Genomic DNA, 143,169 nt, shown 5'->3' on the forward strand with positions numbered 1-143,169 from the left:
CGCACCCAGCATCTCCTCCTGCTCTTCTTGTCCTCCCCGAGGCTTGGAGATCTGCTGTACGGGTTCGTCCATTACCGAAGAACATGCACCCTGATCTCCACCCGGGCAGAAGACAAGCACGGAGTCAAGCCCACGAGAACATCTATGGGAACCGCCTGGACGTCGCGTATACAGACGCTAGCTCGTATCCAGGCGGGCAGCACAAGGTTGCAACCGTCACCACCAAATCGGCCCTTATAACCTGTGCTTCAGTTACCACGTCATCCACGCATATTGCTGAGGAACTGGCCATCGCACTCGCACTTGTTCACACCAAGAGCGCGGTCATCCTATCCGACTCCCAAGCTGCCTGTCGGAGCTTCTTGGCGGGGAGGGTGGCCCCACCAACTTTCCGCCTCCTCTCACAACATCAGCCACAAAGAAACGTAGCCCTCGTCTGGACACCCGCCCACTGTACATTGACAGGCAATAATTTTGCCCATCATCAAGCCTGCGCACTCTCCTCCCAGGCCCCAGAAGAACAAGCGGAGTCCACACCACTGGTTACGTTTCAGGACATCACACAGTACTATCGACTCGACAGGCAACAATTCCCTCAACCTCACTCCAAGCTGTCCAAATCAGAAGAAACGACTCTTCGTCGCATCCAAACAAATACCTTCGTTCATCCAATTCGCTTACACCACATGGTTCCTAATCAAATTCCCGCCCAATGCACTTTTTGCTCTAAGCCTGGCACACTCGTCCACATTTTATTAGAGTGTACGCATAACCCTGACCTCCCACCCTTTCCTTCCCCCCTCCCCCTCCATGAGCTGTGGGAGAACCTGATCACCAGCGACCACCTGGACGTCCAGCAACTACTGGCATCTAGGGCGTCGGTCGCCCGGTCGTCACTTGGATTCCCGGACTAGGGAACCACTCCTACTTTATAAGGCTCATTAAAGTTTCATACTACTACTACTACTCTCGAATCTGAGGGCATACCCACTGAAGGGGTTTTGCCAATGACAGTGACAGTGCCACTGACAGTTCAGAGCCGGTTTACGTATTGTCAATGAGCAGGGACGTCACCATATCCACTCATGGGGCCTGGCCAGTGAAGATGACAGCTGCCGGCAGAACTATTTACATAATTCCCTTTGTAGTAATGCTTCCGAATTCAAAGCTCGTCAGGAAATTCCATTTCCTTCTGTTATTTTTGCTTATCAGTAATAGACGTGACAGATGATTCGTTGCCAAAACTAAATTTGAACACTGCCTGTCCTTCCAGCATTGCAATCTCCAGTTCCAAATGTAAATGTAAGGCACCAGATCTGGCTTGTAGCATAGTCAAGAATGAAGTCTCCCACCATACCAACCGGTGAGTTTTATTCTTGTATCGGCCATGGAAAGTATCCTTGGATGAGCTTTCTGTGTTTTTTAATCTGTGAGCGTTACCATTTCGTAGCTGTTCACACTACAGACACAGTCTTTGGCAATGCTCCCTGGCTCTACCATCAGCGAGTATATTGATAAGGGGTGAGGATGCCGTAGAGAAAAATTTATTCACAGTATTTGCACCATTTACAGGACTAAAAACTGGGCTTCCACTAACATCCAGAATGGATAGCCAAAAACGTCGTCTTCCCTTTCCACCAACACCCTTCGCTGAACGTCCTTTTTGCATCCTGCGGCAATCCCACATGAGCACATCGTCAGTCATCTTGTTTGCCATGTGGCATTACCTTCTGGCGGAACGAGCGCCATCGCAGCAGTGTGGCGAATTGGGGTGAGGCGATTGGTACGGCTTGAGTTTTACAATATGTGGATGATGTCCGCAGAAAAAAAATGACTCCATGAGGTTGGAGAAGCGGATGAGATCTCGTACGTCCCCGCTGCGGTGGCTTAGTGGCTAAGGCGTCGTGCTGCTGTGCATGAGAACACGGGTTCCATTCCCGGCCGCAGCTGGCCTGTTTCTGATGGAGGCTAAAAGAAACAACGCCTGTGCGCACGAGATTTCGCGCACGTTAAAGATTCCCAGGTGGTCAAAATTAATCCGGAGCCCTCCACTACGGTGCACATCGCCTGCGTTGCATTGGTGCGGTAAACTCTACAATCAGTCAGTCAAGATCTCATACTTGACATCGGTCACTTGATGTAGTACACGATACGGGAAAAAATAGCGGGGCAGCAGTTTTTTTTGAAAAGCCCGAGTCGACGGTTACGCATCCAGAGAAGAGAAGGTCATCCAAGAGAAAATGGCGCCACGTGGTGTTTGTGGTCATAAATCACCTTCTGGCTAGCTTGTGATGAAGAAAGTCGGTAGCGGGCTACCTGCCGAGCATGATCAGGGTGAGCATTGGCATCCCTGGCGTACTCCGACTGCAGTGGGGGTGATGGGTCTACCGATGTGGGTAGGAGTACGCGCAATGGTGGAGTGGGATCACGACCATATGGAAGATAGAATGGTGAATACCCGGCTGTTTATGCAGTCATGAATCAATAATGAAAGTCACATAAGGCAGCATGACGTCCCAGTCTCGATGATCTGGAGCAATGTAGCAAGATAACACATCGGCCAGGGCACAATTGAGGCGTTCGGTAAGGCCATTTGTCAGGAGCCCGGGAAGGGGTACACTGTAGATAGCTTGTGTTTAGCAGAACATGAGCAAATGGTTCTTCAATGACTTGGGAGAGGAAGTAACATCCGCGGTCAGTAAACTGCTGATCGAGGCGCCCCATGTTTGAGAATTAGCTCTCGAAGCAGAAAATATGGCACATCCGTAGCACAGCTGGTCGGCAAAGCATGTGTAGGCGTGAGGTGTAATCGGTCGCGAAAGCAATCCAGCTGTTTTCCCGATATGGATGGGCCAACCAGGTCGAAAGCTACGCAGAAAAATGGTTCTGGCAGGATCACGAGAGCCTGCAGGCTTTTGTCTTGAGGGGGGCAAACCCATTGTATTGAGGGGGGAAGATGGAGAGTGCGAGGGGGCAGGGCAGTTGTTCTTGGCTCGCTTGGGGTGGGGCAGGAGAAAGGGCAAATGCCCTTTTTGTACCCTCCTGCTGACGCTCATGGCCAGGATGTAAAGAGGCTGGAGCTGGCCCACTGGAAGCGAGATTGGTGTCTTTCTGCGCTGGCATCGGTCGCACCCTTTAAAGCTATTGCCGCATGCGGCATCCCTCAAGTTATCTAGCAATAACTTGCAGCCAAGACTTGGTCTTCGTGCATAGCATTGCCCTCGGCAGAAAGAAGACGACATTAAAGCACGAATTGGGATCGCTGCTTCAGGTATTTTACGTGCTAACAGCATCGCCCTGCTGCAAAATCATAGACATGGTAATAGTTTTATACGTTAGACGTGGTCCCTTTACGGATGTAAACTTTTCCAGCTGAACATGGTTCCCATAAACACTACAAACTTAGTGGAGGGCCACAATTATTTGGTGTCGACCAGCTGGCATGGGTTGTGATAGGAGGAGACATCAACATCATTGAAAATGTTTGGCACACATGAAGGTGGCCATAACCCAGGGACACGTAACCAGCCACCAATGACAAGTGTGGGCCGTACCACTCGCAGAGTGGGAGCGTCAGGCAAGCGACAGATTGCTCGACACTCAGCTGTATAAATCACTGCAATCAGGGATGTCTGCACCAATAGCATTGGACAGTGACACCATCCGCTGTGAAGGGCTCTACCTCTGACACGATGTTGTTGCTGTGATTTTGTTTGAACGGTAGAGACAGTGTCTAAATCATAAGAACCTCTCAATAAAGTGTCTTGTTTCACCTCCAATTCGATGTGGCACATCTGAACTTCCATGCTAAATCACGTTGCACTTGAGGTAGTGATGAGTGAAAATGCTTCTTTGCTCTAAAATGGACGGCCAACAAACTGCACCGTAGTAGGCGGATGAAATATGCTACACCACGCTGGTTGCAGTTATAGCCAAGAGGAACTGCAACTTGTCTTGCAGATAAAGGTGACGGCTCATGTTTGCAAACTGCGCAGCTGCAGAACGATGATTCGCGTCATAAAAAAAGATGGCAAGTCGTTCTTGTTTTACTGCATAAACCAGTGCGTCTATGCAGCAAAAAAGGCTACAAATTTCTTCAGCAGTAGGGGACTGCTTGTTTAGAGCAGGCAACATGCAGAGTCGAGCCGACGCTCTGCTGCCTGATGATGCATTGCGGGCAATGGACTCCCTAAACCAACGGCATGCAGGGTGTTTCTGCGACGTGCCGTTAGGATGCTGTCGCAGTATACGTCTGCGAGAAAGTGCGAAATGGCAAACAGAATGAGAGGCAGCGCTACCCAACACAAAGGTTGGCAAAATCTATTAGGGTTCATCCACGGCTTTGATTGTTTACATCACTGAAACCGTGCTAGTGTTCCCGTGCGTACCTCGCAATGAAAATTTTGTTGATGGCAAGCAAAATAGCATTTTGTGTCATGCCTCAAATTATGTTAGTCAGTAGTATTAGCTCTATGATGTTAGTCCTCGCTGTAATTTTGCACGGTCTTGCACAAATATGCTGTGCAAACTCGCCCAACAAAGCTCGTGCCATGTGCTTATGTTCTCTCCACACTGTGCTGTGTTACTTCAATCATGTCTGGGCACGTTTACCAATATCTCCTTGCATTATACGTATAACTATTCAGAGAGCTATAAACAAGTCCACTTCCATTTCTCTGTCGGTGCTGTATTACCCAGCAAATGCTCAAGGACCTCAGTAAGGGTAAGTGTGCATGCGTCAAGAACAAAACGACCCCTTGGTGGTCAAGTCACCGAACAAGCAAATGTGATGCAAGTCCGTAAGAAAGGAATTCTTTCAGTTTCAAGCAGCCTCGAGTAACTTTCGTATCGAAAGCATATATCCGGTTTTACTTCACGCATACTTTTGGTCGGTTTCGGGCAAATTAGATGGGAATAGTTCAAGCAAGCGTTTCGAAGGAGGCAGCCAGCACTCTGGTGTATGAGCTCCTGCCTTTTGGCTGCCTCTGGCTCTCAGCTGTATGGAAGTTATATGCCAATAAACTCCTATTGAAATCTCCCCCTGCCCCGGCAACCTACATGTAGTACGTCTGCTTCACAAGTCGCGGTGGAAGCGCGCTGTCTGGATTTTTCAACCAGCCAGACCGCCACCGCGCACACGGACTATCTGGTAATTACTAAAACTATTTATGTTTATAGCCAATTGGACGTAACATTAGTGATGACAACGTGTGGGGAAAAACCCCGCCTGAAGCAAGGAATTCGTTTCGACGAAACTGTACGCAAGGCAACAAAGAGCAATAATAACGACAATGAGCGGCATTAGCTTCGATTGTTCTTCGGTGAGAAGATTTACAGGACAGGGGATGAGATATCACGCGAAAAACAAAAGAACGTAGATTTCTTTTAACTTCTGTAGTTTACCAAGAGATGAGGCGTTCAGGAGAGTACCGTAAACTGAGCGCTGCTTAGTAATTCTGTGGTTCTATCCATACACGCATTTTGCTTATCCCTGCCTAACGAAACCTAAAGTCCCTTGATAAGTAGATGAAGGGACTTTAACGAAACCCAAAGTCGTCCATGCGAGTTTTTGTTAGCAGACAACTCCGAGAGCCATTGCAAACACCCCTGGCTAGAAGCCAGAAGCATCAACATCGCCATCAAACACCTCGGAATGGGGCGCCCTCAATGCAAATAACGTTCTCACGAGGTTTGGTGAGATTGGCTGGCATACGTTGCATTATGGTGGGGTATTTTTTAGATAAGTGCATGCATGGGGGAGGTGCTGTGGCATGTGCTGTGGTGATCGCTGTTACAATACTGGTCATCAAGCATGCGTGAAGCAACAAGAACAACGTCTGTGCGCTAAGGTGTATTTCAGGTAATCAGCCCATAGTACAGGGTTTAACCGCGACCCGACTTAGGACCTCTGTGCCTGTGAAGAAGCCTTATCAGTTGCTGACAAACAACTGTGTGAGCTGGACGGGTCTGTCTGCCTGCGTTCGTCGTGGTTGTCGTGTCTCCTTCCCGGCGACGGTCTGTGTTTTTTTACTGACGGTACCGTTCGGCCGCAGTTGCGTTTAGTGGGACTGAAGTAGCGTGTGTACATCAGCGGCATCCCCCAGCCGCACGTATCGGCCGTGGCGGAGGAGCGATTGAAGACGCCTCGAACTGCCTGCCGCGGAATGCCGATTTCAGGTAACCTTCTCGACGCACGGCCGTAAAGCCGGCTATTTCAAGTCAACCTTGTGACATACGACAGCATTCGGCGCTCAATTAGGTGTCAGCAAACGCTCATTTAAGTGTCAGCAAATGTCGCCGTGAAAGTTTCGCTAAAATAAAACCACAACCGTGACTGCGTGCTAACTGATACGGGGCATTATACGCGAGGTATGTGGCAGACAGATAAGCGTGCTGGCTGATACGGGGCAATATACGCGAGGTACGTGGCAGTTAGATAAGGCAGCGTTCCGTCCAAATGAAACGATAGGAAATGCTGAAGTGCCGTACAGACATAACCCGAAGGGAGTAGTGTCTACGAGTTCTGTCCAGACGGAACGGCAGCTGTCAGGAAAGTTCCGTCAAGAGGAAACGCTACCATCACGCTCGCTTCGCAACTCGCGGTGAGAACAGTCTCTCCTAAAATTGACTTTTACCAAGCCGCTTCCCCCGACTAGCCAGTCACTGTGAAGTATTCGTTACTATTAATTACTGTCGATCGGACTAAGTCCAAATGAAACTCTCACCCGCTACATCACGCTCGCTTCACAATGCGCGGCAACAGCAGTCTGGCTTGATATTTACCCAACCGGCGAAGCCACTTCCACTCACCCAGTGGCCAGATTCGCTGTTAATTATCTAGTACTATTAAAGGGACAGTGAAGTGATATGTAAACATTGCGGGATTACTAGCGCAAATTGTAGTCCGGAGTCCCCAGGCCATGTTTCGACCACTCTGGGCGCTTTTACGCGATTTTATTTAGTAGAAAAATTAATTCGAAAATGCTGTTCTCCTCTCTTTACGCTCGCCCATTTTCTGTGGCGTTTTCGTGTGACGTCGGGAGGAGCCGATCTCGCAATTGGCTGCGCTACTGCACGGCTCCCCGGCCTTCAGACAGTCAGTCGGCCCAGCGTTTCGTCCGCCGGACGCCGACGGGTCGTCGCAATTCGTTCGCTCAGTTGAAACGAAGCCAGGACACGCTTGCGAATGGAAGAATGTGCCTTTCTTTACTTGGTTAGTTTGTACACTGTATCTAGCTCCAAGTCAAGGTCGCTTCACACAAGCGCTGCACATGCGACGCTTCGCTGACTGGTACGCCAGTAGGAAAATATAAGGCCTCTTGAAGGCGGGAGAAGAGTCAGCGAAGTCAATATAGGTACTAAGGAAATAAAATCAACTGGTATTTTTACCGTACAGCCTAAAACTAGGGTGCCGGAAGCACTTATTTGCGCTGGGCGAACAAGCACAGCAGGCAGCAGCACGGCTACGTATCTGCGAACGCTTTTCCGTCTAAGAAATGCAATTGCTAGACGTGAGATATTGTGGAAACTTGGGGGATGCTTACTGCACGAGCGCAAAACAACAAATAGTCACCTAGGCTGCTTGGAATGCTAAAACTATATAAAAGTGTAAACTGGTTATACATTATATACCTTATATTTCCAAGGTCGGCAGCGCTCGCCCGTGGCCGAGTGGTTTGGAGCACTAGGTATGCCTGGGCAAGTGTTTTGCAAGTCACAAGTTCCAATCCCCGCGGGTACGTGTTTTTTTTTATAAGTTAACTTTTTCGTTTTCCGCCGATGTTTTCTATACTGAGTTCACCGTTTTTTGGGCCGCAACGTTCATTGCTCCACAAACTAGTTCACAGAACGCGCGCAGGCTGGTACTGGCGCGCTAGCGAGTTCTCGTTGGCGTGCTGTTGCCATAAGCACCGACTGCTTGCGGACAGTGGGTACAGGCCAAAATCAACACACCCTTGGGCTGGTGCGAACACGCTTTTTACGATACAGGCATGAGTGAGGCAAGCTCCAAATATAGGGGAAGAGCGCATGGCATTTGAGCATCTGCGGGGACGCGGAGGGCGCTCATGCACTGCGTAGGCCTCGGCTAGTGAATGCTACGATTCCAAGCCGTCCTGGGAGGCTTATCTTATGCATTTTACAGCCGACAACATGGCAGAAGCGCAGTACGATGATTACTGAGATATTGAGAATGCCCATCCAACAACGCCATTGGTTGTGTTTTACAGAACCGAAACCGAAACTTGTTTGATTGCTAACCTTAGGCATCGTCCAATCACGGTGCCCCCTACTCCCAACGTCACAGCCTTAGTTGGTGCGGCCGCCTCAAACCGCACATGGTAGTTTTCTTCTTTCGCGCTTTGTAAAATAATTACCGATTTGTCAACCGGATAAACGATGAAAAGTTTGCTAATTTGAGCCAGTCTACGCAGTGCAAGCAAAAACGGGAGCTTGACAAATTCACTTCAGTGTCCCTTTAATAAGTACACATGATAGGCCGTACCTCAAGTCATACGTACGGCTAAAGATGCAGTGTCTGAGCTCTTTTCTTGTCCTAGAAAAACATGGTTTGGTGGGAGTCGTGGAAAAACTCAGCGGAAATTGTCCTGTGGAAAGTGCAATATTGTGTACCAAAATTAAGCTTCGTAGTTGTACATCTGATTTTAAATCAGGTAATACAAGGGATTTAAAAATTAATTTTAAAGTTGCAAAAACAAAATTTTAGCCAAACTCAAAAAGAAATGTAACAAGGATAGCCTCGTATCTAAACGGCGAAAATTGGGAACCATTCTGAAGTATAAAAAAAATGTTTGCACAACTTGAAAAGAAATGTCACAAAGATAGCCTTGTGTCTAAGCAGCGAAAATTCGGAGTCATCCAACATTATAAAAAAAAAATGTTTACACATCCATTAGGAAAGTGTTTAGCTAATATTTAGGTAGTAGCTCGTACGGTTTTGTAAAATCAGAATATTCTTTCTAGCCAACGGCCACTAGGCAGTGTAGTTGTTTCCAAAGGGAGGTCGTCAGCAGATGACGCAGGCGTCTGCGAAACTGGATCCCTTCTTGGACTAGGTGCAACTGTCGACATTTTCAATCGCATGTGATGTTGGAGGCAAGAGAGGCAGGCCTTTGGAGTCGCCAAAACATGGTTTCGCTGAAAAAGGTTGCGTACGTATTTTGAAAAATGGAGCAGCTGAAAAACTACATGTTTTTACGGGCACAGCAAGTTGTTCGTCAGGCAGTGGCAAATCTTGCAGTTTATTTTAACAGTGAAGCTAATGGTACTGCGTAAAAATTAGTAAAGCTACCTTAACGACCAACTGCACTAAATTTTTAGTCCCCAAATTGGATCCAAATAAGTAGTTTATGCTCACGAGATCATCATGGCGAAAAAGCTGCGCACGCACAGTTATAGTAACTACGGTGAAACCTCGTTAAGCCGTTTTTGACGGGGACGCAAAGAAAGTACGTACTAACCGGCACTACGGTTTATCCGAATGCATTAGGTTGAACGGAAACCGAGTTGGTAATTCGGCTTAACTGCATATAAAAGGAAACTACAGCTTCTGCAGGTAGGTTTAACGAGATTCCACTATACTGTTGTTCAAATAGCTTTCTAGCGCCCTACATTTGCTCGTGGCAGAGAGTCACCACAAGTTCCAGGCGGCCTATGACCGAGAAGAGGAACCGCTCCCTGTAGAGGTCGTGTTTCTCTGCCAACTGGCACAGTGCTCTGCCAGGTGCAGGGTTGTCCTCGCCAGGGCTTTCTCTGCTACACCATCAAACTGTACTGCTGTTGGCATCACATATTAAAAAAACAAGCTGCATAGGGAGGCATATCTGCAATTTTTCAATGGAACGAAAAAAATTAGAAGCCTGCAAACTATACACATGCTCGCAATGCTTTTGGAGTTAGCAAATATTTTTACTTGAAAATAAAAGGGATCTCTTATAAATACATGACCACTTGCTTTTCCAATTGCAGTATTTGCTGTATTTAGCCTAGCCCAATGCCACCTTCACCCCGTAGGCCTCTCCAAAAGTTTGACGACCTAACTAGTGTTGCAAGTGTAGGTGTAAACATCTGTGCGTATTTTTCTTCTGTCGCTAAGCGAACCAAAATGAGCCTTGCTCCTGCTAACATATTATGTACACACAAGGGTCGGCCGTCCTCACCGCTAAGGACGAAAACTAACGAAACTGCTCCTTTCTTAAATGATAAGCTACATTATTACTCGCCGCGATGGCTCAGTGGCTAAGGCTTTGTGCTGCTGAGCACGAGGTTGCGGGTTCGATTTCCGGCCGCGGCAGCCGCTTTTCTAATGGAGGCGAAAAGCAAAAATGTCCGTGTGTACGAGATTTCGGTGCACGTTAATGATCCCCAGGAGGTCAAAAATAATCCGTAGCCCTCCACTACAGCACCCCTCATCGCCTGCATTGCATCAGCGCGTTAAACCCTTCAATCAATCAATGATAAGCTACATTATCGTTTCAACTGCGAAATGAAGTATTTACTTTGGTTGAGTGTTAGATTGAGTTTACCTTAAAGTCATTGACTGCACAATTCCTTGGTGGAAGTAGCAAACAGCAGTAGCGGATAGCTTTTGGCGTTTTAGTGCATCACCTAGCTTCGGAAACCGATGTACAGTTTCAGGCCAATTTTACAATTTGATGCTCGATGTGCAGCGAGTCGAAAGTAACTTGGTGGATATTCTCAAAGCTGTTTGTGCCTGAAGAGAGTAAAAACAGTTAGTGATTGATCGCCACCCGTGCAGAGCTTATTTCCCCAAAAAAGCCAGATGACAGCCAAGACACCGGCTAACCAAAGTAGCTTTGCTATCTCACACGAGCAAATGGCTCTATCAATTTGGACTTGCTATTTGGCTCGCAATGCCATGGATAACTACCCCAGCAAGTGTTCTGATTGAAAAATTACCGCCGGACAGCCCCTTTCATCCCTTTGGTAACAGTGCAATGTTAGAATGGCATTTAACCCTATTAGCTTTGGAAAATGTAAACAGAAGTTCTTTTGTGGAGATAACAATGCAAAATATGATGTTCTGAGTGAATTTGGAGGCTACCCTATCGAAAAAAACCTTATGATTTTTATATGGGTCCCATAAAATTCATACGGGCCCGTAAGAATTCATATAGGGCTCTATATGAATTCTTACGGGCCCATATGATACAGACCCATAAGGAGTCTAACCACATATGAATTCTTATGGGCCCATATTAGATCCCCATATGGCATCTTACGGGCACATATGATAGGGACCCATAAGAAGTCTAACCCTATATGGATTCTCACGGGCCCATATGAAATCTCCATATGGATTCTTAAGGGGCATACATGATACGGTCCCATAAGGGATCTATCCCTATACGAATTATACGGGCTTGTTTCAACCACCATAGAAGGCTATATGTGGTTCATGAAGTCATGCGGGGCACCACGCTGCTTTCTGTGAGTGATATAAAGCTATGCCCAGCCACGTTGTTACCACACTGTTGCAGATGGGGCCCGTAAGGTTGTAAATGTTTTAACAAAAATTAAATTTCATGTACTGCATGAGCATTAATTGTGAACTAAATTACATTTATTTTTATTCACTCTCATGATATCTCAAACGGTGCATTAAATATGTGCACCGTACCCAACCGATTCCCCTGACCCACTTTTCTGAATTTCTAAGCTTATGCATGAACCATATGCATTGTGTATATTAACAAATTCTCAATTGATGGTCCAGTGGGCATTTCATGGACCCGCGAAGCTGCTCCTGGTACTCTTAATTCACCCAATTTTCTTTGTCAAAGCTTGTTTGGTATGCACAAGGGTAAATTAATTTCTCCACCTACCTCGAGGTGTGCTTTTTGCACAACACGCCAGCTATGCAGTAAAGCCAGACACACAAGACTGTTTATATGTTTGCAGGCGTTTATTTTCAAGAACAAATCACTTCACAATAAGAAATGCAACAGCGTAAGAGTCATATAAGAAATGCAGGTAACAGTAAACAATGTTCTCAAATCTACAGGAAGAAGTTAACACAAAGAATATCAGCCTCTACAGCGAATGATGCACAGTACACTGCTGTCCACATACCGGAGTGCTACTACGTCACGATTTAGGAAGTGGATCACACACATCTGCTTTTATTACCCAGCGTGTACATTTTGCACCCACCTAACAACACACATAGAAAAGAAAAGTAACTCTAGCTAGTAAAACAATTCGTATATCATATCCGACCTAGCACAGCCTAAGCTTATACATGTACCTTAGAAGAACTGCCAGTTGGACTTGGTATATGTTCATGGTTGAAACAGCATTACTTAAAAAGTGAAGGAGGAGGAAGACACACAAGCGCTACTAGAAACTTTATTTTATGTTGAGAAAACGAGGATATATGTAAAAGGAAAAAATCAAGAATCAGCATCATCACCAAAACAATGATGCATGCGTAGGACTTACAGGTAAACACCGCAGTGTTTTTCCCCATCAGCAGCCCAAAGAAATGCGCAGCTCATGCATAGGGTTGTTCGTTTTCGGGATTTATGTATTTTAAAAATTGGGGGTAAAAATTGGGTTCTATATTTCAAACTGACGATCGGGAGAAATGGGGTCTTTTTGTAAAGCCATCCCTAAACACGTTAAATACTCAGATCCACTTTTTGGTGCCTTAAGCATTTCAAGTACTAAACTTGTGCTGAAAGGGCGCATTAACTTGATGCTTTTTTCTGCACACAAAATTGGTCAGACGGTTCTAGCTGGCATACTGTACCGGGCGGCTACGTTCTTTCTCACCGGCGGAGACGATATTTCAAATTGCGAGTTGTTTTGGAAAGACAAACTTTTCATTTTGTAGCAGCAGAACTCAACATCGACAAACTAACACCACAGATAGCAGTTAAGACGCGTGACTACACGCCAAAAGGCATACCTCGAACCTAACCAACACCATACTGACACGCGCAAACCCATGGTAGTTTCCGGTGTGGACGAACCTCACTGAACTAGTGCATTTATCCACACGATTTTCTAGAAAAAGCCCAAAAAACAATGGCTCATCAGTGTAAAGAATTTGTTACATCAAGGTTAACAGTCTCAACGCCTCCATTACATAAAGATAGGTCATGAACACATGGGTTTCAGTGGGCTGGCAATGGGGAATTGAAAAACTTAAATCCAGGAATTTGTTACTTTGATGTTCATTACATCCAGGTTTAACTGTAGAAGGAATACTGAACGATCTAGTCTCGCTCGATGAAGTTTGGTACAGTGCATATGAAATCCTCTCTGTCACCAAATGAAACAAAAACACACGGCTTGGCTATTGCACTCAATTTTAGTGCAATGACAGGTTGTGACCGTGACAAAAAGCAATCACTAATGTGATCTGGAAGATCTGCATGGGTGTACTCACGCACAACTTTGCCACAAAGCAAAATCGCTTCCCCGTTCGCTGTGGAGCGAGCATCTGTCACTTCCAAAACTCTTTTTATCACAAAGCAACCACCATCATGGGCCTCAAACACTGCGCTGTCTCGTTTCCCACTACGCTTATACTCCTTACTGTGAAAAACAGTGCCCGCATAAGCGAACCTAAAGTGCTCCTGCACATCATGTACATCCCCGACCAATGAATTGACTGAGGCCGCTTCCATGGATGACAGGGACAGTACTCTCTTTGGCCGGCCAAACATGCATGCACCCCCAACATGGTAGGCCTTCTCTAGTCTCGGGTAACCAAGGAAGTCTTGGCACAGCTGCTTTACGGAGGGTGGAAATGAGGCCAAAGATAACAGCAGCTGCAGCTCCTGGTGCATGACAACACGCTCAACGATCTGCTCTTTCACACCATTTGCAGCGGTCACAAGCTTCACAATACGACCATTTCCACTTTCGAATGTGAAAGCGGAATGTGCCCACAGAGGGCCATACTTGCGTGCAGCTTGTGCTAGGTGTGTCAATTGGTGAACGTTGAAGGTCATGCAATGATCTCCATACAGTCGTGCAGCACGGCCCACAAACTCTTGGAGAAGACGATCTGAAAGGAAGTAATTAGTGGTTGGTTAATATTACATCTAGTTGTTTTTTTGTGTTTCGTAAAAAAAATGCAGCATACCATTTCTACTGGGTTCTGCATATAAGGGATCAAAATTCAAAAGATGAAACACAAGCTACCGACCCACCGTAAAGTTACGAGAGAACGCCCTCCCCCAAAGCATCGCCCGCCTCCCTTTAGGTGTGAAATATTACAGCGAAGCTGTCAGCCTCTAGTTGCTAGGAAGATTTCATGTCGTAAACAAAAAAACCCAGGCAGGATCCAGCAGTTCCCGCCTAAGACACTGAGCGCATGAGTCAGGCTAGTCAGGCGTGCAGCATAGAGCTCAGTACAGTCAAACCTCGTTATATCGAACAGTGCGCGAACCGTGAAATAGTTCGATATAACCGAAATTCGATATATAAAATTTGATCAAAAACGCGTCAAAATGCAGCGCAATTCAATCACTAAAAAGGCAACGACTAGAATGACTACTCACATGAAGTGTTAAAGTGAACTATTTATTCCCAGGGGAAAAAAACTGCAGCAGCGTTCTACGCCGCACGCGGCTGACACAGCGCCTTGCAAACACAGTCACGAAACTGCGCGAACAGTGTCCGCTAGTTTAAACCACGCACAACGCTGAAGAGTTCGTTAAGGCGTTGAGGCTTGAGCTTATCGACTGAAACAAGGCAAGACGATGACTGAAGCTGATGAACAACGACTGATCCAAATGGTGAACCGGCTGAGCCTGAGTCAGCCAACTGCGTATGCCACCTAGTCTGAATGGCGCTACCAGCGCCTCAGGCATGCGTTTGAGTCGCAAACGCCTGCTGCGCCAAAGCTATTCTCCCCTGCATTGCCGGAAAGCCTGCCGCCTGTCTCCGGAGCGCGCGCTTCCGGCCGGCGCTGAGTTCGATATATCCATTTCTTAACCGACCGAGTTCGATACAGAAAATTAAAAATGCATGTAATTCTTTTAAAAAACTGACAATGGTTCGATATAAGCAATAATTCGATATACCCGTGTTCGATATAACGAGGTTCGACTGTATTCGTGTCAAAATCCTCAACAGAAGTATCTAAGTCACATTATGGATGATAAGGCAGCTGTGAACAATGGAAACCACCTCCCCCCCCCTGTGTTCCTGGTAGAGATTATGTTTGCAGATTACGTTTGAAGACTAGGCAGGGGCTAGTTTCACTAAACAGAGCAGGTCTTGCCCAAGGCACTGAGCACATGCATCAGGCATGGTAGGACCCTATATTTGGTGCCAGAAAAGCCGAGCACAAGCGACAAGCCCTGCCAAGACGACGAGGAACATTTCACACTCTCCCCCATCAGCATTTGCAGGGGTTTACAACAGCTTCGTTGGACATCCACTTTCACAGGGCAGGATGGCGACTTTTTTCCAATTTGCTAAAACGCACCACAGATTCCCCCCCCCCTCTACCCCTTCTAAAATCGCACTAGCTTCAGCACTTTTGAAATCTCGGAAAAGTTCCTCCGTGAAAACGTCCCGCAGCCGGGAACACCGCCGATGTCTCGATTTTCAACAAAAGAGACACAACCTGTCCTAGCTTTTTTTACTTGATATCTCCACAGTTTTGGCTGGCAATGTGGCTGCTTTTTTGTAGTTTTTCGTCCCTGGCCCGAAAGTTCGTCGATCCCGTATTTTAGGGCACAGCATTTTTGCGCCTGCCACAGTGGCTTGGCGGTGGCGACGGCGTTGCAACTGAGTGACCGAAGGCAGAAAGATTACAAAAGTGGCTACAGTTGGAGTGATAATATGCTTTACCTGCATGAGTGATGGCAGCATCAGATAGCTCGTCTTGGAGCAGAATGAAGATCGCTTCAGAGAGGAAGGCAAAGTGCTTCAGGTAAACCGGCGGCAGAATGCCCCAGCAGCAAGGAAGGCAGTAAAAGAGTAACCAATTCCGCCATTCGTGCGCCTTCCAAAAGCACCGCACACGAAGCGTGCGGGGTAGGCGGGTGATGTGGTGAGGTGGCCGGATCCTCAGGAGGCGCTTGCTTACGGCTTGCAGAGTGGATGGTTGCCCTGCACAACATTATGACACACCTTTTAAAAAGTCGTTTGCTTCACATAAACCACACATATTCATAGATTCATTTAGCATACAGCTTAAAATTCATTTCAGTACAACTAATTCTTACCTATGTAGTAATCTTCATCGGAATTCACCGAGTCCACCCAATACTCGGTGAACTGCCTCACCACACCCAGTAGCACACAATGCATGTACTCGACAGTGTAGCACCACACCAAGTCCAAGTACGGCAAATTCGTCAGTGGCGAGGGTCCTTTCACACCATTCACTGGTGTGTCCAGCTGCATGGCCAGCTTTGCATCCCGTTGAACTCCCTCTGTTGTCCTTTGTACAGAGGGCTCAGTCTCCAGGTAAAGACGCCGTTCTGGAAAAAAGTGTTTACAAGCGTTTAAAAATACACATAGTAACACAAGTTTGTAGGCATAAAGTGAGCATATATTTCCAAAATGCCAAAGCAAGAAGGTGAGCAGGAGTAACAAATAAAAAGACGTTGCACGAACATTCTTTTTAAAGAAAAAAAGGTCATTTACTACTGATGAACAAAAAGGCAACACAAGGATGGTGCTTTGCTAACATGCAACATTGATGCATTTGGGACTGACTTCCTTCCAAACATATACTCTTCTGCCCAACTTGGTGATGGATGGCACTCGATTCCTGGGTTGGCGATGAAAACTAGATGTTCCATAACACAGTAAAAAAACCAAAAGGCATAGCCTTGCTCATAAAGTAGGTGGCCCCTCATTCCTGATTTCTTGTAAGAAATTGTTACACGTGGAGAGAAAATTTTGTCGTTTACTTATTGTGAAACCGATTCGAGCCATTTGGGCATTTCACTATTTCACAGCTGTCAAAAAGGGGCAAAGCCCGACATCCAAGTTAATTCTTGGACCACTACTACCTGTACTGTACTTCTAAGCTAACTAGCGGTGTATTACCCCCCCCCCCCTCCCTTTTGCCCCTTGTGGTGGCTGAGTGGCTAGGGCATTGTGCTACTGAGCCCAATGACGCAGTTTGATTCCTGGCCCTGGCGGCTAGCTGCTTTTCTGGTGAGGCTAAAAGCGAAAAAAACGCCCGTGTGTTCAAGATTTTGACACTTGCTAAAAATCCCCAGGGGGTCAAAATTAATCTGGAGCCCTCACTACAGTGCGCCTGATTATCCTGAACAGCATCAGCGTGTAAAAAAAGCGGTGTGTGGTTGTTTTAGGAAAGTGGCGAAACAATTTTTTCACCAAAATGGTTCGAAATAAAAAACCAGCAAAAAATGTAAACAAATGTTTTCATTTTCATTAAATATCCGTTATTTCCCTAAAAGTGTCACATTGCAGTGACAGAGCAATTTCTTTTAACGTATAACTTTTTGTGCAAAGGTAATACAGAAATAATTTACAATATTTTTAGAATTACGATGGATAAACACAAACAGTGCGTAAATTATTCGCATGATGAGGCTAAAGATGAAAGCATTTTTTTTTTACAAGGCATTTACCAAATGCTCTGTACGGAAACGTTGACTTTGTTTTTGCAATTTCGGAGGTTTAGCATGCCGAAGCTACGCCTGGGCTTTGTGGCATGCCACTGTGGAGGGCTCTAGATTAATTTTGACCACCTGGAGAACTTTAATCCATCCCAAAATCTCAACCATAGGTCTTTCCTTCCTTCACCTCTACTTGAAAAGTGGCTACCATGGCTTGGATCGAATCCACGTTCTTTGGCTCAGGAGTATATTTTAGCCACTGAGTCACTGCAACGGGCTTTAATAATTGTTGCTTATGGACACTAGAAAATGATGTGCAACTGAGCTAGAAAGTGTAATTACACAAGCGCAGATTCAAATGTGTATGCACTCTGAAAAAATGCTTACTGTTGTCAAGTTTTCCACACGCCAGGCACCAAGGACATCCAAACTGGCCATTGAATTGGGTGTGGTTCCCAACCGCAGCTCTAGCAGGGGCATCAACACAGACACAAACAGGATACACCTTGGAGCGTAGCTCAGCAGAACCACATTTCCACATCAATTCACCCACAGCCTTCACTTCTTCCACAAACTTGGACATGAAGAGCAACATGTCTGGATGCTTGTGTCCAAACCACAATCCAGCAAGCACGGTGTGTTCTGTTTGGCTTGAAAACGGCAGCTCGTTTACGAAGAACTGAATAGGCCATATTGACGCATTTGTCGACTTAAACAACGGGCTCCCATCTGTGTTTATAGTAAGCGTCAGGTCACTCCACCGGACTTTGCCATCTTCCCGAAGCGCTTTGCATGCAGCACCACCTGCGATGCCACTAAGGGCAGTGGTTCCTGCGTCCATGCGTTCCTTCAGTTTGCACAGGTTGCTGTACAGGGCATCTTTCGTCTGCGCCACGATGTGCCGCAACTGTTCTTTCAGATCCATAATCACAAAAAGGCAGCCCTTCTTCTTCACCTCGGCGATCGTGGAAGTTGTCTTGCACAGCTCACATCGTAAGCTTCCCCCACCTGCTCTCGGCTCGAGCAGCGAGGTGCACGCATCACAGTAGTAATAGCTCTTCGTCATTCCTTTACACTTTGGCGCCCACAGCTTTCGGAGCAAGTACTTTGTGCCTGGTAAGCCGGTTTTCTTGGCACCAAATAGTGCATCTATCAGCTTCAGGAGGTCGTCGACTGCATTCCATGAGAGTCCGTGCGCCACCACGAATGCCATGATCAAAACGATTGCCGCAGCAACAGTCGTTCCGGATCCAGGTAATGTTTGGTTGCCGAAATTGCTGAAACACTCCGAGAGAGTTTCGATCTCATCAAAGAACGGTGCAGCATCATCTTGACTGGAAGCGTCGTCGTCACTTTCACTGTCTTCATCTGCGGTGGCAGCGCCGTTCGAGGCGTCGCTGGCGTTGTCAACATATTCGGCTTCATGGGCACAGCACGCGGGATCACTGCAATCAGCTGAGTTGAGCAGTTCGTCCGCCGTTGAAAATGAATTTCCTGGCTGCTCCTGTTCTACACCAAGGTGAAGATCTGGCACCGAGTTGGGCGTAGCCGAGGTAGCTCCAGTTGACAGTCGCTTGTCGTTATACCACCGCGTTGACCGAGGAACTACAAAAGGTTCGTCGGTGCTTAAGTAGACTTTCCGGCGCTTTTTCTCCGTCTCCTGACTCATAATGACGTTTACACTGAGCTGTAAGCAATGTATAATTACATTATACTGCCCAGCTGATGAGTGATTAGAGAAACAAGCGCGTTTTCGACAGTGGATTGATGTGGATTTACCCTCTGTACTTTGGCCTGATTTGGGTGAAATCAGAAAGAAGCGGAAAGCTTTTACGTATTTTTGGACAAAAACTGCCAAATTATACTTCATAAAATAAATTAAGAGACATTATAAAGAAACAATAGTTTCGTAAAACATTGTAAATATTCTCAGGATTATTTACGAGCAAGACGACGAGGGATAAATCAAACCAAGCCAATCCGCAGCAGTAGTCGTTTCTCGTGTGGGCCTTTGTTGTGTGTATGCCTGCGGGATTTTGCGGCGGTGTGCGGTGCAGCACGTTTCTATGGCTCCAACAGTACCAACTTTTGCTTATGTCGCGTATAAGGACGGCCACAAAGCTATTGTGGCCGTTTCTCTGATAAGAAATTACGCGCCGTCGTCCTTAACGGACGTTCAAAAGGACAAAGACGCGTATTGGCGCTCCAGGGAGTCCGAGGACGAGGGTTTTTACCCTGCCGACATTCTGGAACTCGGAGGTAAGTTTTTATTTCACCACATAGTTCATAGTAATGTTGTCCGTATGGGATGTTATGACAAGTGGTAAATGTGGCGGCACACTTCGTTTGGCGTGTAGCCAAACGTAAAAGTTTGGAAACAGAGCATGTTTTGTAAAATTGAGAACGTTTGCGCGGAAGGCGTGCCATTCTGTAGTGTTTTCTTGTCCTGCAATTCAACGAAGCATTGTTGCATTGTATACCTGTCGCGTTTGCAATAACGCTGTGTATGAAGGTACAGTCGCCCAAATGTTATAACTAGCGTGCGAGAGCCACGACTGTTTGCGGGCGAGCGACATATGACGGGCCAAGTTGCAAAGTGGTTGAGGCTAAGCGGATGCTCAGAATGCGGGTTCGGCTGGGCTCGTCGTCTGCACGCTGTTCCTTCTTAGATTGTCACCCCATACAACCGCGCTGCAAGCGATCAGGCAGCGTGACTCAGCGAATTATTTGCTCGTATTTTATGTTCTGAAGATTAACGGTGCCTGCCAGTACAAATCGCTCAAATGAAATCTTACGATACAAAGAACACGCCCAATCGTGAAGTAAGCCGACGAACATATAATACTCATTTGCTAGTTCCTCATGCAAACGCTTTTTTTTATGTGAACAAAGGTCAGTTATCAACCGTGTGTGCTGAAATGTTGAAATGTTGCTGCACACTTCAAAGGGTAATTTTTAAAACTCATTGATGGCCAACTTCTCTCACTTTTATTGCATAATACCAGTGTCAGCAATTGTGCACCTCACTTGCAGTCACCCAGACCGACCTAGTGAAGCGGCTAGCTAAGCGCCGCATTCCAGTGCCGGACAACATTTTTGAAGACGTGCATGCAACGGAGGTGATGAAGAAGGTAAGAACTTGATTTTCGCTGCCAGTAAGTAGTCAAAGGTTTTGGGAATGGTTGCTTCTGCTTTTTGGATGTTTTATGTTGTCTTCCCACAAGTCTTGAGGAAAGCAGTAGTGACATATCTGTCGGTTTGAATAAGCACTCCCGCTCATGCAACTTTTCTCATAACAGAAGCACAGGTGACTTCTACTAACTGCATCTGCCAAGTAGCAGCCCTTCTAGATGCATTACTCAACAGGGCTGTGGTGGCTTACTGCTGTTCCAAAACAAACCAAGTTAAGTGAGTTAAAAGTTGTAGCTGCAGTCACTTTTTTAAGCAAATAAAAGCTAATAACACTGCGGAAGGTGGGATCTCAGCCGAAATTAGAAGTTCTTTCAGCTGCTAGTGTGCTTTTTGAATAAGTCTATGCATAAAAGAAGTAGTGTTATAATGAACATCAGCAAAATAAAATCACAGGGTGGAAAAAGCGGTTAAGAAAACAGTGCTGCTGTAAAAATTTAAACAAAAATTCAGGGAAGCTTGCACTGCCACACAATTGAATGGCAAAGCTGCTGTAGGTGAGCATTGCCAGACACATGTATGCTAATTTCTAGTATCATTGTTTATTTGTGTAGTTGTGGTGCTAGTAATTGTCATATGCGTCGAAGAGGTCGTCGGCTTCTTCGCGGCGAGTGGTGGATGCAAAGTCATCCTCAGCATTGTAAACTTCCACCAGCTCTTTGTCATTGAATCGCGGGGGTGGTGGCGGGATCTGTAAGTCGTCTCGGGTGGGATTGGGCCCGTCTTAGCCATGTCTTCCGTTATCCATGATGGCTGCTAGAGATTGCGGCCGCAGTGGCCTCTCCCAATCTGGCTATCTTTTCACATTTAGCATCAGCGCTGGAGTTTTGTTTTTTGACATGCGCGACAGCACTTGACGACAGTGCTGCTGTTTTCTGTTTGTTTGTTTTGTAAGCTACTCGGTGGTGGCCGTGATGCTCTCGCTTGGTATTTTCCTGGCGTTTTTTTCCCCTACAACACCAAACTTACAGCTTGTACAACAGCTCCACTGTTAAAATTCACACAATATCAATCGCTAATATAGATGGAACATCTGTAGTGGCACTATGAAGTTAGGTGTGTTGTGTTGTTTCAGGCTATTTCTGCAAAAGATGCGGCTGCAAAGGTGCGAGCTGCAAACAAAAAAAAAATGCAGCGGCTGAGGCAGAACAGCACCTCCTCCTCCGACGACGACAGCGTGGTGCCCAGGGCGCTTTTGCTGGACGAGCAGCAAAAAAGTGCTGCTCTTCGACGCAAGCTCGCCACAGTACGGCAAGAATACCATGAGCTGCAGGTGCGCCACAACAGCCTGCAGGACCGACATTCTAAATTAGAATATGTGCTTCTGCACAAACTCGGTAAGTGGCAGCCATACTTCTAATGGAGGCTTGCAGGGGCCGTTTTGTCAGATGAGTGCAAAAAAAAAAAAAAAAAAGCAGTGGCTTTTTACTCATAAAGACGACCAGTGAAGCTGCAGTGCGTAATGTCTGAGCGAATAATTGTCATACACTTTGTTTCCGAATAGTTCCGGTAGGATAATGTCCATGCTTAACTGCGCAACAGGCAATGTGGGAAAGCCAGCTAATACAGATGAAGCTTACACCGGTCTCATTAATGTCGGCTTCACCTCTATACACAAATGCATTGCTAGGCAGACATTTTTACAGAGGGTTTATAAGCACTTGTCAAAATATAAAAGGCATAGGACCATCTTTTTTGTATTTATGCTGTACTGTGAGCTTCTTTTTATGGCACAGAAACCTCCTCCAGAGGGAGTGTGACATGATACCAGTAGATACTGTCGCCAGGGCGACCCCCATAACACCTCTTCTGTGAAAAACTTCTGTATGCCGAGATTTTAGCCCAAGTGCTTTCTCAGGTGGGCTAAATGGACCTTTTCCACAACTTTTATCTGCCCAAGCACTTGGTATGTTTACTGTCCAGGTTCTTCTGCAGTTTTTCCATGCAGCACTTTCTTAGATATTGTAGGTACTGGGCAGCTGGACAGGTGGCACCACCACTTGGCGCTCCCCTCGTTAGTGGAATGAACTGGTCCATTCGACTGCGCAGCCTTCCGTTGTTTTTGCCGTGTTTGCTTCGTTTCATGGAATGTTTGGGGGTGTTGTGAGCAGATATGTATGGTGAAACGAAGTCTAGACAGATGTGTTGGGTTTTTAGATGCACTAATGACTGCGTAAACTTGTCGGACGCTTCTAAGGTTGGATATGGGCTACGTTAACATGAGTGCTTCTTGCAGTGGTCTGTGCTTGGCTCCGCCCGATTTGAGTGCGAATATAACTATTAGTATTAATATTCATTTTTTCTTACATTCACTAAAGGCTACGTAAACTTGTTGGGCGCTTCAAGGGTTGGGTATACGTGCTGCATTGACATGCGTGCTTTTTGCAGCGCTCTCTGCCCGATCTGAGTAGAAATATAGCTAATAGTATTGGTATTCATTTCTGCCACTTTAAAGTTTCCACATGAGCCTTATAATGGTGGGGTACCTCGATACGTATGGTTTGAAGAGAAAGGAACTTGCATATGAGTTCGATTACCGTGTTGCCGTGGGAACGTCGCGGCAGTTTACACTTTCTGTAACCGTGAGCTTTGATCCTTGTGAGTGACCACACGGGAGCCTAATAGCCGAAGAGGGACTCCCATGTTTGTAGTGGTCATATTACCAAGAGCCAAAGTAATTCAAACACCGAACAGCCCAAAGCCAAAAATCTTCCCTCCTCCGCTGCCCATTTTTCCCCCTGCATGGAATAAAGGCTGGCACTGATAGTATTTTTTGCCCCTGTATATGTGCAGTTAGAATTTGTGCAGTGAGAGACAACTGCCTGATTTTGGTGTTTGGAGCTAGAATGGTATATACTGAACTACCTTAACTGTAAATATATTAGTGGGCAGCACGATGGTGTTAAAGTGTTGCAATGAATTTCAGTGCCAGTAGTAACGAATTTTTTTTTTGTGAATTTGTGCAGGGGTATCGGCCGACTTCCGGGAAGCCCAAGCTGTTGTACCTGGTGTAAGCATATTTCTGTTTCTAAGCAGATTTCGCTGTGACATTTTCAATGCACGCCAGGCCTTCACCTTTAATATTTTGGGTGTTCTTTGTCTTGCTTTTTTTAGCCCTATTGCACTGAAGCAGTAACCACACACATACCTTTATGGGCCTGTGTGTTTGTGTTGTGACGTGACTGATGAGGATAGGGACAACCACCGACATCGAGGTGTGCGAAAATGCATGCACTGCTTCGCACTTGACGGGACCGCCTTGATTGAAATGGCCCCATTATACTACTCAAATGGCGTGTTAAGTTTTCAACACTATTGTTGTAATGCGAATAGGCGTCCACTTTTAATTTAGCACAGAGCAACATTACCTGCAATAACTCAGCTTTTTACTGAAACACAGCAGCATTGGTGCATTCTCAGTGCATGTTGGCAGCCAATCCAGAGAGAAAAGTCTGCCTCCAGCTGGTAGAGTTCCATCATGTGCACGTTTCTGTTGGATGCTTTGAAATGAGAGAAGGGTATGCACTCAATAAACCTTGTCTAACACTGCAATTATGCTTGCTTATCACAGGAATCTGAGAGAGGGGACAACGGCAGCTGCACTGCTGGATGCTCCAGCGGCTGTCACGGGTCCCTGGGCCTTGTGAGCAACAGCACTGATTTACCGCAGCTGGTAAGCAGCTTGGAGTGCACATCCAAGTATCTGGCATTGCTAGGTCTTGCAGAACCTGCTGCGTTTCACCTTGCGCATCACATCTGGCCAGTGCGAGGTGTCGAATAAGCTTGAAATTTGGCATACAAGTGTGTGCATGTACCTACTGCTAATCATCAATCTGTGTTTTCCCCATTAGATCTTATATGTTACTTCTTTATATTGCTGTTCTCTTGTCCAGCAATTACCTAGTCCTCTTTACTTTTTGATATTGCCATTCTTGACTTATACTCTAGTTACACGGGTGCAGTTAACCACGGTTAGACAAAACCACAGTTTGCTGCGTTACATGACAGACGAGACTTCGGTTACCCCGCTAACCATGGTTAACGCAAACTGAGCTTGGCCACCTCAGTTCGGTCATGCTAACCGCAGTTACCGCAGCCGCAGTGCTCAAAATCGCACAAGTCAGTCCGGACGCAAGTGGCGGCACATCAGCGGAGGCGGAAAAAAAAATCATCTGGCGTTCGGAGGAGACGAAGGTTCTCAAATAGCGGGAGCCCCAAAGCTGCCCCCAAGAGGTGCTTGCATTCTTTGCATCGCTCTTGCAATCAGCACGACTGCCCGTCAGCAGCGGCTCGTTTCCCAATCCACCCGATCAACTACGACAAAAGCCGTGCTAAATTTGTAAATTTCGCGCGTCTTCTGCTAAAAAAATAGATAAAGCAGGCAATCATGAAGCGTTTTCCCCACTCGGAGACAATCGGCGCGCACGTTGGCCGTGCCTGCAAACACCGGCGCGCCTGCCTGCACGGCACTGCAAGTGGCTCGAACCGGCCCAGACCACGGCAGTAACAGCTTATCGCCGCTCTTCGAAATCAACCTGATCACGGAAAAGAACTTCCACATGCGAGAAAGTGGATGTTAGTGCGGTGAAAAATTGTGCTATGGATTGTAATTCGCAGTTGTAGAGGTAGCGGCGGTCAAATATCTACCGCAATGCTAAGCCTAAAGTTCCCAACACCCGAGCAGACCTGAGCAAACCCAGCTGGTTGCGAGCTGTTGGGGAAGCTCCTCGCCGCGCGCGAGTGCGTTGCGTTTGGGTCTGAAGCGGCTGCTTTAGCGATATTTCCTTTTGTCTACATTGCTTCTCTTTTGTTTTTTAATCATGCAGTTAAAAGTGTCGTAATTTATTTTTGTTACGCTCACAACCAAGTGACCGTGGTCACCACGCGTGTAACAGCCAAAACCACAGTTTGTGATAACCGCGGTTAAAGTTTAATAACCACAGTTAAACTTAACTGCAGTTACTTCCGCCGGGTAACTAGGGTATTATCTGACTTCCTCCAACAGCCAGAAAACAGAGGTGATGGCGCCCATCTGCCACCAGACCCACCATGCTCTGCCACCCCCCCCGCACCAACCACAGAGACGACCCTTCAAGGCCTTGCATCTTTGAGTGCTCTGCACGATGGAGAGGTATGCAAATGCAATATCAATTACCAAAGTGTTTTGCTACCCAGCCCACTATTACATTCTGTGCTTTGGTGTACTCAAAGAAGTGTGCATTTAAATAGTGCACTGCCTTAAATGTTAATTGTTGTCCCGACGGTTCATAAATATTTTTCAGGTGTGGGTTATTAGGTGGACCTTTTTTGTGTGTGCTGCTAGGTTTGCATGGCTGATGCTTTGCAGGCAAGTTCCAGCGACATCACAACTCCAGGAAAACCAATAAAAAAGGAAGCAAAGCTTTTGCAGCCATGTTGCTCGAAATTCAACCGTAAGAGCTGTATGGGCTTGTTTTTGGCATTATGAGCCAAATACTGTCCAAGAAAAAAATTCAGTTTGGTTCACTGACATATCTGTTTACCTCTTTCAAACTGGCTCGAGTACAGAGGCGGAATGTGCACCAGATGTGCAATTTCAGATAGTAAGATATTAATTTTATAGCTTTAGTAATATAAGGCAAAAGTTGGCAAAACTATGTGAATCTTTAAAATAAGCGCGGAAGGACGGTTGCTAGTAGCAACCGTCCTTCCGCACTAGTAGAGCGTTGTCCTGTGTATATCTTTTCTTAGTCAACATCCTTTGCACCCGTTTTCAAGATGAATGAACACCAACTTGCCAACTTTCCATCCTGTTAAACTATGTGAATGTAATGCAATAATTTATTTTAGCAGAAGCTATACCCAGCCTGTGTGCAGCAATAGAGTTCTAGTGTACTGACCCTGTCATTACCATTCTTCCATGGCATGTCGCTCATGGCTGCACATAGAACTCTTTCAGTCAAGTGAAACAAAAAGTTGTTTTATAGCACTCCCGAGTGCCATTCCATGCGTATGATGTGACAGCTGGTGGATGTCTGCAAGGGCAAGGCTTGCATCGGCATCAGCAGCCCACGGTTGTGGCTTAGTTGTAATGTCATCAGTGATCACACTTCCTGCCTTTTCACTTTAAAAATTGAACTTCCTCAACGGTCCAATCGTCTCGAGGCCTTAGATTAAAATAACTTATGATTTACTGATATTTTATACTTTTAACTTCCGGTTACTGAACGTTATTTCTCCATAGGATTGCATGCAGAGCTGACGGGATCCTCACTTCAGTTCTAATTAAGAATTCCAATTAAGGGACTACATATTATTACAAGGCGCGGCACGCAGCATTTTTTATGCCGTGCTGTGTGAGATGAATAGTTGTGCACTTCAGATTTGAGTGGGGGTTTCGGTGCCCACATTGACATTTTGTGCGGTGAAAAGTTGTTTCCATTTCTGGTTTTACTAAGAATGCACTTGCGTGTTCATGTAACTCACAAGTGTCATTCATTTAGAACGTCAGTAACAAACAAGCACTTAGCTTGTCTTAACACTTTGAGTGTTGCTTTGCTTTCCATTCATCCATGAAATAAATTATGAAAGAGCTGCTGTTTCTTTTTTTTTTTTCTTCCAATTTGTACTTGTCGTGCCACGTGTCCCCTCGAAATTCCAGCCTGGTGTGCTTTTCATAGTAGTTGTTTCTCACCGTATAATCAATTGTTTGCTCTGATGTTGCCAAACGCAGGATGACATGGACCCAGCCAGCACATGCGCAGCCAGCACATCCCAAACCCCTGGCATTCTGGCGACAGTTGGCGACCAGGTATGATTATCTTTTGCGTGTTTCAACTAGTCTACCATTATATAAAAGAGTGTTTGTGTCACGATGCCAGTGAACTCCAGAAAGTGGTGGTGTGATTGCAGTGCAATCTAATGCTCTTTTTTTACAAGAAAGACCTAGATTTTTGTTGCCTGCATAGTGCAATACCTTAAAGTATGTTGTGTTCATGGTTGTTATGTGACCATGTGCACCTTTCTTAATTCTTCTGACTTCAGGGCATACCAAATTACCATATTAATGCGATTCTAAGCACCCCTTTTTTCCACAATCACGATGCCCAAAGTGTGGGGTGTTTAGGTTCGAAAAACCTTAATTTGTTTGTAGCCTGTTGAGTTATCTCGGAAGTGGCAGAGAAAGAGTTAAACTAGTCTAAACCTGCCAAAGCTTAGTGCAAGTGGTATCAGTCCCTCTGCTCTTCTTTTTAATATCAGAATAGTTTTAATGCTATTTTCAGTAATGTCCGTGTGCTGGACATTGGAAAGAGAAACAAAAAAAAAACCGATAGTACACACAACATACAGATTTAGGTTGTGTACACTTGCAATCATTTTTGGAAAAAACTGTGGTTGATTCCTCTGTCATAGGAATCTGTAAAACACGAAAGTGAAATGTGGAGTGAAATCTGCATGCAGCAAAAGGAGCATGATTATCGGCTCTCTTGTTGGTGTGCTTGGTGAGTTATGTCCTGCTAGCGGGTCGCTTCAGGAAAAGTGTGAACACTTTGGTCCTGCTCTGTGGCGTGTATGGCAGATGGTTGCGTTGCGACAAGCTTAGCTTGTGTAATTGTTTCTTTTCGAAATTGTTAGGTGGCACTGCAATGTAGTAGGCTCGTAGTGCTAAACTCACTTCATAGCATGACGGCGACTTGGTGAAAGCTTGCTGGGCACAATCCTAGCGCATCGTACCTTATTCCTGCAAGCAGAGCTACCATAGCGAGTTAGAACAGAACATGATAATAAACTGCAAATGAAAGTTCTGACTGATAAGTGAGGATCAAAACGTCAACATGCATCCACCACAGAGTTTGGTTTATAACACCAAGTGGATTTTTTCACATTGCTTGCCTTCAATAGTGTTCTCGTCATAGTCATTGACATGGTATTTTACATCACATGGAGGCTAATTGGGGCCTTTATTGATGTCAAACCACCAGAGTTCTTCCAGAGAACCATCCAAAATAGCAAAATTTGAAATAGAGATTGGGCTTCACCGCAAGGCATGGGCACCACGTGTGCTAACATTTTCTTTGACATCTGACAGATTGTACCGCGCAACGCAATTGTTTTTCTAGGGCGTGTTTTTGAAATGGCTAACTATAAAATGTGTATTTTTTCCACTACTGGTGGTTTAATATATACAACTTCCTATTTTTTATTTTCTTCGACGCCTCGACAAAAATTTCAAATCTGATCTTTTTTTCGCCATCATTATTTATGGAAACATTAAAACTGGTGTGGAATCATCTGTGAAAGCGCGTGGAATCATCTGCATTTTATGTCACTGCAATATGTGCCTTAGCAATATATATAGCACAGAAAGAATGTTTTGTTAGACCCCTCAAAATTGGTCAATTTCCCACACTAATGAAATAGTTGACCCGACTGACTGTCGCTACGGCATTCCTGGAACGCATGAAAAGGGAATGAAGAGGAGTGAGAAAGCAGACAGATCTCATTGAAGTGTTGTTTCCTTCGCGTTTGGGGCGTTCCAATTTCCAGAGACTATGTGGGCATTGGAACTCTACTTGGTCAACATTTCTTGGTAAACTTTTTTTGCCGTAACAGAAGCGGACAGGCTATATCCTAGTCCAAAGGAATTTGGCAAGTAATAAGTAATTTCCATGAAATTACTGGCCTGAAGTAATTTATTACATTAATAAATTACCAACACTCATAAGTAATTCATTACAGCAAAAAGTAATTTAATTAGTGTAATTTCATTACTGCCGATCAAATTGCTTGTAAAGATAACTGCATCAATTACTTTAATTGGGCTGGCCACTGTTACTTTTATTCCTTTCCTTTCATTATCTGTGTATCTTTGCAAACCAAAATATTTTGTCCTGCAGGTTCACCTTGGCAACGATGTCTTTGTGTCCGCCCAGCGGTGGGAATGGCTGCTATCGAGGAAGAAGGACTCGTTGTTCGTCAAGGAGCTGACGAAGGCGGTTTGGGGGGTGGCGAACCTTCGTGGCCGCAGCGTGACGGGTGCACCGTGCCGCCGGTTCCTCAACAGCAAGGAGCCGGGGACGGTGCCCAAGAAGCGTGCCCTCACACCGAGGAAGCTGCACGCTGTTGCTAGTGAGTGTCTTTGCTGGGATATCTGTTTTTGCTCAGTGCATATTAGCAGTTTTGTCCTCATTGCATTTAAGCTTACCAAATTAATGTGAACATGGTACACTTTCAGGTGCATTCGACCACTTCATAGGTCGAGCGGACATCGACGTGCCTGCAAAAACCCGACGCTTGAAGATGAACAGGTTTATTGCAGAGATGCTTAAAGACTTGAAGTGAAAGTGCATCTCTGCAATAAACTTGTTCATCTTTCAGCTCTGCATGTGTGGCTTTGTACTCAAGTATGTACACAAATATGTGGCAATAAATGCCTTAAAAAGCTGAAACACCACTGTCTCCTTGCAAAGAGAAGCCGGTATACGCGGCAAGGACCTTCACCACAGCAGATATTTGTGTTCACACGTGTAAACAAGCGAAACAAAAGTTATCTGAGCTTTTTATATGGGCATGTAAATATATGGGTCTCTGACACCATATGAAATCCCTATATGAAAGAAGCCCTATATGTTTCCCCCATATCCCCGTATCCCCATATACCCATATCCAATAATGCCATATGTATGGGCCCCATAAGATCCCATATATGGGGTTTTTTGGTAGGGTACTGTGAGCATTCGCTGTTACTGGTGCGCCCACTTTTACTCTATCACTTATGTTACGTCTGGCCGCCTATAATCAGTTTCGGCTCCGAAAATGCCAATCACAAGCATTTTCATCTTGCGCACTCCTGTTTGAGGTGCAGTGTTTTGCAGTTATCACTCTTTTTATGGATACTATTTGATCATCTTATTTTTACGTTGTCAAAAACGAGTGCATTTGGCTAATAAGGAACTTAAAAAAAACGAAGCTTGGAATGGCAAGACGTTTCCGAGACCCACAGAGAAAGCACTTTTCCAATCTGGTCAGGTGCAGAAGGGAATAAAGAATACATGTATTTACCATGAGTTGTTTTGTGTCGTAAGGAGGCTTATCTGTTTACCCGTTTAATGGATTGTTAAGGCAACTCTGATCGGTAAAACGGTGTGCTTGTTTTCTTCAGTGAAGTAAAACTAGTAACCAGCCTATTACTGGTCGTCTTGGCATTCAGGGTTATTGTGTGAGTTTTCACTCGTGGTTGCATTTTTCTCTTTCAGCGAACCCAATACCAGCAGCAGCCATTCCTCGTTGAACTTCATTGATGCTTAAGAGCTGTGTTATGGCAGCATCTGCAGGCAGAGCGCACAGTCAACGTGCACGCCGCAGCCGAAGAACACAAACAGGCATTACCACCAGGTCCATAGGTACCATCCCAATTTTGTTTCACTGTTACCTTGTTTGCATTGCTGACCGTAAATTTTCTTGTCAGGTACCCAGTTCGCTTGCACAGGGCTCATCAGCCAAGGCTCCCAAACAGCAGAGGAATTTTCAGGTTTGAATCCTTCATTTTTTTTCACTCGTATGACTAAGCTGTTCACTGTAAAACAGTCAACAAAATGAAATTATTTTTATTGTAATGTGCAGTTGGGATAGATGGATCTGTACTTTTTCTAGTCTTTGTGCATGGCAATGATATGAAGCCATAAATTCTTTTCATGTGGGAACATTTCAAGTACACTGGAAACATTTAACACCAACCAATACTTAAAGTACACTCAGCTACCCGAGATACAAATCGTCTGGATACATGGGCATACATTCCCTGCCAGTAATGAGGTGGCCCTTGCCACTGTCCACGCATTGTACACTGAACCATTATCTAAGAGGGACAAGCATTCCCTGCTGCTCCTAAGACAGAACCTCTGGTAAAAGATGAAGGTAGTCTGGCCCACTAAAGCAGAAAAATATTTTTGGCTCCATATTCCGGGTTATCCAGACAAGAAGCAACCAACCCCTGAAGGCCGCAATCTTCTATCCTCGTCGCATCCTTCTTAGTGCCGCATACCCCACTCTATACCTGGCCACCTGTAATATCGGTCCCTTACCTGGCACCCCATACCATCACGGATGGGAGTGTGGGCAACCCGTAGGCGTACCCCCAACCATTTCCCTCTTACGAACAGTAGGTGTCCTGTCTGAAAAGCTTGGACTGTGGAACCCAGTGCATCCTGGGCTAGGGAAGGTAACGTGGCAAATGCCCAGAAAGTGGCACCAACGCTCAGCCTCCAACCAAGAAAGCCATTGGCCATTGCGTATCATAGGGGTGTAGTCGCAGCGCTGTTGTGCTCATGCTGCAAAGGCTCCAGATGCGGTGGAAGAGCGAAAATGATCGTGCTCACATTTTTAGCATATATGAAGTGATACGTAGTGCTCGAAATTTGATTGTAGGTGTCTTCAATGCTGTCTGATAGCCTAGAGGTAGCATTTGTGCAATTATTACTAAATGTAACAACCTACCATTGCCAGAATACGCTTCGAGCTTTGCGATGACTGCACTGCCTGCCGCTGCTTCTCCACGGCGCTTACAGGATGACCGCTGTGCAGCTGATAGGGGCTCATGCAGAGTTTTGGTTCTCTTTCGCTTCTTTTTGCCTTTCCGTTATGGTTATGGTGATATCTGTTATGGTTATGGTGATATCTGTATGCTTGTTATGGTGACATGCTGATATCTGTATCTGATATCTCATAACTTGTTAGGGTGATATCTGTAAGCAAATAGTACATTTCGTGAACTTCAAAAAAGAGCTGTGGCCTGATAGAGTGCTCGAATGCCAACAGGAGCTATTCGGGGACGCAGTACTGCACCCTTTCTCGCCGCTCTTGCAGGCATCGGCGATGGCAGCAGCATATTGCCACTGTCACCTCCGAATATGTCAGGCGCAAGTGAATTCTATTGTCGCCTCGTTTAGACCTGATGCTGGCTCAGTGAGAGGTTGGTTTCGTTTTGCAGTGCGGATAAGGAATGCGGCTTTGTTTCGAATATATGCATCGTAGAAAAATATGATTCGGGGATGTGATCACCTAGTACCTGACAATAACTTGTGCCTTTTATAGGAATAGAGGCCATGCGAGCATGTTAAGTATATTCCAAGTCTGTGGGTCGTTAAATATGGGCCCACTCCCACCTGATAGCAAGGACCAAGGGGAGTTAATGAAATCACAGAAAAATAAATGGCCTGCCAAGTCGGGAAGCAATATAATAGCTCTTGCGGGAATGAAAAAACCCAGTGCAGCTTCGGAAATGCTACAGACGTTTGTCTTAACTTACGAGGTAGGGCTCACGAGACCGGCACGATGCGAAATGCACCGATATTTTCCAAGACTGGGAGGAGAGGGGTGGCTTAACTAGTGTACAAATGCGGAGCGAAATCAAGGAATGACCGTTTTAGTCATCAGAGACACACAAGCTGCGCATTCACTTTCATTTTTGTTTTTTTACTTGAATCACCAGCTGATCACACGGAGGGCTCATTTTTTTGAAGTGTACAGTAAGTACACAAGCAAAAAAAGTCATTGCAAGAGTGTGGTATCTGGTAAGGCCCTTCGATTTCACTTTTGTGGCAGATTCTGCAGGCTGCCTGTGTCATATGACGATGTTTCGAAGAAGCGTTTAGTTGCGGATGCAAATATAAGCAGAGGATATATGTAGCAGACGATGACTGTTTACGAGGGCTCACCTCTCGACAAGACGACCCGGCAATAAATTCTTTGTGCTGACTCCTGCATGCAATTTTGCATTATTCATCGTACCTATTGCGTAGCATGTCCGTGAAAAATATGCCACATTGGCTTGTTCAGGGTAGTAATCAATATCTGAGATATGAAGCTTAACGCGTTCTGTCAGGTATGAGTGCTCCTCTAGATTATGTGACATGAAACCAATTTATATCATAGTGTATAGCCCTAGCATGAGCATCTGAACAAACGCTGCTTATGGAGATACTGTTAGTAAATTTCAAGGCAGCTGAAAAACAATCAGCTTTATGCATACCGTAATCACCTGATTCTAACGCGCACCTTTTTTACGGAAATATAGGCCGAATAATCGCACGAGGGTTAGAATCGGATACGAAATCGAAACTGCCGAAACAGCTGCAATTTCGTCCCACCCATCGCCATTGCCATCTCAAGGTGGCGCCAAAGCCTTTAGCAACAATTTTTCGAATGCAGGAAGCATAGGCATTCAGGCTTTTCTATCGGCGTTCACACAAATCGTCAAATCGTTCCACTTGCGCGTGATAACAGCAATGGCAGCAGTGTGTCTCACGCGTTCAAAACGAGCGGTCAGCTTAAGCGTGCACCTCTGGAGAAGCTCGCGGGATGGGCGTGCGAGGCGTGGGCCACGATCCTATCGACCATGGTTGAACGTTCGTTCAGAAGTGTGGCATCACGAATGCTCTTGATGGCACCGAGGACGAGATGTTGTGGTCAGCGGAAAGCGACGAGGAGTGAGACGAGTGAGAATACTTCGGGAAATCAATCGCCCATTTCTCTCGCATTCGTTTGTCTGGATCACAAAGTTCCGCGCGCGTTACAATGGGAGGTGCAAGTTTTTTCCGTTTTTTTTTGCCAGGAAAATTGGGTGCGCATTAAAATCGGGGGCGCGTTAGAATCGGGTAAGTACGGTATGCTGGTTTCGCGATGCCGGCCTGTGACACACACCTGGTGCTTATGTGGACTGAATGTACCCCACTAAGACCACGTCAGAAGCATTTACACTCTCCTCAATGCACCACATTTGCGAACAGAGTGACTGCTCTGCATATATATGTATTTTCAACCCACCTAAACGGAAAATATCAGTCGCGAACATGCCGCAAAATCAGCGGTGACAGTGGTGAGCGTGCTGAAGACTCCCACAACTGCTTTCTCTAAATGGGCTGCCAAGAGGGTTTCAGTGGCGGCCCTACAGGCAGCGCTCGAGGGGTTTAGGGCTGTCTGCAAACCTCTATGCACTAGGCACATTAAGTATTTATGGAGACATTGGGAGCCGACGCTACGGTCCCCGCACCCTCCAACATAAGCTACACCCAAACATGGCGATATGGTGAGGTATGGGCCTGTTGCTTCATGATAGCTCAGAAAACAAAGTAGTGTAAAAACAGTACGCAAAGACGAGAAACAAAATCCAGTGACGGTCTTTATGCGTTTGTTTGTCCTCTTTTTGTAGCGTTTTTTTTCATGGGTTTTTCATTCGGTGATCTGTTGAAGGATAGAAAATAGAAGCCTCAAACAGCTGTCAGAGCCTTGCTAAAGCATTGGCTGATGAGATTCATGTCTTCTTACCAGGCAGGAGCTCCAAGGCCTTGCTGGGTACCAACGTAACTGCAGTGGGCTGTGTACACCTCACTCATTGCTTTTTTGTGTGCCGTGTGGAAAATTCAAACCCCCCAGAAAAAAAAACTTGATTAGTCCGTGAAAAGGGGTGACACCGAAGTCTCATTTTCTGCGCCTCAAATGATGATTCTTAAGCTGGACGAAACTCTCATTTTCTTGCGACTGAATCACTTGATAAAGTGTAGCGTGTTACCTCAGTCTGTATTCTTGAACACGGCCTTGGCAAATAATACAACGCAAACACAGAACCAGACGAATTGATGTTGAAGCAAATACCAAAAGTAGGCCATGGACTTCTTCAGTCACTGGTGGTTGGTTGGACATCGGGGCCACACCCTATTGCAGCCTCAATAACGCTAAGAGTGGGACATTTGGAATGAATAAATGAAATAAATGGAATGAATGCTCCTTGTGGAAGGCTTGAAGGGTCGTGGTGCTATGGTTGTGAGACACATCGCCTGCAGAGATAATACGGAAATCCATGCCAAACACATTATCATGGCTTTCAACTGCACCACAACTCCAGGAGTATCAAAATCTACATTTGAAACCTGTGCTGTTGCCTAAAGTGTCAGCATTTGGGCATTCAACCAACCCCTGCCGTGACCGGCTTACAAGGGTAAAGCTTTCGTCAGGTGACTACCGAACAAAAAACATTAAGGTTATAGAAATTCACATGCAGCAACTACCAGAGTCCACACCTGGCCTACTCGAGGACCTCTGACAAGTTTCATTTGAATAAATAAATAAAGAGCGCGGATAATATTTCTTTCCTATAGGCATGCAAGAGGTTTCCTTCTGTACTGCTAGGGAGGTATGCCATCACAGTTTGCCCGGGAATGGAGTGACAAAGGTTTCATCAGCAACACAGGGCCTCGAGATGAACTGTGTCCTGCCGCCTCCCACGTTGAGTTGCCTTGGATGGTTCAGTTCATCACCGTACCGCATGCCAAGCCAACAGTGGTTGCAGTGGCCACAAGCACTGGCAAGAGCAATGCCGCGCATTCTGTTTCATCAGCAACAGCTCCCACCTTGCCACGACTGTTTGTATCACATGCTGCACTCCTGTGCTGTAGGTCAGCAGCAGACCTAAAAGTTGCTCATATATTATCTGGGTCCTATGTGTTAAAAGAAAAATATGCGACATTGGTTTTAAGTCGGGTGGTTATTACAAGTTGAAAGTGTCGGACACAGGGTGCATGAGTCAGGTGTGATAGATGAAAGTAGTAAATAACTTGTTTTTATATTTGGCATTTCCTGCATCGTGGTTTTCAAATAAGGTGTTACATTCCACTCTGTGCAGTGTACACCAGCAGTGTACACCAGCATGATCAGTTTCTACATTGACAGTTGTTGATCAAGGGAGCCTGGCTTGCAGTCTTCGTTTCCTAGCCCATGTTAGGTGCTGTCATGCCAATCTGAAACATTTCACCTATTATTTTAAACGCAGAATTTTTGGTCTGTCTGTGACTCGATTCAGCTAGCCTGCCAAAGTGAAACAGATGCTGTGTAATAGTCTTATATACCCACAGCCAAATCTAAACATCTAAATCCGGTCTCAATGTCCATACTTGTCAGTGTTGTGGAACAAAAACAAGACATTAGGCAACTATAAGGCAGAAAAGCAATACATAAATGACATTTGCAGTGTTTAATAAAAAATTTATGGATGCTTGGTTTTCAAATGAAATACATCAACTGCAGAAAACCATCACCTGCTGTTGCCTGCCTACCTCCTGGTGGCATTTAAGAAATAAAGCGGCAACAGTATGAAGGTTTCACTAGATAAGTTCCACGTTCTGCTTGAAACGCATGTGGAGTAGGGAAATGTGGTTCTATAAATGTTGTAGTAGGGTGCCTCAATTCACACACCTCCCCGCCGTACGGCAGCGCTGACATCGAGGCACTCGGCATGCGGCAGTGGAAGGCGGTAAACTTAAACTGACTTGAGCAAACCTCTAACATATTATCTTGGGAGGAACAAGACAGGAGAGGAACAACATTAGAGCTGAGTGGGAAAGACAAGGCAGGCATTTACTTGGCAGGGGCGCCAGTCAACTATCGTCTTTTTTTCGACATTTGCAACGAAAGGAGCAGATACGCGGGCATTTTTTATTTCACCTATTGTTCATAACCTGTGCAAACCCACCCGCCATCATCGATAATTTTATGCCTCTACGTTACTGTGTGCATCACCCCTGAGCAGTAGCAGTGAAAACACTCTTGGCCTTACATACAGGAGCCAATGGACAGGAGTGTGAGCAGTTTCCGGCAACTTTTCTGGACAGTGGTGAGTTTTGTTGGCCTGCCTGTTTGCGAAGTGTTAAAGTTCGAGTTGCACCATTTTGTGGGCCTGTATGCCACAAGCAGAAGGGACGTTGGCACTCAAGTTGTGTCAAGAAATAAAATAGCAGGTGTGTGCCTGAACTACCAAGCATTTTCACTGTGAAGCCACTGTTTACAAAATGCCACACGTTAATGTAACTACAATGTAATGTACAGTACACTACCATTGCAAGAAATATTTTGGCACAAATCTTCGTTTCAAAAATAACCACGCTTGCTTGTGTGTAATGAAACGGCTAAAGGTAGCTGCTTCAGATACCTTCAGAATTTCGTTGGATAATTCGTACAACCCCCATCTTTTAAATGTTTCATATACAGTGTGAGCATTTATTGTCAGCATTCATTCCTTTGCAAGGGTACACCACATGTGGATCAATCGCTACATCAATAAAACTGGCTGAAGCCTTTGAAAATTCTCTAGCATCAGCAAGTCCAACTTGGCAAACTACAATGGGTGCATACAAGATAGCACGTGTCCAGGGGTTTTTATAAAGCTGATTTCCTTTAGCTACCTCTACATTTCATTGTTTCAGTTCTGGATGTCAATACCCCGGCTGGTGCAGTCCTTGCGGCAGAGGCTGGTCCTCACACCCGGTTCTGCGACCCTTATTCCAGCAGCACAGGGTGGGTTGCGATGCTTGCATTGCTGTTTCTTGTAAAACTGTCAACTCTATGGGGAGCCCAGGCTTAAAACAACAAACCACTTTGCTCGGATTAAGGGACCTGGTGCAGGAGATTTAGTGGAGCAGGCTCATCTACCAATAGAATTGGAAAAAGGTACCAAAATACTTACTGCTTGAGGAACACTGGCAGACGTAACACATGTATTCACATATACTGTTGACAAGAATAGTTTGAACAAAGCACTCTAATTGCCTGAAATAAAATTTTCATTTGCAAATAGGGCCATCGAATTGCATTGTCAAGGACTAAGAAATTTTGTGTAGAAGTTCTGTTGCTTAGGCTGGTAAATAAGATGGCACTGAAGGAATGCAAGTATCTGTTTATGCATTAGGGTAATCTTTATCAAAAAGAACCTTAGGAACCTGCTGAGGTACGCAAAGCATAGAATCCAGTGCTTGCTAGCATGAAGACAGTGTGCAAAATCTTTTTGTGTTGGTTGCTGCCTGACTGTCATGTGCAGCATATCAATATTTAGCAGTGTTGGCAAAACACTCGCGTATGAATTCAAAGTCATCGTGAGTGTGGTTTCTTGGGCGAGTTGGGTATTTATTACGAAAAAAGCACTGGGGGGGGGTGAAGTGTGACACAGCAAGACGACAGGACACTGTGCTACTAACTCGTTTACTCTTACTGTGATTTGCCCGATTTTATGTGGAGCACAGTAAACAGAAGAGAGGGGAAGGGAGGCAAACAGTGTAAAAATTGTTAAAAAAAGTAAGCGCAGGGTGAAAAGGATGACTTGATAAAAAGGTTGCTGTAAAGGAGCCCACGTTCGCGGTAAAATGTACTACTGTGATAAGATTTGCAATTCTTAGTCAATGAAATAGCAGTGCTAACTCTTGTATTTCAGTGAAACTATCTGTTGGGCCCCGATGATTTCTCTGGATAATTGCGCATTGTGTTGGGCTACTGTGGTTGTCTTATCAAACTGTGGCGTACACGCACAATCTTTCGAATTGATGGCGAAATGTCCAATACCCATGTTTAGAACGTTATTTCTGTGTTCTCGTAGCCTAATATTGAGGTATTGCCCAGGTTGACCAATATACTGCCTGCCACATCATAATGGAACCTACATAGTACCCTCAGAATATTTCATGAATTGGGGAGGCACATAGCCAGGATTTTTTTTTTGGGGGGGGGGGGCTAGGGTTGTTCTCAAGCCCCTCTCCCCACCCCCAAAAGAAAAAAAGCACGGAAGTTTGCAAATGCCCTTAAAGGCTATGAACGAAAAATACATGTTTGGATCAGTAGAAAGACTCCATTGTCCCAATGACAATTACACCAATTTTATCCGAAACTTCAAAGGAGTAATCAAGATATTAAATGAAAGATAGGAAGCAGCGGCAACTCCTCGGGCACTTTCTCGTGATTATTGAAAATGACTAACTGGCTGAGTGGAGAAGTTTGCATCCAGGTTGTCTTGCAAAAATTGTGTACAATTTTTTAATCATCTTTTTATACCGCCCCCTCAGGAGTTTTCTCAACGACAATAAGGAAGTGGAGATCACAGGGAAGCTGCATTCCTGCCTGTCATGTCAACAATGCAATGACGAAACCACACATATGAAAGTGTGCAGCAGTAGCTTGTCCTTCATATGCACTGTTTGCAAGGAAGTTTTTCATGAAAAACACACCCTGGACATTCACCTGACAATGCACTCCGGAAAGAAGCCGTATGTGTGCAGGGTGTGTCAGAAAAGCTTCACAACAAGGGGGCACCTGGTTGCTCATAAAAGATTGCACTCTGGTGAGCGGCCATATGTGTGTAGCGTATGTCAGAAGGCGTTTGTTAACAAAAGCCACCTGGTTGTTCATGAAAGATTGCACTCTGGGGAGAGGCCCTACATATGTCGCATCTGTCAGAAAAGCTTTGTTAAAGGAAGTGACATGGTTAGGCATGAAAGATTGCACTCTGGTGAGAGGCCATATGTGTGTGAAGTCTGTAAAGAGAGCTTTGTCATTAGGAATGCCCTTATTAGGCATCAAAGTATGCACTCTGGTGAAAAACCCTATGTCTGTGGTATCTGCCAAAAGGCTTTCTCTCGAAGACACGACATGGTTACTCATGAAAGATTGCACTTGGGTATAAGGCCGTACATATGTAGCGTCTGTCAGAAAAGCTTTGCTAGAGGAAGTGACCTGGTTAGGCATGAAAGAATGCACTCTGGTGAGAGGCCTTATGTCTGCAGCTTTTGTCAGAAGACCTTTGCTTACAAAACCCTCCTGGTTAATCATGAAATATTGCACTCTGGTGATAGGCCCTACACATGTAGCATTTGTCAAAAAAGCTTTACCAAAAGAAGCGACGTGGCGAGGCATGAAAAGATACACTCTAAGAGGCCCAAAGTGTCTAACTGTCGAAAAAGCAGTGGCCGGATTAGGCATAAAAAAATGCACTCTGGTGGGAAACCTTGTCTGTAATTTCTGTCAGAAGGGGTTTACTCAAAAAGGCAACCTGGAAAGGCACAAAAGATTTGACTGTGGGGAGCTTGTATAAGTTGTGTATCCCTAAAAGCTGTAAAAGAACACTTCAGTGAATATTTAAACTGTTTTTGTTTTGATTGCATAGACTCGCTCAAGTAAACACACTTTTCGTCATTTACGTAGTTTATAAAGCAGTATTGAATTTTTAAAGCCTGAAAGAAGAAAAAGTGCCAAGCGGCATTAGTGGTGGCCACAAATGCAGCAACACGCATTTGAGGCTCGAATTTATCGGATAATGTGTAAGGTTTTCATTTAAAGCAGCTTCGCTTCTGTGAAACAACACGTTTGGCATCTGAGATTATCGGTGGCTGAGAATTTTCAGTATCTCAGCAATAGCCGTACAGCATTTCTGCCTGTTGTCGGCTGTAAAGTGCATTAAATAAGCTTGCCAGCAGGGCTTAGAATCATAATGCTCACTAGCCGAACCATGCGCAGTTGCTAGATGCCCTCTGTGTCCCCAGAGATGATCAAATGTGAGGTATTTTTCCCCCAACTTTGGAGCTTGCCTGGCCTGTGCCTCTGTCTAAAGAGGTGTGGTTGCACTAGTCCGAGAGTCGGATGATTCAGCACTGTGCCTGCAAGCAGTTGGTGCTTATGTCAACACCATGCCAACGAGAACTCACCAGCATGTCAGTTTCAGTCTGCACGCATTTTGCGAACTCGCTCGTGGAGCAACAAATGTTGCAGCGCCAACTGGTTAATACAGTATAGACCCAGTGCTCCAGATAACTCGGCTATAAACACGAGGTGTTGGAGAAGGAAATATAAAGTTTGTATAGTCTAGCATGTTGATTTTGTTTTTAGTTTCAGCATTCCCAGCAGCTTCTATTATTATTTATTGAATAGCACTCATGTAGTAAGCCTTCTCCAAATTCCCACAAATAGTATGTCATCTGTAGCGACTGCATTCCTTACGCAGAAAAGCGATCGTAAATGTGCGGTTGTGCTTCTGACTGCTGTGCCAGTTTAAAAAAGGTGCTTCGCACACCTTGGTTTTGCACTTCACAATAAAAGTTCTGGTATTTTAATGTTTTAGCACCTGTATTAACTTTACTGACTGTTGCTTCTTTAATTGACCTTAGATATTTCTGCTAACAAAACAGATAGTGAAGCACCAGTTGTGCGCTTGTGTAGAGCTATGTGACATTATAAACTTTACTAAGCATGCAGTCTACAAACTAAGGGCACATTCCTCTGGGTATCAATCGTGTCGTGGCTCAGTTTCAACTGAGTGAACGGATTGCGACGACCTGCCGGCTAATGTTACAACATTTGTTGTTGCCGCCCAACGGCCGACTGACAGTGTCAGAGGTTTGACGAGCTGTGCAGTACCGCAGTCAAAGCCATCTCAGGTGAGCGTCATATGAAACATCTTAGGAAATCAGCAATGAGGATGGGAGCACTTTCTACTTAATTCTGTGTGGTCAGCCCTTTTTACTTGATTTTTTACTATTAAAGTCGCGTATGCACACCGGAGACGGTTGAAACATGGCTGAGGAACTCCAGACGAATATTCAATTTGTGCAAGTAATCCCACAAATGCTTATGCAGCACTTCAGTGTTCCTTTAAGCGGTCTGTTTCTGATTGAGGTCAAAAGCGAAAATGCCAGTGTTCTCGAAATTTCGGTGCACATTAAAGGTCCCCAGGTGGTCAAAATTAACCCGGATCCCTCTACTTCGGCACGCCTCATCGCCTGTTTAGTGTCAGTTTGTTAAGTCTAAAAAAACAGTGGTCACCTAGTCACTCATCAGAAATTGCGCTCTGGTGACAGGGCCCAATGTACGAAACATTTTCCCAAAGAGCTTTGCCCAAAGAAGGTATCCGGTTAGTTATGAAAGGCTCCATGGGTGAAAAGCCCCATGTTCAATGCACACAATCGTCTTTGTCAGCATTAGGCGCTGCCGCCATACATGTGCCAGCCATGCATTGACCGCATGCGAGCACACAAGACGTGTGGAAAGAAAAAAAATGGTCAAAATGGTCTGCACAAATTTATTTTATTTATCAATCCACTAAGTATGAGCAGATGTTCTTAAATGTTGGGCTGATAGGTCTGCTGAAAGAAATTGCACCATGACTGGGTCTGGTGCAACAAAAGTATCACTACTGCACGTGTCTGGCACCTGTGCCCCGTTTTTTTATGCCTGTGTGGTCTATGGGCTGCTTTTCTGTGATTGCGAGGCAACCTTAATGTTATTGTAATGTATCTGCTCACAGTCGAGCCCAATTCAATGTTCTGGTTAATAAATACATGAATGACAGTTCTCATAACAAGTTCGAATTTTTTGTTGCAGCGCCATCAAAATATCACCCATTTCAATGGGAGACGTGCACCTCAAATGCAATTTTTAGGGTACTCGTGTCTAGCGGATTGCCTGCAGTCGTATGTTTGGTTATGCAAAGCTGAAGAGTGTGCTTGCTGTCATACTCTATAATACGTTTTTTGGCATAGTACAGCACAATAAAAGCATGCAGATTCAATGTGTCTGTTATTTTAAATCATCTTTTTGTAACAAAAAGCCCAATATCTCTTTCTTGCTGCTGAATATGAAAGTAGCTGTTTCGAGATGTTTCAGGCTGTTTCAAGGCATCTTCAGACGACCTGTGTTTCATGGGGTGCTACTGTAGGCGAGCTACATTTTACTTGTAAACAATACCTACGCTTCTGTGCCTTCAGATGTGGGCGTGAAAGCAAAACCACCATTCTTCACTGGAGCTGCTTATGGGTAGGCTTTTGTAGGTTTTCTTCCTGTCCGTAAAAAAACTGGGTTGCCCAAACCCCTTGCCGCAAAGCCAGCTTTCCCAGAAACAATTATATGAGAACAGGCCGCTAAGACGACTTTAATAAGTCACCTGAGTGTTTTTACTTGCTACATTTAATTTACAGAAACGTTGTAAACATGGTAGAAATCTCGCCTGTTTTGAACAAATAGACATATACGGGAGGGGATGTAGTTTTTGTTTGAATATAACTTTCCCAGCAAACGTTATGTGAAACTTGCTGTTAAGGCGATCCCATCAACACTAATTTTCATATTTTGTCATAGCTAGTTGATGGTGAGGTTGCTAACGTCTTTAGCATTTACGTCTGATCTATACAAGGGCATCACCTAGGGGAGTGTGGTTACTAGAAATGTCTGTAAATCTTCTATCGAAATTTTCACAGCAAGACCCATATGAAAATTTTCTGGTATGATGATGCTGTCAAGATGACGGAGGTTTATAATATATCGGAAGGCCAACTTTCTCCCGGGGGGCGAAGGCACAAAAAGGCGACTATTGCCATTAACTGAAACTTGGGCAACAACCTTCATAGTTTCGTTTATTACCAGCATGCTTAATAGTTGCATATCAATTATAACAGCACTATTCATTTGCAAGCTTAGTGATGTCTTGGATGAACCACGAATACCCCATAAAGCAGCCTGGTGTAGGGAGAAGCAAGCATAGCAGCTCCTTGCAAAGCAGCACTGCCGGGTCGAATAAACACCTATCATTGGAATGCAACAAATACTGTCCAATGCATCATTTAGTGGTAAGGTTTTCTCTATGAGAGTTTAAAACTCCATAGCAACGTTAGCTCAACCATTAGTTAGAAGTAAGCTGTGGTGCATGTAACGTCACTTTGTTTTGTCCTATTTTACTTTTGGTAAATAACCTATACATGACAGGCACTTCCTACACCAACCAGGACTCCGCTATGCAAGCACCATTTCCTCTTCCATCACAAATGGAAGTAACAACGACCGTGTCAATTTGTCATAGCTGCAAGGAGAAAAAGTGGCAGCTATGCAATGCAACCAGGGTTGCCAGATTTGGCGATTTGTCACCAAACTTGCGACTTTTAGATGCTCGTGGCGACTAAAATTTTAATGGGGCAACTTCGCTTCTTTCTGGTTTTTTTGAGCACTGGCAGTTATTTATACATTCTCGTCTTCTGACACCTTATTTTGAAGAAAAACGGTTCTATTTGGTCATTAAGTGCATTTCAGGAGTCAAAATGAAACCTGGAAGCCCATCAGAACAAGAAAATAGGGACGATATGGCAAATTTGAAAATAGGGAGGCCCCAAACAGTTGGTGTCACTCAAAATATACCTATGTACACAGCTGCATACCGGCACAATGTGGCACTTGTGTTCCTTTTTTAAATATCGATCAACTGCCGTAAAAATGGTGTCGAGGACTCGGGCCAACGCTGTCAATTTAAAGCGTTGTGCTTAGGCAGCTCACGAGCACATGAAAGTCCATGCAGACGGTTGGGGATCATGCATGACAGTTTATAATAGGCACAGGAACGTGAAAAGGGCAGAGAAGCAGTGTGCAGTGAACGAATGTTCTATCATCGTTCATATTGTTCAAGTACGTTTTGTAACCTTCCATAGTTTAGCTTTGTTATTATACATGATGAACAATTATTGTTTTTCGGGCCCGTAGCAACTGGTGAATATTCGTGATGCAGTTTTGCTACTTCTCAAAATTTGTGCCCATTTCCCCTACGCAGGTGGTAGAAAAGCCTGTGTTTTACATCGCTGTGGTGCAAATTGTGATTCTCCTGGTTACTTTTGAAATGCTCAGTTAAAGGTGGCCACTTTTCTGGCTATTTTCCGCGGCTTTTTGCTCTGAGGACCTGGTAGCCGTGAATGCAACACTGAATATGATGAAACAGTCCTTCTGGGACATTACCAAAGACTCAGGACACACTGAAGCCACCACAAAGCTCATCCGCATGAACTCGGATCTTGCCGAGTTCTCGCAACAGTACACTGCTCCTGGCGTTTTTTCTAAAGGAAACACAAATTGTTCCGGAAAACAAACCCAGCTGCTGGAGGTTCAAATTTGATATTAAAGTTGCGGTTTTCAATACCAATAACCTCAAAAGTGCGTTAACCCGGAAATTGTAGGATTCATGGCTATGAGCCAAGCGATTGTCCCCATACTGATTCTGATTTTTGTCCTTTACCGAAAGAGACTGTTTGCCCAAGCATAACTGGCGCACGAGCTGATTGAGGAGTTGAATGTTGATCGTGCTCCATTTGAAGAGCAGTGATGTCTAGAAGAACTCATGAGCGGAGGATGTGCGATGAATAGTGTCATAATCGGACCACTCATTCAGAACTGTATTTTGTGTGAAACGTTATTGTAACTACATTGCGATCCAGCTGAGGGGTTTGCAACCTACTTGCCACCTTCATGCGTACAATTCCACACTTGCTATGTTGAAGAGGTGGTCTGCTCCCAAAAGCAATAGACAATGTGGACGCGGTGCTGTGGGCTCTTGCTCAAATGGAGCAACATTGCTGGTGAACCTCCTGTTTGTGGGTATGTTCAACGCTGAAGACAAGAATAAGACGACGATGTCGAAATCTGCAGCACGTGCCTACTTGGTGTGTACGTCTTTTTATGCTGGAGGCATTGTTTTGTGGTTCCAACCTATTTTTGTACTTGATTTTGCCTGTCTTGGTACGAGCTGTGGAATTGCCATTGAAGTAATAAATGCCAGTTTGTTCAACCTGACATTTTCAACCTGACGTTCAGAGGTTAGGTTGGATGAAAAGTGGATGCCAAAATATTTATGATCCGACACTGTTTCAAGAGGCATACTTCTCAGTCTATTTCGATAAAATAGGGTTGCATCTGTGTGAAAAGTTCACGTGCTTACATATCACATTTAAAGTCATTGCATTTTGCACACCACATTTGAATAATCCGTTGAAGATAGCCTGTGTCAGTTGGGCTTTTGACAGCACGATGAACAATGCAATCATCTGCGTAAAGGCATACATTGCAGGTCAAAACAGGCCCCGGCCGAACACCAAAACTAGCACTGGCAGCACCTGATTGACAGCCGTTTATCCGGAGACATCCGGTGTGATTATGCAAATAACCTGTTATCCACTGGACTGTCACGATGTAGACCAGGAAAAGACAACTTGTGGAGTAGCAACACACGCGGAACAGAATCAAATGCCTTTTTGAAATCCAAAAATACGCACTCTTTTGACCTTTCAGGCGAAATGATAACAAAATATTGTGGCTAAATTCTGTTAAAGGGGTCCTGAAATACCTTCCGCCGATGCATGGATGTGCATGTAACCAAATAAAGCAATGTATTAGCAATCTCCTCCCGCAAGAATTTTGTTAAAGCGATGAGTATTAGCTGAGAAATCGTAAATCAAAAACCGCACATTATCGTCGCGCCGCGTTTCCTTTTCCTTTCGCTGTTGACGGCGCGCGAGCCTTCCCTCCCATGATGCTGCGCTCCTCAGCGATGACGTACTTCCGCTATGGCGCTCCTAGACTGCCGTCGGATACGGGCAAGCTTTGTTGACACCATGAATCCCGCACTCCGCTCAAGGCTGGAAAGCGAACGAAAAATCTGGCTGCATTTGTGCGGCGGCTTGGCCATGCCCTTTTGCGCTGTACGTTGCTGGAGTTGCTTTCGGCGGCTAACTCGCAGCCGCTCGGGGAGGATCGTGCGCTCGGTCCCTTTCATGCACCGCGCCGCACTGTTTATCCAAAAAGCGCCGTATCAGATGTGGCCCCGTTGGTGCCGGGTCCTATTTTGCGGCGGTGGTAAGTCCTGTCGGCGGTATGTGAAAAAGACATTTTAAACCGATACAGAACCCGTGCACAAAACGCTTCAATCATGTGACTAGTTCAGCTTGGGGAGACGCGTGGTGGAGAGCGGCAACGTTGGCAAAACATGCTCCGGCGCGGCTCTGAGCTTTCTAGCGCTGGAGCGAGCGCCATTTCTTTGACAATTTCAAACATCGGTTGCCTTGGCAACAAGGCACAAATCGCTCCAGAAGTCAGTTACGGTTGCGTGATCCCGGTTCAGCTCGGGGCCCCACCTCGCGACATGTGGGCACTGCAGGCGTACCAGTGCGAGATGCGTTTGATATTACAGGAGGCGATGGTGTGTGTGGTTGGACGCCTTTGTTTCGCGATGAAATGCGACGTTGTGCTTCTGCGGGTGGATAGTGCTTCCAATGGTCTGGATTATCTTTCTCTGGCGACGTACGACTCAACCTCGCATGGGGTATGTGCAGTGTGCGTGGCTAAAAGCCATCTCGGCTTGTGCGCCAGAGTTAAGTGACTTGCTGTTCGTCCCCGCAAACCGCGCCCGAGGGGAGTGCCGAATTTACGACGGGCAGGAGGAGGAAACCCATCGTCTGTCAATCGCGGTTCAGACTTGCAACGCATGTTGTGACGTTGTGTTCGTTCGAAACGCATCTCTGGATTGTTTTGAAGTTGAATAAAATGTATGCGTCAAACCCGGGCATTCAGCTCAGGACGTTCTCTGCGATTGCACGAAAGAAGTGCCACGAGGCTTCAACGCTTTCTTTATGGAACGTACTCAGGTAAGAGAATATCCATGTCGTGTTATGGCCGTGTTGCATTCAATACGAACGGTTAAGCGTTTGTTTACACTTGTTTCGTTTGTCGTAAAACGTCCAAGCACACCGGCACTCCGCTGGCAGATCAGCCGGCGAGCCGACGAAGAGCCGACGACTCATCTCTTTGCCGGAAATGCGTGAAAAAGCCCCCAATAGCAGGATGTCTAGCTCATGACGAACATCTGGGAATCGATGATGTAGACATGTTAAGATGGCGGCGTCCAAAAACACGAAGGGAAGGGTGAGAAAAAAGCGACAAACTTTGCAACGAAACTGTGAGCTTTCCGCTGCGCGTAAAAGAGTAATACTTGGCACATATGACGTTGACGACCCAATCTAACGATTGCGCTACTTCATTTAGTGGGCTCAAAACGCCTTTCAGGGCCCCTTTAATTGCATTGTGGAGGAAAAACCTGCCCGAAAGCCGTGTTGGCAATTCGTAAAATATCTATTATCTCCCACGCGTTTTATTTTGGCGTTATATATTATATGTACTAAAATTTCACTGCAGACACTTGTGAAGGATATTGGGCCTATAGTTATCAGGATTGCTTTTCAGGCCACCTTTGATAATGAGCGTGATGCTTGCAATTTTCCAATCCTCAGGTAAGTCACCGGTACTGATCCACTTGGTAAACAAAACTCGAAAATGGGCAGTGGTGTCTGAGCAGGCATGAAGGTTGTAAGTGGGTATGCCATCAGGTCCACAGCACAATTAACTTTAACGTTTTGGAGTAGCTTAAGTACACCATTATATAGGAAGCAGTGACGGGATCCATTCGTTCATATATTTGTTCTGAGGCACTCGGATTGCTTTTACAATAAGTTAAAGAGAAAACAGACAAATGATTGGAACAACTAGCCATTTCTTGATCGTCAGAAACAATTTTGCTGTTAACGTGAAGACTGGATATACGTGTATCTTCTGTGCCCTAGTAATAAAAAATTTCGACATTTCTTTGGAATTTTTCTTTAATTATATTCCGAAGAGCATAAATATTTGGCCTTAGCAATTTTATTCCGGGTTTTTATGTCATTGCCGAGGTGCCTGATGGCAGTCGTCATGCTCAGTATTTTCTTTTAGGGATAAAGCCCCTTGGGGGGTCACGCTGTGTGCGTCTCATGTTGTCGTAGTATTTGGTCTGTGGTCGCGGTACTAAAACACTGGGACATGTTTTCCAGAGCCTCATGCTAGAACATAACATGTATAAAAGAACACACCGGTACACTCGGCCCTTATTTGTTGATCAACCAATTAGGGCCGAAGGGCAAGGGAAAGCTACTACAAGCATTAGCACGGGGATAGAAAAGAAGGTAGTACCGGACACGTGGCATACTAACAGGGTGACTTAATCTATAAGCACAAAGGAGACAAGACTAAACCGAGCTCGTATAGGCCAGTCACCGTCACGTGTGTGCTATATGGCAGGCAGTAAAATTTTAACCAGAGCAGTGGGTAGAAGAGAACAGAGTGCTACAGGAACTTCAAAATGGGTTTCGAAAGGATCGAAGTCTAGATGACAACCTATTTGTAGTAAGCCAATGCACAGAGTTGGCGAAGATGCAAAATCGACCTTTGTGGTTAGCCTTTCTAGACATTAAAGTGGCGTATGACAATGTATACACAGGGAGAAGCTATGGAAGGCCCTGAGAACGAGGGAGTGGGGGCAGAATTTATTAGCTTACCCAGGGAACTATATCGAGAGAACCAGGCACAAATACCGTGGGAGAGGGTAGTATACAATAGGCCGGTATACACCTACAAGGGCTTGAAACAAGGATGTCCTTTTTCAAAAGTGCTGTTCATGATCTACATTGCGGGTTTAGAAAAAAAGCTAGTGGGCAGTAGGCTGGGATTCGATTTATCTTGCTTTAAAAACAGACTGGTCCTGGAACAGCGAATTCCACCAGGATTAATGTATGCAGACGACATATTGTTGATGGTGGATGACCGGATAGGTATGCAGGGCTCGATGAATATATGTGGGGAGGAAGCGACGCACCTTGGGCTATCTTTTAGCAGAGAAAAATCAGAGATCATGGTTTTCAATGACAACATAAAGCGCAAATCGGTATCAGTTCAACGAGTAAAAATACCATGGGTAAAGGAGTATGAATATTTAGGCTTGACGGCACAGATTACACTCATGCGCATGAGGCCCACCTCAAAACAAAAGTACCAGGATTGACTTTCGGAAATTTGGTTCCGTGCATGAAACCAGAGACCCAAGTGGGCCTGAAGGTAAATCGGTGGGCAGTAGGTAGGCTGGCGCTAGGGACCCATAGCAAAACTACGAATGAAGCGGTATAGGGGGATACGGGCTGGTCGTTCTTTGAGACAAGGGAGGCGCAAAGCAAAATAAAAATTGCGGAGAGACTACGTGGCATGGAGGAGGAAAAATGGGCCGCGAAAGTGTTTAGATACCTGTATATGAGGAGCATGGACACGCGGTGGAGCCGGAGGACCAGACAGCTGACCAAGCAGTACGGAAATTCGGTAGAGAAGGTGGGGTATACACAACAGTTAAAAAGCAAGTTAAAACAGCAGAGACGACGAATTTGGTATAGAGAATGGAAGTGAAAAAACCCTCGAGACTTATGGAACTGAGAAACTAGAACTCGGGAAGGAGGCTTTCTATGACAATACGCGAGGCAGTGCATTGCTTTTTGAAGCATTGGCGGGGTGTATGAGAACACGAGCATACACGGCTAACTACAGGCAACAGGACGAAACTTGTGTATGCTGCGGCAGGGATCGGGAAATCATAGAGCATATTGTCATAGACTGCACAGAGATACGACCGCGGCAAGACGATGGGGAAGCGACGTTGACGGAGGCTTTAGGATTTGGTGCGAGTGGGAGCCTCAACTTCGGGCCATAAAGGTGACGAAGAGGCGGCTGGAGTGGTGGTGGAAGAAAAAGGAAGAGAAATAGGGAAGAGAGTGGGTAATATACCGCGTTATAATTTAGAACAGAGTGGGAAGAGATAGGATAATGTATGAGTAATATACCGCATTATAATTTAGAACAGAAGAAGGGGGGGGGGGAGTGGAAATAAAAGGGAGCAAGTGCAGGAAGGGGGGTGGGGAAGCGATGGGCCCGAGTTTAAAACCAGAGGGGAGGGGAATAACCTACTAGCTTAGTGAAGGGAAGGGCAAATAATTAGAACAACACAGGCAAGTCGGTTGGTGGCAACCAACGTCGCGATACAAAGGGAGGGTCTCTTAATCATCATCATCATCATATACTGCCGTCCTCCCTCTGCGGCGCTGCAAGCGTACCTACAAGTGACAAATTGTGGTTATTTAACAAATGAGTTCAACAGTAACGTCCGACAGCATTGAAGTGGAGATGCAGGTCGAGCTGTGCCTTACGGAGAAGATTTCAGGGGGCAGGAAGCTGGCTGGTTCATTCCTCGCTAAATTTGTCACATTCGCGTATTGTTGGTAGGAGCCGCATTGCGAACAGGCGGGAGCCCCAGCCACGGCCTCAGCAATAAACTCGGACCTAAAGGGTAGCGCCGGGGGGAGAGGTTTTTAATAACGAAACTTGCACAAGCCGTAAGTTCCCTGTTGCAGGCAAAAAATACCAAGAAAATCCCGAGCCCTCGTGAGTGCGTGCCCCGCAGCGACCGCCGAGCATCCTCGGCACGCTGAGTGGCTTTAGCAAAAAACAAACAAAAATAATAAACTTTGAGGAGTGAGAAAATGCCCAGCGTGTCACTCCGTGTCTCACGGCGATGGCCGAGTCCCCGGCTTGTGCAGAGGAGCAAAAAAAAAAAAAAAAACTCCAGCGCTGTCGTAAAGCGCTACCGTGCAAGTAAAAAAAATTCCACGGCTAATGCTAACGATGAAAAGACCGTGCTTGGCAGAGGTCACCGCGGCCACTGCAATCTCTGGAAGACATTACGAATAATTGTAGACATAGCTACGAGCAACGTACACTAACTATTTATAGAGTAATTGTAATAACGTTGGCTGCGGGTGTGTCAATCCTTCCTGAGACGACTTGCAGATCCCGCCACAGCTGCCTGGAGTCAATGACCTGCTGGAAGTCTACTATGCTGAGGATGACTTCCCGTTAGCTGAATACATCGAGCTGAAGCACAAGGTACAGGCATTGGTTCAGGCAAAGTTGGCCGAGCACTACATGAGCCTCTTCCGGTCACTACACTCGGATGGCAAGTCCACCGCCCAGAGGTACGGAGGCATGTCACGTCGTTGGACAGGCCAGCCCCCTCTTCGTGCCAGCTTCGGATTTGGCTTCTGGACACCCTATCCTAAACTTGAACCGAGCACTTCACTCACTCGTGTATTTCAGGACCCCGATCCTTCTGCTGACCTGTGTGGTGGGCAGGGTGAGGACCTACCACCTGACTCTACCTCAGCCAGGGCCAGGGAGGAGAGCCCACATTATGCCTTCTCTCAGGGTTGGCGGTGGGCCGGGCCTTAGCACATCTGAGGGCTCGAACAGCCACGGGTCTTGATGGTCTGTCAGCCCGTCTACTGAAGGGTCTTGGTCCCAGTGCAAGGGAACAGTTGGCATACCTGTTCACGGCCATCATAGAGGGAGCGCCAATCCCTGACGACTGACGACTAGGCAGGATCACCCTTGTACACACCTCGGGGACCGCGGGCCACTGACCGTCACGAGTGTGGTGTACCGACTGTTCACGAGCATCCTCAAGGAGTGGCTCAGCGGCTGGGCTGAGGCGCACCACCTCCTGACAGAACTGCAGAATGGCTTCCGACGGTGTCGCAAACTGGACGACAACCTGTTCGTGCTTACGCAGTGTGCAGAAATCGCCAGGAAGGAAAGACGCTCGCTGGTGTGCTGCTTCTTGGACGTAGAGAGGGCATATGACTCAGTACCCCATGCTCTTCCAGAAAGTGGCACTTCTGGGTCTCCCGGGGGCCCTTCTGGACATGGAACAGCGCCTGTGCGAGGGCAACTCTGTCGTGGTGAAGTTTGGTGGCACTCAATCGGCACAGATCCAAGTGGCCAAGGGACTCTGCCAGGGGTGTCCACTTTCACCACCACTGTACATTTTCTATGCCGCTGGCGTAGAGCGGGCGCTGCTCAAATCAGGCCTTGGCTTCGGCTTGAGATTCAGCACCAGGGATCTGGACGACAAATGCAAACTGCCAAGGCTGGCTTTCGCTGATGACCTGGTTGTCATGGCGGAAAGTTTGTCAGAGCTGCAGGCACTACCGGACATTAGCTATATATGCCGAGATCACAACACTGGGACTTCGGTTCAACATCAAATAGACGGCAGTCGTCTGCCTCGCTGGTGGGGAGAACGTAGACAGTATATGCACTGATACTGGGCGGAGAACACCTCACCACTCGAGCGTCGTACAAATACCTGCATGTGTGGCTGGGGGCAGACGGGGATTTGTGCGGTGACCAGGAGGAAAAGCTCTGCGGCAGTCTGCACTGCAGGCTCAAGGCATCCTCAGACGTCGGGTGCTGTGGGCAGTGGCGTAAATCCAGAAAAATCACAAGGGGGGACACACATCTTGCCAAGGCGGCCATTTTTTGTGTGCTTTATTTTCATTTATATACAAATTACTATCGTGATTTGAATTAAAATAAGAAAAACGAGCATGTTTTCATACATCACGTAATTGCACAGTGCTATTGCAGACGTTAAAAAAAGATCAATAAGAAATACTCCGTACAATATGAGTACTGATCACCTATGACATGTTTCCTAGCTTTCGACATTTCTAGAGGGTCCAAAAACGAGAGCGCGGTTTTTGCACGCACTGACAAAGTTTTTCAACAACCCTGGCAACGTTATGAGGTCTATAATGTCTTGATGAACGTGTGCCAAAGCCTGCAGTTGAGGCGTTCCTCCCCCATCGTACTACGCAGCCATGTTTTCAGTCTTCTCAAGGCACTGAACGATCTCTCTGCTTCACAGGAAGAGACCGGCATCACTAAGATAATCCTGAGAACACTCTCCACTTCCTTGAAATACTGGCGGGTGGACGTGTGCATGTTCCGGAGTACTGCTGCCACGTCGTCGACGGACTTGAGGTTGCAATGTTCTTCGTGCAAAGATGAATCTCAAGGGGGGGACACTTGCACGGGGTGTCCCCCCCAGCCCGAACACAAGGGGGGTCAGGACCCCCCTGACCCCCCCATGATTTACGCCACTGGCTGTGGGGCTGCAACCGCTTTGCGATGGTAGGCGAGCTGTGGAGGCTGGTACATGTGCCAGCTCTCACATTTGCCAACGCCGTGATCAGCCTTCCTTCGGAGACCAGGGAATGGCGCTTGAGCGACGGCAACGCGAGGTGGGATGCACATCCGTCGGATACGTGCCATGCCAGGCAGCCATGGTACATGCCATGGCTGTGCAAGGCAATCTGGGCTGGTCCTCCTTTGAAGCGAGGGAAGCCTCAAGCAATCTGGCGTTCAAGGGCCGCCTGACGAAGCTCGAACGCTGGGCACGCCGTGTGTTTGAGTACCTGGTGGCGATGTGGCTGCGCACAACGTGGACGCGCATTTTATATAGTCTGGAGAAAAAGTACGGCCTCTTCCGAGAGCCTGTGGAGGCGGCCTCAGCAACAGCGCGTGAAGTGCGTACTCCGGAAAGTCCTGTACAGAGCACACGAAACCACTATCGGCGCAGAACAACTGTACGACAACGGCCTTGGAAGAGTCAGTATTAACTCTACGCTTGGAAGCACGCTCCTCTTCGAGGTCCGGGCAGGGGCACTGCGCACGTCGACGCGGCAGAAGCGGATACAGAATTCTGTGGAAAACGTTATCGACGTGATGTGTCAAGCTTGTGTGCAAGCTGACGAAACAGTTGAGCGTGTGGTGCTGCAGTGCGGTCAGCTAAGACCGAACAGAGATAGCGAAGGCAACATGCCGCTGCATGTTGCACAGGGGTTTGGGGAAGGGGGTGTGTGAACATGCGCGCTGTGGCGCTGACGAAGCGCCGTCTTGAACAATGGAAGAGGGCGACCCTAGACCGGTAGCAGCGGAGGTACAGGTCTGCTGCGCGGCGGAGGACTGGGAAGCGGGGTAGAAATTCTTCGGACACAGCTGTCTTACGCATCCTGAACGTGCTGTTTATTTTTCTCTCCCTCCCCCTTTTTGTTTTCTGTTCTTTTTCAGTTTATGGTTAAGGTAGAGATCTCTCACCCGCCCGTTGTATAGTGTAAAACCGTACCACCACCATCATCATCATCATCCTCACTCCCGCGCAGAAGCATTATACGCTTGCAGCGCCGCCAGTGTCAACCGTAACTTCACCGACTAGCAGTTCTGATGGCGCTCCGCACTGAGGTGTTTGCGAGACCCTTTGTTGACAACCATTTGCTGAGCACGAAGTTTTCACAGTCGTGTTCCGTTATTCTGCTTCGCATCCTGTTTTGTTGTGCACCATTTTCATGCTGCCAGTAGTGCATGCGTGAAGTTGGTCTGCGTTGTGACACGTCCGAAGGATCCGGTGAGCTTGTGCGGACACCTTTCTCTTGACCTCGTAGCAGCCTCTGATGAGGTCTTTGTGCGCTTGCTCGTTGCGTTTGTTGTGCGTATGTTCCGAACCTCTTTTGCCGTGTCGGGCGTCCGGTGCGCACTGCCTCTAGCAGCCCGGATGGCTCCGTCAACTGCACGAATGCGTGTTGTCAGCGTGGCCTCCGCGATTTGCTGCCGGCGGCGCGCCGTTGCTCCGGCCGTCCCATTCGGCGCGGAGCCAGGCGGGGAGGTGTAATCACGGCCGGACTGGAGGAGCGGCGAGCGCGCACTTTCATACGACCTGCGCGCCCAAGAAGGAAACGATACTTCGAACCAACCCTCTACCCTCCCAATTCCCCTTTCTTTCGTCGAGGCATCGCCTCTTGCCGAGTGAGCGGACGACGCTTGCCGCGCGTGTTTTGGATCTGCCGCGGAATATCACCTGTACCAATGAATACTTCCGCTGCTATATCTCACCAGAAAGATGACTCGTGCGCTTCAGTTGCATGATGAAGAGTTTTAGCTGAATGTTTTTGACAGTGCGCTCCGCTGCCGGCGGTCCGCTTAGCCCGACCGGAGCGTGAGTAGCAGAAACACTTTTAGCCAAGCGATAACCGTATCTTTCTCGACGGGAAATCATTCGCGTCACTGGTCGTGCCCTGTGCGTGTGCAAGCCAAGACATGATCCAACTGTTTGTCTTGCTTACCATATTAATTTTGATGTGCAGTTGAGTTGAATGACCAGAGAAGAATTGAGGGCAAGAACTTCCACTAGAGGACAATCTGTTTATTAACGCTGCATCTTCACTTATTGGCTGGGCGCCTCGTCGCCACTAGCAAATCACAGCATAGTGTAAGTACTCGCATGTCGGCTGCAGCTATGAATACGGGCAATGGCAATTATGAAGAAAAATTGTAGGCAAAAGCAATCCTCGGCGGCTGCCTTTCAAGGTAAAGCATTTTTCGGCTTCAGAAACGTACTCACTGGTACGCGTAGCCATGCAATGAAAAGGGTTTTCTTTGATCCGGTAGTGTCTCTTGTTTCCCTTTAACTGGGAAGCGATGTAAAATGCCAGCTTTTTATCGTGGCACTCTTCTGCACAGCTCACACCTACCAGAGACGACCGTGACCCGACTCACTCAGTGTGGAGTAGCTCTGCTAGCGAATTCAAGGCAGAGGGGACAGGCTCTAGTCTTCCATATACAGTGGGACGTGTCTCATCAAATGCAAAAGTGTTTGTAGTTGTCGTAACCCAAAACAATGGTGCCGAAATGGCCGCTGCTGTGAAAAGAAAAGAAAAATAAATGCACATTTTCGTTCATGTGGGATTCCAACCCATGGTGCTGGCGTGGCAGCCAAGTGCGCTAACCACAGAGCTAACCTGGCACTACGCCACAGTGGAACAAGAATCATCCAGATGCGTCCCTACGACTGCATGCGCGTAGAACAGGCGTAGTGAGAAGAGGAGAGCTCTCACTGTGGGGAAGCTGCCGCATGAGTTGTGGCCAGTCTGCTTGCCGCGATTATTCATCTCGCGTCAAAACACCAAAATACAAAAGGGAGGAAAAAAAACAAACAGGATGCAACAGTGGTGAAGTCCAATAATCTCTGCCTTTCGTCTTCAAATAATGTAAGCAGACTGAAGTGCCGGTGAAATTCTTGTTCTCAGTAAAGGGTGGCCAAGTGGAGAGCTCAACAACGCTAAGCCGCAGTAGAGTTATTTCTGTCTGTGCGGTATTAAAAGAAAGTGAGCGAGTGCAAGGCAGTTATGTTCCGTATGCAGTTAGGATGCAGTTATGTTCCGTACTGGGAAGAAATATTCCCCATTTGAAGGTTCAAAAATTCCATATTTTCAGCACATTTTCCCCGCAGGTTTTTCGAGAATTCCCCGCAAATTTCCCCGCGTTCTCCTTTTGCAGCTGATGGATTTTTTTCGTGGATTCTTGTTCGGTTTTGGGCGTTAGCCAGCACCACCTATGTCTAATTTACGTGGCCTTCCGGATGCAAACACCGGTCAGAGTATCAGAGCTTCAGCGTGTACTAATTTCTAGTATACATCTGTTGCTCAGGAACATTTGATGATGCATTTCATGTTTCGTACCAAACAGCATGCTTACTTTAGAAGCTAAAGCTCAAAGTTAAAACTCGCGTAGGAAAAAAAAAAGGAATTGTTGGGTGATTGGGTAAATTTAGTTCAGCGTCGGGACTGGTGGAGCAATCTCTTGTTGCAGCATGGGGACTAAGGTGCACCGGCAATAAGGTTTTGTATATTGCGCAGGGATTCATGGAAACAGGCTTGAACCCTTCAGCCGCCACCGTTTCGCACTTTGCTAGCTCGGCCTCGTAGAGTATTCTTTCCTCTGTACTCCCTCCTGTTGTACGAACTGGATTAGAAGCGGTCTTGGATGCTTGTGGCTTGGGGGAAGATGACTGCGAATATTTGAATGTAAATCCGGTGAAGTGTTACGGGAACCTCTTTAAAGAAAACAACTGTGAATATTTAAACATAAATCCGACGAAGTGTTACAAAAATTTTTTTAAATAAAACAATGTAATGAATGACGCAAGGTCCGCCTTACTGACATTATTTTTCCGGTGAAAGGGGTTGGCTTTTGCAGTCAATGCGGTGAGTCTTTCAAGCTTCTTCGATTGAAAGAACCCGGGGCTCTCCTTGCTTCTGTGTGTATTCACTCTGGAAAGCAGGATTTTGCCCATTGCTGACCGGTCAAGGAGGGACATTCGGAAGTGGTGTCCTCACACAGATGAATAGAACGGAAAAGCATGACGCACATCCGAGCCATGGCTCCGTATTTGCATTGTGCGTGGTTTATTTGGTGATTATTAGATGCCTGCCACGAGCTGCAAGGCAGGGGATGAGTGTTATCCCTGTTATTGTTAATACGAGGGCATCTTGCAGTGCGAGTAGAGTGCATGTTTGTGCTGCAAATCATGCGCCCGCATCAACTGTTTTGATGTATTGCACCTAGTGTGGTAGCCAGATTGGCAGGCCCTTGAAACAGAAAATAATAGTGAAAAAATTATGCACAGTAAAATTTCATCAACTTTTGTTTTAGGGGAAACGTGTAGATTAAAATCAGCACGTTTGTTACTCCTGCACTGAAGATTTTTAATAAAAGAAAAGTTTAATGTGTTGTGTCATCATCGTGAAGGTACCGAGAAAAATAAATAGTTTTGCCTGCAAGAAACCAAAACAAGCAAAATGTGTCTGCACTCGAAGAGCATTACTTTGTGGCAGCTTCTGCAAACCAGTCTAGTTGACAATGAGTTGCTTTGCACAGCAGGGAAGCTACTCCCTTGGCCTGCCCGCTGCGGTGGCTCAGTGACTAAGGCGTCCTGCTGCTGGGCCCTAGGACATGGGTTCGATCACGGCCGTGGTGGTTACATTTCAGATGGAGGCGAAAAGTGAAAACGCCCATCTGTGGAGTTTTCAGCTCCTGTATAGATCCCCAGGTGGTCAAGATGCCTTGTAACCCGAGTGTGCAGACTCAGTGCATTAAACCCCATAATCTGGTCTAATCCCTTGACTTTCTATCTGGCCTCAAAGGTGTGTCTGGTGGACTAAATATTCTGTGGCCATTTTCTGCTCAGTATAAGATTAGCAATTGGCTTTTACGAGTGCTTTTGGTATACAGTGGGGTTGCACGAGTTTTCTATAGTGCTTGTGTTCCACTTCCAGAAGGCTCTACACCGGGGACAGCAAGCAACCAACACTACCACTCCTGAGGGTGCATCATGACCATGTGTACGGGTGTCGTTTGCAGCTGGAAGTTATCCTGCAGCCAAAAGACACAGGCATCCATTAGCACTCGTGCAAAAGGTACTCTTTTTATTCTTAGTGGTTGTCCTTGTACATTCCTAACTACAAATTTTTTTGCAGGTACTCAATGTGCGCTTTTGTCACTCATCAGCACAAGCTGCCAGACAGAAGAGAAAATTCCAGGTTAGAATTCAGTTTTTTTTGACTCAGCATTTTGGAATGGAGAAGTCAATACTGCTGAAAAAAAGGAGTCATTATTGCGATATGCATTGCATATCATTTTTGATGCACTTTCCTTTTGCTTTGCATGTACACTCAGATGCCTGTATAATCAAGCGTGTGGGACCGTGATAACTGTATTATTCAGGTCACTTTGTTATATGTGTCGCGCACCTCACTTACCCCTATGAAGCATATATATAAGCGTACTGAGAGAAATTATCATCAGAACAAAAACTGGAACAGGTGAAAAAAAGTAAATTTTCTTTTGCACAGTTGTATCGCGTACTGAATGCTCAACCAACGCCAACGTGATGCTGTCAAGGTTCATGGCGTGGTGTGGCACCAGGTCACGGAGGGACGAATTATATATCTGCAGCATGTCAAATGCTGCTACTGTTTCGGGGGTTGTCAGAGCGTTTAGCTCCTCTGCAAACTCTTCATCATTGCTCACCTGACACGTTGTGGTGTCTCTTGTCTTTATAATGGCTTCTACGATGCCGTCAGTTGTCAAGTCAGAGCAAACCAGTACCTGGCCGTATGCTGAGACATAATCGTTGGCCGTCACAACCTATGCTGCGCTTTAGCACACACCGTACATGTTTATCAAATCGTGCCAGTTCGTGGCCCAACTGAATGGTTCACGATCATTGGCATACCCATCACCTGCACATTACCATGTGTGTGGCTAGGCATGTTCATTATCAAACAACTCCGTGCTTGCGAATGCATGAGTTTCTTTGTTAAACTAGGAAATTCCCTGTAGTGGCTTTCACAAACAGGAAACAGAGATCTGGCCAGGCCATATTGCATGCTTCTTTGTACAGGCTATGTTGTAGTAGAAGCGTTCATTGTAGTGGCGTTTGGCTGTACAGTCTACGCCCATTACAACGGACCCTCTGAATCCAGAAAAAAACGTCTGCTGTAGCCGAAGTATGCAGTATCCGATAAGGGGGCAAGGGGGGGGGGTGTATGAGCCCTAAAGTGGGTACTTGGATCGACATTGCGTATGCATAGTACATACACTTTGTTCTTTCTAAACGCCCACACACAGTGTTCGCGCGAGGGCGAAGAATCGCGTAAACACCGTTTCCAAAGCTTAGCCCTGGCACTTGGAGAAGGCCTAGCGCATGCGGTCAAGAGTGTAAAGACGCATGATAAGCTGAGCAAATAAAGCAAGAATATAACTAGGTGCAATTATTAACCAGCTATAAAACATCAGTCGTGGCCATCGACATTAGCTAGGCTCTTTTAAATCCCCTCACGATGAGGCAGGTTTTCCCGAAACCGTTCGTCAAACAAATCGGATTGCTGCCTGACGTTCCCTCAAGGCAGCTCCCACATTTTTAGCGATTTTAGTCTGGTCACTGAAACAGCTGTAATGAAATAATCTGATGACGGTCAGCTGTAAAATCGAAAGTTAGACCAGTTGGACTGCGCACGGTTACCGGCAGATTGTACACAATGGATGGGGAACAACCCCCCCTACTTGAGGCATTTCTTACCCTTTTCACCGAACGGAATGGAAACGATGCATACGTGGGAATAATAAAAGCCGAACTTCACTGAACCCGAGTTTTTTATTACATAAAAAAACTGACGAGGGTAGACTCTCCTCCAAGTGCACCACTTCGAGTATTCGATAGCCCTGTTTTCAATCTCACCAGAGTTGCGTTTATCGGCAGAGGCCTTGTTCTTGATGGTAGGGCGGACTGTCTGCTTAGACAGGCCTGTACTTCTGGCGATGTTGGCCTGTTCAACAGCGTTAATTACGCTTAACTTATCTGACAGTGAAATCAGCTACCCTGCCGCTCATGCCGCTAGTCACACAAAAAAAGGCCACTGTCACTGGCTTGGTTTGGCTGCGCCAATGACCCGGCTGCCAGCAATGTTGCCAGACATAACAGTTTTCTTGAAAAAATAAACAAAAAAAAAAGCACATCGGGTGCCGGCATCGCGGAAGTCCACTATAAACTTTCACTCGAAACAATTTTCGCCTAAAATTTAGTCTGTTGTAGCCAATAGCCTGCTCTAGCCGGGTCCGTTGTGAGCGGAGCGGACTCAATTTAAAATGGATGGGGGACCAGACAAACCAACAGAAATGGTCGGTTGTAACCGAAAGTCCGTTGTTGCCTGATCTGCTGTAACGAGCGTAGACTGTAGTAATATTCTGAAGCGATCAGAGTTTTTGTTTTTTGTGTGCTGACATTAAGTCACAGCCAGCAGGCTTCTTTTAACATGTGGATAGGGAAACTAAGTCTTGTAAACATTTTGACGGCGTTGTGGCTGGTCCAGTATTGCAAAGGTTGCATTTCTTACCTTTTTCCAAATAATATTGTGCTCCATTTTAGTTTTCTAGTTTTGTAAATTTTGTATCGAAATGTATAACACTTAATAATAGGTTTTGAAATGTCATGTTTTTTTACTTGGGGATAAAGATAAAGGTCAACCTTTTGCCAGTGTAAGACTTTCCGTGGACTTGCTGAATTTTACAGTCTGGTGCTGTTTGCCTTAGTTATGTGAGGTTTTTGGCCTACCATTTCACGTTGTGAAAGGAAATTTGGGAAACGTAAGAAAACGTCTACTTTACCTTGCTCATTATGGATGGAAAAGCCAAATGAAGATATCACCACTAACCATGCTTTGTGAGCCATTGTTTTTTTTTTTTCATTGCCAGTGCCTAGTTGCAGTGGTTTTCTAAAATTGGGCCTTAAGGGAATGTCCAAGGTACCCACACCCAACTATGGTTGGCGGGAGAGAGAGAGTAATCCATTCATAACTCACCTCGGCTATTCTAGTTTCGTCAGCAGTTTTCCCGATCTGTGATCAGTTTGTATCTTTGGAGAGCACTGCAGAAGATAAATGTGTGCAGAGTAAATGCTATAGAGTTCGATTTTTCAACACCCCACTGTGACCGTATTGGCGTCTGCTTTTCTTAATTACTGTAGAGTGAAATTTCTTTCCAGTTAACTTGAATTACCACAAAAACCCACATGTATAAAGTGAAGTTCTAGGCTTTGCCACACGAAATTTGTGTCTCGTTTTAAATTGCTATATGGTGGCAAAACATATTAGACGAACCATGGTTAAGGATGATGACCAATTTCATACAGCGAAGCTGTTTAGCAAATCGTACTTTCTTGTTTCCGCAGTTAAAAATACCAAGAAATTGCCGAGCGCTCACGTGAGCATGGGCCTTGTGGCGACCACCCGGCAGTTATAAAAACCAAGATAATGCTGAATGCTCATGTGTGCGAGCCTTACGGCGACTGCCCAGCCTGTCCGGCACACGTTTGTCAAGCCCAGCATACCCACTTAGGGAGATTGGCCAAGATTGGCAAATAATAAAGGAAAAACTCCAGCATTTGCCGTAATCGGGGTAACACTTGCTCGGAACGAGAAAGATACATCTTAGCGTACGTCCCTCTAAGCGTACGTCCAATGATTGCCACTTCCAACAAATGAAGGAAGCTCAGACTTCTAGCTACAATGATGGAATAAAGGTAGTTGCGGGAGCGAAGAAACGAATCACCTGCAATTGTGGACTTAAACGTTCGTGATTGTTAAGCTGGTTGCGTACAGCTTCGCCACTGTCAGGTCTTATAAGCACTGTAAGATCTTATAAGCGTTAGAATAAGCTTCCTTCATTTTTTAGACATTATTTACAAGGCGGCCGTAAGAGATATCGTGCAGGCAGCACCCACCCTTACCTTCTTCATTGTCATTGGGGCTGGAACTGGTCGAGGCTTTTCCATGCACTGTCTGCCAACCAGCATGCTGCCATTTCATTTCTGGCCTTTGTTTACCATTTTTCCTCATCAACCACCTGTAAATAATAAAACTTCCATGCAAGTTTGGTTGAGGAGCCAGGGTATTGCTACAACGGATATCGAAATATTTTCGGCAGAGCTGATGTATAGGCGCCGGACAGCGCCCAGAGGGCGACACGAAGCTTGCGACACCCAGCGTCCCCTTCGGCAGATATGCGCAACACTGGGTCGGTCCCCGCATGCCAGTACGTTCCTGGCTTGGGGACGCTCCTCTTTTTGCAGCGCGAATGAAGCTTATCAGTCGGCCCTTTTTGGCTTAAAACGAAGTAAGAGATTGTACAGTAGTCCTGCCACATAGTGCAGGTGAATGAAGGATTTATTCGGTGGAATTCGCATATATGAAGGCATATAAAGGCCGCATAAGCGTGATGCCCAGAAGAGAAATGCTTGTACAGCCTGCCTGCGGGAAAAACTTTTTCAAGATCAGCATGTTTCCTTCAAAAGAAAACGTAATTTATATTGTTCAATCCACAAAATAAGAGGATTTGTCTGCAAATACATCAGACGTTGCGCGATGTTTCCGCGCGAGGTATTCCATCCATGTGAGTGCACTTGCGACTGCAGGACTACTAACTGGACCACATGGCTGTTACCTATAGGTCTTTGATCCGAACGTGATGGTCCATACATGTAACAGTATTAAATTCACTTTCGTTTGTGAATAGCGAAAGTGTGCCGCTAATAAGTGCCCGCTCCGCCAAGAAACTTTTGGGCTTCCAGGTGTAGCCCAGTACGCCAGCTGTATAAAAACATGCCCTAAAAAAGAAACTCTTCTCGAGAAGGCTATCACAAATTCCATTTTGCAGGAAGGGGGGGGGGGTTTGCAGAACATCTACTAGGCGTATTGTAATAAATTACGGAGTATTCATATTCGGGTATTTTTTCTCTCCAAGCCGACGGGTCCGGCGTGAGACCTCTCTTAGAAAGGATAGTAGCGCTTTTATTACCGTCAACACCTTTGCAGCAACTCAAGGGAGAAGAAATTAGTTGCCTGATGACACCTCTCACTGCTCCGGAGTGACTGGAATCACAATGGATGGGATAAAGTTTGTCCTCCTCCTCCCCCTCCCCGAGCACGAAAATTTCGTCTTGCATTCATATATTTCCAATTTTTATTGCAGAGCATCTTCTCTCTATTTCGCTTTGCTTTTCAGTGGCTTAGACAACAATTTCATTGTTTCTTTTGCAAAGAGGCGGTGATTTTATGATATCTCATTGCTCGGGAAACATTTGGAAACGTTAACTCCTATAAGTGTCCGCCCCACATGTGTTTACACTTGAACCTTGATATAACGAACCTCGATTTAACGAAATTCGCGATATAACGAATTTTTCATGTTTTATTTCAAAATTTTGCTAAATCCATGTATTTTTATCTCGATTTTACAGAGTAATTTCGTGCGGCGCTTTCGATTTAACGAAGTCATGGCGAGAAAGGAAGAACGAAATTTTGGTCGAGGCACGTTTTATTTTGCCTCTCAAAGCCTACATTGAAAACATTCAGTGCTGACATTAACTCTTAAAGGCTAAAATGAAAGAAAAGCGGTGAAATATGCAGTTGACAACAATTAAAAGTGATGAAAGAAGCTGCTTAGAAACCGTTAGCGGTCATGGACGGTTTAATAGTGCGGCCACCATTTTGACGTCTCCATCGTTGCCTACGCCAGCGCCCTCTATGCTTAGGCTGCCGAAGCCTACTTCAAGTGTGTTTTTCTATGCGTCCTTGCTCACGGTGCAGCTGCTCTAGGTTGTGCTCACTGATAACCACATTATTATTTTGTTCGTCCATCATTAGATGTGTCTTATAAGCAGCATGAGCACTCCAAGGGAAAGAAAAGTGTTCCGAACAAGAGCCTGAGGAAGTGTGGGTGAAACCGAAGGCCACCGAAGTGATGGATGCCATCGACGTTCTGCGGAGGCACGCGGGCGCACGCGAATGTTGAAGAGCAAGCCTTGTTAGCGCTGTCAGCATACGAGTGTCATGTAAAGCCCACCCTGGTCATGAAATGCCAAGCACTGCTTACGGGCTTCTTCACTACGGCTTGAACATTGAGTGCTGGTAGCAATAAATTGCTCTCCGAATGTGGTCAGAACGTGTTCATTAGACAGCTGCGATGCAGAGAAATCGGTTTCTTTAGGGCTCAGCGGGCATAAAAGTAATTGCTTAATCAAATTTGGCCAGAAGATATTTAATGTAAGCTTTCCGCTTTAGCGGGAGCAAGTAAGGGCTGCTCCATAAAGTGAAGCGGTCCGTGTGTACTCTGCTCAACTCTCAATCATAACTTTATCTCGAGTGTCGTGGTTGCATCACGCGCCCATACTGCAGAGCCTTTGTGCATGAAAAAAGTCTTTCGAAAGTTTTATAGCACCCTTCCGCTGTTGGCCCGCCGCACCCCTCAACGCCACGCCTAAGCCTACCACTGAACGGACGAAAAGAGGCGTAACTTCGAACCAGCACCTCGCCGGGGTGAAGTTCACGGGGCATGGACACGAGTTCAGTTGACTAACACCGGCGTTTAGTAGTGACTGAAATGAAAAAAAGAAAAAGTGGAAACCTAGTCTGCTATCATATTTAATGTGGCGTTGCGGAAAAAGCACCGGGTTTACGACGACACGAACTACTGTCGGCTATCCGAATTCCATTGCCTAAGTGTTCAAGCTCCTAATTCACACAATTTTCGCGGCCAGTTTTAGTACAAATTTCGGTTTAAGTGGAGAGGTAACTACATAGCAGTTGTTTCTGAGCGATGGGTAAGGTTTTGAAACCTGAATAACTGGTTAAATTAATGGTAAAATTGAAACCTCGATTTTACGAAATTCTCGATTTAACGAAATTTTCACCCGCAAGTACGACTTCGTTATATCGAGGTTTAACTGTATAGTATTTAATACGGCGATATAAGCACGTGAAATATTACATGAAGCAGAGTAGAACCGCTGGGTGATAAACTACACTGCTATAACTGTGTTTGGGGGCCCTCTTTGTTACCAAATTTAATGCGCACTTATGTGTATTTACTGCCTGCTGCAGCCTACTAACAAGCTGCTCGTACACCACGGCAGTATGTAATCCGCTCGCTTAGTGTTGGCTTGTCAAGATTCAGTAACTATGCTTCGTATCTGCGAAAAAAAGAGAGAAGAATCTTTGGGAGAATCCCAAACCTTAAACACACGCTTCCCAGTTGTATCAACCTATGGCTAGGCAGCAAGGCGACAGCATTGTATCGGTGTCCCATTTTATTTGGAGGCTTCCCCCTACTATAAAAACTTTCTGCATGACTTTGTTGCAGTATGCAGTAGATATACCGTAAAATTCCGAGCAAGCGCCCCCCCCCCCCCCCTCAGCAAGGCGGAATTACCGGCAAAGTGAAGGGGGGGGGGCACTATCTTGGAACGGCACCAAAATTCCAGATGGCGGCGACAATTGTTTTTACGGGAAAAAAACGCAGTGCACGTGGTTTTAAGCTTTCATTAGGAAGATGAACTTTATTACGCAAAAGATGTTACTGTTAGTTACTTTGGAAACCATTGGAAAACTTAGCAGCAAAAAAAAAGTTTGCAGCACTCTGCTGCCTCAGTCTTCGGGTGCTACGGCTTGATCTTACTGCTGTTCGTCACTTTCGAAACCATCGAAAGGCTCCTCAGAGTCTGTAGCCAAAAACAGTTCAGTGCACTCGTCTTCCAGTCCACCCCGCTCTTCTGGCACCACGGCTCCGACATCTGCCAGCCCGCCGTGCAGGTCGCCGTCCTCGGAGCCATCGATTGCGTTTGCAATGCCGCACCCCTTGAAGCAGCGCACCACAAGGACCTGCTGCCGCGACGGCTTCTTAAAGTTGCCTTTTGACGTCATTTCGCCATCGCAGGAAGTTCGCGGAAGTCTGGAAGGCGCTTAATGCCTCCGCAGATTCCTCGGGCGTCCTCTGGCTCTCGTTCATGGCGTGGCACATTGCAACGCCGAACCGCTGCTTCCAAACCTGCTTATGTAGTGGCTGGAAGCTACAAAGCTACCTAACTGCATGCTGTTTGCTATTTTCACAGCCTCTTCAGACAGCAGCCGGTTGCTAACGGCGCGTCCCGCGCTTCTTTCGTGCTCTAAGAACTCGAACAGCGTATCGTCCACGTACTTGCTGAACACTGGGGCGCCGTTGCTTAGCTTCCATCGAAGTTTTGCTTTTCCGAAGTTTTGCTGCAGCAGATTGTCAAAATTCTTCACCTATTCACGTATGCGCTTTCGGTCGAGCTTGAACTGTCGAGAGGTCTGGTGCACGTTTTTCCCGTGCTCTCGGTGCCATCGGATCACCTCGATTTTCTTTGCAACTGTGTAGGAATGCATGACCTACCACCGCCAAAACAAAGAAACAAATGGCGTGTAGCGTTCGGTTGAAGTAGATTGGATTGGATTCTTAGACTGGCTCCAGCAAGCCAGTGTTGCCTGCACGTGGTGCGTGATAACTGTGTGGAGGGAGGGGGGGTGCTTTCACGGAATGGCGGGGAAATTTGAAATTAGCACTGAAGTGGTGGGGGGGCGCTTGCACGGGTGGGGGCGCTTGCTCGGAATTTTACGGTACACGCAAGTAACGTTATGACACACGTTTTTGCAAAGTTGCGTTCACGGGCGCTGAAGGCGGTGTGCGCGGCGGGACCGACCCAGAGTTGCGCGGGTCTGCCACAGCTGGTACTGCACTCGCCCGGCAAACTTCGCTGTCTGGAGCCTATAGCGGGTCTCCCCAGTATTCTTCTCCACGATGCCTGAGGATGATCATCCTGTGCAAGGAACAGCCATTGTTGGGAGACACTGTGTACGAGGGCCCTAGATCTTTGCTAGAGACACTGCTAAGGGCGTGGAAGAACAGCTAACTCACTGCCAGTGGTTAAGCCGCTACAGTACCTGGAACGCTGCTGAACTCACTGTTGCACTTTTGGTGGGGACTACTCTAACGTGGTTCAAGAACCATGGACACGTGTACAACATGTAATTATTTTGTTGGGAGAATTTCAAGTTCCTTTGGTGATTCCACCACAAAGTAGGTGCTACAGACTTTGCTACAATGTACGCCAGACCCAGGTGAAACGAAACCACTTACATAAGAGGCGCAAAAGCTGTGTAGGGTTATTGATTTAAGCATGACGGGAAAGGATGAAGTCGGCAATTTTTAAAAAGATTTCAAGAGACATCTACCATTTCTTAGTAGGCCACACGAGTCATGAGACATCACCCAGCACTGCCGTCCTTTTTCAGGTGTAGATATTCACCGCACCACACTAAAATTGGAATGTTTGACTAGCGTAAACATTGTAGCCAGCATTGGCTGACACCATCTGCTGTATCGTCTGTGAGGAGCTCTTCAGGCATGAAGAGCCTTTTTGCCGTGCTTGTAGGGTCGTGCACATTCTTGACTGGAAAATGTACGGGCTGACGCTGTTTTAAATTTAAGTGCTCACTTCTGGAAAGTAGCTTTTCATCCTTTGATGAAAATCCTCAGCTTGTTGCCGTCTGCAGAACAACAAAAGACAGAATCGACTTTGAGCAGTTTTGTCGCCATCTTGAGTGTTTCAGATGCTTTAGTGATGTCTACGATGAGTACTTCACTGTCAATTAGTAAAAATGCCTCATCTGCTACAGTTGTCGTCTTTCGGGACAAATTTCTCGCTTCTACCATAATCCCAAGCAGCACAATGTGAGCAACAGTAGCCTATATGGCGCCTCTCCACCACTCGCAATTTTCGCTGCGAGGCTCGCTGGCCATGGTGCGAGGCTTGCTGGCTCCTCCATAGAGCAGCCATCATAGCCGTGGTTCGACCAGCTTCAGACTGCAGTCTGACACCGCCTACCAGAGGTCACTGATGTTCACCCTTACCATGGCATCAGTTACCACCGCCAAAACACTGCCATGTGCAGACAACAGAGGTTAGGCTCCAGGACAATCGCCGTGCAGCATACCACTTACCGACAGCCTCAAATGGAACTCACTTTGCTTGTGTTTATGTTACGAAACAAAGTGGAAGTGTTAACCAATGGGATTCCATGAATGGCTCTAGTTGATACTGGTGCAACATTTTCTGTGATAAGCCTTGATTTCAAATAGGTGACCGATAAAAAGCGCAAAGGCTTATGGGTGCGTCGTCTGCTCCCGCCACTTAAGGTTCAAGATTGTTCCTGCCCTTCTGTACACTGGCAGCTTTCACGCGCATCTGTGCGTGTTCTTTGTTTGTCACAGATTGCTTACCTTTCAGGGAAGCCCCTAGTAGGATTAATCATAGTTATTCATTGAATGCGTGATGCATGAGCATTTTTTTGGTGAAAACAAACAACACTCGCGTGCAAAAGCCGACAAGTGTATGGGAGGCGAGGAGAGCTCTCGAACCAGAAGTGGCGAGACTCGCGGGAGCAGACAATGTACCCATGAGCCTTCGCACTTTTTACCGGTCACCTGTTGTCTTGAGGTGATGTTTAAATGGGACAAAATGACAACTTTTTTGCTGTCAGTGGCGAGTCTGTGTCCACTTGGTGTCTGTTCAATTGTCTCGTTTGGTGGCCAAATTTATACGCCTCAAGCTTTGCGATCGCTGCGCCGCCTGCCGCCGCTTCTCTGCGGCGTTGACGGGATTAGCGCTGCGCGGCTGATAGGGGCTCATGCAGTGTTTTGGTTCTCTTTCGCTTCTTTTTGCCCTTCGGTGCCCTAAAAAGCTTGTTATGGTGACGTCTGTAAATAAATAGTACGTCTAGGGCACTTCAAAAACCGCTGTGTCTTGGTAGGGTGCTGAAACGCCAACAATAGCTATCCGGGAACGCGGTTCTGCGCCCTTCTTGGCCGCTGTTACGGGCGTCAGCGACGGCCGCAGCATACCATCGCTGTCACCTCCGAATACGTGCGCCACAAGTGAATTTTATTGCAGCCTCATTTAGACCTGATACTGGCACAGTGAGAGGTGTGTTTCGTTTTGCAGCGCGGGTAACGAAAGCGGCCTCGTTTCGAATGTATACGTTGGAGAAAAATATATTTCAGGGGTGTGATTACCCAATACCTGACAATAACTCATATCTTTTATGAGAATATAGGCCATGAGAAAATTTTGACTATATTCCAAGGCTCTGCTTTGGGAGAGATGTGCACTTTTGCATGCCTTATAGCAAGAACCAAGAAAAGTTAATTAAACCACGGAAAAATAAATGGCCTGCGAGTCCGGACGAAACAGAATGGCTCATACAGAAATGAAAAAAACTCAGTGCAGCTTCCAAAATGCTAAACACGTTCGTCTAAACTTAAGCCGGGTAGGATTCACGAGACCAACTGGTGTGCGAAATGCACTGCTATTTTGCGAGACATGGGGAGGGGGGGAGGCGGATGCTTAACTATCCTTATGTACTAATGCGGAGCGAAATCACGGAAATAACGTTTCAGCAAACACACACACAAGCTACGCGTCCACCTTGCTCTAGTTTTTAGACTTCAACGAACAGTTGATCACTCGGCGGACGCATTTTTTGAGGTATACAAGTTCACAACTGATAAAACGTGCCGTTAGAAGAGTGGGATATTAAGGCTCTCAGATTTCCGTTTGTTCTTGATTATGCAAGCGCCCTGCTTCATATGACTATGCTTCGAAGAAACGTTTAGTCGCGGACGCGCATTACTCTCGAGCTGTCGAAGCTGTTCTCCGCGCAGCTCGCGGAGGATACATGTAGCATATATGAATGTTTGCGGCAGCTCAGCTCACGACAAGATACCCCAGCATTAATTTGTTTGTCGTGCGCTGATCCCGGGTATAATTTTGCCTTATCCATCGTACTTATTTCGTAGAATTTTTGTGAAATTTATGTTGGGAGTTGTCAATATCTGAGGTATGATATTAGCAAGCATAACTGGCGTGCTGTCAGGTATGAGTGCTCCATTAGGTTGTATAAGCGCACAAAACTGGTTTAAGTCATAGTGTATAGCCATAGCATGACCATTTGAGGGAACTATGCTTAGTAAATTTAGTACTGTTGGTAAATTTCAGGGCAGTGGAATCACAATAATCTCCATATGGATATCCCAGTTTCGTCACACCGACCTGTGACGCACATCTGGCGCTTGCACAGACCGAATGTACCAGACTAAGATCACGTCAGACCTTTTACACTCCCGTAAATGTGCCAAATTTGCGAACAGAGTGACTGCTCGACATAAATACGTATTTCCTCCTACAAATGGTAAATCTCAGCCATGAATGGGCCCCGAAAGCAGTGCTGACAGTGGGGAATGGGCGGAGACTCCCGCGGCTGCTTTCGAAACAGGCCGCTAGGGGGATTTCAGTGGCGCCCCTATAGGCCGCGCTCGAGGCGTATAGGCCAGAGTTCACTGTGCTCCCGCATTCTATGCATGTTATTTTGGGCTTGACTCGAAACAGTCTGGTGGGACAGTTGACTGCAAAAACGGCGAAATTTAACTGCATAGGGCTCGACCATCCACCCTTGTTAAAGACATTGGGGCTACCACACATCCCACGTTTGGTTGGCGCAATCATGCCTCCACGGTTGCTACATTTGTTTTCGGCCTTTTCATAGAAGCCACGAAGGGTGACGTTGAAGCTGTCATAGAACCAATCTCTTGCTTTCGGCCTTTGTGTGAAAGCTGCCGCGGGTGACCTTGAAGCTGTCATAGAACCAGTCTCTAAACTGTGCAAAAAACATTTTGGTATAACATTCTGTTATTTTTGTTAAACTTGGGTTAACCCCAATGTGGACAGTTAACTAATGCAGTTAACCCCGGCTACTGCCACCTAGCCTAAAACCTCTAGAATTCTCTAAATGCGCTAGCACCCCGGTTGCTTTTTTCATGGAAGCTGTGGGTTCTTCCGGTTGTCCTTGCTGGTAAACACCTCAAAATTTCAAGGTGGGATTAGCCAATACATTTCAACATCAATTCAAGCATCACCCATTGATGGGCGTACTACCATAATATTCGCATCTTGAACTTCTCTCATCAGCAGTGGTGCCCATCAATTCCAGAGACCTGGATCCTCTGTTGAATAGACACGGGAGCTGCGCTGTATAGAGGAGTGCACTTGAAAGAAGTCTGAGAAGTAAACTTATTGCCGGGCCGTTTTCAGTGGCTGCTGAACGGACGCTCTTTCTTTGCGTGCATTTTAATACAGTTCAGCCCATTTTGTTAAAAAAGAACTTTAAACTTTACAAGTGCTTCTTATTTTTTCAACTTTTCGAGCTTGCTGATCTTGTATTAGTTCTCATGCTCATATCTTGACGAAATTTTGCCCACATGGGATCCTTCAAGGCAGGAGCACTACCTTTATCTCTATAAAACCTCAGTATTACTTAATTATTGATACATATTTGAAGTAACATTTCCTGGGGTTTGAACCGTCTAATTCTCAGGTACTACTTATGCAGCTCTGGTCGCAACTTTTGTGTGCACTTCCTGCTTAGGAGCGAAAAGTGAAAATGCCTGAATTTACATGCCTTAGTGCCACAGAAAAACTAGGCAACACACATCAAATGTAATTATATATTTGAAATCGGAATTAGACATTTGAGATTGGCACAAAAAATTGTTACCAACCAGAGCTTCATCCCACTACGTTATATATATTACAAAATGTCCCCAACCAGCAAATCCCTTTAATGCTGTATCATTAAGCTTTGACTAAGTGCTTTTATAATGCTCCAGCATCACCAAGTTGGACCGGAAAACAAATGAACTATGTGCATGGAATTTTAAATGCCTGTCTGAGGATTTGTGTAACACTTTGCCTTTAGCTGCCCTGACCTTAGATTTTTTTTTCAGTTGTGGAGGTGGATGATAGCCAAGCTGGTGCCTTGAAAAAATGCGCTCCACAAGATGGAGCAGTCATCACAGCAGAGGCTACCTCTCACACCTGCTCTTTCCATGCACAGTCTGGCAACACTGGGTAGGTTGGAAGGCAATTCTTGCAATGCTGTTATTTGTAAAACAAATACAGTAGAGCCCAGGCTCAAAAAAGGAACTCATTTTGTTCAATGCATTGAGAGATTTGGTGCAGCCAATCTCGTCAAGGGTGCTTCTGTAGAAATAGAGTGGCAGTTGCCTGCAGAATACAGGAAGATGCAATGTGTAACCAAATACAGATATAAATGTAATCCTGCCAAGATTTTTACATGACAAAATTAAAAAATGATTTGTTCAGCATATCAAAGTTTCTATCAAACTGTCTGCGAAGTGGCCTTTTGGAGCAAAGGAACAAGAAAATAAAAGGGAAAACCATAAGCGGTAGCTTTATAAATGTTCATTAACTTCTCAGAAAGAAGTAATGAAAATTTGGTTTGACTTTTAAGCCTCTAGATCTTTCTGACAACACTGACAATGCTATTATAGAGCAGTCATTTCCAACCTTCTGCATATGTAATGACAGTGCACCAGTTGTTTTTAACATCTGCCTTAACATTGCCGATATTTAAAAAATTGAGAAGCTGGGTTTTGCTGAGGCATGATATGTCTCATAAATGTACGAGGATTGTAACACTGCTCCTCACAAGTGTGGGAGTGTAAGCTCCTTAGGAACTGCCTCCACCAAAGCTTTGGTATCAGTGCCTTCAAGTGCAACAAGTTTTATCGGTGTGGCATAGTAAAGGAAAGGTAGACAAGCTTGTCATTGCTCCTTATCTATAGACTTTACGGTGCTATACTTAAGCTATCAAAAGGACCCAGCAGAACCCAATAATTTTCTAAAAACTGTAGCGAAAAAGCAATGTTCCACTATGTTTCTTATTTTTGACTTATCGTCAACCCCCTCCCCATTGGAGGGAGGTGTAGGTTGTTGGGCAATCCCTTCCAAATAGGTAATGTGCCACCACGAAGAAAATTGAATTAAGATGGCAGTGTTTAGGTAAAGAAGTGAGTGATGAACAAATTGGGATGTTGCTGAGGTGGTCGGTTGCACCAATAAAGTCATCCAAAAAGTGGGAGGTTGAAAAGCGGTCATTTGGAGGGATAAAAATGGGCTGGCAGCGCTCCGTATTCCTAGATCTTTAGTGCATTGTGGGCTACTGCTCTCACGGTCTCAGCAGTGGCATCCGTGGAATCTGGCCCTGACCTTTCTAGCTCATTGACTTACCGTGGGCCCGTGCTCTTATGGCTCCTGCATGTGACTCTTGTGGGACTGACCCTGTCCTGCTCTCATGACAGAAGTTGTCCATGCGATACTGAGAACACTAATGAGGATTACAAGGCTTGCAAACCCATGCCATGAAAAGTGCCGAGCCATTCGCACCTCTGCATCAGCGTCCGTGGCGAGGGCTTAAAGATGGGCAAACTCCAGACGATCTGTGCAAATCTATACGCGATGGCGACCGCAACAACTTTTGTGCTCTCTGGGCTCTTTTTGCACGGCGATGTTGCATCACCTCGGCCAAAAGAGCACTGATAGATAGTGTCATGTGGCAGTGTCATACTGGAAGTCAACTAGACAAGAACGGAGGATCTACGTGATTCTTTAGGTGGATCCGCCCATATAGGCTTCAAAGACAATTGGACTGGGTTAGTTATGTGTGTGCAGCCAGGCTACTGGGTTTGGATAGTTTCAGTTCTGCAGTGCTTTTTGGTCTTGTTCGCTTTTTGTGCTTGTGGCTTGTCTTGGTAAGAAATAGTTAATTGTTTAATGTCCCAGCAGATGTCCCTTCTTTTCTGCTTGGGTCAGGTCTGGAGATACTAGTCACACTGACTGATTTCACTAGTGCACGACCACATTATGAGTGCAAATAGTGAAATACCACATTAAGGCTGGCTAAGGTTTCAAGGTCCCTGGGAAACTTTTTTACTGCAAATTCAAGGACTAAAAGACTAAAAATACATATATGGGATTCGAAACTGAAGAAATTTTGCTTTTAGTAAGACACTGTTAATTTTAAAAACTTGTACTGCAATATGCATGAGCTATTTGAAAGCTTTGGATTTGTGTTTTTTGTATTTAGAACACTTTGCACATATTGATTTTTTTTAAAGCGTGGTATTTGATTCTGAACCGAATCAGATACAGTAAAATCTCGATGATACGAATCTCGCGGGACCGCGGGAAATATTCATATCATCCGAAATTCGTGTGCACTAACACAGGCCAAAAAATTTAGCACTAAAAAAAGTTTCTGTTTATTTCTTTTTTTACTTTTGCGTGAAGAAATCCGACATTTCTCTGCTTTTTTTAACCTCCATGTCGCCAAGCGGTCCATTCTGGAAATTCGTCTCCTCATTCGCGGGGCCCAAGCTCCCTACAGGAGCGTTTTTGCACGTGATTTGTGCACATCGGCATTGCGCGCACGATATTTTCACGGCCACGTCGGCGATTCCGCGGCCGCTTACGCATGTGCCTTGGTCAGAAAATGTCGCGCTACATGCGCAACACACGTGGCAGTGGGAGGAGCCTGACGACTTGCGCCAATGGGGAGGCGTTCGACTCAGGGCGGCAGTTTCGAAGCACTCGAGGCAGCCGGCTGGCTCCGCTGGAGGTGTTTAGGCTTAGCAGCCCAGCAGATATTTCATGGGCGCTTTCACTAGCGGCGCATATGATGTTTTATAGCACCGTTTTCGCCCACATTATTAGCTCATTTACCGCGCACGAAACTTCGTGTGTGCTTTGAGCGGAATTTTAAAAGCAGTTAGAAGCGATCGCTCGAGCGCCCTGCACCACTTCGCGACCGAAGCCGCCGCCATGTTGCCGCGGCCGGCCACGCCCGCACAGCGTGCGGTTGGTTTCGTTTAGTTTCGTGGCGGCGTCAGCGCGCCTGTGGAGTGTGCAGTGCGTTTTCGCGAGCAGAAAACATCAGCTCGGCCGCTCCTGGAGAAAGAGCGACAAAGTGGGGAGACAGATAGCCCGTATGTTGCCATCGCTTGCTCGCTCGGCAGTCGGGCGCCTCGCAAGCTCGTTCGTATCATCCGCCGTACCGCGCAGGTCCGTTCGTAAGAGCCGAAATTTTTCCCATTGCAAACAATGAAATTTCGCCTGGACTTATCAGAAATTCGTATCATCCCGAAATTCGTATGACCCAGAATTGTATGATCGAGATTCCACTGTACTGTAGTTTCACTTCAGTATTGTAAAGATCAAAATAGCGACACAGCCACACTTTTACTCAATAGCCACGCTTTTGCTCAATTTGGAGGAGTGAAATGCGTGCAACTGGTGGGACCGTGCGATGTGTTTCAAAATGTTTTCTACCTCAAGCGCTTCGTCGCATTTTTGCATTCTTTGACGTGCGATACATGGACAGTGTTTGCACGCACAATGGCCATGCCTTTCCCTCCCTGTGTGTATTTACACCTGTTGGGGTGTGCAGCTGTTCTAGAAAATGTCTTTGCCCTTTTTTCGCTGCAGTATTCGCCTTGGCCTCGCCATTCACGAGCTTGACTCTCGTCTTAAGACTTGGTAAATCGATCTCGCGTAGCAGGTATGAAGCTGCCGACTGGAGAAATGAAAATGACACCACACAGGGCTAAGGTGCAGCTACCACATCGTCACCACAAGCTTGCTCTTTCATTTGCAAGGCTTTTAAAAAATGACACAAGTGAGAAGCATTAGAAACTATTTCAGAACAGGTGTCATTTGCAAGGGCCACATGGTGTAAGCGAGAGTATTCTCTGAATCACCTAGGAGACTTGTTTTACTTATCTGCATGACAAGAACTTGTACCTGCGGCTGATTCTCTAGACCGCACGATAGTTCTAAGGTCATGCTTGCTTATTTTCTGGAGACATTGAGTATGTGGTGATAAAAATATTTCTGACCTATGTGCGACCTTATAAGCTGCCTTTTTCTCTCGCCACTTAATGCATTAATCACTTTTGGGTCTCGCACATTGCTGCCTTAATAACCTGCCTTCACAATTTCCACTAGCATGGGCAGCCAGCAACCAGATTGTAAATTTTTTGGCCGTTTAATCAACTGGAATTTTTAATATTCACATGTATTCCCATGCTCTATTTTGTATGAGGTATCTTTTGTCGGATGAGTATAATGGTGGGATGTTCCTCTTATTTATTGAGATCCCAAAAGACCCAGTAGATCAGTGCACTTATACACTTTCATTACACTTATGCACTCTTGTACATCATAGGTATGGGGACTAGACTTTGAGACTACAACTTTAATCTCAACACTGAACTTAAGTACTTTCATTCTAAGTTCTGGAGACTGGACTTACCATATGTAATAGGGTGGCAGTAAATTTGTTGCAAGAGAGATATTTATACCCACCCACCCGCTAAAGCAGTGTTTTGAAATTGTCAGTAAGGAAATTATAGTAAAAATGATAAGGAAAAAAACTAACTTTGCAGACATTTTAGTCATTTGCTATGTGCTATCTGAGAGTGTTTGCAATAACAATGTAGAATAATTGCCAGGCAAAAAGCTAAAACGCCTGTGTGTACGAGATTTTGGCGCACATTAAAGGAGCCATGAAGAGAAAACACAAGTTTGGTTCATTCGAAAGATTGCCTCGTTAGAACCATAACGACACCACTTATAACGCAAACTTTGCTCAAATACGCTGCATAATTAGGAAAAAAGGAAATGACCATGCGACCCACCAGCTCATTTTCCGCAACAGAACCTATGATGTCACTTGAGAATGCTCTGCGATTGGCGGAGGCCGGCAAACGCAAACGCATGTTAGGCAGGGCTTACAGTTTGCATAGCGAGCTAAATGCTCGTGAAACATACTGCACATTCTTTTTATGACAAAGAACGGTGGAGTAAACGGTTGAAGTTCCGAACGAACACGCAAGCGTGTATGCCAATGCGTACAAAACTACCGTTGGCCGAGCTCGACATCTCGCTGGTGCCACCGTCGCGCAGACGAATTTTCAGGTTCAAGGCTCTTCGGGGCCAACGAACCGTCCCAGCACGCACAGCCGCGACCTTGCTTGGTATCGTAATCCCTTCACAGGAGGTTGGCCGTCATATCGCCAACCAGCAAAGGTAAAAATAGAAACAAGGGGAGTAAGGAACACAGAGCAGCAACGAGATAGTGCCACTCGTCGCACAGGTTTCGGTATGGAGGTCGTGTTGGCTTGCTGCTATCGTTACGAGCTCGTTTACAGTTTACAACCACTGAAAACTTCAGTTTGTTCGAGTACTTTACAATGAAATTTCGTTGCTGTGTTTTTAAATGCCCATGCAGTACGGGCCAATTCGAGGGAGTGCGACATCCCCGCCGGTGAGATCTCCTTTCATGTGCTGCCCAACGACAAACCTCGGCGAAGCAAGTGGCTACGTTTTGTGAACTTTGCAAACGGAGGAGAAAGAGAGCTAAAGGAAGTACGAGTGTGCTCGCTTCATTTCCGAGGAAGTGATTACGGCAGGGACCCGGACATGCTGGCGCTCTTTGCCGACTTCGTCAAAGCGCTGTGACCTTGGGGGAAAAAATTGCCGTACACACCGCGCATTGACGCTCGAATCTTTCTGGTCGGAGCAGAGAGCTCGAGCGAACGGCTTTCCATACACGACACCGGCCAACTGGCATAAGCGATACTGCTACTGAAATTGAAAATATGGCACACATACGTACCAGTCTGTATTCGTCCGTCGCGACGGGGCTGACGAGGCAGCGGTGCCGACGGCTGGGCGTTCGTCTGTTGTGGCTATCGCAGAATGGTCGCTTTCTCATCCACCGCGTATCCCACAACTCTTGCCGCTCGTGCACTTGGAAGCATTGAGCGTTGAAGTGGTGTGAGGTTGTTAAATGCAAGCACGAGCTCCTCGGCGAGAGTTTTGTTCTCTGGATCAGGCGATTCCATGACTAGGGCTGCGGGTGCACTAGGTTTTACTAGTATTTTTAAAATGGCCGCCGTCTCGGTCGACTCCCGCGTGTGGGTGCTATATGGAGTCGACATACTAAGTATCTGTTTCATGGACCAGCTCATGTGACGCCATTGTTCACGTGACGAAATGTGCAATTTTAGCGGGAGATTTGAAATTTTGGCTTAAATTGCCTTATTTCTCAGTGAATAAAGCATCATTTGCTTCCGGGAAAGCGCTTGGGGTACTATGAAACACCTAATCTTTCGAATAAAACAAACTTTTGTTTTCTCTTCATGGCTCCTTTAAAGATACCCAGGTGGGCAAAATTATTTCAGATCCCTCCACTACGGCACAACTGAGCGCCTGCGTGTTAAACCCTACAGTCAATCAATCAATGCGATAAATAACCAGAAAACTGATTGGTAACCTCGTCAGTCAGCACTTGGATTGTTTTGAGCAATTTTTTTTTGTATTTTTACTAATGTTGTATTTTGTTCTCTTCACTCAGGAGCTTTTTCATTGGCACCGAGGAAAGCAAGTTACAAGACAACATTTATTCTTACTTGTCCTGTCAAGAATGCAACAACGACCAAACTGCTCACCTAAAAGTATGTGCCAGTAAGAAGACTAATATCTGTACTGTTTGCCAAAAAGCCTTCAGTAGAAAATATGACCTGGGCATCCACATGAGAGTGCACACTGGCGAGAGACCTTACCGTTGTGGCATCTGTCAAAAGAGCTTTGCTCAACGATCGAATTTGTTTATTCATCAAAGACTACACTCTGGCAAAATGCCCTACATGTGTAGCATCTGTCAAAAAAGCTTTTCTCAAAAAACCCACTTGGTTTCTCATGAACGGTTGCACTCTGGAGAGAGGCCTTACATCTGTGGCATTTGTCACAAGGGCTTTACTAAGAAGCACAATATGGTTCTTCATGAAAGATTGCACTCTGGCGAGAGCCCCTATGTGTGTAGCACCTGTCAAAAAAGGTTTACTTGTAGGACTCACTTGGTTAGACATGAACGATTGCACTCAGATAAAAGCCCCTACGTGTGTAGCACCTGTGAAAAAAGGTGTGCTTGTAGGGCCAGCCTGGTTACTCATGAAAGATTGCACTCTGGTGATGGTGACTTGACTTATGTGTGTAGCTACTGTCCGAAGAGGTTTACTCAAAAGACGCATCTGGTTAGTCATGAAAGATTGCACTCTGGCGAGAGGCCTTACTTGTGTCGCTTCTGTCAGAAGAGCTTTAGTAGAAAAGACGTTTTGGTTGGTCATGAAAGGTTGCACTCTGATGAGAGGCCCTACATATGTGGTACCTGTGACAAGCGCTTTTCTCGAAGAGCCAGCCTGGTTAGGCATGAAAGATTGCACTCTAGCAATTGGCCGTATACTTGTAGCATCTGTCGGGAAAGCTTCGTGAAAAAAAGCCACCTTGTTACTCATGAAAGAGTGCACCTTGGCGAGAGGTCTTACGTCTGTAGCATGTGTCACAAGAGCTTTACTCAAGAAGCCAGGCTGCTTAGACATGAACGTTTGCACTCTGGCAAAGGTGCCTACGTGTGTAGCACTTGTCAGAGTAGCTTTACAAGGAAAAGCCACCTGGTTAATCATGAGAGAGTGCACTCTAGTGAGAAGCCTTACATATGTAGCATCTGTCAGAAAAGCTTTACTCGGAGAGCCAGCCTGAGTAGACATGAGCGGTTGCACTGAAGTGAGAAACCTATCATCAGCAATTCTAGACAGAAAACCTTCGTTGGGAAACATGACTTGATTGGGCATGAGCAATTGTATGCTACTGAAATCCTTATCTCTGTGATGTCTGTTAGAAAAGATATACTTTGGGATGAAGGCCACTGAATCACGAGACATTACACAGTGAAAAGCTGCCCGTAAGTTATAAGGTCTGTCAGGAAGTGCACTTTGCCCTGAGATATTGCTCTTCAGAAACATTCCATGTGTTTCACCTTTGTCAAAATAGCTTTCTTTTTTTTTGAAGCACAGCTTGTTAAGCATAAAGATTGCGTGCTGTTAAGGGCCTCAAAAAGTGTTTACCAGAAAGTTATGGGTAAATAATGATACATTGTGCAATTGAATAAAAAATTACTGACATTGCATGCTGGCACACAGATTTCGCTTTACAAACAATGCACAATGCTATAAACCAGTGCTTTATTACTTCTCAAATGATTTACCCAAATGCCTACCCTAGCCATACTTGACTTTAAGCGATGATGTTTTTGTGGTATCTCTTCAAAGTGCTCTGCTTAGAAATTGGACAAGTCTATTGTGAGAGACTACATTCCAGCATCAAACTTTAGGTCTGTGGCATTAGTTAAAAAAGCTGAGCTACTAAAGCTATAACTAAGTGGGAACAATTATAGACATTTGTAAAATGCCTTCTGTAGGCAAAATCTGCGAAAGACTTCGCAAAAAATCATAAATCAGAAATCCAAGCCTTTTTTAAATTAAAAGAATGTTTACAGGTGAAGCTTTTTTCCCATGCAACCTGAGCTAAAGTCAAAGTCCAAAAACAATCTTGCACCTCTCCATCTATCAAAGACAATGGTTGCACGTGAACCTTTCTCGCGTTTCATTTTTTGGTTGGCCAATCCCACACTGGGAGTGTGTGCTACTCTGGAGGTACACACCACTTTTGTGGAATACCCACCACAGCTCTCGGGTGTGCATTTCATGGGCCTAATCTTTGAGTTTGGGGTGTACAGTGCGAATCGGTACCTGCTGCTTGGCGTTCGCTTTGACCATGTCGAAACGGAGCTATTGGATAGATGCCAGTTTCGTAACGTGTGAAGTCCAGCTTTGATTCTGGCCACAAGAAGTGCTTTTTCTTTAACTTCACCCGTGACCATTCATCATCATCTTCAGAGAAAGTTGGCTCCCTGCAGGGCGTGTTGGCAGACAATGGCATCGCTGAAGACTAAAGCTTTGCTTTAAAATCTAAACTGTTTCGACTGTGTCGACTGGTGCAATTGGATAGATGTCGGCTTCGTAACACAAAGACCTTATGTTTGGTTCCAAGTGTGGGAAGCTTTTTTTTGTTTCCAAAGAAGGTTTATTATTACCATCGTCCTCTGTTCCTCCATAGTGTAAAATTGGCTCTCCTGCAGTGTTTTTGCATTGGAACGCTACCAGTGAACCAGTGAGGCATAGAAAATTTCGCTTAAAACACTTGTTATTCATAGAAAGGTGGAGGTGAGTGAAAAGCTGTCTGCAGCACCTGTCTGAAAATGTTATATATAAAGTAAATAAATAAAAGGTTGGGTGAGTTGTTAGGTTTTCATGTTGAAGTGGAACAGCACAGAGACGAGGGATAAAAAAAAAGTGCAGAAGTGGTTCCAACAGCACCCAACCTGTGCTTTTTCTCTCTATACTTCATCTGTTTGCACAGTACCATTTCAAAAAAAGTAAAACTGGTCAAGCATAAAAATACACTGATGAAAGTTCAAACGTGTGGAATGAAAAAATGCAACTATTTGAATCGGCCCTTTTCTGCATCTGAACTACTGTGCTTATCGTTTCAGTGCTTCGTCTTCACGATGCTCTTTCTAAAGGCGATAAAGAGGCTTGTCTAAATAGAGATTTTACCTTTCCAAGCAAAAGTTCAAAAAGTTCCAAAAACGTTTGCCAACGAGTACGATACTCCCTAATGCATACTATGAAGGCAGTTCAAACTGCAGGCTCTTCTCGGCAGTGACGCATAGCTGCAGCTTCAGCATTGCACACCTCTGGATTCTGGCATTGGTAGCACTGAGCTTCGATGCGGGCAGCACTGCCTTTGTCTCAGAAAAAATGATCGCATCATCATTAACACGCGATGTTTCATGCTACTTTGGCATTATCTCGTAGCTTGTTGCCACCTTGGAGGCACGTCTTGATGCCACCCTCAGCATAATGCTCTCCCCATCACACTTTTGCCGCTCTTTCCTCCACTGCTTTCCTACTAGCTCTATCTTTGGTTTCCTTTTCATTCTTGCGGTTACAACGAGGCCAATTTGTGAGGAATGGCATGAAATTACAGGAGGTGTGCTTAAGAGCTGCACTCTAAGAAGTGGCTGGCTGCAGCCATGAACACTGCATTAAAAAATGTAATACGCAAATGCACAATAGTACAACATTATCGATAAAAGAAAAGCAATTTTTCACCAGCCAGTTAGGGTCGCGAAAAAGTCAATGGGAGGGATTTTCAGCAGTATCTTGTTCCTATGCACATCATCAATGTCATTGTAAGGGATAGTGCCACAAATATGTCAGCAACAAGCTTTCCACATGCCGGTGCACAAAGCAGATGTGCAAAAGGAAGATACTGTAAAGTGGTATGGTTTTATTTATTCCAGCAATCACATACAGTTATCTTTTTTTATTGATTGCTGATGCACTTACGAGCAAATGGCTCCACAGTGTATACGTAGAAACTTGCATATGCCTGTGTCATCCTCTTTCCCATCCTTTTTTTGTCTTGGTCTTTGTGGCACTTGCTGAAGATGCACGGCCAACCTCAATGTTAGCTCGTATAGTATTTGCTCTCATGCTGTTCTGTTCAAAAGTGTTTGCATAATAAATGGACTTCTCATGCTGCTCATCAAAATTTTGTTTTTTCCTCGTTTCTCACAAGACAAATGCCCTCAAAATGTTTCTATAATGGTACATGTGTGCTACTGATTTCCAGTTAGCTGTCATGTTGTAAAACGCGCTGCCACAGATTGCAGGCACTACACCAGTTATCTCCTTGTACGTTCTCATCATCAGCATAATGGACTTTCAAACTGCATAAGTTGACTGGCAACAGAGGCAAAGCAGAGCTGTGGGAATTGCCCTAGGGCACCATCTGTGAATAATAAAGTGTCCATCTATCTGCCTAGTCATATTAAAAGATACCTAGTATTGTGTGCAAAATGTAAAATTTTTGTCGCTGATTTTATAATGCTTTGATCATGTCAGTGGTAGTCTGGGTGTGCATGCATGACTTTGTTGAGGCGTTTTTTGGGAGCCATGTCCAGCACATGTGAGAGGAAATAGAGATATCACTAATACAGTAAAGGCAAGCATAATAAATGCACGTGAAATCATTTTTTGCAGCAAATGCAGCCAGAACTTTTACATTACTGTCATACACTTAGAACTTTTGAAGTGCATGGAGTTTCAACGGCACAAATATCGGATATTGTATTTTTTGATCCACTTGTTTCAATAAATGAATACATTTGCACATGTCTAGTAATTATAACTGTTGGGCCCCATAAGATTGCACACCACTGTGAGGCCGCAAACACGAAATATACAGCCAATCCTCTTTCCAACAGTCGCTTTATTCAAGTTATCTTTTGAAAGGGTCAAGCAGTGCCAACCCAAATGGGTGCATGTTATACTGAATTATCAAGGCATGTCAGTATCTTACTTTGCTTCGAGCAAATTGTCAAATTCGCGATGCATACTGATTGATTGTGGGGTTCAGCACACCGATGCTACACAGGCAATGAAGCGTGCTGTAGTGGAGGGCTCCGGGTTAATTTTCACCACCTGGGGATCTTTAGCATGTGCCGAAATCTCGACACACGGGCATTTTCGCTTTTCACCTCTATCATCAAAGTGGCTGCCACAGCCAGGAATAAAACCCGCATCCCCCTGATGCATACTCATGGAGGCACTCAGAGCCGGTGAGCAACCATCCCCATCACCAGCAAAATGCCTGCACCAATTTTTTCTCCCCACTCCACACATTTCGTACCGAGTGAGCGCATGCAGGAGAGGCTGTTGATGGTTTTCAGGCTGCGACAATCTCTACAAAGTCATGCACAGCAGCATTGGTGAAGAGGTGAAAGGTAACTTGAAATTGTAAAGGCAACTTGAATCATCTGACGCAGGTGCCTCTGTCGTTGCTGTAGCTACACATGCTGAAAAAGTAGATGGCATTCATGGTGGCCTCCGGGGTGAAAGAATAGGTTGAGATTACGAGTTCAACATGCCAAAGCTACACCTGGCAATGAGACATTCTGTAGTGCAGAGCTCTGGATTAGTTTAGACCTCCTGTGGTTGTTAACTTGTGCTGAAATCTCCACACAAGGGCGTTTTCGATGTTCACCTCTAGAAAAGCAGCCCACCATGGCCAGGATCTAACTAGTGCCCTGGGGCCAGCAGCATGCCTTAGCCACTGAGCCACCACAGTGGGAGGAGGAAGTATAGGCGATAGACAAACAGCCTGGAGAAATACCAGCTGTTGTAAAAAGGCCAAGTGTGCAGCTGGTGACCAAGGCTTCATGCTGTGGCTCAACAAACTAGATCAGGCACTCGTGCTCTGCAGAAACACAACATATGCAGCTTACTTATTGTCTGTACCTTAGTCAATTTGGTTCACTGGATATCTCATGCGTACACTTTTAGAGTTGTCATGTAGAACTTTTGTGGAATCACTAAGCTTACTAGGCTTATTAACCTGGAGAAATTGAAATTATCTGAAGAAATTTTGCATACGGAATGTCCAGGTATATTGAAGTTTGTTTCTGTCTTGTTTGCTTTGTTGTAATGGCGTTTTACTGTATACGTTTTGCTTAACTTTTACTGCCAGACACTTGGTAGCTAAAGTACACAGTTCATGTTGCATGTTTTTGAAGAGTGAAGTTGCGCAGCTCTGATGGCATGAGCTTAAAAGTTTAGAAAAATTGTGTATCAAATAAAAAAAATTCGACCCTGCAGCCCTTCCCGCCGACATCTTAAAATGTATTTTTGGGTAAAGTTTATTGTCCCAGCAATCTCCTCCCGCAAGAATTATGAAAATTTGTTCACTATCACCGAAAATACGTGCGATGAGGAACCCCGCGCATGATCGTTCCCTCTCAACTCGACCGCAGACAACATGACAAAAGCTGCCCGCTCTCACCCGGAGAGGCGGGCGGCTCATTGTGTTCTCTTCGGCAGCCTTCGCTATATCCAGGCCGGAAATTTTCTCCGCAACGCGGAGGAGTCTATTGCCGGTCTGGTGCAACAAAAAAGCAGGCATGCTGTCTGCTCGCATGCCCGCACTCAGGCTTGTAGGGCGTTTTTAAAGTAACGAACATTTTTTGTCGAGTGGTCTGGTTGAAAGGGAAGTATTAGTCCGTCACTCAGACTCTGCACACCCTCAAAACACAACAGAAACGGCAGAACTGTTCGTACAGGTTCAGGCATAGAAGAGGTTGGTGCACAGTACTGCCGACAGTGGATCGTCACAGAAAATGCGAGAAATAAACTATGAAGTTGACCAGCAACAGCCAATAAAACAGCCGCCTTGCAAATCACGTTATTTCGGCAGTGCCAGTGGTGCATAATGAGAGAAATCAAAGAGAGCGCGGTTGGTTTTTGCGTGCCTTTCACATCGGTTTGCGTGCTTACCGCTTCACATGCACATGTAATATTTGGATCAGGTATTCCTGGCAGTAGGGTTGCCACCTTTCCCCGAAAAAAAAAACTGGCCCTTCGGGGGAGGGGGGGGGGGGAGATGGACATGGTATATAATAGAATGTTTAATTTGTGTTGAAAAAAGATGCCCAGTTTTTGACATATAGCGTTTTCTTCGGGAGAAGTCAACATAACTATTGTATAGAAAGTGATTGAGAGCTTGGTTATTGCTCTGTATGTGCTTCACTGCAAAGTAATCGCAATTGCTGACTGTGGCAGCAGCATTTCGTTGTTTTGTTCCTCCCTTAGGTCCCTCTCCATCTCATAAAGCGCAGGCGCCCGCGTATTTTCTCTGCTCGCGTGCTTTTGCGCAGCTTTTCGACACGTTTATCGTCTCAGTTGTTGAATTGATGCTTATAAAACGCCAAAACACACAATCATGGCACGAGGGCCAAAAAACCGGCCAATGACAGTCGGTTTCAAGTATGGACCGGCAACCAGCCCGCTGAATAAAAAACCGGTAGGGCCGGTCCAAAACTGGGCAGGTGGCAACCCTACCTGGCAGCGTAATCTAAACATTGCGCAGGTTTATTTGCACTGCTCAAAGAGTGTTACAGGGTCCTTTTAATAGGAACTTTTACAAAAAAATGTGAACATAAATTGTTTTGCTATGGTGCTCTTTTTAACCCAAAGTCTCTGTAATTCATGTTTATAATTGTTTAAAGCGACAGTATAAGCATATACTGCGGAACCTTGAGCACAAAAAATAAGCACACAGCCTATGATGCAATGCATAGTTGGTAGGCAGCTGTGGTGAAGTTGCAGGCTGTTGCCACAAAGTACCTGCTGTTGCAGCCAAACCAACGTGCTTGTAGCCAGAATTTTTTATATTATGCATGCATGAAATGGTACAAATGTTAGAGGGAATGTGACACAGTATGTGTTTTTTTTTGTGACGATGATGGGACAACAGATGGGCACTTTTGTTTAAAAGAGCTGCATTCTTGTCTTTCAAATACATGCAAAGATTGGAATTGCCAAATGAAATGGCAAAGTTCAAACTTTTGAGACAACATATAGAGGATGCTATTTACATAATTACTTAAGCGGAGAAATTTTGCGTCCCCCGCACGGGCCACCTCGAGTAATCTTGGTGACGGTATTGGCGACACCACGGACCGCAAGCTCCCAAACATAATTAGTAACTAACCGTGACGATGTGTTTATAGGCGGAGGGTAAGAAATCAGAAACAGTGGTCATCGGAGCTGTGGTCAAGCTCCGGCGGATGGGCTCCCTAGTCTGTTTACCAGGCAGGGAGCTCCAGGACCTCAATAGCTGTCAGGGTAAGGCTGCAGAAGTACCCCCGTTCCGGGCTTTTTTCCTATGCTTTATGGTTTTTTTCTAAATTTTCAAAACCAAATTTTTCAATACCCTCACTAGCTACATGTCGGAAAGCACCTTTCGAGTGCGGATCGGCAGTGCACTTTTCAATGTATATGTGCTGGAAAATGTCGTTCCTCAAGGAAGTGTGTTGAGATGCACACTATTTATTGTTACGAGGAACTTGCTCCAAAAGGTATTGCCACTAACCATTTCCTGTTCTTATATGTAGACGTTCAAATAGCTTTTAAATCCTGTAACTTCTCAATTTTTGAACACAAAGTTCAGCTTGGGGTAAACAAACTTGCTAGCTGGACGGACGAACTGTTTAAAATAAACTGAACCGTTGAAAAAGTTCTCTGGGAAGCACAGGATTCACGCGGACCCTGATATATGTAATAATAATGTTGTCATTTCTGTCAGAGGGGAACAGAAGTTTTTAGGCTTAGTATTTGATACCAAACTCACATTTACTCTCACTTGAAACGGTTAAAACAGAAATGGCTAAAAACAATGAAAATTCTTAAAGTTCTCTCACACCCATCCCACGGTGCTGACAAAAAACTCCTTCAACATCTTTATAAGGCTCTGATAGGATCCCCGTAGGACTATGGCAGTGTTGTTTGTGGGTCAGCGACTAAAACATCCTTGAAAATGCTGGACTCAGTGCTGCACATTGGGCTTCGCCTTGCATATGGGGCTTTCCATGCTAGCCTAGTTGAAAGCCTCAATGTAGAATGTAACAAGTGGAGCCTATAACGTCAGCAAAACTACATAGACCTTTATGCTTTTAAAATCCCATCAATGCCTAGCCATCACTCTAAGTCAGACTTTTATAATACATCAATATCCCATCTTCTTTTAAACCGCACATCTATTCTCCCTTCTCATACAGAGCTAGGACGGAAGCATTAAAACGCTGTCTCCTTCTTAGATACCCTCAAAGCGTAGATCACTAATTCTACAACTCCATGGTATCTCTGTTCTATATTAGGTGACGTATTTTTTATACAAATCGACAAAAACCGAGTGCCCAGAAGTCGTTCCTGCAACACGTCTTATCTCTTCAGCACAAATATCAGTGTACAGAATTTTATGCTGACTCTCAAAAACTGCCACCACTGCGTCTTGTGCTGCGCACGGACCCAGCTTTAGTGTTAGTAAAACCATGAATGAATACAGTAGTATCTTCACGGCAGAGGCTTACTGTATACTTCTTGTTGTGAACCATATCCTCCAAACTAAAACTCTGCAGTCCATAATTTATACTGTTAAGTGTTGTGTGTACATTGTCATCAAAAAAATTTTCTAAAAACCTTGTAGTCCATGTTCTCATTAACACCATTATGTCTGTGTGCGTTAAACCTCGAAGTGACCATGTGCTGGGTGTCATGTCACTCTGAGATCGCAGGGAACGAGACCGCAGATCAAATGGACATTGCTGCTACACTTAGTATGACAACACTTGACATAACAGCACCCTAGACTGACATGAAGCCACACATTAGACAACTTCGCAAAACCTCGCAAACATACTGGAGTGAACATACAGACAACAAACTACATGTAATGAAGCCACACTTGGGACGATACACAACTGACTCACACAACAGACACACAGAAGTGGCCTCAGCAAGATTATGGATAGGCCGCACACGCATGTAACACACCCACCTGCTCACTGGATCACCAAGACCCATGTGCAGCAGATGTGGAGAGGGCCCATCCGTAATCTACATAATCATTCAATGCAAGGCACTTCACACAACACTACGCAAACACTTCCCACAACTATATAAACAACACACCCCACTTCATCCATCATATTTCTTAGGAGGCGAGTCCATGGTTTCCATCCAGCGCGGTTTTGAGTTTTGCACTGGCGTTAAATTTTTACGTCTCATTTCTTATCATGTGTCATGGCAACTTGGCCCTTTATACCAGCCAACTTCATTGACCTTTGATATAGCGTTTACTTTTACCGAAATGTTTTACCAGTCTTATTACTCAAATGAACTATCCTTTGGTGCTCTTTGCCCTTAGTCGGTCTTCCGCCATAAAAATCCAAACATCATCATCACCATCATAAATTTTTTTTCAGTACTTGGTTAAACACGTTTAGCCTGCGCAGAGAGAGAGAGAGAGACAGAACTTTATTTTTGTCCAGTTGTTTGTAAGGAGTCCTCCTTCCTAAACAGCGGCCAGCAGCCCTTGGGCCCTGGCGGCATTTTCAGCCAACTGGACGGCCCAGAGTTGGTTTTTTGGGTCAGAGCTGAGCAGCACGGTCTCCCACTGCTCGTCATTCGCGATTTTACGGCCTTCCTGGGTCGAGGCAAAAAAGGTAAGAACAAGGGTTTGACCAGGCTGCTTTTGACATAAGTGCCTTGGTAATGTCCCTTCACACTCTCCAGTAAGGAAACACTGAATACTGGAATTTTGTGTCAGTGCCCAATGAAAGGGCCATTACCATGTACATAATTTCTGTCATAGAAGGTGAAAAAAGCGGCACTGGTGCTGGAGAAAGGCATTTAGGGGTAGTTTCATGCCAAGTACGAAAAATATGTAGCTAGAATATATAAATTAGCAGCGTTTTTATCTCAAAAGGAAAGACAGCAATGCCAAGTAATATGTGGGCTTGTTAAGCATGAATTTATGACATGCGATTACACAGTAGAATTAAAAACTGGAATGCAAGAAACTCCATTCTGGTTTTTAAAAAATGAAAAAAAAAATGGATTGCACATAGTCAATATCGCGACCTCTTTACCAAGCTTGCCGGAACAAAAAGCTTTAGCCTGCACTGCATATGTAGACACCAAAGCATGCTCCAGATTAAATGGCTGTGACACTTATGCACAGGTGCAAGTAAAATCATTTGTAAATAGGTAAGATGACACATGACACGAGTGGCGAAGTCTTGTTATAACTACACAATTATTTGCGTAATTGCCAGCAGACAAAAAAAAGCATACAGGACCAGGTACATGAGTGACTGGTAAGGCACTTATGTCTCATGGACAAGGGTTCTTTTGTGTATGTTGAAATATTTGCAGTTGCCCGCATTTCGCTGCCCCGTTTGCCCACCCTTCTTCGCGTTCTCCAACTCTTTGTGACCCCAGTTTGTTGCAGTACTTTCTAGCGTAAACGCAACTGCGGGTCACCGCCGCGGTCGCATCGCCGCCTCTCCGAGCTCCCACGCGAGACGAATGGCGTCTGCGGTGGTTGAAAGGTCTGGGTGGCGATCGACGCCACCCCAGTGGCGATTGTTGGCGGCTAGAGATACTTCCCCCACAGCTTTCTCTTTGACCACCGCCTGCCTCTTTTCCCGCCGTCTATCGGAAATAAAAAGCGCTTTCATAGTTCACTACTACACTAGCTCCTGCGCCCAGCGGCTCACGTATGCAGTAAGTCCGCGAGCATGGCACAAAACATTTTTTTTAAATTACTTGTGAAGAAACCGAACAAGCTGCACGCTCATAATGGTCGTCAGCGCAAACGAAAATATGACATGAGATTAGGAAAGGCACAAGCGCTGTCTCACAACTGAAGGTTTATAAGGAAAACGCGTGTTAAAGGAGCCATGAAGAGAAAACACAAGTTTGGTTCATTCAAAAGATTGTCTCACTAGAATCATACAGACACCACTTTTAACGTAAACTTCGCTCAAATAAGCTACATAATTAGGAAAAACGGGAATGGCCATGCGACCCACCAGCTCATTTCCCGCAACAGAACCTATGTCGTCACATGAGCTAAGCTCTGCGATTGGCGGAGGCTGGCAGAAGCAGACGCAAATTAGGTAGAACCAGAGTCCTTCAATGCTTTACTGGTCACGAAACTTCGGCGCTCGCTTCATATAGTGACCGCGCGCGCCACTACGGGCGCCACCACCGCACGAAGGTCATCCAGCCGCCGCGCGTGCGGCGTATTGGCCAGCTCTTGGTGTGCAAACGCTCGCTGCTTTTGGTGTCTGCGCGCTGATTAAGTGTGTGTTTTTTTCGTAGTAATTAGCGATGAATAATCCAGTTATTGTGTTTATCACGTGCCTTCACTGGGGTTTTATTTTTCCAAGTAAATTACGATAGACTTCGGCCACGAACAGCAACGGCTTCTGTGTGCTCTGGCACAAGCGCTGCGCCGTCGTGTTAACGGATTTTTAAATTTATATTGCGTCTTTTCTTAAAGCAAAGTTGTAAATACCACACATACGGTAGCTGTGTAGTCACGGACTGCTGCGGGCCTATCGATAATACAATAAAAAAAACTGAAAGAAACCAAGTACGCGTCGTTCAGACTACGCTTAATGAATCCATTGATTGCTCTGGAATGCACAGAACGCTAAAAGAGATAACCCAATAGTATTGTCGTTTCGATGAGTGGGTACATACTTGAGATCATCTAAAAACGCTGCATAAACACGAAGGATCAAAACACGAAGAGATATATGTTACTCCATGTGTCTTTCTGCTTCCACGCTTTGCAATCCTTGCAAAAACAGGAAGCAAAAAAAGAACAATGAAACTGATTTTATCACACGCAACAGAAAATTTCAATGTTACGAAGGGAGACAAAAGAGCGTGGTTCAGCCTACAAAAATTTATTTTTTCGCGCTTCGATGTGCAGCACACGGAGGAAACAGAATATTGCCACGTAGCCAAGAACAATGCAAAGCTTTTCTGAACGAAGTTTATTAAAGTGACCTCCTGCTCTACAAAAGACTAGAATGAAACACAAACGTCTAAGAAGCAGTCCGCAGTGTGACGTGAACAGAAGAACGTCGATAAAGTGAGTTGCGCTGCGTTTGCTATGCATGCATTACTCTTGGAACGTTATTAATTTCAGATCCATGAAATAGCATCGAGAACATTGTCGAAGAAACAAAAAATCAAGTTAGCGACAAGGTGGCACCGACGGGACGTACTACAAAAAGATCGAACGGGCGCTCCGGTTGAAGCGCCAGATAAGAAACCGGAATCGGCCACGCGCGGTTACAAAACAAACAAAGCAAACCCTAAGGGATAATTCGCGGAAATATGAAAGTAAAAGCACAAGGATGTCCCAAAGCTTTTTTACACGCGAGCCTGAGCACAAGGTAATACAAGTTTGCAAACAGGTAATGAAGCACCGCTACAACCTGACTGGTATGACAAAAATTCGGCTTTAAGTTAGCCTTGTACAATTCTAGGCCCACTATGCTCTCAAAAGGGTACATTGCTTTTTCCATTCTCACACACAGTGCATTTCCACACACTGAGAGAGAGAGAGAGAGAGAATGCTCTTTAATGTGAACTGGTGAGGTCAGCCCTGCTAGGGACAAGGCTTGCTGCACCAGATGGGGGGTGACTACGTTGATGAGTGGTGCATATCAGACATCAGGGTTACAGCAGGAAGAAGACAAACATGAAGCGCCAAAAAAAAGAAAAGAAAAGGACAAGAAAAACAAGAGATTGCTGCCAACAGAGTCCGGACAAAAAAATACAATTGAAAAGAAAATCGTTAATGGAAACGCTGAAACAAAATGAAAAGTAAACGACGGGAAAAAAAGTAACACCAACCCAAGAAAAATAAATAGATGAACGCCACAGTGCGAAAGAAAAGATATCGTGACACACTTGTTCTGTCTCTGATCTAGAGAGATTTGTCCAGTTCAGTATCTCGTAGGAACTGGAGCAGAACTTTTGTACCTAAGGTACTGTCAGCACTATTGGCCCAGGGCCCGAGAAAATGAAAAAGTTCGAGGCTGCCTCCATGACGTACACGAGAGAGGGAGCTCGCTGCAGTTTTTCGCGCAGCAGCGTATCGAGGGCGGACGCACAGCAAGTGATTTACAGTCTCGCGCACACCGCAAGTCCGGCACGGGGGGAATCTTCCCAACCAATCTTAAACTTAAAACTCCGAGTAAACGCCACATTCAGGCGCAGTCGGTGCAGAACTCCTTCACACCGCTTGTTGAGGCCGCGTGGAAAACGGAAGTCACAGTGCGGGTCAATAGCGTGCAGTGGTAGATACCTGCGGTGAGGGTCCTGCCACTCCGACCTTTGTGCAGCCCATCCACTTGCGAGGATAAGGGCGTTGCTGCCCTCTCAGGAGAAAGGAAGCTGGGTTGTGTTGCTCAGCAAGTGGCCTGCGCTGGCGGCTGCGTCGGATCTAATATTGCCTTGTATGTCCGAGTAACCAAGTACCCACTGAAGAAAGCTTCGCACACTTATAATCGAAGCTGAAATCTCCCGTTGCTTGCCTTGGAATGGCACCCCTCCATTTCTCACACAGCTGCCCGTCGCTCGGTCGACAGAACAAGGAAACATTTTCTGTGGTATCGTTGTACAAGGAACGACATCCCGGGACGCAACACATATTCGGCATCGTCGTTGCACTACTTAAGTCGCATCACAACAGTGCGATATGCACGTTACAATTTTTTCCCGCACAAAACAAGCAAAACTCGCCGCGGCTCCGCCGTTCGAGCCAGCGCAACGCCGCCCGAGGACTGACCTCAGTGAGAGGGTGGCGCCACCGCGCGGCGGCCAAATGCAGCATATGAAGCTCTCCCATTGAGTTACGGAGCAGTTTCGTGACCAGTAAAGCATTGAAGGACTCTGGTAGAACTTACAAACTAGACGAACGAGCGATTTGCGCTTAAATTTAGGGCACATTCTTTACAAAGCAATAAAAATGATGTGACAAACAGTGGAAGTTACGAAAGCACATGTAAACATAGCAGTACTGATGCGTTCTGCTGTTCGTACTGCGCACAGCATGCTTTTTAGCTGCACAGCACTACGGGGCTTGGGGTTGTCTCAGACGACACTGGCCGATTGACGCAAGCAACGGCGTCTTACGTGACCCCATTTGTCGAGCGAGCACTGTTTCAGGGAACAAATATTTTCTCCCAGAACAAAAACAAGCCAGGTTTAAATGCGGGCAAAAACAAACCAAGCGCTTGCCACGGTATGGTGGCGCCATCTAGGTTACGGAACGAAAAAAACGCGGGAACAAACCAACACCGCTGTACAGGGTGGAGACAACCTTTAAACGGTCCCGTGCCGCCGCAATTGGGCCAACGGGCTCAACGCGTTATTCTTTTCGTTTCCCACGAGACCTAGCAACGCGAAACAGACAATATGATTCAAACTTCTTCAGTAAACCGCGTTGCGGTGATAATTTTAGCGCGGTTTTGACACAATGTCTTGCTTCGGCGGCGAGCGAGCAACCGAAAATGGCGGCGCCAGCGTATACGTGTCTCTACCCTGTACGGCGGATGCGTGAATGAATGTATTCTAGGCTGCAGAGCGGTCCGTTCCAGTGATGTCACTTGGGACCACGAAAACGCACGATTGAGCGGGAAAATCAAAATTTTAACCTAAATTGTTTAATTTCTCAGTGAATAAAGCACCGTTTGTATCCGGACAAGCGCTGGGGGCACTATAAAACACGAAATCTTTCGAATAAAACCAACTTGCATTTTCTCTTCATGGCTCCTTTAAGCAAACAAAGTGGGATCAAAAACCAAAGAACAGACGGCCGCCAAACGTTATCTCACACAAACACTCACATGCATGGCTTCTCGAGGAAGGGAACCTCACCTTCAGATGGCGCATTCTGTGTCGTTACTACTTAGGGCTGTACTTTCATGCGAAGGCTTCACCGGCCCTGAGCTCGGACGTTTTTAAGAACTTGAAGACTTCCGGGTGGGATTCATAAATTAGCAACAAATGAACAACGGCCCGTCACGTCTAAAACTAGTGTCAAGGCACTTGAAACTGAACGTACTATGAATGTTCACGGCTGCAGTTTTAATGCCTGGAGCTGGATAACCAAGCCTTGGTTACGGAGCAATTTTTCAGCACAGCTGCGTGCGTCAAATATTAATGTCTTTGGTGTCATGTATTTTACACCTGCGGGGTAGAATCCGCGTTAATTTTTTTAGAATAATCTTACATAAACGTACCTGCTCGTTACAATTGGGGGCGTATTGGAATCGTGCAAATACGGTTGTACAAATATGCAGCGCCATCGTTGCATCCATCCGCAAAAGCCCCGATGACACGGGCGAAATGTTGGATGGCCGGTCGCCATTTGTGAGCTAAAAACTCGACGAGGTGCAACTTTTAGCTGCGTATGATGAGGCAGCTTCTGTTGCCACTTTTTGTAGTCATCCAGGCCTGATTGAAGGCTGAAGGCTAAATATTCACATAACATAAAATAGCCGCATACAGCGTGTGCGGCCCAAATATTTACATATCAGCGTCACTGACTGTGTTCGTCCTCTTCTCTGCAACCTGCTCGTCAACAATCTTTGGCGCGTGGGACAGCATAATTCCATCCCCAGCACACCGTCAGAACCCCCCTCCCCCCCTTTGTCACTTCCTATCTAAAGGCCGACACACCAGTGGTGATCTCAAAGGGGGTTAGGCGGGAGACAAGAACAGAGAATTGATCGCTTCCAGTTAGCATTGTACCCCATCTTCAGTTAGTCAGATTAATGTAAACTATTCTCAAATATTTATTAGCAATTCGCTGAATTTTTTCTCTTTGCCTGCAAAGCCCCCTGCCCACCGGTTTTGTGTCGGGAAATCCGCCATGTCAGCTTCATGCAACTCGACCCTCGACCTCAAAAGGGGACCGAGCGTTATAGACTGTTAAGTGCGAACTGAGAATAGATGAGGCAAGAGCGTAATTAAACAAAGCAACGAGCAAACAAGGAAACAGAACGGCAACTCAGTTCGCCCAAACGCTTTTTTGTACGGCCCCTGCTTTCGGAATTGCAAAACAGATTTCTGCTGCTGTCGATCACTGCATTTTAGCACTGAACCACGATACAATAAAAAATTAGTGCCCTTCCACTCTCTGAAGAAGTATGACTTGCGAAGCTGGACGCAGTACACGAAATGCACAAGACAGAACACGCTTGTTTGTAATTTGCGATCGAGCAATTAGCATTTAGCCCATTGAAATTTTGAAGGCGTCGAAATTTATTCTAGTGAAAAAACATGGTCCTGTCGGTTTCCCTCCCGCGTCGTAGGCCTATTAGTGTCTCTGTAACACACCAACCAAATCCGCTGGACCACTGAAAGTTCGCATTGGGGCAATGGTCGTACACGTTTAAACCTCCCAGCAGCACAACAGACATGTAACCAGTGAGGGCATGAAACCTATATATGTGCGTGCGCCCCCCCCCCCTCCCCCGTCCCTACTCTCCCAACTCGTGCCTGATAAACCGGCAACCAGTTATGTGCACGTGCTTAGAAGTGAAAGGCACCGCCAAAATGGCCGCTCTGAAAGCCCTTCCTATTGAAAAAGAAATATTGGCTCACGTCGACGTTGCTGTTCATCCGGGAGAGCTGGAACGTGCGGTGGAAATGGTGGCGGCAGCGGCTTTCTGCTGTTTTCGCGCCCCTTCGCGCTTAGGTGCCGGCAGACGCTCCTTCGATTCCCGCTGTTCTTCCTCCGACTGAACGACACGCGTCGGTTCATAGTGGGTTAAAACCTGGAAGGACTCGAGCTTAATTGTAGTGGAAAATCATTTGGCTGTCGTTTCCCTTCCGCGTTGTAAGCATCTCACTGTCTAACACACCAACCCAAAACCAAACTCGATGCCACAATTGTCTTTTATTCAAATCCTTCTGGAAAACAAACAAGCCATATGTAACTTGCTTTTAGGTCAGCACCATTCCCGAAAACAGCAATGGCCTCCTTCCATTTGATAATAATTCTCTTCTACCACAAAGTATTAATGGCCGCGTTGTCAGAGAAAGGTTACAGGTCACGCCCGCATCAACAAGCCCCCGAAACAATTTTCGCCTAAAATTTAGTCTGTTGTACCCGATAGTCTGCTCTAGCCAGGTCTGGTGTGAGCGGAGCGGACACCATTTAAAATGCATGGGGACCAGACGAACCAACAGAAGTGGTCTGTTGTAACCGAAAGTCCGTTGTTGCCGGATCCGCTGTAACGAGCGTAGACTGTATTCAGTGACACTAGTTTAACCCAATCTTCCCGCGTTTGCGCTGCTCGTTCACCATCCGTTAGGACCTGTTGTTTTGCTTTTGGCAAAATCCGAACTCAACTTTTTTGTTTGTTTGTTTTAGAGTTTGCTCTTGTCTCGCCTCTGTTCCACGCGCTTTTTTTAAAGGCCAACTGCACTCAAATTTCACTTTGACCTAATTTATTTTTAATGCGTAGTAAGTACCCCCAAATCAGCTGGGACACAAGTGGTAGCCCCGCGAACCGCCTCGTTAATCAGTCAGAAGCATTTAAAAAAGCTCCGCCGCAGACCACGCTGCACCTGCCGGCGGATCGCGCAAACAGCCGTGACGCGCCTGTGATGTTCCAGTCGACGGGGTCTTCTTCCTCTGGCCAGCCACGCAGCTTGAGAACCGGTCGACCTGTGCTGCGCACGCTTCACCCATGTGCTGCCCCGTGCGCACGTAGAGCTTGCGCGCAGACTTTCTCCCGAGCGGCTGACCGTCCGGTCGCTCGCTGGACGGCTGCAACGTCACTGCAATGGCCGCGCTCTCGCCGGTTTCGGTTTCAAAATCACTGATTTTTGCTTACCGCTTGCGGCGTCCACGCGCGTATTTTAGCTGTTGTATTTTGAATGTTGCTTTCTTTCTAATCGGACTGTACGGAAATAGGGGTTTCAAGAGGTCAAAATTTTGAGTGCAGTTGGCCCTTAAGGGGTTGTTTTTATTTGGAATATCCTAAAAATTAATCCACTTTGAGCCTTGCGTAATGGGGCGGTGAAGGCAAAATACAAGATTGGTCCGCCCGAAAGATTGACGTTGAAATTACAATCCCGCCGCATTAAAAAAAAAAAAACTTTACTCAAATGAGCGGCGTGGGAGCTCACCGCTTATACTTTCCCACACAAAAGTTATGCCGCTAATTATCAGCTTGTGCGGTTCTCCGATGCCGGCGAAATCAAACGCACATTGAACAGAAATAATACGCCTGCATAACGAACCATATGCGCCTAAAATTTAGTGCACATTGTTTTTATAGCCGTAAGAGTGGCGGGCTAAATAATGAAGTTCCAAACGAGCACGCAAACATTCACGCGCAGCGTTGTAAACCACCGACGACCGATCCAACGAAACATCGCCGGCGTGAAGACAATTTTGGGCACGAATGAGCAAAACTGCCACTACGCGTGACCCTGTTTTTCGAGTCATACCCAACGTTTCACAAAACGTAACTCAGAACGGTAACAAGGTAGCGTGCGGGGCGCCGGCGGGCGTAGTTCTTATGATTTGAGGTTAGGGAGATTTCACGGCGCGGAAGTAGATGCTAGGAGCAAGAAATCGCGACACGGGTTCGACGGATAAGGAAAACGAACATTTATGCAGGACGGGAAGTTAGGGCAAGGTCAGACGCTAACCAGGAGAGTTCTCGAGACTAGAAAGAGTTTCACGTGGTCAATGCACGGAGGCGCCGTTGCGGGGATTGAAGGCGCGAACGACGCAGACGTCTTCAGAATTAACAGCCCGTATAAAGGCGCAGATGCTGAAGAAGCGAGGGCCAGGTAGAGGAGGCACAATGGCACAGTCCGGGGAAGAATAGATGCACTGGCGGGAAAGGCCACGGCAGGGCGTTGCCAGTGGCGACGCGGTGTCTTGACGTTCTATACCAACAGTCGCAGAGCAGCTGTGTCCTCGCCGTCCTCACGACAGGCTTCCGGAACCATCGAGCCCGCCAGGCAGCCCACCTTCCGAGCCCACTTCTTTCCCCTCTTCTTTGTCTTCCTTGTTCCTGTCGCTGCTTCGCAATCGAATGATTTGTCCTCTGCATGGAATTGACCCTCTCTGTAAATTCCGTGTTCCACTCAACCTAACCAAGGTGCGCTGCATCGTTGGCGTCTCAACGTGGCTTACACCCGGAGCTTCAAATTCAAAATAGGGTGGGGGGATTCACCACTGTGCTCCACGTTCGCTGTGCGCGAGACTACCGAACATTTAAGTATATGCCCGCGATTTGCCGCTGCGCGAGTAACAGCGGCTAGCTGCCTGTCTCGTATTCGACATGGAGCAAGGCTTCAGTTGTGTCACTTTTTTGGACCCTGGGCCAACAACAACGACTCATCTTTATGGACAAAAATTCTGCGTTTTTTGCGGGACTCTAGGCTGGACAAAACTTTGTAATTCTTGCATTGCATGTGCACATGGCTACATCTGTACGCGTTTGCGTCGTCATGCACGCTTTGACTCCTTGTTGTTTTTAGGCGCTCTGCGCTTCCTGGGCTCCATGCGCTCTCTTTTTTTTACTTACATTTATTGAGAGTTTTTTCTTCCATTTCATTGCGAGCCATTTTTTATTTAAAGGGACAGACAACCGATTTTTGTCGAGTATATATTCTCTATCCCAAATGAAAGGGTATCACTTAAAGCACCTTGACGAGAAACGGTTTTGCTGATAACGCCCTAGAACTTTTTAAATCGAATTTTTTTATCTACGAACCGTATGTGTCCCTCCTAAAACTAATGCTGGCAACCATGACATAGAGTAGCTCGGCAACATACTTTTGTCTGTATGCGAAATAAAAAACAATATTTAAAAACTTGTTCCCAGCTAAAAAAGTTTGAATCGCAGGCTTTCTTGTTCCTGTATGTGTTTTTTTAATGCAACAGTCTATTTTGCACGAATGCGCCATCTGTTGGGATAGACGATAGGTAGAATCTGGCTTCACGTTGTGGAGGCGGGAAGTTCGATTCTCCACGGGCGCGACGTTTTTTTTTTAAGCTGCCGTTGGCGTATTTGGAAACTGAAATAAAATATTTTGGCAGAACAAACGTCTCTGCCTCAGGCAGAATCGTCAAAGCTCCTTCACTGGGTCTGTTTACTGAACGCTGCCGTTGATTCTGGGCATGGAGGCTCAGTTAGCCACACTGAGAGCAACCCAGCGGCAGCGGGCGGCGTGTTTAAAAAAATTTTCAAAATGATGCTAAAAAATACATATACAATTTAACCGTATACAAATACTTGTGTTAAAAGGTTTTCAATACGTAAATAAACGCTTCAGCAGTTACAGTAGCTGCTAGGTTTGCAGGTCACGTGACAGGGACACATATTGTAGTTCCAAGTTTCGACACTACGAACCGCCACCCTTCCGTTTTCAGGAAGTTTGCTGCCAAATTAAAATTATTTCCGCCAGTTTGTTTAGAAATTGCTTGTGGTTACCGGGCTATATAAAACGCTGGCTTTCATATGAGCTAGAGAACATATACGCGACAAAAATCGGTTGTCTGTCCCTTTAACTTTTGTTTTCTCTCTAATTGTTGCCTTCCCAATCTCTCACATTCACTTCAATGCATTGTAATCATCCCCATCTGGCGTAGCAAGCACTGCCGCTATCATAGCTGACCTCTCCAGCCCACAACAAAGAGTTCTCTCTCTCTCTTTCTCACAATGATGATGATCCGCGGCGACACCTTGCGCTGGTACTTTTCTTCTTTAGTTTCCTTTTCATTTTGGACACCTCACCACAATAATACCGCACACTTCAAGAAAGTTGCTGGGGTGAAACCACACACACTTTCGATGTCCGAAAATCAATGGGAAAAAATCACATTCACCACTAAGTGTCCTGACACACTTTGCCCCACACGACGCATTCGAGTAAATGTCCCGCACGAAGTTTTAAATAGCTGTGAGTCCTGCAGAGGCATTTTCGGGGTCTGATGACTTTCAGCTTTCTATAGTGCACCATCTTAACTTGTAAAAGTGCCTGTGTTCTGGGTTTGTTTCTGTTTCCGGCGGTTCGTCAATATGCTTAAAGCAAAGCGGCCGAATGTGCTACTAGAAGTTTTCGCTTGGTCACATGTAAAGCTTGCCCGTCTTGCCAGAGGATTTGACACGGGCAATGCGGAGCTTATCTCGCGCAGCTTACAAGGCTTGCCTTACGGTGGACCTACATGCGAAGTTTTTTCCTAGGGCATTTCCTTCTGGTATACTTTACGTTAGTAGGCTTGACATTTGCACTATATGTCATCCCTTTTTCTCTGTGCTGTCGCCTACGCTTTCGCGCTTTTTCAAAGTCTCGCGGAAGTACTGGTTCCATGTGAGCTGGGATGGATTCACCATTGCCGCATTCGCTCTAGAGGTTTGGAATCCTGGAATAACGTCAATGCGGGATCGATGGGTGCTGTGCCGGGTTCCGGAACAGTGACTGCCAGAAATTCACCTTTCCCGAGTTTCGGACCCGTTCTGGTGGCTCTTTTCGAGGTATTCCGGGGAGACTTGGCCATCCTGTTCGAGGTCTCAAGGTGGTTCGTGGCCTAGGCCCGAGAGCAGACCTGGATCCGCACCAAGCACCCGAGGCCTGACGTGGGGCGTATGCGATGCGACAAGTGCACCAGGCCCGCACATCGTCAAGCGACCCCAGGGCACCGTCCACAGGTTAGCGGTCACTCCCATAGGACCGAGGCGCCACAGCAAGCGCAAGCGCTGTCCGCTAGTCTATCGGCTCCCGTCACCGACGTGGCTGGATCGTGTGACTGAAGGACTCGGACAGGGTGAGACAAGCTACGTTGTGACTGACACGTAGACCCGCGAACACTATTTCAGTCTCGCTTGACTCTGTACGCTCGACGTCTCGTGTGTACATTATCCTCCGTGTGGGCAGTTCGTGCCTGTTATCGTATTCGCTCTGCGTCACTAAAATATATCTCCTCTATGTTCCGCACCTGATGTTTTCGCTTTGTACGAAGGTCTAGCGCGAGGTGCTAGCGGGGTATTTCATCACAGTTGTGTCAGACATCGCCCAAATTGTCATGAGCGTGCTTCAACATTTTACGAGTGCGTTTTAGGTGTTGAAGGTGGGTTATCTGTCGTCGATTGTGTTTTTGCTGTGTATAAACGGCTGCCGTGGGAAAATCTTGCTGTCTTGGCCGCGCCTATCGTTCGGACTAGAGCGAACTCTTCGTTCGAACCGAACCCCCCCCCCCCCCCCCCCTCCTGACTGTAGCAGCATTTGATTAACGGTGGCCTGGGGACGTCATTCGTTCATTGTTTTCTGCTAAGCTTTGCTAGCGGAGCATCTAATGCAAGTTACTTCGTGGCTGCGACGCAACCTCACCGGCGAAGTGCACGGCATGGCAGGTGGGGGGGTCTTCGGTCGCTACGCCGCGCCCACGAATGGGCTGGGCGTGTGATTGACACGAAAACTCGGAGGAAATTCGGGGTGGATATTGCACGGCCGAGTTGAACTCGTGACATCTCGTGTTAGCGGCTGCTGCGGCGTGGTTCATTGTTCACGGTCGCCGTAGCAGGCATATATCTATTCCGACAGAGTTTTTTTTAGTAGAGGAGGACTTTCAAGCCCTCTTTCGTCTCTCGAAAGTACTGATGATGATGATGATGATAAAAGGCTTCCCCTTTGAATCGGGGTGACGGCATGCGCCATCTAACGTATATTATAAATTTAAATTTAGTTAACCCTCAACTCGGATTTCTTTTTAATTCTGCCCTGCCGCTACCCCTGGCTGGGATGACACTTTATCGGCTTCCCTGCTTTTTTCCCACCAATACTCCAGCCGCTGCTAAATAATACCTACTGCTGACCAGTTAATGCCTCCATCAAATGCGAAGGCCATTGCCTCAAGAAGTAGGACTTTTTCCCCAATTCTAGCCGGCTGAATCACTTGGCAATCTCTTACTATGTGGTCGATAGTTTCTTTATCCCTGCCACATCCCACATGTGTCATCCTGGGACGAATATTTGCTCATGTAAGTTCGAGTTCTCAAGCAGCCAGCCCGCGCCTCAAAGAGCAACGCTTACCTTTATTGTTGTCATAAAAGTTCTCTTTCCGGATCTCTTGTTTGCTTGCTTTATGGATTCCCAGTGATCTCTTCTTTTCCATCATTTCTGTCCACATGAGCGTCTCTGTTTCCTTCACTTGCTTTTTAGCTGCTCCCCCTTGTTTATTCGCCGCGGTCAAGTCATATTTAGCCGCCAGCTTTCGCGTCCTCTTCCGCCATTGGGTGTCCACATTTTTAAGGTACAGGCACCTGTGCACTCTGGCTGCCCAGTTCTTCTCATCTAAATGTCTAAGCAGCTCCTCAAAACGTATTTTACTTTGCGCTTCCCTCGCATCAAATGAAGCCCAACCCATATCGCCTTGTATCGCTTCATTTTTAGTCTTACTGTGAGCTCCCAGTGCTAATCTGCCGACTGCCTTTTGGCTAACCTCCAGTCCCGCTAGGATATCTGACTTTAGGCATAATACGGCATTAGAGAACGTGAGCGCCGGCACCATTACCCCTTTCCAGATGCCTCGCACTACCTCGTACTTACTGTATCCCCAAAGTGCTCTGTTTCATTACTGCTGCGTTTCGTCTCCCCTTCAGTTTGAGGTGTTCTTCATGGGCATTCAGGTAGCCTTTTCCGTAATTAAGCCAGATCTCCAAGTATTTGTACTTATTTACTAATGGTATGGCTTCCTGTTGAATCCTTAGTTGTGCTGTATGTGCTTACTCGTTAAACATGCATGACTCAAGATTTGTACGGGTTAAAATGTAGGCCTAGGTACGTTGCCTCATCACCACAAATGTCGGCCAGTTTTTCAAGGTCTTTCGCATTATCTGCAAGCAACACTATATCGTCCGCGTACGTCAATCCGGGAATCCGTTGCTCCACCAACTCTCCATTGCTTCGGTACGACAAGTCAAAGCCTAATCCACTCTCCTCAAATCGTCTTCCCATTCCTCTAATGTAAAGTGTGAACAGCAATGGCGAAAGGGGGCACCCCTGTTTTAAACCTCTTCGAATGATTGTACACGGGCTCTGTGCCTGTACGCCCTCCCCATAATACTATGCATTGGCTGTGCAGCCATCTGGCGCCCGGCTCCCTTTGCGACGACTTTGAGGGGGTTTTGATGCCATGACTGCCGAGGAGCAAGTGTTGTGCACGTGCGCTGCGGTTTTAGGGGACGGACAACTTCCACGGAAGCGGTGGTAGCGACCGCACCAGCAACCGCCCTAGTCGACAGTCAGCCGGTGTGTGCGCAAAATTACTGCAGACATGTTTTCGCCTTTTTAATGTGGTTCACCGGACATGCATTCCGCAGGTTCTACCATGCCATTATTCGTCAGCAAGCCAGAGCGTACGCTTCAGTAGCGACCGCTCGATGGAAAGGAGGTTCCTAGTGTCACTATATAAGCTAGAGGTTCCCATCGAGTGGCCGTGCTTTATTTATCGTCTGCTAGCAAAACTTTCCAATGTAGCGTTGCATGACCGTGCGCTTCATTTATCGTCAGCGCGCCACACGGTTTCTCTTGAGGCGTTACGCGGCAAACCATTGTTGCAAAAACTTCACTCGCCGAATAGATTTTTTATTAACGGCGTGTGTCTATTATCTGAGGAGATCTTTACGCATTTCAATGATTTTGTCCAGCGTCTTTGTCGCCTGTCAGGAAGCGGAGCATCCAAAGCTTGTGATTGATTGATTGATTGATTGATTGATTGATTGATTGATTGTAGGGTTTAACGCGCCGACGCAACGCAGGCGATGAGGCGCGCCGTAGTGGAGGGCTCAGGATTAATTTCAACCAGCTGGGGATCTTTAACGTGCGCTGAAATCTCGTACACACGGGCGTTTTTGCTTTTCACCTCCATCAGAAAAGCGGCCGCCGCGGCCGGGAATCGAACCTGCGACCTCGTGCTCAGCAGGACAACGCCTTAGCCACTGAGCCACCGCGACGGGTGCAAAGCTTGTGAAGGGAAGAGTTGAGACCACAAGAAACAGCGTGACGCCAGAAGGAGGGTGAAGGTATAGAGTCCATATAAAAAGACCAACGTCTGTTGAGAGCTTAGTCGAACAAGAGCTGTGAAGAGCAAAGTGAAATAAAGGAAACAGATTTGAAAAGCTGTGCTTGTTGCTATTCCTTTCTTCGTAAGCACATGTTTAAGTGGGTGACTTCCCCGCAACTGGGAGCTTTGAGGAGCAAATGGCGGCGGTTTTTGGAAATTCACAGAACTGTGAATTATAAAAGCAAAAGTTGTAGAATAATGCGTGCCGCGTGACACATGAACGTGATGGCACATGAGAAGCACAGGTGCACGCCAAACGCGCAGAGCCACGATTACAGGGGGGTGTGGTTTGTTCTTGCTGACGAGTGCACTGCGAAATGAAAGAAAATAAACTGGAGCAAACATGGTATAGCAGAAAAGAAGCCGGCCGAAGTGATGCCACAATTCATGCAAAAATTTAGAAAGCAGAGGGCAGCACAATGAACGAAACGAGGCGGAGACGAGCCAAACAAAGCGCTTGTGTATGGTTCATTTTATACTTGATAGTCTGCCGTCCGGTGTCCGCAGGCCGCGAAGGGGGCTCCTCCGTGATGCATGCAGCGGCGGCGCTGCGAGCAATCGGAGCGCGCTCGGCCCAAGGTTGGTCGGCCGGCCACTACCTGCGCGATGGGCAGCGTGCGGACGGCGCTCTGCCGTGCCGCTGCTGCCTTCGTAGTTCTGCCCTATTTCTGGGTGGGTTCAGCCCATTTTAACTGCCCCTTTTCGGACCGTATCCGTTTCTGTCGCGGGGAAAGCAAAAAAGCAGAATATTTGTGTTATGGCGACTAGTATATATTCGCGGCTGTTTGAAGGCAAGAAGCAAAAATATTGAGGTTTTCTGGTACTCCCATGGCCATTGCTTTATCCCCCCTCCCCCCAAACTCCGCCCAAAGTATTTAGGAACACGTTTTTGCTGGTAAAACATTTCACTCAAGCTTTCGCTTTTGTTCTTGTCAGCCTGCCAGCCGGCTACGTGCTTGCCACCGTCAATGACATTGGGTAATAACCCGGTAGATTTGATGTGGAACAAATGCTGTTTCTGGAGCCGCATGGAGCTCTTTTTGAACGGGATCTCGATGTCTCAACTTTGCTTAAGAAATCATACATTTTTCATACAAAAAAATCATACAGACGATGATGATGGCTGAACGCGAAGCTTTCTTGTGAGCGAGTCGTTGTAGTCCAAGTTTGGACTTCGACTCGTTGAGCTTTGACTGTAACTCGCACGCATTTTGAATTTATGATCGCGCCGGCTTTGTCATCGACCTTTTGCCATTTGATTTCACGCGAGTAAAGCTTTGTGTTAACATCGTTGCGGAATTAGACGGGGGTGGAGGTGTGGATGATTTTTCTGACTCATTACATGTGCACGTTCTTGCACCCCTCTCCAAATTCAAACTTATTGACCGTGTTAGAATCGAGCAACGAGATAGACGTCGGGTTCATAACGCGATGGACCCGGGTTCGATTCTGACCACGGCAAGCGTTTTTTTTCATACCACTTCACTCACAAACATCGTACCGTCGTCAGAGACAGCTGGCTTTCCTGCAGTGCCTTTTCGACGCGACATACGCCATCAGTGAGACGTAGAAAGCTTCACTTTAATAATGGTTCCAGAGGCGGTAGCGAACGGGCTAGGCCCGTTGCTGCGGTTTCATCCTTCGGTGTCACTCGCGAAATTGAGCGGCCGCAAAGAGGCTCCCTGGGCCGATTCGGGAAAAATTCGGGGCGCGAAATTAAAGGGTCTTATAGTACTATCGTTGCCTCAATTTTGAGCTGGTGTACCTCGAGCCATTCGATTTCACCACTCCAACTGGCCGACAAACCCCGATGCGCGCTCACTCTCCGCGGCACAGTCCGGCCGGCGGCCGCTCGGGCGCTCCGATTGCTCGCAGCGCCCTCTGCGCAGTACTGTGCGTGCATCAGCGGCGCGGACACGGCCTCCCATAGAGAAGGCGCGCGGACGGCAGACTAGCAAATATTTCTAGGAACCATAGCTTGTGTTTTCTCGTCTCGTTCATTGCGCTGCCCTCTACTCTCATAGTTATGTACCAACTGGCTAAAGTTTAAACTCTTCACGCAGAAAGACACAAAAATAAAATACGCAAGTGCAATATATCAGGAACTATCGCATGTACAATTATGAGTTGTTAATAAGTATCGCAAGTACAATGTATCAGTTGTTATTAGGTATCGCCAAGCTTCCGCTTCAAAACAGATGAGCAGACTTAAGTGCGCCCAAGAAATTTCGTGTCTGAAAGCGGACGGAGGGCGATCACTTAGAAGTAGCGCGTTCCATCACCCGCTTTCTTTTTTGCCAGTCGGCCTTAGTCACGTGATTGCATCGTCTGCCGCCGACGGCAGAAATGGGCAGTAACTGCTTCTTAGGACGGCAAATTTTAAACAAAACGTCCATAAGAACGCCTAAAATAATAAAAAAATTAACTTCGCAGGGAAAGACAGACTAATAGGTGACCGGTAAAAAGCGCAAAGGCTCATGGGTACGTCGTCTGCTACAACCACTTCCGGTTCGAGATCTCTCCTGCCCTCCCGTACGCCTGCGTGTGCTATCGGCTGTCAGGCGCGTGTGTGCGTGTTGTTTACTTTGTCACAGGGTGCTTACCTGTCAGATAAACCACTAGTAGGGCCAATCGTTATTATTTATGGAATTCCCGGTGCATGAGCGTTTTTTTCCCCGGTGGAAACAGATAAACAACAAGCACACACGCGCGTGAAAGCCGGCGGCGTACGGGAGGCCAGGAGAGCTCTCGAACCGGAAGTGGCGGCTCTCCGAGGGAGAAAACAATGCACCCATGAGCCTTTCACTTTTTACCGGTCACCTATAAAGTAAAAGCGTAATAAAATAGTGTTGGATTTAAATAGTTGGATTTGCTTGGCCCCAGTGCAGCAGTGGAATGAGAGAAAGCAGTCAAAAACGCGCCACGCTCTAATCGCGCCTCCTTGGAACGCGCTTCCCTGGACCGGTTACGTCACCCCAATAATCAGCAAATAGCATTAATTACTTTTTTGAAGCGCTTGAACACCGCCTCGAAATAGTATCATTACGTAGGCGTCCCAAGTTTCGCTCAGACATTGGGCATTCGGCTACTGGAACCTGGCAAACCATTCACTCAAACGTGATCTCAGCGAAGGCAAACACACAAAAAAATCCTATCAAAGTTATTTACCTGCGTTCTAAGTCACCTAATGGACGGGAAAGTGAAATGACAACGCCAAATCACGGAATTTTATTTTCTTCAAAGCATGCCTCATGTTTTGAACCCAAAACAGGTAATTACTACTGGCTTAAAACTACTTTTTTCTCAAGAACACATAAAAACTAGCACCTAACTATACTACCGAGCTTACCCTGGAAGCGTTACATTCGTTGATAAATGCTGTGAAATTACACGGACGCGAGTGCTCGGGACGAACTTTTTATTCGTGACACATTACGACAAAGAACCAGGATCGAAACATGCGTAGGAGGATCAACATATGCGCCGAAAGGTGGGGCCCCGACTATATACTCGGTGATTGCCCTAGTCGTCCAGGAAAGACAGGTCTGGGACGAGTACGGGTTCCTCCAGGAGGTCGTCGAAGTCAAATGCAGCCGGGAACGGCACTCCTCCGATGGGGTAGTCACCGTCTTCATTGGGTTGGACGACCTCCGGCTCCACCGCGGGTTCCTCGGCAGCACCCTGCTCTACGGGTGCCTGGACTGGCTGGCAGACGAGTTTGAGCCGCTTTGCAGGCTCCGTGTCTTTTTCTGGCGGGAAACAAGGCAGAAAAAGAGGAACACTTTGAGTGTTCTCCAAAGTACGTCGGTGAAATGCTCAATAACGAGCTAACAAGCGGCGTTTCTTACAGGAAACGATGTTATAGTACGGGTTGAAAATGCCGTTTTGAGTGAGCACAAATTGTGCAGAGGCTTATGGCAACACCAGCGACATGTCCCCGCAGGGTTTGTAAATAAAGCAGTGGCTATTTTGCCGGCAGATTAGCCCAGAAGATGAGTTGCCGGCAGTTTGTTTTTCCTATTGGGTGGCCCAGACCACGTGATTATTCTGCCGGCAATTAAGTGGGAGCTATTTTACCGGCAGATTAGCTCCAGGGAAAAATTGCCGGCAGTTTTCCGGCAATGCTCCGACACCCGAGGCGTCAACTTGCACACTTGTTTTTTTACAGGTGTTCGAAATTTCGTAGCATTGAAATAACAGTCGTGAATTTTAGCCATGCAATCGATATTTCGGCTGATCGTTGTTTCTATTCCGCTACTGGGCTTGAAATTCTGCTACGACCCGCCGCGGTGGCCCCAAGGCGTTGTGCCGCTGAACACAAGGATGCGGGTTCGATTCCCGGCAGCGACGGCCACTTTTCTGATCGAGGAGAAAAGCAAAAGCGCCTGTGATTGCGAGATTTCGGCGGACGTTAACGATCCCCACGTGATCAAAATTAATTCGGAGCCCTCCACTACAACGCGCCTCATCGCGCTGCGTCGCGTCGATTCGTTAAACCCTACAATCAATAAATGGAATTCCGCAAAGGAAACAGCAAGGGACTTTCACTGTCTGTCAGTACTGTAAATAATTTTGATAATATTTGGCACAGGGCTTTGAACCTATCAAATAAGCAGGTAGCTGAGGGAATGCGATTGGATGACATGCCTTGAGTTTGAAAGCAGGAATATAACTGACGCAGCACTTCAGCTGTATTTTTTAATGCTGTACCAAAGTTGGATATGCAGTCTTGCTGGCTCGTTTTTGGTCGCTTCGATCGTCTGCGCGTCCCTTTTCTATACCTTAACGTAATTCGCTGAACAGTATCTGTCAACCTTCTCAAGCTCGGCAAAGCTTGAAAACTTAATATTGTTCCCAACGTTCTAGCAGTCTAGCAAAGTTTTAGCAGTCCGTCCGTTCCGTTGCTTACGTTGTTAGAGGGTTTTCCGGGACCCGTCTGCGCCTGCGCGCACGGAAGGGCGAGGAGGCGCGTACATGGCGAAGGCAGGCCGGCGGAACTAATCCCCCTACCGCGACGAATGCACAAGTGCCCAGACGGGTCCCGGTCAGCCCGGTAACGACCGAACGGACGGACTGCTAAAACTCTCTATTGGCGCCCAGGGGCAGCATCGCCGGAAAACTGCCGGCAAAATAGCAGCCACGAAAATGTGCCGGCAGAATAATCACATTGTCTTGGCCAGCCAATGGGGAGGAGCTGCCGGCTACTATTATGTCGGGCGAATCTGCCGGCAGCTGGTAAAATTGTCACTGCCTTGTATTAAGTCCCGCGCCACGTTAGGCCTATTCCAAGACATGAGAATACAGTGACTACGAAGAAAACGCACAATCTATTTTTCTTCTCCAATTCGAGCGGCTTAACGCACGGAAGCCACATCTGGGCTATGAGGTGCGCCGTAGTGGCGGAGGACACCGTACTAATTTTGACCAGCCGGAAGTTTTCAACAAAGAGCGGCAAATATAAAACTGCTACTGGCGCTTGTTTGTGCACGCGACATCGCTGTCCGTGGTTACAAAAAAAAAAGAAAAAAAAAGCTTCAAACTTGCTCAGTGCGTTATCGTCCCCCTTATCGAACGATTTCTGCACTACAAGGCGTCCATAAAACGTGCTTTACGCTTACCATCAGCCGAATCTCGTTGCCGTTTCTGTGGCGGGCGCTCTGGGATCTCTTCCTTGTGGAAGCCGCCGAGAAGGTGCCACCACTTGCGCGCCAGGTTCTTCAGCAGCAGGCGTCGGACGATTCCCTTGTCTCGCGTGCACTCGTTCAGTGTATCGAGCTTCTCCTTGGCGCAGGAAAAGACCGCGCTCACGTCCACGATCATAGTGACGAAGTGAACAATGTCACTGGCAGGTTGGCGCTCGCAAGAACGGACGGCCGCGCGTCGCGTACAGGGGAAGGCAGATAGCAGTCTGAGCTTGGAGTTTCCGGCGTCTTGGCTTCCCCCTCCCTCTTTCTACCTTGGCTCTCTCACCCTCTATGTTTCAACTTGCTGCATGCATGAGGTGTTGATGAATCATAAGTTGGAACGGAGTTGTGAAGGGCCCGGAGAGTTTCCTCTCGCAGCTCCCTTCCCTTTCCCCCCTTTCCAGAAAATTTGGAGCGATAAGAAGGGTGGGGGCTTGACCTTTGGCTTTTGTTGCCGCGCGTTCAAACGTTGGTGCTTTTGTGTCCAGTGGTTTTGAGCTGAGGTCGTCCATAATAAACCGGGCGATGAGTTTTTTTTTTTTTTTTTTTCTGAAAACGCGGCTGGTTTCTGGGAGCACCCAAAAGCACCCGTCCTTGTCTTTGCTCGCTAAATATTATTTCCGTTGTATGAACCAACCCGCCCAACAACACGTCTCTCTGCCATCACACTTTTATTTTAAAAAAAATCGCTCCATGGAGACAAAGTTTTACAAAGCAATGCCTCGCAATCCAATTTGGTCAACGCCGCGGCGGCACTGAGCGGCCACTAAGATGTCTGGAACGAATAATATTAAAGCCGATTTTGCGCTTCTGAATCCTTTGAAACAGCGTAACTCTTGTTGGCGTTCGCGGGCGAACGAGTGCAGACGTTGTAGCCCAATTCTGCGTGTGTTGGTTCCGTAGCGCTTACGGGAGGGCGATCTCCTGGCTGACTAACCCGGCAAAGAGAGCACAAGCTGTCTACTTCTGGGAAAATTAACCTTTCTCTCTCTCTCTCTCTCTCTCTCAAACACACACCGGATGGCGGCAGTCGGACCTTCCAGCAATTCGGCGTCCATAGAGGGAAAGGCCATCCGATGACCGCGCTATCGCTACCGTTCTCCTTTTCTCCCTCCTCCCGACCCCCACCCCCTTTGTGTGTTTCCGGCCGGCAGTTTTTTCAACAGGTGCTGAAGTCGCTTAGCGGATGGCTGACTGACTGAAACACAAAATTTACTGAGAAAAAGGAAGAGGAAGGGAGGGCGTAGGGGATAGAATGGAGTGCAATGTCGAGGCGGTGGTGCCATCTTGTCGCCCAAGCGATGTACCTTCGCTGGCGTGACAAGCAACGCTGGACATTGGGAGCCCCTATACAGCTCCGCTGTTAAAATGGCGGCGGAACAGCGCAAAGACGACAAGAAAAGGTGGGACACACACACGGCGCCAAGTCATCGTATCAGAGCGCGGCACTTCGGACTTTTTTTTCAGCAGGCGCGTTCTTGTCTCAACTAAAGGCTGACGATTCCTTCCTCGTGAAAAGCACGCAAGCAGCGACGGGATGTTTTGCGACTCGATGCCCAGGTCGCCTGAACTTTTCCACCGTCGAAATTTCGGACCTGTATTTTGCGGCAGGATGCAATTGGCATATTCTGGGCCGTGCCCTTTCAGAATGCCTGCGCCGTTAGTGTTGGCAGCTTTCTGGAGGTACCCTTCCATTTGCGCTCCACCTCCATCAGTTCAACGACGGCCAAGGCCGTATTCAGAAAATTTTTTGGAGGGTGTTATTTGTTATGCGAAGGCAGGAGTTTTGCTGAAAGGAATACCTAGTCTCGCTTACGCGCTGCCTATTCAAGAAATTAGCAGTGGATTAGCTCGGCTGTGCCAGGAAATACGTCACGTGAGCTAAGGTTCAGCTGGTTATTCTTAGCTTTCCTGGTTGTCTAGGATTAGCTTGATGATCATGCTTACTGCTGCTTCAATGACACACACGCGGTATACGCTTTATGTGACAAGTGTGAAAGCGGCTCCGTCGCAGCGTCACCAATTGCCCCAGAGCTAAGCTGGCGCACGCCCATAGACGCACGCCTAAGCTGGCCCACAGGCGCACGCCGGTGTTGCTGCGACGCACAAGCCATCGGTTGCACACCCGGCCACCTCTCGCATGACCATCTAGTGGACCGGGCTGCCCCGTCTGCCAGACACCGGCGTCCGTCCCGGACGCCGGCGAAGACGCTGGGCGCGTGGGGTGTCTGAGAGACGCCGGGCAGCGAGCAACGTTCTGTGCTCCGTGTGACGTCACTGCTCCTCACGCATGCGCAGCATGGCTGTCCAGGAGCCACGCGAAACTGCTCAACCTCGACCAGTGTAGCTCACGCTAAAAAATTTCGGCGACTGTCTCAGCCCCGAACCCCACCTCTGACTACATCCCAGACGACGGCTTGTACGTCCAGAAAGATGGATTATGCATTTATGCATACGGCCCTGCACAGCCCGGGCCGCTACTGCACTAGCGCGTTTCGACAAGAAGTTGGACAACTTGCTTCCGGAACTGAACATTGACGCGGATGTTTGCTACGTCGATAACTTCCCGGCTGAGGTCAAGCCAACGCTGACGACCTCTCACCGGAAGTGGAAGAAGTGTTCGGCGTGTTCTGCACAACACGACTGGCGGTGTTTTCGCTCCCAAACGAGGTTCCGGTGCAGAGTCAGCTGCGGTTTTTGAACACCAGCATGGTTGCACGAATTACCACGTCTGCGGAAGCTATACCCCGCGTTCAAAGAAGGTGTTTTTCGTCTTTCCCTCTGCCCCCGCACTGAGCGTATGAATCGTAGCTTCGCCACGGCCGACCTCTACCTCAGGAGCGTGCTGCAGCAGACCCCCCTCCGGAGTCATGCGCAGCTTCACGGCGGAAGCGCACTATGGTTGTTAGCAGAGGGATTCCCGCAACCACTTCCTGCTCAGTACATCTCAGAAGCTACTGTCGGAACCATGTACTGTATGGTCCCCCCAAAAAGCCGGGTCCAGTGAGGGGACTGTTATGCTATAATGCCGCGAACAGTGCATTGGGTTTGTTTGTTTATATTTTGTTTTTACTGCCAGGCGACGCCCGGCTGTGTTATCTGTGTCCCAAGCGAAGCGCGTGTTCCATTCTTTATTTTCATGCCTTACGGCGGTTATCTCATTCTGATAAGGAGAGCGTTTCGCCCTAACGTCACTAGCCTAGAATAGTGTCACTAGATAAGGTTACAGAGTATCGGCACTCTTTTCTCCTATTGTTCTGTGCCGCCGCCGTGATCATTGGCCAGTTGGCATCACGCGACACCTAATTGTTTACACTGCGACGATTGATGGGCACCGCCATTTTGTTGCTTATGCGTTTTCTGTCGGTCAACTGTGGTAGCCCCAGCTTGGCCTCCATGCTGTGCGGCTGCGCGCCACTGGCGTCGTTCCGAATGCAAATCGGAGATAACGCGCTTCGCGAAGATTCCGAGTTGCTGCGCCTTTGGCAGTGTGGTTCACAAATGTCAGAGGGCGCGGCGAGAGGGCGCGGCGGCACTCATCGGAGCAGCATGTTTGATTCTGCTTGGCTTGTTGTGCAAGTTGTATTTTTCATCCGACCGCTGCCATGTGCCGAACAACCCGCTCATTCTGGGCCTGCGCTGTGGACTGCCAATTTATCGCACAAGTGGAAAACGCCTGCACGGACAGCATCTTTTTCATCGACTCAGCGGACGGGACACCGAATTGGCTGCACAACTCGGGGACGTCGACCATCCAGGATATAAAGTCTCCGGTAGAGCCCTGTCTTCTCAGAGGGCGCGGCGGCACTCGTCGGAGCAGCATGTCTGATTCTGCTTGGCTTGTTGTGCAGGTCAGTTTTTACAACACGCTTTCTGGATTTCGTTCAAGTTCATACACTATTGTTGCGCTGCCGTGCCCTCAAAGATGTATTCATGTTGTCATAGATTGCTGGTCTGTTTTTCTGCTCCTGTTATGTGGCGACGTGGAAAGTAACCCTGGTCCCGAGATAGAACAAATGTTGAAGGATATTATGCTTCAGTTAAAAGAGCTAAAGGAAGCGGAAACAAAGCGCGATGCCACCCTTTCTGAGGTAAATGCGAAGCTGTCAAAACTAGACGAGGTTCTGGAAATATTGAAGGCAAACGAAGAAAAGATACAGAAACTGGAGGGAACAGTACAGCAGTTGAAGAAGGCCGTGGCTTGGCAGGACCGAAGACTGCACGATTTTGAAGATCGTTCACTCAGAAACAATGTAGCTAGTCGTCTACGGAATTCCTGAGGTTCAAAGAAACAAGACAGGATCTAGAGGATAAGGTTTTGCGTAAGGTTTTCGGCGAAACACTTGGTGTTTCCGTCAGGTCTGTAGAACGAATTCACCGAGGCCGCAAAAAGACCGCCATAGGCCAGTTATCCTCCAGCTGTATGATTATAATGAAAAAATGGAATTGTTTAAGAACTGCTCAAAGGTTCTGATGTGTCGATCTCCCACGATTATTCTCAAGCTACGCAGCGCATAAGAAATAAGTTGTGGCAATCTGGATTACAGGACAAGCGTACTGGTGATAAGATGCAATTGGTGCATGACAAATTGTTTTTAAACGATGACGTTTATGAGTGGGACGACACAGCTGGTTGCAGGGTGTTTCTACGTAAGTCTTCCCGCTCTGAAAAATGACACACCCAAAATAAAACTGCGCATGCGCAAAAGACTCTCCGATTGCTGTGCCTGAATGCTCAAAGTGCATGCAACAAGCAAGAGCAACTCGTGCACATTTTGCTTTCTATGACCCACACGTAGCAGTAATATCGGAGACATGGTTGCACCGTGAAGTTCCAGATAATTGCATATTTCCTCCTTCATACACTTGTTATCGGAAAGATCGCCAAACGAGAGGGGGCGGAGTTGCAATTCTTGTTAAACGTGAGGTATCGTCTGTTTCCTTGCCTGATATGAACAGCTGCCACGAAAGTGTTTTTTGTAAAGCTGCAATTGCTGGTAACCCCATTATTATTGCGGGAGTTTATAGGCCCCCTGGCGCCCCACCTGCTTTCTTGATAGACCTGTACGAGCACTTAGAAAAATACCGAAATCAAAACATCATTATCGCGGGTGATTTTAATATGCCGGGCATGGATTGGGAATTGATGTAATGTGGTTCGATCGATGTGCAAAGTGCTGAAATATTACTGGACATGTCGCTAGTTTCTCCCTTACGCAGACCGTCCTTAATCCTACGCGCGTGACAAGTTCAAGTTCTTCAATATTAGATCTCATTTTCTGTTCCACAAGTTTTGAATCCTGCATGACAACAGTTTTTGATGGCATTTGGGATCACAAATTGATCAATTTTAATTGTTCTTTACCTCGTAGAACAAGGTCCTCTATACCCGAGCCCGTAGTTGTAAAACAGTATTCTGCTGCAGACGATTTCCAGATTGTTCACTACCTAGAAGAAGCTTTGCTATCATTTTGCGACAGCAGTGTCAACTCTCTATGGACAAGGTTGAAATTTTATTGCCACTTCTGCATTCGCAATTTTGTTCCAGATAAACTTAAAAAAGTTGGCCGTGCGAACCCCTGGATAACTCGCGATCTAATAGACTTCTTGCGTAAAGAGGCGCCTCTGGTGCCAAACAGATGCACTAGGCCGTGCCGCCATGTTTCGGTCGCGAGCAGACGACTCCTGCCCGACTGTTATGACGGAGAGCGGTCTGCTTTTGTTCTACATGGCTAACTTGATGTCAGCGCTGTTTCTGGCACGTGAAAAATGGTGGAAACCTGCTGCGTACCGTTGTGCCACCAACGCGGCTACCGCGACGAGAACGGGAAAAAGGTAAGCCACCAAACAACGATGTCAACGTGAAATGTGCACGCGTGCATGCTCTGCACGTGGAAACCCGCCGCGGTGGCTCAGTGGCTAAGGCGTTGCGCTGCTGAGCACGAGGTCGCGGGTTCGATTCCCGGCCGCGGCGGCCGCTTTTCTGATGGAGGCGAAAAGCAAAAACGCCCGTGTGTACGAGATTTCGGCGCACGATAAAGATCCCCAGGTGGTCAAAATTAATCCGGAGCCCTCCACTACGGCGCGCCTCATCGCCGGCGTTGCGTCGGCGCGTTAAACCCAACAATCAATCAATCAATCAATCTGCACGTGGAACGGATACCCGTTCCGATGTCCGTACGGACAAATCCCGTCTCGGAGACACTTGAAAAATCTTCAGGAGTGGAGTTTCTTGTAATATTGCTCATCGCTACTTTGCAATGCCTTGGTACGCACTAAACCGAAGCGCCACTTACCTCTGGTCTGTTTGAAGTGCAGCACGCAAGCGTGTACAGTGTCGTGGTACGAACAAAAAGCTACAATGCAAAATTTAGGTTAGTAATTTCCGCTGTGAATATTTGTGTGGGGTTACGTTGAACTTTGGTAGCTATTTTCAACAAGCTAGTAAAAGTATAAGCGCCACAGTTACGTGTAGTGGGACCACGCTTTGTTTTGCAAGTGCGCATGGAGGCTACGCGCGTTGGCGCTCTTAAACAGGAGGCAGTTTCTGGCTTAAGAATGGCACTGACGGTCGTTTGGTGTTAGCTTTGATCCACGCATGACACGGTGCACCGCCGACGTTATAGCGCGTGCAGTAAGCTTCGTCGACGGTCGAAAATACTGGGTCGTTTGTTACCACGTGTACGCGGCTTTCGGGCTGCACGAAACCCACCGCGGTAGCTCAGTGGCTAAGACGTTGTGCTGCTGAGCACGAGGACGCGTGTTCGACTCCCGGCCGCGGTGGCCCGTTTTCTTATGGAGGCGGTAAACCAAAAACGCCCGTGTGTACGAGATTTTGGCGCACGTTAAAGATCCCTAGGCGGTCAAATAATCCGGAGCCCTCCACTCCGGCGCGCCTCATCGCCTGCGTTGCTTCGGCGCGTTAAACCCAGAGTCAACCAATCGGGTTGCACAATGTGAACATCGGCTTGCATGAAATTTGCTTGCTTGTCGATATTCATCTGCTGTCACCACTTATGCTATGAAGATGTTTTACTGTGTGCCTGGCCGTTACAGTTGCGCCTTCCTAATCTTTAAAAACTTTTCCACCAGGTCACGTATCACAAATTCCCTGCAATCAAGAAGGTTCTGAAACAGTGGATTATCGCCATCAAGCGAGACCCTGGCACCTACTTCAGCATTGAGCGGACAACCAAGGTGTGTTCAAGGCACTTCACAGAGAACGACTTTGTCCCCAATGTGGCAAGTGGGCGAAGATACTTAAGGGAAAATGCTGTTCCATCAATTTTTCCATTTTTAAAGAAAGTTGTACACCGACCTCCTCCCAAACGACAGCCCCTGCAGACACTGCACATGCCACAAGACAGCACAGATGTTGCTTGCTCCGACAGTATGTTCCCTGACCAAGACCGGTTGGAACTTTCAGGCACTGCAGCAGAAAGCAGTGTTGTGCCTGCAAGCACAGACGACTCACAAGCCAGAAGTTGCTGTGCTTGCAGAACAGCCGTGACAAAATTGAAGCAAGAGCTGGCAGAAAAGAATTTACAACTTGCCGAGCTACATAACCAGGTCGGGGTACTCAGAAATGCCAGTGATACGCTTAGGAAAGCAAATGAAGACCTGCAGCAAGTGTTCAACCAAAGAAACGAAAGTGTCAGGAAGGCAGAGAGGGACCTCGAAAGATCAAAAGAACAAGTTGTCTGCCTCCTGCGTAGGAACCAAGAGCTCATAAATGCGCATGCTGTTTCAACCAGGGAGCTGGAGAGCAAGTTGTCGGAGGCTAGCAAGCAGATGCGAAAGTTTTGTGTAGAGCTTTTTGTAGACGATGACGAGAAGATGCAGTTTTACACCGGACAGCGGAGCTATGCCCATTTCAAGCAACTGCTGGAATACGTAGGGGCAGAAAGTGACAGCACCTCCTCGGACCATCCAAATACGGAGGGAAGAGGCCGCAGACACAAGCTTTCCACCGAAAACCAGTTCTTTTTGACGCTTGTCAAGCTGCGAACTGGGTTTTTTCACAGGCACCTGGCGCATATCTTCGACATCTCTGCGAGCACAGTGTCTAGAATTTTCTCAGCCTGGATTAACCTGCTCTACATTAGGCTGACGGAGCATACCTGGTGGCCACCACGAGATGTTGTAGACTCAACAATGCCTGAAGCCTTCAAGAAGAAATACTCAAGTACACGTGCAATAATTGATGCGACAGAAGTTAGGTGTGAAGTGCCAAGTTCTTTGGTTCTCCAGTCTGGGACATATTCGAACTATAAGTCGACCAACACATTTAAAGGGCTCATAGCAATTTCACCAAACGGGCTGGTTAGCTTCGTCTCGGACCTATACATGGGGTCGCCATCGGACAGAGAGCTTGTCATCAAAAGTGGATTCCTAGAACGAGAGTTTACGGATGGAGACACGGTGATGGCGGACAAGGGCTTCAAGATCAAGGATCTTCTGGAGAAGAAAGGCGTTGGGATTAACCTCCCACCATTTCTCAACAAGGAGCAGTTTACCGAAGCAGAGGTGCGCGAGACGGCAGACATTGCATCCTTGCGTATTCATGTGGAGAGGAGAATTCAGCGCATCAAGACGTTCCATATTTTTGACAAGGTTATTCCCCTTTCTCTTGGTCCTATAGTGAACCAGATATGGGTTGTCTGTACTTTGCTGAGCAACTTCCAGACACCAATAGTGAAGGAACTCGAATGAAATAAAGACGACTGTAAGAATGCTTTTATATTGTCACGGGATGGGTTTGCACGAGGCAAGACTCATTTACTGATACTGCCAGCCTGACTGCCAGGCCTTAGGCAGGACAGGAGTACAAATGGACAGTAACAAGGGCGCTATAGTTTACTGTATACATAAAGAACAAGAAGCACAAAAAAGGAATCCAAAACAAATTACAATACTTTACTAAAAAAACTGTTTGTGGAAACAGAAAAAGGGAAGAAAACAAAACAAAAGCGCATACCTATAGGTAAAGGTACGAGCGACACATTTTTGTGCACCAGTGTAGAAAATTTGGCTAACAACTATTTAAGGTTTAAGGAGCACAGCAAGATGACCAACATTGCCACAAAAAAACCTACAGAAAAGTATGCATTTACACATCGCAAAAAAGGGCACTCTGATGGACGTGAAAAAGAGCCTGTGCTTAGAACTACGTTTTTCAAAGCATGCTATTGTAAACACCAGATTTCTAAAGCACACAGAACACAAACCAAATAGTGGTGTGCACGGAGCATTAAAAATGGCCTGAAGCAAGAATAGTGAGATGGAAAGTTGCGTATAGAGTAGTTTCATAAACGCCTCCACAGTTGGGCAATTTATTGTACACCAAGGCAGGGAATTCCAACTTGTGATTGTTTGAGGAATGGAGCAACATTGACATACATTTGTGCGACTGGTTCCTCGCAAAATATGGCAACAGCTTAAAAATAAAAAGCATCTAGTTGTTGCTTCAAGTTCTGCCAGGCTTCCTCATCTAACCTAATCCTTTGAACCGTCAAAGTTCTCCCCATACAAATCAAAACCACACAGATAAGATGACCAACACTGCCACACCAAGAAAAAAACAGCAGACAGAAACATGCAGTAACACATTAAAAAAAAAAACGACAACTGATACACCAGAGAGCTGTCTGCATGTAGAACTACGCTTTTCACAGAATGCTATTGCAGACACCAGATTTCTACAACACAATGGACATGCATATGAAATACAGCGTTGTGTGCGAAGCAGAAATAAAGACATCGTAAGGAAGCAAGAACAGTGAAAGGGCAAGTGTGGTCAAGGGTCACTTCATGATTGCTTCCACAGTAGGGCATTCGATTGTTTGAGGAACAATACGTTAGTGTGACAGCTTCCGTGCAAAATATGGCAGCAGTGTATCAAAATAAAAGACGTCGAGTCGCCGCTTCATGCTCCGCCAGACTTCCTCATCAAACCTAATCCTTTGAACCGCCAAGACGTTCTCCCCATAAAAGACAAAATCGGCCCACGTCAACCGCGTCACACCCATCTGGCCAACTACCTGAGCAAAATACAGGTGGTCTTCTTTCAGGTGTGGATGGCGACTGGCGTCAAAAACAACACAACTGTTGGCAGAAAGCAGCTCGGGCACGTCCGCATTCTTCAGGGTGTAGGGATACTTGATTTCAACACACCCCCACGGTGGGTCTTCCAGTGGGTCAAAAACAACAGCATCCGGAGATGCGCCGAGCCAGGGGCACTGGGGGTCAACAAACAGCCCTGCACTCTGAACGTGGACGCTTCGGCCTCTTTGCTTCAAAACAGCCTCGTAGTGTCGCAGTGCCTTGCCCTCGTTGGTGATGCCGTGTCTAAAAAAGGGCTCAGAATTAGTTTATTCATTTTAAAAGTAAAATGGAGGATTTTTTGTGAATGACATTCAGTTTATAAAGCCCAATGGCAAAATAATGCTATACAAAAGGTGAATCATGCATGCATATTAGCCTGCCTCATGTGCATCAATCCTATCCTTGAAGCCTGTTATCTGATGCTGCCTCAGACCTGCTGTCTGAGCTATCACTTTTCTACCCAAAGAGTGCACTGAAGAGAATGTGCCCAATCTACTTATTACAGAAAATGCGACTTTAGTGTCAGTAACAAGTTATAAGAATGAGAAAAAAAAACGTGAATTGGGAATTAAATGGGTTATGTTATGAAGGCAAATTAAAAGTTTGGTTCATTACAAAGACTGCTTTGTCCTAATGACAAATTTTTGTCTAAAGAATTGAAGAAGTAATGGAGATATCAAAGAAACCATGTGGAGCAGTGGCGACTCCCTAGCTACTTTCCCGAAACTTTTTTATCTCTTTACACAATCTTGTGGGGCTGGTTCGGGTCTAGTGCTCAGCTTTACGGGGCTGGTTTGGGAAGAGGAACGAGCTTTTTCGAAATGGCCTCATATTGGCCATACAGTATTACTTTTTTTTAAACATACCTGGCCCGTTTGCATTTCCCCCACTCCCAAGGACCCCACTACAACCTGCTGAAGTAAAATAAAGCGCAACTCTCTCCCAAGTGTCTTGAGAACCAATGGTGTTGAAAAAACGAACCGATCGCTGTATTCATTGCATTCCATTGAACCGACCATTGCATTGCCCAATTTTTTTAGCCTGTGCTATTCATTCTGTCCAATAAATCTTGCAGAATATTGTTTGCATGATTTTCCAAAAATATGACACACTCACCTAACAGCAGGGACGTGCGACAAATCCTTTGACGAGGTGAGCCGGCCAAGTGCCCCATCGTTCCACTGGGCAGTCCGCAAAAGCACGTTGCCGAAGTTGGATGCTGTCAGACGGTAATACCTTGCCTCACGCCAGGTACTGCTGTCTCGCTGCCTTCGGGTGTCTCTCTCCAAAGCTTGTGCTTGAAAAGGTGTCAGTGTTACTTTCTGAAACAAGCAGAATTTCACATTCAATTAAAAAGAGCACACTACCATAAACAATACCTGCAGCATGTCATAGCCCTTGGGCTTGTGTACAAGTTAGCAGTTTCGGGTTCATAGATTTTTTTTACCTTGGTAATTGCCTAATGCACAACAGATTTTTTTACAGACTGGAACAGCTTGCACCAATCAATTCCCAACACTACAGCGCTAACGAACGAAAAAGAGGGAAGATTAGAGAGGTGGTGACCAACAAGACATACAGTGCGTAAATTATATTCCTGTCCTTAGCTGAACTTGAACTGATTATGCCCCTCACTTTCGTCCTACAATGCACGTTGCACCTATCAGCAAAACATTCCACACGGAGCCCCACACGGCAATGTAGGTGAAGCATTGGGATATGCCCATAATCCATGGTTTGGAAAGAACTACCTTATAAACCGAAGTATGGGTCCAGTGCGACTATAGATTCACCCTTCAACTTCAGGCGAAAAAAACAGGTCAAAGACGGCTTTATATGACCAGGGTAGATGAGACGTGTGTGCAAATTTTTCCGCCAAGTCTCCACCTATATTATCATTTTCACCGTAGAAACATGAATGCGGTCATGGCAGCCTGTTGGCGTGCAAGAGCGATCACTAATAAATATGTTCGAGGGGTGGCATGCCATCCAGCCAAAAACAACGAACCTTTAGAATGTCTCCTTGTGCACCAAGGCCGGCAGGTATTGCCCAGCAGTTGCTACCGTTGAATGGCCTCAGGCCATCAGCAGGCTCCCCCGGCTTGAACTGGACAGGCACCTCCAACTCGGCACACAGCAGCGCATCGAAGCCGAAGGGGACAAGTGGTTGCTGGTATGACAAGGGAGAGCGGACCAGCACATTACCGCATTTCGCAGTGCACACTCCTGCACGATTTACTGCTGCCAGCACCTTCACTAAAGCTGTCTCTCCGTCCAAGGCTCGCAGGCCATCTGCAAGTTTTGTAATTGCCTTGCGTTTCTGGTCGACACTTCGCTCCGATGCCTTACTTAGGTCCAAACGGGACAACAAAGGCATGTCCTGGCCATCTTCACCGACTCTCCGCCAGTCCAGATCTTGCACAGTGCACCCTTTGATGGCTTCACCCCTCGGCCTTCTCCATCGCTGCGGCAGATCTGCACACGAAAGGTGTTCTGGGGCCTCGCAGTACCCCTTCTTTTGAAGGAGGACAACCACGTTCAAAACGGCTTGGAGGTGGCTGCAAAATCCCTTGCCAGCAGGGCATTCACAGGAACCATCCACCACCTGGCCGACTTCATTCACGGTGGCAATCACAACGTATGGAGGCTTTGTTTTTTTTGGCTCCGGTAGCACCGCGCCTTGAGCAGGAACTTGCCATTTCTGCAAAGAATTATTGGCAACAAAAGAAAAAAATTATACACACTTCTGGGGGTGGCGACAGTGGCAGGTAATGGGCCGTCGCTACGCTTGCTTTTTGCTGGTCAGAAACAGCCCACAAGCGAGCGGCAGCGACGATAAAAGGCATTGGCAGCACTGTACTAATTTTTTCCGCTTGTTGCTGCCACCCACACTATGTTTGTTGTTCCCTTCGAGTTGCATTTTTTTCTGACGCTTGTCCCTAAAAGCGTATGGTTGTGTTAGGCTCTTATGATAGACCCCTTGCAAAAACCCTGGCAACTCTGTGCCTCCGCTCGATTATCGCCATCGCCATCGGTGGCGAGTTCGCGGGTCGGCCATTGTGAAGGAAAGACCGTCGCTAGCGTGCATGCAAGTGCAGGGGACTGTTGTACAACCTCGAGTTGCTAGAACGCTGCGTCGTCGTCGTGCCGTGATGGAACGGATTCTCTGAGTCCATACATGCGTTTATGGAGTTTGCATCTGGACTGTGAGTCACGTTAGATCATCACATCGCAGTATCGCAGGCAAATCTGGCCGCTTCCTGGCTGTGTTGCAGCTGTGCGCCGGTCGAACTTTCATCTCCGGTATTTGAATGACCATTCTTGCGCTCCAACGAAGTGGGTGAAAATGCCGACCCATTGCTGTGTTCCGGTCTGCAAGCAGTACGGATACGTTGACAAATCCGGACAAAAGGTACGTACGTACGTTTTACATGAAGCGGCCAGTTTCTCGTCCGATTGTCGCATGCGGTTGCTTCATGGCTCGAAATTACATTTTTTGTGATATTTTCTCGCGCGTTCGTATATTGGCTCGAAATTACATTTTTTGTGATATTTTCTCGCGCGTTTGTTTACATTGCGCGCGGTGTTGCTAGGGAGGCGCGAGGTTCATCCATGGCCGGTAAACCTAGCATGATGCTCCGAGCACGCATGTATTTGCTTCGCTGTCTTATTTAACCGAGCGCTCCACGGGGTACGACTTCAGCATGACTAAATGAGACTCAGATTTGGCCAGAACGTTTGCCGGCTTTCAACAAGCTTCGCTGTTGTGCGCTACTGAGGTTGAAAATTGTAAACTCTTTATTTATATTCGTGCCACCACCGTGTTGTGCCTCCCTTTGGGGGGATACTTTTACGCGAGAGTTCTCAGAGCGCCTTGCGGCGCAAAAACACAACACATCATGATAAGAGCTCTTTATTTTGAGGTGTCGTACTACAGGTTTCCGAGTGATGCGGGCCTCAAGAAAAAATGGATAGCAGCCATCAAGAGGGATGAGGGGCCACTGTTTCGTGTCTCAAAGGCGACCAAAGTGTGCTCCTCGCATTTCCTCGCGACAGACTTTTGCACAAACGTGGCTAGTGGGCATCGCCTGCTCCTGGAGTCAGCCGTGCCGTCTGTCTTCCCATTCCGTACGGCCAAGCCTCCTAGAAGAATGCCCCGCCAGCGAACTATTCCTGCACCCAAGTCGAAGAAACAAGTTCCTGCACAGTCTGACGGCCAGCCTCCCATCGACTTTGAATGTTGCAAAACAAGCACTCATGATGAGAACCAGGTTCCACTGCAAGAGGTTGTTTTAGACGACAACGAGAACCTGTCTCAGCCGCAGACTTCTGCCAGCCACTGCGAGTGCAAAAAAATAATTGCTGCGCTTGAGGCTCAGCTCGCCGCAACAACAGACAGGGAGGCAAAGCTTAGGGTGGACATAGCAAGCACTAAGCAGGCACTGGCAACGCAGGCCTTCCAGCTAAGCCAGGCACGTGCTGAACTTGCTAGTGCCCAGTCAGAGCTAGCAGATGCAAGAGAGAAGCTCAAAGCAAAGAGCCTGGAGCTCAGCATGCTTCAGGATGAGCTAGTCACTGCGCAGCAGTGCTTGCAAAAGTTGAAGGAGGCGTATGAGCCATTCGGAACTGAGAAATTCAAGCAAAGTAACGACGACATCCAGTTTTACACTGGACTGCCCGACTACGAGACTTTTGAAGAGTTGCTCGAGTTCCTGGACCCTGGCGACAACGGCGAAAATATGATACGCCATCACAACACCAGCACCACAGAGAACGAAGGTTATAGGGGCAGACCACAAAAAGTCAGCATACAGAACCAGTTTTTCATGGTCCTCGTGAAGCTCCGCCTTGGTATCTTTCACCAGCATCTCGGACATTTGTTTGACGTTTCCATGAGCACAGTGTCTCGGATCTTTTCTGTTTGGGTGGATTTCATCTACCTCTAGCTGGGAGAGCTGACCTTATGGTTGTCACGGAGAGCCATTGATGAGGCAATGCCTCGGGCTTTTGTGGAGAAGTACGCATCCACGCGCGTGTTGCTTGATGCAACAGAGATCAGGTGCGAAGTGCCATCATCATTTGTGACGCAGTCTGGCCTATACTCTCACTATAAATACACACACACGTTCAAGGGACTGGTCGGAGTGGCTCCGCATGGGTACGTTACGTTTGTTTCCGAGCTATTCACGGGATGCACATCAGACAGGGAATGTGTGATACGAAGTGGTTTTTTGGAGCGAGAGTTTGAGGAAGGGGACTCCATTATGGCAGACAAGGGCTTCCGAATTGATGACCTTTTGGAGGACATAGGTGTGAAGCTGAAAATTCCACCCTTCCTTCGAAGAGAGCAATTCACAGCCGAGGAGACTCAAGAAACCCAGGACATTGCTGCACTTCGGATACATGTGGAAAGGCGAATCCAGCGTATCAATTGCAACCACATATTTGATCGCCCTGTTCCGATGTCGTTGGCCCCGTTGGCTAATCAGATGTGGGTGATTTGTGCTACTCTCAGCAACTGGCAGTCGCCTATAATGCAAGAGTCGGAAGGCAGTTAGCTGCAGTGTGCATTCCAAATGTGCACTATGGAGTTCTGTTTATGCACTGCACAGTGGACCAGCACGCAGTAGCCATTGAGTGCCTGACTTTTGTTTGAAGTAGAAAGTTGCTTTTTCAAAGAAGTGCCACCGTGTGTGTTGGAGACACAAGTTATTATTGGCACTGACACTGCACTTGAGCTTCTATGAAGCGTACTGTCTGGCAATTGATTGATTGATTGTGGGGTTTAACGCGCCGACGCAACGTAGGCGATGAGGCGCGCCGTAGTGGAGGGCTCCGGATTAATTTTGACCACCTGGGGATCTTTAACGTGCGCCGAAATCTCGTTCACACGGGCGGTTTTGCTAGTCGCCTCCATCAGAAAAGCGGCCGCCGCGGCCGGGAATCGAACCCGCGACCTCGTGCTCAGCAGCGCAACGCCTTAGCCACTGAGCCACCGCGGCGGGTCACTGTCTGGCAAGCTGGTTGCAGCAAGGCAAAGGGAGGTGTGCTGGAATCTGTACACAGTGCAATAAAGCACCGCCACATTGTAAGTTCTTTTTGTTGATTGCACAAGGAGGCTACTTGGAGGCTAGACAACTAAACGGCAGCCTCGTGACTGCCAATCTCCAGGAACGGCAAAAGGGTGTTAAAATAAAAGTAGTTTAGCCGGTCTTTCATGGCCTCCCATTCGGCGCGGTTCAGCCGGATTCGTTCGATGAGAATGAAATCCTTTCCATAGACGACAAAGTCGCCCCAGCTTAGTGCGGACACCCCCATCTGGCCTACTATTTGCGCATAATAGGAGTTGTCTCGTTTGAGCCTTGGGCCATTTTCTGTCAGCTCGCTGCAGAAAGAGCTGCTTGCCAGCTCATCCCCCTTTTTGTCCCGAAGGGTGTACGGGCACTTAATCTCGAGCACCCCATACGACCCCTCGGCTAGGTCGAAGACGAGCCTGTCAGGCGATGCACCGAGCCAAGGAAACGTGGGGTTCACCAGCAGCTACAGGGGAGGACTGTCACGTCATGCCCCATGGTACGGAGCACCTCTTCATAGCGCTTAGCAGCCATGGGCTCGTTGGAGATGCCGTGCCTGCATACAAATACAACAGCATGTCACAGTGCTGCCCGATACAAATAGCAATAGATGGTGTACTCGCCTGCCTTAAATGTGCTTGTTCAACTAGCCTGGCAGTGCAGGGAAGTTTAGCTTGTATACAGGGTGGCTAATGCAGTGACACCGAGTAATGTAGATGACTTAATTGTCATGAGTTGCTTTGCATTTGCAGAAAATTTGGAGGAAAATATCTGCTTAGAAATACAAAGATTGTGTTCATCAGGCGCCTGTGAACAGCACAATAGCCTCCTGCCCTCCCCCATCCAACTCCACAAAGCTTCCAATAGTTTCTTACGTCAATGCGCTGTGTGTGTTCCTGCGTCTGTCAGTTTTTAGGTGCTTATCTGCATTGTTAGTGTTTGTGTGCACTTTTGTGTCTGCACATCTTTCACTCATATTTGCCCCTCTCATCTCCATATGGAGTAGCAATCCAAGCTCACTGCCAGGCTAACTTTTCCTTATCATTAAAGGCATCCCACCTCCCTCATCCAGGCACATGAATGGTTTACTGTCCCACGAAACCTACCCTGCAATTTAACACAGCAGTCATCAAAATATTACGAATGTATACTCAGCACAACAGCAATAAAGAGGATTCTTAAGCATTTTTTTTTTGTTTTTTCTAGTAGTGCTTCAAAATGTACAGCCCACAATAAATTACAAAACTTAAAATTAGAATTACTTCAAGAAACATCATACATGTCTACAGTAAAGAAAAAAACCAGTGAGAAAAAAAACCTCTTGCAGTATGTCTTTGAAGTATTTAAATATGTTGAATTCTCCACATTATCATTACAAGTGAGTTTATGCACATGATCGGAGCCACCCGTGAAAGGTCCCTGCTCGCTGTCAGTGACTGGAGGCCTTTCACAGACCACTCCCTCCGCATCAGCACAACACCAAAGTTGGAGGACGTCAGTCTCAAGCTCCGCTCTTTTGCCCACGTCGCGCTGTCGGACTGTTGCCGCGTGTCACGCTCCAGGGCCAGCGATGCCTGCCGCGATGTCTCCACCTTCTGCAGTGTGTTGAGAAAAAGTAAAAACAGTCAAAAGCGGTAACTAACCTCTGTGTGCTGAGGTTCACCAATAAAGACAAGATGAGCACAATTGAATGCAAGCCATTTCAGATTTTCTTTAGTATAGACTAGTGTGTGAAACCGACCAGAACCACCTACACTGGTTGATTAACACGTGTCCATCACTTCGAGTTGTTGATCAATTCGCTCTTGCGCTGCAATTGGCTAGCCTCCTGGTTAGCGCAGTGGTCCACGGTTCGAATCCTGGACCAGGACGAATTTTTCTTCCAAGTGAGAAGTTTCTGAGAAAGCTGTATAGCTTTCCTTTGTAGCCGTATGGCTGCACTGAGGTGGATGTCAAACTTTCCTTCGTAGTGTGTGAAACCTAAATAACATGCTGTGGCAGACAAAATGCCAGCAAATATAAAGCACAGGAGTTGCATCGTTTTAGACATGGCAACAGAAGTGAGCGAGTGCCCACGTGGAAACAACTCGGTGGGTCTCGGCATGTGTGCCAGGAAGTACGTTGGCATACCTCAAGGATTCTGCTGCCTCCTTGGTGGGAAGCTGGTAGCCATGGCAGCGCGTCCTTGAAAAGGTCTGCCGCAGGCACCAGCTGGGTGTACGGCACAGACACTGGCCCAATGCCCGACAACTGGGCACTGAAACCATGCGGCAGCAGTGCCTGCTGGTAGGCAAGCGGGGACGCTGCTGGGGCCGGTCCGTACTTTGTCTCCTTGCTCGGTCCTCCTGGTGTCAGCAGCAGGCCCCGAGCAAAGGTATTGTTCGGGTTCCGTGCGAGCATCCTGTGGCACAGCCGCTCCTTGGCAGCTGCTTGCTGCTCCGCAGTCCGTGGACGTGCCCTGCGCTCCGTCGGCCGGGCGAGTTTCGGGACGCTCAGACCGCCTTCCCGTACGCTCCGCCAGTCAATGCCCTGGATGGAGCTGCCCCTGATGGCACTGCCACGGGGCGCCCTCCACTGCTGCGGCAAGTCAGTGCATGTCATGTGTTGGGGTGCTTCTTGGAAGCCTTTGGACTGCAGGAGGGCAACAGTCCGCAGCATACTCATCAGGTGGTTGCAGGCAACCTCTCCTGCAGGGCATTCACAGCTCCCATCAGCCACTTCTCCGTGCTGGCCAACTGCGGCTATCACGCTGTATGGTGGGGCCGTCTTTCTCTTGCTCCGGTGGCACTGTGCCCGAACGAACACAAGTCCACGGCTGAAAAGAAGTGTTCACAATGTGAGGAGTTCTCTTAACTTATGTTACAAATGAAACAACCGATACAAACCCAGAAGCTGCAACATGCACCCCTAACCATACATTGCTTGTTAATGGAGGTATGTTATAAGGCCGCACTACCTAAACAGCATCTTTTTTTTTTCTCGCTCGAACGGTCGGTTTCTTTTCATTTGCTCAACCCCCTCTGCCTCAAAATCCTTAAGGCCCGTTCACACTTGCGACGAAATTTGTCACGGCGACAAAAATTGGCCCGAACCAAACGACAAAAAACGATCGCCGCGCGTCAAAGCGACAGAATGCCCGTCGCTTTCGTAGCAAGTGTGAACGACCCTTATTTCCCTGCTTCACAGGCGCGATCCCCCGCTACTGACCAAGTGTCGACGTAGCACATGAAAGGCCGCAGTTATGACGGTTCTAGAGCTGTGCTTTCGCGCTGAAGCACAGCGTTTCCTCGCCTCGTATAAGGGCTGGCGCATGCGAAACGGAAGACTCGAAAAGCGTTTTGTCACAGATCAGCTAGAAGCGGGAGGCAACTGTTCCAAGTTCCGCCCGGCTCTCCTGCCCGTGTAGTCGCGTACTGAGGTTCGACGACGAAAGCACGCCCCAGGATTAACCTCCCCGCTTGCACGGAAGCGCAAGTAACTCTCGCAATGTTTCCTTCAGTCTATCGGCTGCTCACGGTCTACGAATGCTTCAGTTGTCACTCTGTGAACACGACGAGAAAAAAAAACAATGCGGCCTGACGGTTGACCATTCTTATTCGCGATGCTGCTAAGAATCTTTCACGTTCACTTGTGCTGCGGCAGCTGAACAGTTGCAAAGGCGAAGGAAAATATTCCCCCGCATTTCCCCGAGGGGGAGAATGTGAAAGTGCGAATGCACGGTTGTCGGCCCGCTTGCGGCGCTTGCGCTCGGCCCCCGCAGCCCACCGCCTCGCCGCCTTCTCTTCCATCTCTTCCATCGGGTTTGTAGTATCACGTGTACACCACGCAGTTATCAAGCCGCTATAACGCCGCTGAGTCGCCAACGCACGCCGCTGACGACGTAGTTTGAATTCGTTAAAGATATAAGGCGCGTCTAACACTGATATCACCGTCGCGTCCGTGGCTTGGTCGGTAGAGCGTCGCGCTGCGGCCGCAAAGTCCTCGGATCGAAACCTGGCGCCGGATGCTGTTTCTTTTTCAAATATAGAGGAGCACTGCGGACGCCGACGCCGCCGCCGACGCCGGCGGTGGATGGTTTGGGGTCGCTTATAGAAGTGCATTCGCACTTAAAACAATCTCACAAGAACCTGCCATGCTACCTCACGAAGAGCGAGCGGGCGAGAGACTTTCCTTCACAATGGCGGTGGCACACAGTGTTGCCAGCGGCGCACAGGGTTGACGCCTTTTTGAAAGGGGTCTATAGCATAGAAGAGTCACCCAACAAGATTTGTGTTACCTGGGTGCAAGGTCTAGTTCCATCCCTCATTGCATTGCAGCAGGGAGTGCCATACATTTAACTGCTGGACAAAGTCTAGTACCATAAGCCGCACTATGTACCTATGAATTTTTCTAGAAAAAAATATTCAAAGTAAATAGATACACAGGCAATTCTGCGGCAAGTGGAGTCTACTACTTCCTGTAAGAGTGAGCAGCAGCACGTAAAAGCACGGGCTTCCGTCACTGGAGTATCGCCCCTACCAGTCGCGGCACGCAGCATATTGATTGCACCATAAGCCGGGGTGATCAACCCCAAATCACGATTCTCCGGTGGCTCAACTACATTTGCCAAACAGTGCTCATTTGAGAGAATAAGCGCAAAAAACAAGACACGTGGAAAGGAACACACAGGACGGCGCGCTACTAGCAACTGGCGCTAGTAGATTCTAGTTGAAAGTTGCCAGTAGCGCGCTATAGCGCTCCACCAGTTGCTAGAAGCGCGCCGTCCTCTGTGTTCCTTCCTACGTGTCGACTTCGCACTTATACCCGGAATGTATCACCAACTCGCCCAACTTTCAACCGTGTTTAAGCTCATTTGTGATCTGCTAAACAGCGGCGGGTGCCGGAGTGCTACGCCAAAGCGAACAGAGCAACCGCCTGTCTTCGCTTACTTCGTTCTCACCCGTAAATATCAACATGTAGAACACACTGTAAAATCAGGCTAAGGCTGCGATGCGTAATAAAAAGGCGACGAGATAGCGGAACCAAAATGTTTTCAGAATGCACGTACGCGCAACTGAATAAGACCCATAGTTCGACGGCGCGTACACAATACATTGCTTGTCGTAACTGTCTTAACGCTTGTAATCAGGCCCGAAACGTTACTCACATTTCATTGTCGTAGTTGGCACATACTGTCGACGCCACGACGTAGCTTTCTGTGACCAACTTGTAGCTGCGTCCAGCGCTCTTCTGTGTGCCCGAGACCGACACCTTGCGACTGAGGTCGGTAGGTGACAGGGGCGGCAGGCGAGTCAAATCGCCCGTCCATCCCGTCGCGGGGACGCTCATGACGAGGCACAAGATTTCCAATTGATAAAAAATCACGTTATAATGCCAGGATTAATATGCTTGACGTTCGCTGACAGAAAGATACCGCTACGACTGCTAAAAGGCTGACCGTAACATGGCGACTTCTATCCCAGAAACCCTTGCAAACCGAAACTGACGAAAAGCCCGTCGCCAGAGGGAGCATTTATGAAAGGCTCTCGGGTGCGTTGGGTGTGATGTTGGCCCTGCTGCTACCGCTCAGCCTTGCAGCCCAGTTTCACCGCCTCGCGCGGGATTTTTGAGTTCCCGGTATGGCTTGTGGGCTTACTGGGTCTGGCTACGGGACAACAAACGACCCCGGCTAGCCTCGTTAGAGACGTTGAGCGACGATGTCAGCTCGACGCCCGGAAATGACCCATCCAAAATGCCCCAGAGAGGTACGCGGCGTCCACAAGGGAGACGCCGCGACGGGTTCGACTCACCGACACAGGCGACGACAGGCTCCAAAGGGCCAGGACGAACCAAGGGGGTTTATTGGCCCAGTTGTACAGTGCATAATAACGCCAAGGCCGGGTTAAGAACTACACTGTACCGACGCGCGTCCGATCGGGGCCAAACAGCGCCCGACCGGCCGGCGCGGCGGGGAGGAGACGAGCCGGCCGGGGGCATGGAGCGCCCCGGTATCCGACTCCCTTCTCCTGGACGTGGGCGGCGAGGGGGCGATACGATCCGCGACCCCTCGCGTTCCCTATACTCTATCCTCCATCTCCTGCCCGAGTCCCTGGAGTCAGGGAGACATCCAGAGAGCTCGCGAGAGAGCCGACCGAGACCCGAGAGCAGAGAGTCCTGAGAGAGAGAGAGAGGCCCGCGAAACGGGCGCGTCCGGTTTTAAGGCGCTGAGGAGAGGAGGCAGGTTCCCGGGCGAGGAGGAGCGACAGCGGCGGCGGGACAGTCGGTGCCCGCCGGCGCGTCGGCCCGCGAGGTTGACGTCACGTGCGCGGGAAAGCGCGCTCGTTCGAACATCGCGCTCGCGGGAGGAGGAAAGGGGATCAAGCGGATCCCCACATCCCCCCCTCCTCAAGACCGAGCCCGGTCTGAAGGACCGGCTCGACAACTGCAGGCACAGCACATACCCTACGAGCTTACAACGGGTCCCCAGCCCAAGAAGTCCGCGAATGTCCGCACGTTCGAGTCCACGCCGACACACACACGCCCACACTTCGAAGACACGCCGTTCCAAAGTTCGACACGACGCCAGAGTGGTCGGCACGAACAGGGGCCGCCTAAGTGACTCGCCAGGACACCAGGGAGCAGGCCCAAGACCGCCAGGCCGCGGGGCAGCTCACGCCGGCCGCTCGAGCAACAGGCTCGAGGGTTGAAGCCGCCAGGCGTGGCTCGACCAGCTGCAGTAGGAGAGGGCCACCGGAGGTGGAAGGTAGCCGCAGCTGGAGGGTGCCGTACCGGCTGAAGGTCCCGAAGAAGCACCCAGGGCGCGCTCGTCGAAGGCGCCAAGGAGGGGAGCCGCGGCGAGCGACGCCGCACGAGGCATCGTGAGGGAGTGCCCCGAGAAGGCGCCGGAGCGCCCGAGTTGCTTGGGTGTGCCATGGCCCTGGCGAGTGGCGACGTTGAAGCCGCTGGTCGATGCAGGATGGCGTGTGGCAAGGGCGGTGTGTGGTGCGGCAACTGAAGACTGAAGAAAACCGGGCTGGGGACCGAGCCAAGGAACAGTGCTGCAAAAAGGGAGACGAAAGGCGAAACCCAAAACTACCTGCCGGGAACAGCGATAGGGGCGTGCAAAGGCTCGGGCCGAAAAAGCGGCCGTAACGCCGGTGCCGCGCGAAACTGGGGAGAGCTAAGGTAGCCGGCATTCCCCGTTTCGCTTCGTCGGCGGCCATCCTCCCCCCCTTCCAAAGCGTCGCTACCGGCGACGAAGGCATGGAGGGAAGAATACTGGAACGAAGGGCGTGAGGCCCGCGTCGTTCCCTAGGCCGCCGATTGAGAGGCGTGCCCTTCCCCCGCGGAGTATCTCCGACATCCGCCACGAGAGAGGGTCCGCCTGGCGTGTCACGTGGGCATATTGGGCCAGTTGGTGGGCCCGTCGCCTGACGTGACGCGCTTCCGCCCGCCACTGAGGAGAGGGGGCAAACTCGCTGCCCAGCCGGGCGTCGCGAAGCAACGTCTCCGTGGCTGCGGCGTTGGCGCTCGCTGGCGCTCGGTAGGGTTGGACATGGGGCGAAAACGTCGCCCCGCGCCAACGCTCCGCTCGGACGTGAGGACGCATGATCAGACCCGCGGAAAAAGCCAAACGGGTGAATATCGCGGTCCTTTGTCCTCATCGCGCATGCCTAGTGCTTCCGCAGGGCGAAAATGTCGCCCATCAGCGAAGCAAACAGCGGCAGCCCGAAAGGAACCGACGACTACGGCTACCGGGGTGGAGTCCCCAAGTGTACGCCGCATTTTGCCGTGGTTGCACCTCTCGATTGGGTGCATGAAGTGGGATAACTTGCGTGATCCGGACTTCGCGCTGTGGCATGCGCGGCACGAGCGAGAAGAGAAAAGCCTCCTCGCTGTGTGCGCGGCCGGACTATTTCGCAGAGTGACTCAACTTCGTAAAAGTTTTACGGTCGCTCGCTTATCCGGCCTGTCGCGAGTCGGGGAAGCCCAACGCGGCCTCCCTAGACTGCGGCAAATCGTCACCCTAGATGCGCCTCTCGGGGCATTGTCGGGTGAGATTTTATCGGCAGAACTCCCATCCGCTCCTTGCAAGCACGGGTCCGAGGCAAAAAATAAAAAACGCGCTTGCAGCAGCCTGGCTGCATAGCGCACGGGACCTACCGCAACACGAGCGGTCATCAGCCTCCGGCGACAGCGTCGCCCGCTCCATCTCGGAGCGCGACTCACACAGAGCCAAACGACGTACTATTTACATATTTACAAACGGACCTTACTGCTGCGTTCGGAGGAGGTTTGTTCTGCCCAGGCGATGCCGGCGGACAACATATGGTCCCCGGGTGCGCCTCTCGTCTAGGGATTGCCAAATTCGTGGCAGTGCTCCTTTCGACGATCGCACCGACGAACACGTGCGAGCACGTGGGGATAGGTTCGGTCAGGTGCGGCGCGCGTCGGGAACTCCGGGTTAGCGACTGGGGCTGATATCCGCCGCCACGTTCGCGTTTCCCTTCCTTTAGCGCGACGGCAAGAGCGAGGATAGTGGAGATCAACTCGCTACATGCTTGGCCGGGTCGTGGAGCGGCACAACTTCGTAAAGTCTTGCGGCCACTCGCCCAGCCGCCCGCGAGTCACGGAAGTATCGTACACCTTCCTCAAACTGCGGGTGCTCACCACGTGAAACTCTCAGGGGAATTTCCTTCGGTGGGATAAACTTCAGCGAGAGACATTGAGCATGTAGCAGATACGAATCCGAGAAATAAAAAAAACGCGCCTGCAGCAGTACGAGCTGCAAAGCGCTCGAGGCTGACCACAATACAAGCGGTTAGTAGCCTCCGGCGACCGCGTCGCCCGCTCACACAGAGCACGACTCACACAGAGCCAGTTAAAATCATATTTACAACACGGATCGTTCTGATCACCGGGCACCTGCTCGTCTCTGCTGGATGCAATACCGGCTGACAATGGGTCTGCTCGGTATGCGATATCGCCCGGGAATTGCAACGTGTGCACGCTTAATGCATTCCCTTCGGGGCTCGCACCAACTGGCCGACGTTCAGCGCGTGGCTACGGGGTCAGTCGGGCGCTAGGCGCGTTAGGAACATTCAAGCGGCCACGGGGGCTCACGTAATGTGTCCGCCACCACGTGGTGCTACCGCTCCCATTGCGCGCGGTGACGTTTTCACGGGCGCAGCTTATATGGCCAGCACGCGTGGTAGCTGCGGACTCAGCGCACTGCATCTCACGCGCGCCGGGCAAGATCGACCACAAAGCGTCGTACAATGCCTGCGCGGGGATGTGCTATGCGGTCCCGGCCGTGTCGTGGGAGCAATATGCGCTCTTTTGCGACAGGGCCTTGGCGTCCGCGCGTGCGATGATGCACTCGGTAGGACGAATGCGCGTTATCGTCGTCGGAGCGGGAGGCTCCGCGACGAGGCGCAAGGGGCTCCTTGGCGAAACGCAAACTTGGCCACAAAAGCCGTTTGTCGTCTGCACGTGGAGATACATTGGCCGCAGGCTAACGTCGTCCGAGCAAAAGGTGTTCTCGTTTCCGACGTAGCGAGCGTATGGCTCTGCTCCAGGTTCATATCGTACGTCAAGTTCGCAGGCTCGGGATCGCCACTACGTTGAGTCGTACAGAACACAGGAGATGCTGGCGCGGGTCGGGCGATAATCGCCTCGGTTCCCGGGCAGCGGTGAGCGGCGGGAGCACGTGACGACGAAAAGCGTCGTGCTCCCAAAAGCCATGCTGGCGCGGGTTGGGCGATAACTGCCTCGATCCGCGGACAGCGGTGAGCGGCGGGAGCACGTTACGCCGAAGCGTCGTGCTCGGAAGCCGAACCGCTCACCTCACAGTAAATCGCACAGGGACTAAGGCCAAGGGCCTGCTCCGTCGCGCAGTGTCGATACCGTGTTGGGCGCCAATGTGGGCTTACTGGGTCTGGCTACGGGACAACAAACGACCCCGGCTAGCCTCGTTAGAGACGTTGAGCGACGATGTCAGCTCGACGCCCGGAAATGACCCATCCAAAATGCCCCAGAGAGGTACGCGGCGTCCACAAGGGAGACGCCGCGACGGGTTCGACTCACCGACACAGGCGACGACAGGCTCCAAAGGGCCAGGACGAACCAAGGGGGTTTATTGGCCCAGTTGTACAGTGCATAATAACGCCAAGGCCGGGTTAAGAACTACACTGTACCGACGCGCGTCCGATCGGGGCCAAACAGCGCCCGACCGGCCGGCGCGGCGGGGAGGAGACGAGCCGGCCGGGGGCATGGAGCGCCCCGGTATCCGACTCCCTTCTCCTGGACGTGGGCGGCGAGGGGGCGATACGATCCGCGACCCCTCGCGTTCCCTATACTCTATCCTCCATCTCCTGCCCGAGTCCCTGGAGTCAGGGAGACATCCAGAGAGCTCGCGAGAGAGCCGACCGAGACCCGAGAGCAGAGAGTCCTGAGAGAGAGAGAGAGGCCCGCGAAACGGGCGCGTCCGGTTTTAAGGCGCTGAGGAGAGGAGGCAGGTTCCCGGGCGAGGAGGAGCGACAGCGGCGGCGGGACAGTCGGTGCCCGCCGGCGCGTCGGCCCGCGAGGTTGACGTCACGTGCGCGGGAAAGCGCGCTCGTTCGAACATCGCGCTCGCGGGAGGAGGAAAGGGGATCAAGCGGATCCCCACAGGCTTCGATGACGGACGTTCCACTGAACACCTCTAGAGCAGCAAATTGGTGAGTGTCTGCAGCATACTACCCCAGAAAGACACCGTGACCAGGCAGCAGGCCTAGGTGCGGCGCCGCGAATCGAGGAGCACTGCCTTTGGGGAGCCGGCTTTCTCCCAAAACTAGTCCTCGCCGTTCCCCCGCAAACCTGTTTCCCGTGCCGCCGTCTCCGTGCGCCTGCGGATCGGCGCACTCAGAGAAATGGTGAAAACTACGACGCGGCGGGAGGATGATGACGCGCCGCAGGTGCAGTGCGACCAGTGCCGCAGGTGGGCGTACCTGGATGAAACCGGCTTCAGGACTCTCCGGGATGCCCGAACGTCAGGAAGCTTCGTCTGCAACATTTGTTCCTCTAGCGCTGCTCTGGCCCGTAAAGTGGAGGCTGCGGAGAAGGAGGCAACCGAGCTCAGGAGTGTAGTAATGCAACTGCAAGAACAAGTTCTGCAGTTGACCGCCCAGCCCCGCCTCTCCGTGGACAACAGCTCTGAGGCGGAGGCCACGATTTCCAAAGAAGGGGACCCAAGGCACGAGACACCGGATATCCTACAGTCACCGGATCACACATCGCGCAGTGGTCGTGCACACGGTGAAGTGACGCCTACGGAAGCTTCCAGCACTCTTGACATCTCTGCGGGGCCTTCTCCTGCGCCGGCCGCTGACAAACCTGATGGAGTTGAAACTGGGGTTGAAACCCCAGTCGTCGAGCAGCCTGTTCCTCTTGTTCTCCCTGCGCAAGATGACTCGGCTACTAGATGCCTGCACTGCTCACAGATAGGCGGCCGAGAGTCGCCGAGCCACAATGATGCCGGTGCAAAAATCGTTGCCAGCTCTGTGTCACCCCTGTCACCGGCATCCAAGCAACAGCCGCAGGGAGGAACGCCCTCTTCCCAACAACACCGAGCATCGAGGTCGCATCCAGGCCCTGGTTACAAGTGTGTCTTCCCTGCTCAGAGTGTCGATCGTGAGGTCATCATTGTCGGGGACGGAAACGTGGGCGCGATTGCGACATCTGTACAAAGAGCAATCGAGCTGCCTAAAGCAGTGGGGTGTATGTACCGGAAAGGGAACAGCTCAGTGGCAACAGCCATGGAATCCATTGCCAGGTACGACCGCAAAGCTCGGCCAATTCAGCGACGCTACGTTGTACACGTCGGGCTCACCGAAGTGATGAAAGGCCAGCCCGAGCAGGTGACGCGTGAGTGGATGGCGGCATAGACCGCTCGACCAGGTTGCTCGTATGCTCCATACCTGATGTCACAAATCAGGGCGAAGAGGTACGGGCCGCCGTCATGCTTGCTAATGCCCAGCTGCGAAAGTGGTGCAAGCGAGCCCGACATAGGTTCGTCAACCTGAACAAAGGCTGGGTCGCCACGATGTGGGAAAAAGAGGGCGTGCGATACAGTCCTCAAGGCAGTGGCGTAGACTTCTTATTTTTCCGGGGGGGGCAGACCTGGAGTGCACCTCGCAGTGGCGAAGGGAGGGGGGAGGAAGCGGTGTGGGGGGGGTCCCTATGAGATGACACGTCATCACCCCGCTACAAAGAGACTACCACTAATCATCATCATCATCATCATAAGGGCACCTGCAGTGAGGGCCTTTAACATTGTGTCGGGTAACTACGAGGTGTGTCGGCTAACTTCAGCGGTTTGACGCATCCAGTAGAAATTTCTTTGATTACGTGTTTTACTGGTCACATTTATTCAAAAATATTGCATGATTGAACCATCAGCACAAAAAAACGAGTCGATTTCTTTTTCTTTTAATGGGCAGTTCGGGGGTAAAAAGAAAGGGACACGAGAAAGGGACACGACAGGGGCGCTACGCGCTGCTATGTTCATTTCCGTTAGGAGCCCCCGAAACCGGTCTGACTTTGACCACTCATTTTTGTATCCGTGTGTGTGTTGTGCCAAAGCGCCCGACACAAATTCGCTGCACCTGGCGACGTGCCGATGGCGGGGTTGATTAGCGCCTAGGTCAAAACGCCCGCGTCAGATGTGCCGCGACTTAGAGGGAAAGGCTCCGCCGAGTCTGCTCTCCCTTTCCCATCGTGACGGCTCGACCAAATCATGTCTGGGGCGAACTAATCCCCGCAGACATGCAGCAAGTAGCGCCTGGAGACGCCGCCGCAGAGTCGCCTTCCCTTTCCCGGTCGTGGCGGCTCGGCTGACGCAATCGCTTCGCCTCCATTCGCCAGATTCATAATGCGGCCAGTGATAGCTGCGACTGGAGGCATTGGAACTGCACGCGGCTGCAACGGAACCCTGGGGAATAAAACCAGCCCGGAAGCAGCGGTCGTGCGGCGGCATCTCATCAAAGGCCCTGAGTTGAGAAGTGCTATCGCGCTTGTCTTAGCCGTGTAACGCTCTTGCTACCTTTGTATATATTGTATATAAATGCTGCTTCAAATAACCGTCAGCTCGGCTACTTCGTCGCTATGGTCTGCGCCACGTCGATAGCGGACTGGGCAGGGCAATGTCGCAACAGTAGTGACTGAGGTGGGCTGGCCCAGTCCCAACAGTGTATGTGTTTTGGAGGATTGAAGCGGGTATCGCTCGCAGTCGACGGCCGCAGTGGACCCAGTTGCTGCCAGTGCTTGGCAGCCGTTACAGCACTTCCCAACTGCTCTGGCGTGCTTTGTGACCTCGAAAACAAGGTTTGCAGACAGGCTTTTCGGAGGAGTGATAGCTTGCACTGACGTGACTGTATTCCCGTGTTGGTGCGTTGGTTGCACAGTGGAAATCTACAACTCTTGGTTCGAGAAGTGCTGATGAAGCTGAGAGCTATCGATAAAAATTGCGATGGCGTCGTCATGGGCAAGCAACATGTTTTACGAGACGTTCCAAGACATGAGCTAAAGGTAAAAACCCAACGTCTGGCGTTGGCGTTCACCATATAAAACGGCCCTTTCATGAGGCCTTCCACAGTGCGAGCTTAAACTCGGCACAAGTTGCTAGCGAGGAGTGGTCGCCCTGCCAGTAAACAGCAGATGAAAGTAGGGGAAGAACAACCAGCGAAATTCACCGTCGTCGTCAGCCTCATCATTACACTGTGGCATAAATGAGAAGCAGCTCATCGGGTTGCCATTCGAAAGGATGCCAGCGCTGTTCGACAAAACATGCGAGGCGAAACAAGGCGTCACACGCGTTCGACTGGACATTATGATGTCTGATTACAACCCACAACCTGCACCCTGGGGCTATATGCTCACTTGTAAATATACGAGCACGAGGGCATAGTCCTACCTAACCTGAGCAAAAAGTTTCAAAACGGGAGCCTATTAAAACCATGTGGTTGACGCAAACCATGCAGTCAATTTGACGCGAATCACGTAAACTAACTGCGACTGTTTAAATGAGCGGTTCCGCTCACAAAACGACTCCAGAGCATGACATGTATCTATGGAAACTGCTTAAGATCGGAAAAGAGCAACTTTGGTGCGCGTAGTGCATGCATTGTGAGCAGCCCCCACCGGAATGCCCCTAAAACAATTTGAACGAAGCAGCTACGCGTTCCCAGGCCGCGCATTTGTAAATAAAAATAACTGCTCCAATCAACAGGTGCCGTAGAAACAGAGCAACTGTGGCCGCGCTTCCCACCGGGACCTAACCCCCTCGTTTTTCTCTTTTCACCGCGACCCCTTAGCGAGCGACCGCCGAAAAACGCTAACAACGCCAAACAAGGACAGGCAACGGAGGGAGGTGCAGTTTTCGTTGGCTGATTTTACCATCCTTGAGAATTAAGCAGCACAGCGCCACCGCTAAATGTCTGAAACTCGTACACGTGCGTCCAGACTTGGGTTTGTGATAGAACTTGTTTGCACTGCTGTACTCACGAGTGCATGTACTCACGAGTGCATCCATGAGTTCTGTTTCAATCGTACTCAATCGTCATCATATTGACTTTTTTAATCTGGGTTCGTACTCACTCATCATCGTGCTCACTCGTGAGTTTGAGTACAAATGAGTACAAATGAGTGTACTCACGAGTGAGTGCGCCAACGTTTGCTCCCGACAAAATGTCGCTTTGCTGGCGTGCTGCTGAAGCCAGGCTATGGTGGCTCAAAGGGCCACCCTTCTAGCCACCATAGCCAAGCGCAGCGCTACATTGTGGTCAACAATCCACACACTCAGCACGTCTAACTCACCGCGAAGAAAAGCGACACGGCCCTGCGTTTCCCCCTGCCCATCGGGGGGACGAAACTGTCTTTCAAGATCCCAACCCCTATTGTAAACAATAGTTGGCAGACAGAACGGCCAAGAGTCCGATGTCGACGGGCGCGGAGCCAAGCCAAGCCCTTAAAAAAAACCCTCAGCCGGGGCCGGAGGGTGCTCTGCCCCCCCGTAAAGCCGTCCGGGGGGGGCACAAGCCCCACTGCCCCCCCGTAGTTGGCGCTTCTGCCTCAAGGAATCAGCTTCGTCGCTGAAAGGATCTGTGAAGCTACTCAAGGTTTTTTAGGTCATCGACTCCACCGTGGCCGCACGACGGCTCAGAAACCGCAGTCTTCGCAAGACTCCAAAATGCCGAGGAAGCATCGCAAGTCCCTTGCGTCACCAGTGCACAGGGCAACGCAAAACGACCACAGCGTCAACGCACCACCCCACCCCCAGCACCAAGTACAGTACCAGGCTACTCCCCTTTGGCCACTGGCGTTCCCTTGGGAAAGGTCACCGCCCCCAACCCCCTTTGCACCTGCGACAGTACGGGTGCCCCAGGGGTTAGGGACAATACCCCGGCCCCAGCCTCCTCCTCCTGCCCAACATTTACCTGTACCGCAGTTGTGGCCAACACCCCCGCAGCTAACGGGTCCACCCAGTGCGGGCTTCGACCTGTTCCGACTGGTCGGCGACTTCGTTCGCCACCACATGGCCCAACAGTGCGGGCAGTAGGGAGATCAATTAAGCTGTAGCG

At 47.6% G+C, this 143,169-nt stretch overlaps 6 protein-coding genes across 13 annotated transcripts; 2 read left to right on the plus strand and 4 right to left on the minus strand.

The window, feature by feature from the left end:
* The first annotated feature begins 5,714 nt into the window (after window positions 1-5,714).
* On the plus strand, window positions 5,715-80,206 carry LOC144158692 (uncharacterized). Of its 8 annotated transcripts, none has more exons than XM_077689745.1 (9): window positions 5,715-6,177; window positions 31,025-31,171; window positions 31,237-31,299; window positions 37,384-37,434; window positions 38,024-38,114; window positions 59,237-59,377; window positions 59,438-59,500; window positions 73,152-73,275; window positions 79,643-80,206. In XM_077689745.1, the coding sequence occupies exons 2-6, from the start codon at window positions 31,069-31,071 to the stop codon at window positions 59,361-59,363; spliced, it is 435 nt and encodes a 144-aa protein (XP_077545871.1). In that variant the 5' UTR covers window positions 5,715-6,177; window positions 31,025-31,068; the 3' UTR covers window positions 59,364-59,377; window positions 59,438-59,500; window positions 73,152-73,275; window positions 79,643-80,206. The 8 variants fall into 8 exon arrangements, with proteins under 8 accessions (XP_077545871.1, XP_077545872.1, XP_077545873.1 ...); XM_077689746.1 differs by lacking the exon at window positions 79,643-80,206 and adding an exon at window positions 78,515-78,658; XM_077689747.1 differs by lacking the exons at window positions 73,152-73,275; window positions 79,643-80,206 and adding an exon at window positions 62,689-62,910.
* LOC144158046 (uncharacterized) lies at window positions 11,974-19,269 on the minus strand. Its single transcript, XM_077688719.1, has 4 exons — window positions 17,988-19,269; window positions 16,230-16,487; window positions 15,853-16,113; window positions 11,974-14,056 (listed from the first exon to the last, which is right to left on the minus strand). Exons 1-4 carry the CDS (start codon window positions 19,267-19,269, stop codon window positions 13,260-13,262), a joined length of 2,598 nt encoding a protein of 865 aa, XP_077544845.1. The 3' UTR covers window positions 11,974-13,259.
* LOC144158047 (uncharacterized) lies at window positions 20,360-30,110 on the plus strand. The gene is made up of 8 exons (XM_077688720.1): window positions 20,360-20,731; window positions 21,865-22,126; window positions 23,756-23,799; window positions 24,361-24,462; window positions 25,795-25,920; window positions 27,502-27,579; window positions 29,666-29,897; window positions 30,004-30,110. Exons 1-8 carry the CDS (start codon window positions 20,723-20,725, stop codon window positions 30,108-30,110), a joined length of 960 nt encoding a protein of 319 aa, XP_077544846.1. The 5' UTR covers window positions 20,360-20,722.
* A 28,915-nt stretch (window positions 80,207-109,121) lies between the features above and the next one.
* LOC144158699 (uncharacterized) lies at window positions 109,122-111,744 on the minus strand. Its single transcript, XM_077689755.1, has 2 exons — window positions 111,330-111,744; window positions 109,122-109,460 (listed from the first exon to the last, which is right to left on the minus strand). The coding sequence occupies exons 1-2, from the start codon at window positions 111,529-111,531 to the stop codon at window positions 109,234-109,236; spliced, it is 429 nt and encodes a 142-aa protein (XP_077545881.1). The 5' UTR covers window positions 111,532-111,744; the 3' UTR covers window positions 109,122-109,233.
* An 8,377-nt stretch (window positions 111,745-120,121) lies between these two features.
* LOC144158694 (uncharacterized) lies at window positions 120,122-123,956 on the minus strand. The gene is made up of 3 exons (XM_077689750.1): window positions 123,508-123,956; window positions 122,616-122,821; window positions 120,122-121,742 (listed from the first exon to the last, which is right to left on the minus strand). Exons 1-3 carry the CDS (start codon window positions 123,874-123,876, stop codon window positions 121,253-121,255), a joined length of 1,065 nt encoding a protein of 354 aa, XP_077545876.1. The 5' UTR covers window positions 123,877-123,956; the 3' UTR covers window positions 120,122-121,252.
* A 6,137-nt stretch (window positions 123,957-130,093) lies between these two features.
* LOC144158698 (uncharacterized) lies at window positions 130,094-133,063 on the minus strand (the record flags this gene model as incomplete). Its single annotated transcript, XM_077689754.1, has 2 exons — window positions 132,720-133,063; window positions 130,094-130,388 (listed from the first exon to the last, which is right to left on the minus strand). Coding segments are annotated over exons 1-2 (477 nt in total), but the record flags the coding sequence as incomplete, so codon positions are not given.
* Between the last annotated feature and the right edge of the window lie 10,106 nt (window positions 133,064-143,169).

The sequence above is a fragment of the Haemaphysalis longicornis genome, unplaced genomic scaffold, assembly GCF_048455015.1.
Source record: "Haemaphysalis longicornis isolate Haplotype H1 unplaced genomic scaffold, Haemaphysalis longicornis Haplotype H1 scaffold_10, whole genome shotgun sequence".
In the NCBI taxonomy this organism is placed as follows: domain Eukaryota; kingdom Metazoa; phylum Arthropoda; class Arachnida; order Ixodida; family Ixodidae; genus Haemaphysalis; species Haemaphysalis longicornis.

Coding starts and splice junctions, on each gene's coding strand:
- LOC144158047 (XM_077688720.1), top strand. Junction 22,127..23,755: donor TGTGCTTCTGCACAAACTCG/GTAAGTGGCAGC, acceptor GAATTTGTGCAG/GGGTATCGGCCGACTTCCGG. Junction 23,800..24,360: donor CCCAAGCTGTTGTACCTGGT/GTAAGCATATTT, acceptor TGCTTATCACAG/GAATCTGAGAGAGGGGACAA.
- LOC144158699 (XM_077689755.1), bottom strand. CDS start 111,531: ATGATCGTGGACGTGAGCGCGGTCTTTTCCTGCGCCAAGGAGAAGCTC. Junction 109,461..111,329: donor GCAACGAGATTCGGCTGATG/GTAAGCGTAAAG, acceptor GTTTCCCGCCAG/AAAAAGACACGGAGCCTGCA.
- LOC144158692 (XM_077689743.1), top strand. CDS start 31,069: ATGCTTAAGAGCTGTGTTATGGCAGCATCTGCAGGCAGAGCGCACAGT. Junction 31,172..31,236: donor CATTACCACCAGGTCCATAG/GTACCATCCCAA, acceptor TTTTCTTGTCAG/GTACCCAGTTCGCTTGCACA. Junction 37,435..38,023: donor GGCAACTTTTCTGGACAGTG/GTGAGTTTTGTT, acceptor TCATTGTTTCAG/TTCTGGATGTCAATACCCCG.
- LOC144158694 (XM_077689750.1), bottom strand. CDS start 123,876: ATGCCTTTGTTGTCCCGTTTGGACCTAAGTAAGGCATCGGAGCGAAGT. Junction 122,822..123,507: donor CACAAGGAGACATTCTAAAG/GTTCGTTGTTTT, acceptor TGCTTGTTTCAG/AAAGTAACACTGACACCTTT. Junction 121,743..122,615: donor TCGCACGTCCCTGCTGTTAG/GTGAGTGTGTCA, acceptor GCCCTTTTTTAG/ACACGGCATCACCAACGAGG.
- LOC144158046 (XM_077688719.1), bottom strand. CDS start 19,269: ATGAGTCAGGAGACGGAGAAAAAGCGCCGGAAAGTCTACTTAAGCACC. Junction 16,488..17,987: donor GTGTGGAAAACTTGACAACA/GTAAGCATTTTT, acceptor ACTTTTTTCCAG/AACGGCGTCTTTACCTGGAG. Junction 16,114..16,229: donor CGATGAAGATTACTACATAG/GTAAGAATTAGT, acceptor AATGTTGTGCAG/GGCAACCATCCACTCTGCAA.